This window comes from Vulpes vulpes, chromosome 1 (assembly GCF_048418805.1).
Source record: "Vulpes vulpes isolate BD-2025 chromosome 1, VulVul3, whole genome shotgun sequence".
NCBI classification, from domain to species: Eukaryota; Metazoa; Chordata; class Mammalia; order Carnivora; family Canidae; genus Vulpes; species Vulpes vulpes.
In genome coordinates, this window is record NC_132780.1 from 100902096 (window position 1) to 101046274 (window position 144179).

The 144179-nt window shown below is 34.3% G+C and overlaps 1 non-coding gene across 1 annotated transcript; it reads left to right on the plus strand.

Annotated features, from left to right (window-relative positions):
* The first annotated feature begins 67287 nt into the window (after positions 1-67287).
* Positions 67288-67392, plus strand: LOC112913818 (U6 spliceosomal RNA). The gene has a single exon (XR_003233736.1). It is a non-coding gene; the product is annotated as a U6 spliceosomal RNA (small nuclear RNA).
* The last annotated feature ends 76787 nt before the right edge of the window (positions 67393-144179 follow it).

The window sequence follows — 144179 nt, forward strand, 5'->3', positions numbered from 1 at the left end:
AAATGGTGGGAGCAGAGGAAAGCTTCTGTTTCAAACACCAATGCACATTTATCAGAAGGAAGGGAATACGCATATTCAGGATCACGGAACCATTGTATGGAACGATGGGGGAATGATGTTGAAATAATTGACAGAAACCAGCAATATGAGCCACAAAATTAAGCCCCGATGGAATTAACCTTACAATCCAATCAACAGTTCACTTCCTGAGGGATGGATGAAGAGATATTCTGTACAGTGTCAGGTTAGGCTTGATAGCCCTTTTTTTTAAGATTTTTTTTTTATTTATGCATGAGAGACAGAGTGAGAGAGAGAGAGAGAGAGAGAGGCAGAGGCAGGCTCCATGCAGGGAGCCCGACGTGGGACTCGATCCCAGGACTCCAGGATCACGCCCTGGGCTGCAGGCAGGCGCTAACCTGCTGAGCCACCCAGGGATCCCAGGCTTGATAGCTTTATATAATGTGTTATGTGTAGTGCGCACATATATTTAAGAGAAAATTCCGCAAACAAAATCCGAGATTGTGGTAAAATTTTCTGACAAAAGAAAATTAGTGGATCAGATTGATGTTGTATTGTGAAACAGCATGTCCCAAGAAGCATATAATAGTCATTGATTTTTCCATATGTGACTAATATTATTTTAATATTTATTGACTATTCAAAATGTGTTAGCACCTCTCATAAGAAACATGGTAACAAATAACAATTTTGAAGATCAATTTTGAACATAACTTCAGCAAGAGATGTTGGCTAAATGCCTTAAAGTGACAACTTAATGGTAGAAACAAAATAATGAAAAATGGTATTAATTATGTAATAATTCACGGTTAGGCAGTTATGTAAAAATAAATCGCCAGTCGAGTTTCCTAACTGGAAATACACAACCACATCAGTACTTTATAGATTTTTTACAGAATATTGACAGAAAAAGTGTGATGTGTTCCTTAATATTTTTCATCGATTCACTCATTGCTAGATGCTCGGTAAATTTTTAGATACCATGTTACTAATTTTATTTAAAAATATTTAAAAATATTTAAAAATTATTTATTTATTTATTTAAAAATGTAGAAATAAAAGTATGATGTTTTAGGTAACTGTATTAGTACATAAAATAAAATTTTATGAACAGAGAATTCTCATAGTACCTTCAAAACCAACTATAAACACAACGAAAGCAACAAGTGTAACCACGATTGCATTCCAGATGACCCGTAAATGGACAGCTGGAGGTACATTCAATTAGACATAATCTATCATATAAACTTAATTTGCTCATGAGCTTTATCCTTATGCTAAACGTACCCAGTTTAAGAGCAGCAGGGCAAATCTGTGTATGGAAAACCACTGAACCTACTGAATGAAGCAAAATATCTAAGTGTCTTGGCCTTTATTATCAGTTACCTGCAATTTCTTGGAAAATATGTCATTTGAATGATACGTTTTCTTCCACTGAATTATTTCTTATCCTTTGTTAAGCTCTTTCTTCCAGCCTTCCGCTAAAATCAGAATCATCCTGTTCACGCACACATACTTGCCTTAAGTATGTGAGCAACAGCTGGGTATCCAGTTATTATAGCCCATCTATTCTATTTGGAAAAATGAAAAAAAAAATGAGGCAGATGAAAATTTATGAATTTCCCTCCCTTTTTAATTCCACTGTGCAGAGTTGTGTTGCTTTTACTCATTACAAAGAACTGCGAGTAAACCTGGTTGTTTGCCTTCTTGACTTTAAAAGTGTATTGTCGGGGTGCCTGGGTGGCTCAGGCAGTTGGGTGTTTAACTCTTGATTTCAGCTCCCGTCATGACCCTGGGGTCCCAGGATCAAGTCCCATGTTGGGCTCCACACTCAGTGGAGAGTCTGCTTGAGATTCTCTCCCCCTCCCTCTGCCTCTTCCCCTGCCCATGATCTCTGTCTCTAATATAAAGAAATAAATCTTTAAAAGCATATTGTCAGTATTTCTGCTTCACTGGAGTAGAGTCATAGCTAGCTGACAATCCTCTCCTCTCCATTTTTTAAAATTCCTATGTTGCTGGGATCCCTGGGTGGCTCAATGGTTTAGCGCCTGCCTTCAGCCCAGGGAGTGATCCGGGGATCCCAGGATCGAGTCCCACATCGGGCTCCCTTCATGTAGCCTGCTTCTCCCTCTGCCTCTGTCTCTGCTTCTCTTTGTCTCTGTCTCTCATGAATAAGTAAATAAAATCTTTAAAAAAAAGTTCCTGTGCTGCTGAACTAGCGTTGTTCTGAGTTATGCATATACATTAAATTATTTTGGAATGCATCTTGTCCTGATAACTGTGGCTAATGTATTGGGAAATTGCTCTTACAGTTATATGCCAGTTATTTTTTTTATCATAGCTTAATTAAGACATAACATATGTCTTCCCTCCTTCAGATTTGAATCTACTTTCTTTTCCTTTTTTTTTTTTTGAATCTACTTTCATGTCTCCGTCTCTGCGTGAATTTTTTACTTCTTCCTACTGTTAAAATTCCATAGCCAGATTTTGACAGAGGTGGTTATGACTAAGCATTATGTCAGTTTATAAAGTACCTTTATAAAAATTGTATGATTTGGAAAGCAATTTTTCTCTTCCGACCCAGTATTTCTACATATTTGGGGTATAATTAGATACCTCTCATAACAACTAGGTCCCTACTATCAAGTTAAAGGAGATAACTTTATTCTTCTGGGGTTTTTGTTTGTTTGTTTTGTTTGTTTGTTTTTGTTGTTGTTTTTCTTTAATTTTTGGAGCAGTTTTAGGCCTATAACTAGATTTTTTAAAAATGCAGATATTTCCCAAGTACGCCCTGCTCCCACACGTGCATAGTCTTCCCCATTATCAACATTACTCAACAGAGAGGTACAATTTTTACCAAGGATGAACCCATAGCGACACATCGTGATCCCTCAAAGTCCAAGGTTTGCCTTGTTTTTTCTTAGTGTTGTGCATTCTATGGGTTTGAACAAACATATAATGAGATATATCCATTATTATAATATCATACAGAGTATTTTCACTGACCTAAAAATCATCTGTGCTGTCTCTTCCCCACCAAATCCTTTGCAACCACTGATCCTTGTACTGTCTTCATAGTTTTACCTTTTCCAGAATATCATATAGTTGGAATTATGTAGTATGCACTCTTCTCCTATGGCCTTTTTCTACTTAGTAATATGCAATTAAGCTTCTTTTCATGTCTTTCCATGGCTCAATAGCTCATTTCTTTTTAGCAATGAGTAACATTTTACAGTCTGGGTGTAGTATTTACCCATTCACCTACCGAAGGACATCTCGGTTGCTTCCAAGTTTTGGCCATTCTTAATAAAGCAGCTATAATCAGCCATGTGCAGGTTTTTGTATGGACATAGGTTTTCAACTCCTTTGCATAAATGCCAAGGAGCACAATTACTGGATCACATAGTAAAAGTAGGTTTCACTTTGTAAGAAACTGCCAAACTCTCTTCCAAAGTGGCTCTACCATTTTGCATTCCCACCAGCAAGGTATGATAGTTCCTGTTGCTCTATATCCTCACCAGCATTTGATGTTTTCGGTGTTTTGGATTGGGGCATTTTAAAAGGTGTGCAGTGGTATCTCATTATTTCAATTTGCATTTTTGTGATGACATAAGGTGTGGAGCATCTTCTCATATGTACATTTGCTATCTGTATATCTTCTTTGGCGAGTTATCTGTTAAGGTCTTTGGCCCACTTTTTAATTTAGATATTTATTATCTTTTTTAAAAGCTTTCATTTAAATTCTAGTTAGTTAAATACAGTTTAATATTAATTTCAGGTGTATAATATAGTGATTCAACACTTTCTTACATCACTGGGTGCTCATCACAAGTGCCCTACTTAATCCCCATCATCCATTCAATCCATCCCCCCAACACTTCCACTCTGGTAACCACCAGTTCATTCTCTATAGCCAAGAGTCTGTTTCTTGATTTGCCTCTTTCTTTCTTGGCTATTTGTTGTCTTATCATTGAGTTTTAAGAGTTCTTTGTCTACTTTAGATAATAATCCTTTATCAGATGTATCTTTTGCAAATATTTTCTCAAGCCTATGGCTTGTCCTATCATTTACTTGATATATTTATAAAATATTTGAAAAGATAATCATCAGTGAGGACTATTGGTATTTTTAGAAGTAATTATAATTTATATGAGGAGAAACAGAATTAAACAAAAACTAGTAAAACACGAATGAAATATGTGGGCTAATTCAAACATTAGAAAAGAAAAAGGTCTGTACCAGTACTATAACTAAAATGATATTGTAAGATAAAATATATCCTTCAAATTAATAACCACAACATAAAAGTATAAACTCGGTAGAATTAAACATGCAGAAGCTGAATTGAAAACATATATATATAAATATAAATATATATAAATAAAACTTTATATACATATAAATATTTAAAACATATATTTAATTTTTTAATCTTAACAGAACAATACAAAAAAAGGAACTTGAGTAAATGCATAAATGTAGAGAAATAGTAGGATACTGTTCTGTTTGAAAAAAATTAAGATAATATAAATATGTCAATTCTGAAATCAATTTGTAAATTTAATTTAATACTATTGATTCCCAACTTTTATTATTTACTTTATTTTTAAATTCCTTTTTAAAAATGACTTTAGGGCAGCCCGGGTAGCTCAGCGGTTTAGCGCCGCCTTCACCCCAGGGCGTGATCCTGGAGACCCGGAATCAAGTCCCACGTCGGGCTCCCTGCATGGAGCCTGCTTCTCCCTCTGCCTCTCTCTCTCTCTCTCTCTCTCTCTCTCCTCTGTCTCTCTCTCTTTCTCTCTCGTTGTGTCTCTTATGGGTAAATAAATAAAATCTTTAAAATAAATAAATAAATAAATAAATAGACTTTAGACTCAAAATAAATGGCAAAAATACTAGAGAGTTTGTACTCTTTATCTTCCCCAGTGGTATCATCATAAAAAGACATCACATTATCAAAACCAGGAATTTAACATTTTGAAACTATTAACAAAGCTAGACACCTTATTCAGATTTTACCAGGTTTACTTGTATTCTTTATTCTGTATCATTATATGAAATTTCACGTGTATAGATTTATGCATATTCGTCAGATTACAAAACTGTTTAATAATCACAAATAAACTCCCTTTTGCCCTCCTTTGATAGCCCTATCTGTGGCCAACCTTAAGCTTTGTCAAATACTAACTAATCTGTTCTCTGTAATTTCAAACAGTGAAAAAATTTACAGAACTGAAACAAAGCAACACGGAACTTTCTCAGATTGGTATTTTTGCTCAATATAACGTCTTTGAAATGCACAAAATTATTGCGTGAATGATTATTTTGTTCTTTCTTACTGGTGAATTCAGCTGAGTTCTATTCCATTATATGGATATATAACAATTTATTTACCTGTTGGAGAAAATTTATGTGGAGGTTTTTTGTTTTTTGTTTGGCTAACATACAAATTTTTATTCCTCTAGGATAAACATCCATGAAATTGCTGTAGAGTACATCTTTAACTTTACAAGAAACTGCCAGACTGTCTTCCAGAGTGACTGTACCATTTTACATTCCCATCACCACTGTGGGAAGAATACCAGCATTCGACAACCCCTCTATGCTTACTCGCTCCTCAATACTGTATTTCTGAGATATGTGCATGTGGCTTTATTTCCATGTTTGATGATTCCAAATGCATACCGTAGTATTCCATGGGAGCGTCCACCGTATTTTACTTATCAGCTGTCAAACGATGGTCTCTTAACTCCCTTGGTCTCTTGACTACAAAATTACACACACTCTGTAAAATATGTGAGTGTAAATTCCAATGATATAGGATCTAGTAATGAGATCACAGGATATGTATAACATAGTGAAATTACCTCTTTCTTTGTATTTCTTAAATATAAAGAAATTATATTTCTTTCCAAAATAGTTATTGTATATACTTCACCAGGAATGAGTTCCTATTTTTCATTTCCTAGCCAAAATGTTCATTATCTAATTTTTGCCATGCTAATTCTTATAAATTAACATTCTTTAAAAATTTGAGCATCTCTGATTGCTAGCGGGTTTGAGCACCTCTTCATTATAACTTACTTATACTTCAGATTCCCTCTTTAGTGATTTTTGCATTTTCATATGTTGATATATTTCTCTTGGGATTTATTTTTTGTTTTAAAATATTTCTTGAAATATTTTATTATCCTCTATCTATTTTAGACATTGCAAGTATTTTATCCAGCAGATCACCTCTCTACAATTTCCTTCATTGTAAACAAATTGGTATGTAATCAAATCAATTGTCTTTTCATGCAGTGAAAAAGATGAACATTTTTGATATTAATCAGTATGTTTTTCCACAACTTAACTACAAAGCATTCTTTCTGTCTGCATAATTGGGGCTTATAAAAGGAACATAATTAGTGAAAGGAAATCACTTTGTGAAACTCTAAGCTTTTTTGATACTATAAGCTCTGCCTTTAGAAGGACTAATAAATATTGAACTGTCCATTTAAAATGATTTTGACACTATACTTCATTACACTTCTTTTCCATTCTCAATCATTTTTATAGAGCATGGAAATTGAAATCACATTATCTTACTCTTATTTTCATGTCTGATTTTAAAGTGTGAAATAATGTCCTTAAAACTTTACAGCACATGTCTTATACTGTGAAAAGTTAAATTGATATCAACAGGAAAAATGTCATTTCTTTTCTTTTCGGCAAATAGCCTTGCCCCATAACGATTCTGACCAAGATGACACACTGCATGGTATCCTGTGATACAAAAGCAAAGTTGCCTATAATTTAAAATATAATACAAAAACTTATTCTCTAGAAAATGGAGGGGGGGGGCTTCATAAACACTGGTGATACATAGCTTGGAGAGATAGAAAGGGAAAAAAACAGGTATATGGGTAAATAAGGCAAGACTTTTAGTTTTTGTTTCCATTTTTAAAATATTTGGAAAAAATATTCCCTACAGAGAACATCCCAGAGCTACAGTAAGTTTAAGGCAGGGAAACAAAAGAAGAAACCCAACTACTATATATAGTCTTCAGGATGTTTTTCAACATTCCACGGGAATCACAAATATATCATTCACAAATATTCCTTCGTATATCAGAATGTTCATATTAGTCCTTTTACACCCTATAGTAAAAACAGTTCAAAATAATAAATGCAGGACTCAAAAAAATAAATAAATAAATGCAGGACTCACCTCAATTCCTGACTCTCCTCTGGCATGTTCACAAGGATCATATTTGCCAACTACTCATGAGAAGCATAATGGGAAATGTTACATCAGGGCTTACAGCAACTGGCCTGAATTTCATAATAGCACATCGTACTTATATCTTCTTGTTGGATAATCACTTTATCATTATTGTATGGTCCTTCTTTGTCTTTCATTAACATTCTTTGTTTTAAAGTCCATTTTGTCTGATATAAATATTGCTACCCCAGCTTTTTTTTCTTTTTCCATTGGCATGGAATGTATTTTTCCATTCCATCCCTCTCTCTCTCTCTTTTTTTTAATGTATTTGTTTATTTTAGCTGGGTGATGGGGGAGCAGGAGCATGGGCAAGGGAGGGGCAGAGGGAGAGGGAGGGAGAGAAGCAGGCTCTGTGCTGATCCTGGAGCCTATCATGAGCCAATTTCAGGACCCTAAGATCATGACTTGAGTTCAGATCAAGAGTTGGGCACTTAACTGACTGAGCCACCCAGGTGCCCCTCATTCCATCACTTTCAATCTATATATATATATATTTTTTGAAATCTGAAATGAGTTTCTCGTGAGCAGCTTTAGTGGGTCTTGTTTTTTTTTAATTCATTTGGGCACCCTATGCCTTGTGATCAGAGAACTTACTCTATGACATTTTTGTTTTTAAAGAACAGGGTGTTGCTTTATTTTTATTTTTTAAAGACTTTATTTACTTTATCTTTTTAAAGATTTTATTTATTTATTCATGAGAGACAGAGAGAGGGGCAGAGACACAGGCAGAGGGAGAAACAGGCTCTCTGTGGGGAGACTGATGTGGGACTTGATCTCAGGACTCCGGAAACACACCCTGGGCTGAAGGCAGACACTCAACTGTTGAGCCACCCAGGCGTCCCAACTCTATGACATTTAAAGTACTTATTGATAAGTTCTCACTTGTCATTTTGTTGTTTTCTGGTTGTTTTTGTAGTTCTTCCCTATTCTTCTTCTCTTTCACTCTTCCCTTGTGATTTGATAACTTCCTTTAGTGTTGCCTTATGTTCTCTTTTCTTTATTTTTTGTGTATCTATTACAGGTTTTTGGCTTGTGGTTCCCATGAGGTTCCTGTATAACATCCTATGTATAAAGCCTAAATTCAAAGTTGATAGTGGCCTCAATTCAAAGATATTCTAAAAGCACTACATTTTTACCACCCTCATCTATGTTTTATATATATGATTTAATATTTTACATCTTTTAATTTTGTGTATCTCTTAACCAATATTTGTATATATAATTTTAACACTTTGCCTTTTAGCCTTAATAATAACTTTATAAGTGATTTATCTGCTAACTTAATTGTGTCCATTTCTTTGAGATTGCTCAGTTTGTTGGCATATAATTTTTCATAATATTCTCTTATAATTGTTTGTACTTCTATGGTGTTGGTTGTGATCTCTCCTCTCATTTGTTATTTTACTTATTTCGGTCCTTTCTCTTTTTGTTAAGTCTCGCTAGGGGTTTATCAATTTTATTAAGTCTTTAAAAAAATCAGCTTTTAGTTTCATTAGCCTGTTCTACTGTTTTGTTTGTTTTTTGTTTCTATTCCATTTACTTCTGCTCTAATCTTCATTATTTCCCTCCTTTGACTGGCTTTGCACTTCATTTGCTGTTCCTTTTCTACCTTTTTTAGGTTTAAGGTTAAGTTGTATATTTGAGATTTTTCTTTTGTTTCTTGAAGTTGCTCTGTATTGCTAAATACCTCCTTCTTTATGATGGCTTTTGCTTCATCCCAAAGGGTTTGGACCCTGGTGTTTTCATTTCATTTGCTTCCATGCATTTTTAAAAATTCCTTCTTTAATTTCTTGGTTAACTCATTCATTCTTTGATAAGATGTTCTTTAACTTCCATGTATTTGTGTCTTTCCAAATTTTTTCTTGTGATTGAATTTAAGTTTCATGGTGTTGTGGTTAGAAAATATTCATGGTAGGATCTCAATCCTTTCATACTTTTTTAAAAGACTTATTTATTTATTCATGAGAGACACAGAGAGAGAGAGAGAGAGAGAGAGGGGCAGAGACGCAGGGAGCCCGACGTAGGACTCAATCCTGGGTCTCCAGGATCACGCCCTGGGCTGAAGGCAGCACTAAACCACTGAGCCACCAGGCCTGCCCCAGTACTTGTTGAGGGCTGATTTGTGACCCCGTATGTATCTATTCTGGAGAATGTGCCATGTATACTAGAAAAGAATATGTATTCTGTTGCTTTAGGATGAAATGTGAATTAGGATGAATATATCTTAAGTCCATCTGGTCCAGTGTGTCATTCAAAGCCATTGCTTCCTTAGTAATTTTGCACGTGAAAAATCTTTGTTTTGTTAGTTCCCTGAAATTTTAGAGTTTGTTGTGGTAGCTATCATTAATTACCCTAATTATATGACCATTATAAATATCAATCACTTACTGAGCATTTTTATCATCAACAGTGTCCGTATCAGATTATATCCTTTCAATATCACCATGAAAATTATCCTCTGCATTTGTAATCCTTGAATATTATTACCAATGCGAATTTTACTCTTCATTGGAATAGAGTTCCTCTCAATTGTAACAATATCCAGTATTGATCTCTTTGAGATCTTACATGACATTTTTTATCAAATTTGTGATACTATTTTTGCTTCTATATACCATGTATACCAAGGATATTTCATTAAAATTCACAAAAATATATAAAAGCAATTATGAATTAAGGATAGGAAAATGTCATTAACAAAATCTCTAGCCCCTGGGAGGGCCTGGATAGCTCATTGGGATAGGCATCTGCCTTTGGCCCAGGTTGTGATCTCAGGGTCCTGAGATGGAGACCCACGGTGGGCTCCCTGTTCAGTGAGGAGTCTGCTTTTCTGTCTCTCTCTGCCACTCCACCCTACTTGTGCATTCTCTCTCTGAAAAAAAAAAAAAGTCTTAAAAAAAAAAAAACCAGAAAAACAAAAAACACGAGACCAAAAAACTCTAGCCCCTTGAAAAGCAACATTTGCTCACTATTTCAAGTATTTTTGTTGTTGTTAAATTCTGCTGTAAGGCGAAATAAATCCATTTTGCTCAATAAATAATCATTGACTAGAAACAGTATGTAACTTATTGGTACCCAATGAGTTACCCTGGGTAACAAACAATGTCTGTGATACCATTTCTTTTTTTTTTTCCATTTTTTTCCTTTATTTTCCCCCTGTGATACCATTTCAATACTAACAATATCCACTCTTTAGTTCATGAGACAAACAAGAAAACTACAAATTGATTATATAATGTGATATGCAAACCCATTTCTCAGGACACACAAACTCACACCTCAAGACCCAACTGTGTCTAGTTGGGTAGATAAAATAGACATTAAAATTCAATTTCAATACAAGCTAAAATGTTACACTCTGTGATAGGTGGCAGGGGGAATGGGTTATGAATGATCAAATAAAAACTATGGATAAAAAGTTCTTAGAGAATTTTTGCTTATTTGGGGAAGGACAGATCATCGATTCATTAGCTTAGAGAGGAATATCTGCTTTAAGCTTTGTAATAGGGTCACCTGGGTGGCTCAGCTGGTTAAGCATCTGCCTTCAGCTCAGGTCATGAACCCAGGGCCGTGGGATTGAGCCCCACATTAGGCTCCCTGCTCAGTGGGGAGTCTGCTTCTCCCTCTTTCCACCCCTTGCCTCTGCTTGTGCTCTCTCTCAAGTAAATAAATATCTTTAAAAAAATTAGAAATTTGTAATATAAATATTTATATAACTTTAAATATCTACTACTGATTATTGAAGTAGTGTATCCTTCTAAAACCCTGGAAGATGTAGCAACAGTCACCAGCACAACTAAAAACAGGTACTCTCTGTGTGTTTTCACGAGTTTTGGTGTTAATACTTATTTACAGTAAGAAAGACTCAAAATCAATGGTACTTTCTCTTCAAAGGATTTTATTTCTCTTGTAAATAGAAAAAAATGTAATAAATGAAAAACTCTTTGCCTCCTAGAGTAGTGTGAAAAGCATATGAATAATTCATTATCCCCAACATGTAATTGATTTGAAAACCAAAATAGCACAATTAGATGACTTTAAAAAACTTGATTTTATTAATTAATTGAAATGGGCATTTTTTTCTAAGTAATCTTTTTGTTCTACAATTGCTTCTTTGCTCTGTATAAATATGCATAATATTGAAAACGTAAGATTGATTTACATAATTTTAAATTAAATTATACTAATTGAGCTTTTTCAAATGTAAGTCAAATTTCATTTTAATCTGAAGCTTAAAAAGTAACATTTTCTTGTGATAGCTACAAATAATAAAAAATTGTCACATTTATAAAATAGTACAGTGAATAACCCACTTTTAATAACACATGAAAAATAGTCCAAAAGTTAATTGATTATAGATTAGAAAGTTATAATAAGCAAGGAAATTCCTCTTTTTTTGCCTGTTTCAGTTGAACTATGGAATAATGAAAAATCAAAGGATTTTCAAACTTTTTGATATTAGATATCACAAGCTATTTAATGTACCATCCATTATTTTAAAATGGTGAAAAAATAGAAGGAAATGACAAGATCCATTTTATTATTTTATTTAATAATATTTAGATCTCAGTCATGAAATGTCATAGAAAAATAGTCACACGATCACTAAATTTTCTGAAGAATACTGCAACGTGTATGTCTTAGATTGTTGGTTGCAAAAGTCATGAGGGAGAGAAAAAAGTTGTTTCCTAGTTAAATAATTTTTAAAATAATTTTAAACCAGATGCATATCATAACTCTGAAAGAGATTCCCAAAACATATTAGGTATTAAAGGTAAGGGCAAGACCTGTAGAAAAGTACCTGCTGAGGTATTTTCAAACCTAGCTAATAGAGACAGGAAGGCAGAGAGAGAAAAAAAAAAAAAGAAAAGAAAACTTGCTTTGAGAACTTCCAGTTGTTACAGAGCAGGTTTCAAGTTCTTTCTAAACAATCTTTGGAAAACATAGTGACTTAAAACAAAAAATGTTGTCTAACAGTTCTAGAGTTCTGGAGGTCAGAGGACAAAGTATTCTTACTGGCTGAAATCAAAGTTTTTAAAAGGACTACATTCTCTTTAGGGATTCTAAGGGGAGAAGTGAGTTCCTTGTTTTTCAATCTTCTAGAGGCTGCCTGGATTCATTGGCTTGTGGTTAATTATATGTGCTAATTTGGCTGGGCCACTGTGCCCAGATATTTGATCAAGTCTTATTCTGAATATTCCTGTAACCACTCCAACACTCTCTATGCTAGACCCATGGAACAAACACATTTATATATTAATAGAACCTATTAGAAATGTTGAATTGATAAAGGAGATTGATTTAAAGGCAATCAAATAGATACCATGGCAACTATTATAGCTATTAAAATACTAGATATAAATTAACTGCCTAGTTAAACCAGAACCCCAGATATAAATGACAACTCTCTCTTTAAAATGAGGTATTTATTTTAAAATACATTTTTTGCATCTGATTTAATTTACAGAATTACATCAAATTGGAATGTATAGTCGGTGAACAGCATCCTTCATAGAAATAAAACATATGTTACCAGTAGCAGTTGTATGATGAAGCTTCATTATTCAGCTCAAAAATGTTGAAGCTATAATCATTAAACATATGTCAGAGATACAGAAAGATAGCAGCTCTAGTAAGACAGAATTAAGATGGTAGAGTAGAATATAAAAGATCTTTCAGAGGCTCAAAGAGAACTAGAAATCTAATTATAATCATGTTTTATCATTAGATATTTAGGATTATCTTCATATCATTTAATTAGAACAAATGAGTAATTGCCAGAGTCACTTTACAAAGGACTATTTAAGACAATTTTTTTAATAGGAAAGTTTATGATTTATTCAAATGGAAGCTACTGCTTCTACCCAGAAACTGATTACATGACCAGAAATAACAAAGAATTCACTTTTTGGGACACCTGGGTGGCTAAGTAGTTGAGCGTCTGCCTTTGGCTCAGGGCTTGATCCCCAGGTCCTGGGAGTGAGTCCCGCATCAGGCTCCCTATGGGAAGACTGCCTTTCCCCACTGCTCATGTCTCTGCCTCTGTGTCTCTCATGAATGAGTAAATAAAATCTTAAACAAACAAACAGTGACTTTCCTCTTTGGTTGCTGTTCCAAAGATACAAAAAAACCAAAGGGTCCAGAGGGAAGGTATAGACAACTGTTTGATGAGATTCTTGCATTTCCTCTGACAAAAGTGTGCATCCTTTGGGGTAAAGGATTCAAATCTTGCAGTGCAGAAACTTCAATCATAAAATTTCCTGGTAGGTCATTAGAGGTGATAACAACAGGGGATGCTCTTTTCTCCATGCCTAGCTTCTCAGACTTCTGTATTTTTCCTTGAAGAAACAATACAAAATAAATATTTCTGTTCAATGCATATTATGCATCCTAGATGATGAATGCTATTCTCACATAACATTTCCTTAGGGCTCATGAGGCAAATGTGTCTTCAGGACGCCAGCAGCTTCTGGTTGGTGCAATAGGTAATAGATACTGGATCTTGTGGACATGGTTTCACTCCCACAACATCTTGGATTTAATGTGACCATTGGTCTCATCCTGATATAGGTACCAGCCAGTGCCTTGCTGAAAAGAACAGCAAACTCATATTCAAATACATGTCTCTGCACATGAGAACAAATTTCTGACTCAACCAGTTTGGAAGAGTAATAAATTTGCCACTAAGCATCCAGTAGGTTTCCTGTAGGAATGATGCAATTTGGGGTTTCCTTGTTGGAGTCTATTGCTAGAAGGTTGAATCATCTTTGGCAAGTGTGAGTTCATTCTGTTGGGTCTCTGTCCCTATGACTATGGCCACTTCTAGTGTAACTTTTCACGCCAGCACTGGCCTGGCCATTGACAGAGCTTGGCCAATACTAACTTGCCATGTAATTTTGTTTACTTGAGAATTTTGTGCCTTTTCCATGGTGAAAAATCTCTGGTGTTCAATAACATGACAGAAAGTTCTGCATACTTCATGATTACTTTATTATCTCTATCCACATGCATCCATCTCACAATATTTTCCCTCCCATCTTCCCACCTTTTTTTTTTTTTCCAAGTCCCTGACCAGCTATCCAGGAGATTTGTCTCTATTCTTGAAACTGTTCACATTCTAACCCTGATTTATTGTTTTCCACAAAATTAAAAAGCCAAGTGCACTGCTCAATTTCCTTAGATATTGACTCTCAAGCTCACCCTTGAGAGTGCTATAGCTGCTGTTCATTTTTTTATGTGCACCCATACAATGACTGACCCATCTATAAACTAAGCTCAGGAATTTTTCTCCTTATTCAGGAGGCTGGATGAAATTCTTCTTCAGGAAGGGGTGTGAGTTGACAGAGGATACTGGTATACCCTTGAGAGCCTTCAGAGTTGTGCTATTTTGTAGGTAAAAAAAAGGTGCAACAACTTTATATTTACTTACAAGAAGATATCCCAGCACACTCCTGATCAACTGTATTCTTAAATAGTTTTTAATCAGGTTCTTGGATCTTCACAGGGTTTATGCCCCACACTCTGGAATGTGGATATCTTATCAAATCTTCTAGTGTGTTACTCATATCATGTTCATAAAATTCAATCAAAATAATAACATCAATGTAATAAATCAATGTGATGTTTTGCAGTATGTCCATATCCAGGCCATATCCAGGTGTCCTCTGACTATAATGTGATAGAAAGCAAAAGAATTGATATGACTATAAAACTAAATTAATAAAATATTCTTATCATATAAATGCACACTATTTCTGACCTTTTTTGATTGAAGTAGAAAATATCATATTCACTAAATCAATGGCCAAAAGCTATGCCCCTGGGCTATATTAAATTGATCTAGCAAAAATACTATGTTGACTTCTTGGCTGTTTCTGCAATGGTCTACAGTTATCTAACATAATCTGTTTTCTACAGGAGTTTAATTACTGAATTACATGGGAACACATAGGAGACTGATCACCATCTTTGCATCCTTTAGGTCAATTAAGTGACACTAATATTCCTAGGGTCCTGACATGTGGTCTTATTTCTTACCTACTATCTTAGTGGGAGAAACAATTAGTTTCACAGTTTTTCAGTTTGCTCTTCCTTCTTGATAGTGCCTGTCCTACAGATCAGGAATGTAGAAGTTATGAAAACTACCAATTACATCAATTCTAATAATATATTTGAGGACCAGGAAAATGACTACAGTTGGATTAAGAGACTATGTTAGCTTTACAGAAGATTTAATTTATTATTAGTCTTCTCTGAGCTACAACATGAGAAGATGGTCACATCGACCCTTCATATCTCCGGTATCAGTGACAATCGGGTACTTCTGCCCAAAGTTCTTGAAAATGTTTGGTTATTCTCCATTCCCCAGAGCAGAGTTACCAATATAAAATGCCATAGCATCCTTTGAAGAAGTACTTGATAAATTCATTCCCTTGTAATTACAGAGTCCTGCTTCCTGAAGATGTAGCCACTTCTGCAGTCTATGGATTCCAGGTCTGATCTCATGCTCAGGTCTGAAAACTGGGATGGAGATCATGAATCTTTATTTAAATGATTATTTTGAGGCTTCTGGATATCTGTCCCTGACTTTTTCCTGTGGTACAGCTATTTGCTTATTTACTTGTAGGTTGGAGATGGTTCTACTAACAACGTCCTTAACTCCATGTGAGTCACGTCCTTTTGGCCACTACTTGACACTTGCTAGTTCTTATGATACTACAATCCACTGGCTTGTGACAGTTAAGTGTTGTAATCTGTTCCCTACTATTTAAGGTCTTATAATTCCCATTTCAATCAAACAAACTCTGTAACAACCTCCCTTACTGTCAGCCTTGGCCTTCCAGAAGAAAAAATACCACTGAATTAATTAGAAATACTGTTTCCCCTTTCACCAGCACATTCATTATAAACTTGTTAAACGGTGTGTTTATGGTCTGGTCTTTCCCTTAAAACACAATCTTTTGGTGGGTTTTCCAAAATACATAGGATACTGACATGGCTGAGCCTTATAATCCTTGTATCACTGTTTACCCTGGGATTTCTAGCATCTCAACCTCCCTTAGCATGGAACATTGCTTATTCCATGTTTGAGGTATCCATTCTATTAATAGATGCTGTATCTACTTGATTTGAGGCCAGCGACACCGAAAGACCATGTACCCTTCTCAAGAGCCATCCATTACTTCATAATTTAAGTGTCATTTTAGAAATAAGTAATTATACCAGTAATATACAATTCATATATATATTAATTAACTCTATGAAATATATATATATAAATTCTATGAAAATACATCTTAATTAAGATACATAGAATGCAGGGGTGCCTGGGTGGCTCAATCAGTTAAGTATCCAACTCTTGATCTCAGCACAGGTCTTGATCTCAGAGGTTGTGAGCTCAAGACCTGCATTAGTCTCCACACCCAGTGTGGAGCCTACATAAAATATAAATAAGTAAATAAACATGTGAAAAAATTTAGAATGCATTGCCCACATGTTTGATGAAATGTGTTTATGTTATAAACATGTACATGCTTATATATGTGTGGGTAGATAGAAAATAAAAAATAGAAACCTCTCAAAATATTTGAGTTGATATGAACTTCCATATACTAATTTCTAACAGTAAAATAATATATAAATAAGTCCAGCAGTGGGCACTTAACTTATATTGTTATTTTTCTTTTCTTGAAATAAACTGTCCTATTAAGCAAACAGAGTTGTTCTGTTATAAAAGAAATACTGAATATTTATTTGCCTGTGAAAGTGTGGATCAAGAGAGCAATGAATAGAAACTATTGCTATCCATTTAGTCACCAGCATTTTAAGTCAAACTCCTGTGTGCTAAAATGATGAAGTGTTTGGCACATAAGAAATACATCATATAAATATAGTTTTGATACAAGCTGGAACAGGGATATTATTATGCTGTTGTAAGAAAGATTACTATCCAATAAAACTAGAATGAAATATAAAACTACAAAGCAATTGAATACAAATACATAAGAATATTCTTAGCATACTGTTTAATAGATGATACAGAAAACAAATCTCAATGCTAAAAAGTAAAGCATGATTTGAGGATTTGAGTTACAGAAGCTGGGAAAGTTTCCAAATTCTTAAAAGGAAAAGATTTTTCACTAATAAAAAAAAAAAAAAAACCTTCTGCTTTAATAACTCAGTACCCTATACCTTTATACAAATTTTAATTCAAACTACACATGTGCCTTTTTCTGACTGCTATTGCTACTTAATAAACTGTCAAAATTAGTAGCAGAAAGTAACAGTTTGTTCTCAAAAATTCTGTTGATCAAGTATCTGGACATAATATAGTAGGGATGACTTACCTCTTGCATAATGTTTGGAGCCTCAGATGGGGATACACGATGGTTAAGATTGACTCAAACAGCTGATGATGCCTTAAAGTTTGGAGCTGGGCAGCCCAGGTGGCTCAGTGGTTTGGCGCTGCTCTCGCCCGGGGTGTGATCCTGGAGACCGAGGATCGAGTCCCACGTCGGGCTCCCTGCGTGGAGCCTGCTTCTCTCTCTGCCTGTGTCTCTGCCTCTCTCTTTCTCTCTCTCTCTCTCTCTCTCTCTCTCTCTCTCTCGAATAAATAAATAAAATCTTAAAAAAAAAAAAAGTTAGAGCTGGAAAAACTGAGGATGAGGGCTTCCGTTTCCAAATATGTTTGTTTCTTGCAGACCTACATCTGGGCTGATGAGACTCAGAAAGTAGAATGTGTGGCTTGGCATTTTCAGCATGTTGACAAAGTTCCAGGAAGAAGATTTCTAAGAGAGTGATCACTCTGGAAGAATCAAGGAGAAGATACATGGTCATTTCTGACCTTGCCTTAGATGAAAATCATCACTAGTTCTGCTATGCTCTGTTACCTAAAATATTCACAATCTTGTCCAGATCAAAGGGGAGAGGATATAGATTCCATCTCTCAAGGGATGGATGTCAAAAATTGTTGTGGCATTTTTTAGAACTGCCCCAGGCAGAACTAAAATAATGGGAACTGACTTTTGTGATTTTAAGAATACAGATAAAAGGTAAAATTCATTTATATTAGACTATTCAATATAGTCCAACAGAAATTTAATGATTTCATGACTTCAAATAGTACTTCAAACAGTGCGGCTTTGTTACTCAACTAAAGTCAACTTAAACAGCCTTCAGCATTTTGATATTCAAATTTTCTGTAAGTTCATATCAAATTGTAATGTGAAATTAAAAAACTATTAGAAATTATCAGTAGCAAAGTCTTACGATTCTGTCTATAAAAAGATCATGTTTGCATAATGTTGAAGGTACTTTTTACTTTATAATGTCTAGTTTTAAAAACTCCTACTGATACCAGCAACTCTATATTAAAGATAAAGGCAAATCGAATACTATCAAATACTATCCAGAACCATATGATTAGTTTTGCCAGATATTTGGATTCCATCTTACAAAGGAAGAGGGCAATAAAGGGAACAGTCATGAAGTAGAGCTAAATTCTGTAATTAATGAGTGGTTCACTGTGAGACTGTTCTTTAGACTTGAAAAGATTTCAAAAGTATGAATTAGCAAGTTTCAATTGTCACACACTCTCTCCCCATAAACACCCTCCCACACACTACATAATAGGATAGCAACTCATGAGAAGAATAAAGGATTTTTATAAAACTTTACTTCCTTCTGCATTTCAGAATGATAATGTTTAAAATATTTACTCTCCTATACTTGGCCCACTCAAAAACTTTTCAGAGATGATTTTTACCTATGGCTTATTTTTTTTTTCCCCATTAATCAGCTAAAAAGAACAAAAAGAAGGAAGGGTCCTAAAAGATGCTTTCATCTGTTTCTAAATTTGTAGGAAAAGCAGAATTCCTGTGAAAACATTTTTTTAAATAAAAGTTCCTTAATGAATCTATTAATTATGCAAAGATACATTCAGAACATAATTTGAAAGCAATAGGCTGAGGCAATGAGACAGTAAATGGCTATGAATAATAAAGAAAAATGGTTGTTTATTTGTTGTATGCTTGTCATAATAAACCTCAGAGTTGCATTAAACATCCTCAAATTGATATTGATCCAACACAAAAGGCTTTGAACCATTAACAATTCCAATAGTCTATACATTATTTTTAGCTACAGCCACTTTGTCACGTCCCCCATAGAACCATCATTTCCATTGCCTGGCTGAGTAGAAGTTAGTAAATTGCAGAATTCCTCATTTTGTTTTATCTCGGGTCCTTAACTTGAAAACTGAACCAATTGGGTATTTAATTATAAAAAAAATAAAACTTCTAGTTCTTATAGTTCTGCCAGAGAGTTGATTTAGTTAACAATATAGCCATCTGAGTCCAATTTAATTCTTTGTATTATCTATAGATTAGGGAAAATACATACTTTAAGGCATATGTAATCTGATTTAAATAATATACTAAATATCCACATATATATTGCTTAAAAGCTATCATGTTGATGTCACTGGGGCTCCTGGCTGGCTCAGTTGGTAGAGTATGTGACTCTTGATCTTGGGGTTATGAGTTGGAGACCCATGTTGGGTGTAGAGATTACTTAAAAAAAAAAAAAAGCTGGCTCTTGGAAAGCCACCAAAAATAAAAACCTAGTTACAAATAACAGGAAGCATAGTATATAATTCTAATATTATGTGTTCATATTTTAAAATTAGAAAAAATTAGTATTCACAATCAAACAGCATGATTCAATTATTGTAAACATATTTTTATGAAAAAGAAGGCTCGTTCTAATATTCATTTTTGTTATTATCACAATATTAGAAGTTATTTAGTACCTTTAAAGCTGATATTCATACATGAAATGGTAAAATAATATCAAAAGTGTTTTAAAAGACAACAGTCAACAATTCAAAGGACACAAAGGGATATTAATTTAAAATGTGTTTTTGCTATTAACAGGATATTTAAAACTCAAATTACTCCTTTAAGACTATTTTGGACTCATATGTGGAATTTAAAAAACAAAACAAATAAGCACAGGGGGAAAAAAGAGAAGCAAATCAAGAAACAGACTCTTTAGAGAACAAACTGATGGTTACCAGAGGGGAGGTGGGGTAGATGATGGGTTAAATAGGTGATGGGGATTAAGAAGGGCACTTGTGATGAGCAGTAGATGTTGTATGGAAGCGGTGAATCACTGAATTGTATGCCTGAAACTAATACACTATAATACACTATATGTTAACTTACAGAATTTAAATAAAATCTTGGGGAAAAAAAGAGACAACACAACATATAATAAAAATCAAAAAGGATAAGACAACAGCAAAGCGTTGAAAAAACATGTAAATTAATATTTAGAAAATATCTGAAAATACACACAAGATCAGCTATTGAAGTTACATCATATTTTTAACCTTCATGTTTTCCTCTTCCAAGTGATACATTTTTTCTACTCAATATGATAAGCTACTAAGTGTTCATATTATACTGATATACTTCAAGTAAGCTACTGAATTACTGTGGTATAAACATCACATTTTTATGAATTTGTTTTTATTTCAGAAAATTTTTCATGTGGCCATACTTGAAATTCTTTGTGGTTCTATTGTATTTTATTCAAACTGTTTTTCATGTCTTCCAACAGTTGGAATATAAACGGTGGTTTTGTCATGTTTTTCTTTTTCTTTGTCTATAAATCCAATCTACGTCCATGTGAATAGTGGCCATCCCTTACATGAGGGAGATGGACAGAAGCTTCTGAAAAGTTTCCAGTCTTCATTTCACAGCACTAGAAGGAAATTCCCCAGCTCACTGGATTCCCATCAGCTCTCATCATCTTAGGTGTAGAAGGGACTTGTACTTGAATACTGCTTGGATTCACTTAGTTTGGACCCTCATGCTGTTTCAGCTTCCTCTATCTCTACCCTGACTAGAGCCTGAGGCCTCCTATATCTCACAAATCTCCATATGCTTGGCTATTCACCTCACTAGTGACTCAACACAGGAGATGCAGATGATGGATATAGATGGAACTCAGGAATGGAGAAACCTATAGATGGGTCTCTTTGCCATCCACTACTCCTGTCCACTAACTAGGGATTATTCTTGCTAGATTAATATTAAACATTACTTATCATTTATGCTGATTTTATGGTATGTATATAGAGTTAAATCTATTCTTCACATTTGAAGAGACTATTTATTAAGGAAGTATTTAAAAATTAGAGGTAGTAGAACATGAAGATGAATTTAAAACATGTATTAACCCTAAAAGCCTAAATTCCAGTGGGATAGATATAAACATGAATAATTTTATAAGATGAAGATGCCAATAATGAAACGTTAATGAATTTTTGTAAGAGAGTCAAGAGGCACTATGACAACTTGGGAGACAAGACTAGTTTTCAGGGGAAAGTTGGTCTTCACTCTAGAATCTATGTACAAGGATGAGGAAGGACATGAAGTGTGTGTGGAGCAGGAGTGGGTAGATGAAAGACTTTCATGCCCAGGAAATAGGTGTTCAATAGTATAAAAAGTTAGAAGAAAAATACATGACAAATGTGTATAATAAATAGTTCTATGAAGATGAATTTTAGAATATCTGCAGAGGAACTGAATGCCAGTTGAAAAGATTTTAAATATCTGAAAGTCAAATATGGAAAGGAGTGAGCATTTACTGAATTTCACATATCAAACAGTTCACAAAGTTATTTACATGCACAAACTCAATTTATCTCTCACTCTAGCCAAAGGAGATTGCCAGGATTATTATTCCCATTTTGTTGAAGAATACACGATGTAAAGGATAATTAACTTGGTTGAGGTCAAATTGTTGGTATGAATCCAAGTAATAACAATCCAAGTCTTCCAGGTAATTTTAAGTAGTTAAGTAGGAAAGAAAATAAGTTAATTATGTCCTTCATTTAATAAAGAATATGCGATCGTAATATAATAAAAAAATTGGATCTGTCTTATGGCACCAGGGACTTCCTTGAAGCTATAGGCTAGGTCATTAAACTCACATCAAATGCCTTCAAACTATTATTTTGGAATCCAGTACATAAATCACAAGCATTAAAATTCCCAACAAAATGTACACAATGGTTATTTTTTAATATAGTGCCAGTATTTTTCTGGTAAGCGAAATGGAAATATGTAGGACTATAAAACCCTACTAATTAACTAATTATATCCCTTATTTATGTAGCCCCAAAGTACCTGAATAGTTCAGAGAATTATAGGTATTCTATTTCATAAATTTCTGCTAGAGAGTTTATTCTACGGAAATAATTTCAAATAATAAATACCCCCAGTACTTTAAGTTTTTAGTAACTACCTAATATTACACAATCTGAATAATCCATTTACATCATGCTGATTTATAATAAAAGTCTCTTGAGATAGCGGCATTTATAACTATATAGAAAATAACAATGTGGCGCTTTTGGGGGGATGCTGTGTAATATACTAATTAAAATTTTACTTTAATTGTATCCCAGTGAGATCACTGCATTTTAAGATGAGGAAAAGTCACACCATACCCAAAGATAATTGTAGCCAATTTCTAGATTTTATATCTGTCCTTTAAAACCACTGCAATTTTAGAAGGTATTTCTGAAAAGTGACAGGGAACATATATTCACAGGTTGTCAGATTTTTCTCATTTCTATAGTTTTGAAAAATATAATTTCGAAAATCTGTAGATAGCATTAAACAGCATCTTCATCTAAAACATTTCCTAACGATGGTAATAATGCAGGCAGAAGAATGAAGATTTAAAAAATGATCTTAAGAAGTAATTGGCTAAACTAAAATTACTCCTTGTTTATCAAGACTATGAGCAGTTAGTTTAGTGAGATGGTATTTTATTTGTGAGTGGTATTTATATTATCACATTATTATAGTTTATAAAATTCTAAATATAAAACATTTTGAGTTTTTTTTACTTTTCTTATCATTAGTATTTTATGATTATTATACCATAATAAGTACTTTTATTTCCATTCTGTAGATTATAGAACTAATGAGGGTTTGTATCGCTCAGAATCTTTGTCTTGGTTTCAACCATCTTTGATTTTGTTTTAGCAGCTATTTCTTTGAACATTTTGTAACCTCAAAATTATTTGCTATAAATATTAAATATTTTACATATTTAATATATTACTATGAATATTATCTGGTCTCTTAACATTTATATATTTTCAAATTTACATATTAGTTCTTCATTAGATGTTTAGTTTTCCACTACTATGTAAAAAATGTAAATGGTTTTTCTAAGCTTCCTTGGAACATTCATTTTTGAGAAAGTCACCTTATGATGATTCATCAACATACTGAATTTGAAGAATCTTACTGGTTACTGGAGTTCATTCAAGGAGTGTCTTTTAACCATTTATACTTATTACAGAACAGAATTTATTCTTTCCTCACTGTGATCAAATAATTATGCAGTTGTTAAATTATAGCAAAGTATTACTGTAATATGTATAAATGTGGAGTTTAATATAATGAATGCATCACACAGAAGAAAAGGATGGATGGCTTTATTTACAAAAATATATATAATTAAATTGTGGCTCAGAGGACAGATCTGTATGGTTTCAGTATAAAGAAAAAAAAATGCTATGTGAATTCCTTGGGGGTGAGATGGTTAGTAAGTTAAGAAAAACCAATCATTATGTACACATATATATCATATATGTGTATGTATATATATATGTGTGTATATATATGTACATACACATACATATATGTGTATGTATATGTATATATATCATATATATCATATGATATGTATATTATATATGTGTGTGTGTATATATATATATATATATATATATATATATATATATATATATAAAAGTTTAGACCCACAACAAATCACACTGATTTTAGGTTTCTCTGTAATACAATCTCCTAATCAAAAGCCTTCTGGAGACCAAAAAGAACTATTGTTTAGGATGCATGTTATTTAATAATTACAAGGTTTTAAAGTTTTCAATTACAAATAAATCCATAAGGGCTTTATTTTGTTACTAGGATGGATGATAAATTGTCATAAAATGTAAAATTTTGTATGACTATCTATTGGGGAATGGGTAGTAGTGACTTGCTATAAATCCAAATTGTTTATCACAAGAAGTAAGTTTTGTTTTTTGGGTTTTTTTTTTTTTTTTTTTGCCAATCATAAAACAAAGTTGATTTAGCATTAAATCAGTCAATTCTCTCCCAAACAAACTTTTCATTTGTTCCGGGTGGTATAAACAGTTTATCAAATTAAAATATCTGCCATATATATAAAACAAAATTTCCCCACTATTGAAATAAACGTAATGAAAAGATTTTTGGTTCTTATGCTTCCTGACTAAATTTTTAGATTAAAGAACTGTAGCTACTATAAATAGAGCAAAGTATTAGTAAAGTCTTAGGCAAGTAGGGATCCAGATGCGTGTGACACCCCAAAGTCAATGCAAGTCCCTAAGCACTTTGTTTCCTGACAGCCTCTAATAAAAGAGATTTAATTTATTAGATTTTTTAAAATACCAAAAATATATTTATGATTTACTATATTTTTAAAATAATCATACATTTATATAATGGATCAACAAATTTTAATGATAGCAAGTATTTTATATCACCTCATAGATGAGGTGGCAAATATCCTGAAAATTCATATTTATGCTGCCAGAGCCGTTTTGAAATTTTGTTTCTTTCTATCTATTTATAGCTATGGTGGTAAAGTTCAATTACATCATTTGATAAGTTAAAATTATAAATGCATAAAAAATACTTCATTATATTTAGAAAGTCCATAAACATAAATTTATACCCGAAAACAAGGATTATCTCAGTCTAAGAAAAATACCACTGTATTTTATGCATGCTCTGTCAAATAGAGAACCTATTGACAGAGTTCAAATTGGATGATGTCTATGAAAATCATACATGTGTGCAACATTTATATAGAATTTTCTATTCAGAGTATATTTGTATACCAATTGTTTGAAATCCAAGGAAATGTAGGATGTTCTGAATGTTGAGTGAATTCCAGTATTATATTTTTTCTTTCTTTTTCTTCTTTTCTTTCTTCTTTTCTCTTGGTTTTAAAAGGAGGTGATATTTTACAATTAAAATTATAGAAATATCACCGTACTGTAATTAAACAGTCAGGAATACAATATGTTGATGTGATGCTTTGTTTTGAACATTGGCATTTGTGCAAGAGCATTTTTAAATAGTGAAGAATCCAGTTTTCTTAGAAAACTCTCCAAGAAATTCACAATTAAATACCCATTAGAGGTTGATGGCACTAGCAGTATATTATTTTAATTTCATTTAAAACTAAGGTTTCGGGCAGCCCGGGTGGCTCAGCGGTTTAACGCCACCTTCAGTCCAGGTCCTGATCCTGGAGACCCAGGATCGAGTCCCATGTCGGGCTCCCTATGTGGAGCCTGCTTCTCCCTCTGCCTGTGTCTCTGCCTCTCTCTCTGTGTCTCTCATGAATAAATAAATAAAATCTTTAAGAAAATAATAAAATAAAATAAAATAAATAAAATAAAATAAAATAAAATAAGATAAAATAAAATAAAATAAAACCAAGGTTCTCTTTTGTCCTGTAATGTATGAAATACATTAATAAATCCGATTTTTTGGGTAGCAATTCAAAATGAAAATTTTAAATCAAGAGGTAGAAGAATAAAGGGGTGCAACATGCATTAAAGAAGGCCATAAAAGAAAATTAAAGAACAGAAAAGAAAATTCTGGAACTACAGAAGAGGGGATGTGAAGGACTAGTCTCTCCTTTAGACATTACAGTGCTTTGTAGGAGCAGGAGAACAAGTTACTATCCAAGTGGGATACCAGCAAGATTGTCAATATGTGGAAGTTCCTGGGATTAAAATATTTTAAAAAGGATAAAAAAGAAGTAATTCTATCCTCTCTATGTGCATATGGAATATTTATTTATTCCTGTACTTATAATTTGTGAGGGTTGTATGTGGGTAACAATATTATGACACAAACAGTTCTTGAAACATCATCTCCTGGAACTAATGCATAATAAAGAATCATAGCTCTCATACTATAAAAATAATTATTTCTAGCTAGATTTATTTTCAAAAACAAGCACTTGGAGTGGCAAAATGCCCAGGCTAAAACAGCAATATTATAACTCTGATACTAATTAATACTGTAATACCAAATTAAATAAAGCTAAAATCATTTCTTAGAAAGCAACATTTTATACTCAGAAATCTACTGCAGCTAATATTGCTTTGTAATGAGTTAGAATTTGAAATTAGCCAGAATACTTTTCATAATAAATATTTGCATTCTAATGAAATAGGGCTTGGACCCTAGCTAAACATGGCCATTATTCCTTATATCATTGGGTTATTTGAAGCCAAGATCTTCCACAACACTAATTCTTTATTTTACTCAGCATGGAAGTTAATTTGGATTATGAATATCTTTTCAGTGTATGACGTTATATATTCCATATATTCTTACACCGATATTAATTGAAATATTAGACCTATCACAAGAATCCTTGTTCCTTCCACATATTTACTTATTTCCTCCCATTTAATTTTTAGAAAGCTCATTCTGTCTACACTTTAATAGAGAAATATGTATTGAATTTTAGGTACCCCTCTGATTGGAGTATTTAATCAGTTAAAATGCATTATGCACAAGGAAAGCAAAGTACTGAAAAAATACAATAGGTATCGTATACATTTTTGTTGGTTGATACTACATAAAAAAGAATTTTGAAGATATAAAACCACATTGTCAAATATATTTACTATTAGGTTGGTGTATAAAACATGGCATTTTGGGATTTTTTTTAAGAAAAAAATTTGTGACTTCTTTGCTGAACTTTGGATTGGCTTGCTCAACACTTATTCTAATTTCCTCTTGAAGTGCCCTCTTGAAGTGCCCTCGCATTTAGAAAAAAACTGAAATCTCTATTTCCACAATCCTTTGATGAATTTAGCGTTCCAAATACAATTTAGGCTCAACCAGTCAGAGGTAGTGTGAGACTGGAAATCAAAACCTGGGTAAATATAAAGAGGAACATTCAAACAAGCAGGTCATTTACAAATGTCAGCAAAATACAAATCACCGAATGAACCTGTATGTATGCATCTATGCATCTCTTTATATCCATCTAACATTTATCTATTTGTCTACCTATGCATCTATATCTATCTATTGCTAGTTACTCCATACAAGCAAGTTTTTCAGTAAAACTGGGAGAGAGAATAGATAAAAGTAACAAAAATTAACATACAGTTGAAGGAATTCACATTCAAGCTTATACATACTAGAAGAGGAAATGTTTCACTAAGAATTAAGTATGCAGAAAGCAAAAGAGAAAAAGATGTCTAATAGAAACTTTAATTCATAATCCTATGTTGTAGGTAAATAAAATACAAACAAGTATCACCAATATTTTCAAATTTATCCTTAGCATCTGGAAAGGTACCAATCTGATAGGCTAATTTCTGCCTCCAAACCCAATATATAGGTGAATCATTTGTCAGCGATCATGAGTCCACTAAAAAATGGAATAAATGTTGTCTTCAAAATGCTACTCCCTATCCCTATTATCAGTGCCTCTTCTACAGTCTATTATACTCTTATACCACTTTAATTAAATTTGTAATAAATTTAAAATCTAAAAATTTTAGTAGGATAATCCAGGTTCAAGATCTAATCAGATATGAAGAATATTAATTTATATTACAGAAAATGCCTTTAAGAGGCATAATTTACCTTGTGACATTTTGTGCTGTAGCACAGCATCATCAGGAAGTAATAATTTATCCCCAAATTTATATCCTTTTTAAAAATCTTCTTTAGTGCTGGGTCTCTCAAATACAAATATCACATTGAATTCATGCATTTTTAGGACAAAATTAATGGGATTATCTAGATCCAAATATCATCTGAACATTTTGACATCATTTACCTAAAATATATGGATGGTTACGGTAAGTATATCACTTTCTCTTTTTCTTAAGTTATTTATTTGTTTACTCACGAGAGACACAGAAGGAGGCAGAGGCACATGCAGAGGAAGAAGCAGACTCCTCACAGGGAGCCCGATGTGGGACTTTTTTAAAAATTTTTTTTTATTTATATATGATAGTCACACAGAGAGAGAGAATGAGAGAGACAGAGAGAGGCAGAGACACAGGCAGAGGGAGAAGCAGGCTCCATGCACCGGGAGCCCGACGTGGGATTCGATCTCGGGTCTCCAGGATCGCGCCCTGGGCCAAAGGCAGGCGCTAAACCGCTGCGCCACCCAGGGATCCCCCGATGTGGGACTTGATCCCAGACCAGGATCACACCCTGAGTGGAAGCCAGATGTGCAACTGCTGAGCCACCCAAGAGTCCCAAATATTTCACTTTGAATAACACCTCACACATTGCCCTATGTGATAAATAATCTGCAAGACAATTCTGAGAAATATATATTGTCATTATTTCTATTTACCTCGGATCCTTTCTAATTATTACATGACAAGAATGCCATGGAGGCAGAGATCTGTGTTCTGTATTTATTCTTGAAAGACGTTCAAATTAAAATTTATTAGCAATATGTCAAATCATCTACCCTTATATTAAAAGAAATGAAAGAGAAAGACAACTCAATATCCATTCAGGAAATGTGAGTATCTGACCAACCTCCCATGTTGTTGCAAGAATGAAGGTAGAACTTACCTATTTTTTACAAGATCCCAATCATTTCCTTTGACATCGTTGACTGATCTCCCACAGAATCCCTCTCGCTTTCAGCCTATCTAGTCCCCAGTCCTGCCTGCATCTGAACAAAGTCTAGCAATGCCTAGTCTGACATGGCTGAGAAGACATTTTTCTACTTGGTGTTCTGTATCCTGGCAAATACATATCTGGTTTATACTTTATGTATACTTTATGTATAAAGTATTCATAATTTATGTAAATAGTCTAAAGATGTAGACAAGCAAGGCAAAATACAAGCAAGGCATGGGCTGTGGAATCTACCAGGGGATGAGAATGGGCTTTCTTGAGAGTGACCTGCTTTCTCTGTGCCTTGGAATCCTCATTTGCATAATAGGGTTTATAATAATGTCCACCTGATGGGTTTTGTATTAGAAATATGCTAATGCTTATAACACAATCGGAAACCTCTGGCAAGTAGAAACTTCTCAGTAAAGATGAACTAATGTTGTTTTTCTTGTTGTTATTGCTATACCTCTTCTGCTTGGTGTAAATTAATTTAGATCAAGGAAACCACTACTCCTGAAACAGTCCAGCAGCCTCCTTTTACCAAAAAGATGACTCCCCCTCTTCCCACACCGTGACTATTGTTGGGTAGCTGCAAGCCATCTACTCAATCAGTGATCTCAATGGGGGTAGAAGTAGATCCTCATTTATCTTAGATTGGGCATAGTAAATATTTTTTTTGTCATTTGTCACCAAGCTCTACACTACATCCCCAGAATTTATTTATCATCTAAGTGGAAGTTTGTACCTTTTGACTACTTTTACTCATTTTGCCCACCCCAACCCCTGCCTCTGGCAACCCCAAATCTGTTTTCTGAGTTTGGTATTTTTAATTCCACATATAAGGGAGATCATACAGCATTTGTCTTTCTCTGTCTTTTAAACTCTTAAAAGTTCCTTGAATTAGTGTTGCCAAGGGACACGTTCCTTCCAATTATATATGCCGCTTTTAAAATCACTATTTGTTATGTAAGTACAAAGAAAAGCTAACTCCATATAACCCAGTTGAAACATGTAAATTCATAAAAATGAAATACCACTAAAGGCTCTATTTTGGACCTTCATTTTAGTTAATTCAAAACCTACTATATAATATCAGTAATTTAATAATTCTTTTCTATTATTGAAACACTCATAGCAACATGCTGTGAATGCTATTAATGCTAACGTCCCGAAAAAAAATTTTTTGTATTTTAACTGTTGGAAGAGGAAAATGAGAAAAAAAGAACAGCTTGAGACTCTAAATGGTCATATTTTAAAATTTCCATGTAAACGAAAAAGCTTATTATCCCCTTAAGGCTCAAAAGTCCTGCCTATTAGTTATGGTTCTAAAGTAAATATTCCCTAGTTGAACCTGATTCATCCTATTTGCATTCTCATCCTTACTCATCAGCCAGCCTTTAGAGGCTGCCTCTAGTCTTTCAGACCACCAAGTACTATTTAGTGCACTGAAGCAGTAACTTAATACTATCCTGGTGACCTGTAACAGCTGATGCAGTTTCCAAAGGTAGTTAGCTTCCAAATAGGCAGTATTTTACTGACTATTTAATAAGCACTGCTTCAGTAGACTAGATAATACCTTGATGGCCAAAAAGAGCTAATGCACCTTCCAAAATTTTGGGGGTCGAAGGAAATAGAGCAACGGTATTTTTTTACCAAGGCATAATAGTAGTAAGACGACACACTTCTACTCTGACCACAGCAACAACAATATAACATGCTTTGAAGTACAATTTAAACTCATTTTATGTGAACTAAGAGTATGATAATATCAAAATGCTATCTTAGCTTTAGAAATAAATATATATTTGTTGGCTAATTAAAAATGTAATGAAACCCACATTCTACCTTAAAGATGAAGTATGGAGTTCCACATTTTAATTCCAAGGAATTCATAATTTCTAAATTTTTTTCTGTTTCTCACTTCTGTGTTACCTAATATGTGTTTTTCAGGGTTTTTTTTTTTAAAGGTTTTATTTATTTATTCATGACACACACACACACACACACACACACACACAGAGCAAGAGAGAGAAGCAGGCTCCATGCAGGGAGCCTGATGTGGGACTCGATCCCGGGTCTCCAGGATCACCCCTGGGCCGAAGGCAGGTACTAAACCACTGAGCCACCAGGGCTGCCCTGCTTTTCAGTTTTTCCTAGTAATTTCCTAACAGAAACAAATTTAAAGTAACAACCTTGAGGATCACCTGGGTGGCTCAGTTGGTTAAGCATCTGCCATCCAGGTCAGATCATGATCCCAGGGTCCTGGGATGGAGCCCAGCATCAGGCTCTCTGCTCAGTGGGGAGCCTGCTTCTCCCCCTCCTGGCCCACTCTCTCTGCTTGTGGTCTTGCACACACTCTCTCAAATAGATAAATAAAATATTTCAAAAACAAGAAGTAACAGCCTTAAAAGAGATTTTACTGTTTTAAATACAATTTTATAGATAAATAATTTTTTAATAAACTAACTTTATACTTTCTACAACTCAAATGTACAGCTTGAGGCTAAGCTTTTACAATGCTCAAATTCTTCTGATCTTCCTTGTTTATTCCTGCAAAAAGAGCTCAGATGTGCACAAAACACTACTACTGCCCCAGATCACCCTCCTATACCCAGACCTTCAATTTGTCTGTAAACATCGTCTGAGTTCTCAAGGCCTACTGTTACCAATATATTTAATACTTTTCCATTTTCCACCCTTTAATGTGAGTCTGCTTAGACCGTTCTTTGTCTTTAAGATTTTATTTATTTGTTTGGCAGAGCACAAGCGTGGGATCTGGAGACAGAGAAGCAGGCTCACCGCTGAGCAGAGAGCCTGATATGGGCTCCACCCCAGGACCCTGGGAACATGACCTGAGCCGAAGGTCCCTGCATAGGCCTTTCAATCATATCTATTCAAATTAAATTAAATAATTTAAAAAATGTGTAAGGATTAAATGCATGGGTATAATAGCCCCGGGTCTCAATCTTTGGGGGAATATGTACTTTGCGTGTATGTATGATTATCTCACAAGCTGCTCATAAAGTGCTTCAGGCCCCAAAGCAAGACATTTTGTTAATAGTTATTCTTTCAATATTATCTCCCACAAATTTTTCAGAGGGGTCTTTACTTCTCATCACTAGCTCATTTCTATGGATTAGTATTACCAGTGCTTCAACGACAATGACTAAAATAATGTGCTAGAGAAAGAATCTGAAATACATTTTTTTTTCACCAGTGATTTTATGTTAGAGGTGGACAAAAGGTAGGGAACTTTTTTGGTATTCAGTTAGAAGCTGTAGACTCTCTGCCTGCCAAAATACACACACAGACACACATTTATAAACTCTGAATAATAGACTTGCTCAAGTGATTTGTCAAAGAGAAAACCCAGATATGGATTTTCTAGGGGCTCTCCAACCTCAGTTTAACAAATCTGCTCTTCCCTGGTCACACTCTTCAGTCTAAGAAATTAAACTCATTTGAAAAAAAAGGTTGATGAAATATTTCAAATGCTTCAAAAAGATCAATTTCCACTCTTTAAGTACATTAACAACAGTTTGCAAGTGCATGCCTTGCAGCTTGTAACAATGTTTTGAAGAAAATAGGAATTCAACCAATATTTTCTGAGAGAAAAAAATGATTAAATGAATGAACTATAACATCAAATTTCTTAAAGAATTAAGGAACTACTCTCTTTTATATTTACCGTACTTTTTGTGCATGGTTATATAAAAGCAGATAAATTATAATCTCAAGAAAACCTCCTGGCTTGGGAGAAAGAGTAAGAAGTAACTAATAATTTATATATTTTAAAATAAGTTAGTAAAGCTTGATTCAATTGGCTACCTATTAGTAATAATACTATAAATAAACAGGTTCCTTGGTTACATTTTTTTCCTAAACTATCCATATCAAAGTGTATTGATAGTAGACACAATCTGTGATATTTAAAGTAGCATGAAATAAATGCCGGGTTGTCAGCATTAAAATGGATCTTAATATATATATTTTTAATATTAACATTGTTGATGCCCTTCCAAAATGCTATCGATAATCTTAAACTAAGCCTAAGATTTATATATTATATATATACACAATCAGATAGCCTAAAAAGTCTTGAGAATGAAGGATAGGGTTTCTGTGTGTGTGCATGACAATTCAACTCCACATCTAAAAATGCTGCCTCAAATATGTAGATAGTATATGCTTCAGAACTTATCACTCAAGGGTATTTTTTGTAGTATTAGAAGTTGTAGTATATCTTCTGCATATGAACTTTCAAAATAAATGGCCTGGCTTATCAACCCTAACACAGAAGCTGAACGGTTTCCTGTTATTCACTCAGGTAATGAACCTACACAATAGGTAGTCCTCCCCTGGGTAGAGCTGGGTTTGCATCTCGGCCTTTTACTTCCTTAAATTTTTAAAATACATTATATCAGCTGCCATGCAGCAATACGAGCTTCTAATACATCCATAAATGAAACCTCCAGCTCAGGCTCTCAACGGCAAATAAGCAGCCATAACATTTTGTAAATTCTCCCTCTGAAATCGCAGAGAAGAAACTCAATATACTCACCAATGACCCTTATCGAATAGCAACTTTGTGGAATGCTTTTTGCCTTCATAGTCTCTCTGGAGGTTACTATCTCTAATGGGAAGGCAATGTACCATTGGCTATTATTCTCACCAGCAGCGCAAGATGAAGAGAGATGCAACCATTAATTCTGTGTTCTCATTGCAGAGTATGAGATCCCAGTGACACCATCTTTATTTACTTCCCTTTGAGAATTAATTGTAGTTTTTGGTATTTATTGATGGCAGTGACTTACATCCCTGCTCCTTGACCTCTTATGAATCTTAAGCCATCCACATGAATGATACTTCACTGTATTTTTCTCTCGGAGTTAATCTCACAATATTCTTTTTATATTAATTTCATGAAAAAACAAGACCTTGTCTATTTTTTTGGCCGAAATGACAAGGCAGATTTCATGCTGTTTCTGAAATCGCCATGTCTAGTAAAACAAATAATATTCTGTTAAGACACAGGAAAAGAAGAAGAATTTTACTGAACATGTTTTTTGGTAGTTGCAGATGATAAACATGTTAAGCTTCTTTGGCCTCCCATGAGGCAAATTAATTAATGGGGCATTGCATGCAATTGCAAGGAACAGAGACATCACTACGCTGGACGAAGCACAAGTGGTTTAGTTTTCTTATGTAACAAATCTGAGGTAGGCATGATAGTGGTTTTGATGCTCAAAAATGTCAGCAGGGGATTTTAGAAATCCTTGTAGTCTTTTTTTTTTTTTTTTTTCATAGTGTCAAATTAACTGCTACAGTTCAGGCATCACATCCCATTCTAGACGAGCAGAAAACAAGGATTAAGAGCAAAAGGCCAAGTTGGATTTCTTTTAGGAACTTTTCCTTAATCTCCACACAAAACCCTCTCTTTGTATTTCACTAGATATCTTAATCTGGAATGGATTTGTCACATTTTAACCGAGCACATCACTAGACCACAAAGTGTAGGGTTATTAATAAGGAAGTAAAATAGGATGGATGGTGGATAAGCAACTGCAAGTCTCTTCAAAGGTATTTTTTCTATTGATTAAATTGCAAGATATGAAATTTCAATAAATTTGTTTTTTGACTACCTAAAATAATAAGGATCATAGGTAAAATGTATTAAATATTATCCACATGCAAATAGGTAATGTTCAGGTCATAGAAATCTTCTCATCTACTCCTCATAACAATCCTGGGAATTAGGTGTGTGTTAGATACAGAGCTTAGTATCTCCGATTCACAGTCCTATAAGATAAACTTTGTCTTATTTAACAAAAAAATCTTAAACTACAAACTAAATATTCCTGTGAATTCTATTATTAAAAGTCCCATGCTCTAAGGATAAAAACGTCATCTTATTGTTTTCCTTCTATCTGTGACAATGAATTAAAGACCATGAGCCCAGTCATGCCTTACCTTTGAGCCAATGTTACCCAATATTGTTATTATGGTAGATCTCCAGGATCACCTTTTTGGATGAAAGAATGTTTCTCTATGCTTTGGGTAATAAAGAATTTTTCTCCCTCTCATTCATATTCCTTGGGATGTTTCTAAAATTGTCATGCTGTAATTTCTTTTTACAAAACAAACAAACAAAAAAAACCCTTCCCTCTTGGTACAGACATACATTGTTTATCAGCTACTCAAGTGTGTTTCATTATAATTGAATTGTTTTACACGTTTCTATAATAAATCATTTTCATCTTTTCTATTTAATGTAATATTACTTATGTATTTGTAAGGTATCTCTCAAACACTTATTTAAAAATATGGGGTTTAACTTATAGTAAAATTTGTATACTAAAAATAGACTATTTGAAATATGGAGTCAGAATTAAAAGTTAAATTAAATTAAAACAAACTAAAAACTTCAGTTGATATCACCATGACAAAAACTGAACTAAAATAAAGCAAATGTAATGATTCATCTGGAAGAAGAAAATTTTTTTAAATTCCCTTTAAAGAAATATGAAGGATGTTTATCTTACCTATTTTTGTGATAGAGGCAGAAAAATATTATGGGCCAGTTTTCAACAATACTTTAGTTGGAAATATGGATATAGATTCAAACAAATTGCATTGTTTTCTAAAATGTTCCATATGTCATGAACATGAATTGTGTACCTTTCTTTGAATAGTGCATATTGTGACTGAAGGATGAGACTTAATCGAGATTAAAAACCTCACAAATGAGTTAATATACTAATTCATAATGATAACGTATTTATAATTTTAATCTCTTAAAGTTCAATTACTTTTTACAGAGTCCTTTTTTCAGAACTCATCATGATAAAGTAATGTCAATTAAATTATATATTGATATGGAGGTCACAACTTCTACTACTGTTAATCTTCATTGAAAGAAGAGGACGACTATGTCACAAACTACCCAAAAGGGGTAATTTCCTATATGACGTCATTCTCTTTTTATGATGTCATTCTCTTATGTAGTTATTCCTTTCTAAAGTGATTTAAATCCTAGGGAGAGAAAAGAATAATATACCCTATTATGATGGGGAAGGGGAAATTCTTACCAATTTGAATGTTGGTATTTCATTTATATATAAGCAGGTTGATCTACAAATGTTACAATATCATCAAGCATAATTTTGGCTAAAAAGGATTTGTAGCTAACATATGGATTATTTGTCACTATTCTGTATCTATATTCAAAGTTATGTTTATATGTGCTGTGTTTTCGCAAAATTTATATACTCTTCCTAAAAGAATGGTGTAAGAAAATGATTTATAAGTTGACATATATACACTTCAGGAAAGGTTTTTTTTTTTTCTCAGACAGCGAATATACAGTAAAATAATATATTTTCCAAAGTACTTTGAAAATAAATCATAAGCAGAAAATATCATTAAATAGGAAAAGGTGCATGCCTGTGCATTATGGGAGGCCTATTATCTTTCATTTTAGAAACTTATAAACAGATTTCATATTGTATCAGTACCTAATGAATTATGCAGTTTGAACACTTTGTGACAGGTATTCTTAAAGTTAAATGTCTTATAAAAATTGCCTAAGCTCTCTACTATTATCCTCCATATATGTAGCTTTCTGAGCAATTTTTTTCCTGTTTGTATTTTTTTCAGCGTTATGAGAAATAATTGACATATATCAGTATATAAGTTCAAGGTATACAGCGTGATGGTTCGATTTAAATACATTGCAAAACTATTACCACAATGGGTTCGGCTAACACCCATCTTCTTGTGTAGATATAATAAAAAGTAAAGAAAGAAGAAAAGGATAAGGGAAAAAAATTTTTCTTGTGATGAGAACTCTTAGGATTTACCCTGTTAACAACTTCCCTATATGTCCTCTAACAGTGTCAGCTGCAGTTACATTGGATATTACATCTCTAGTGTTCACTTATAACTGGAAGATTGTACCTTTTGACTGTCTTCCTCCAGTTCCCCTCATCCCGCTTCTGGTAACCACAAGTCTGATCTCTTTTTCTATGCGTTTGATTTTGTTTGTTTGTTTTAAGATTCCACATACAAGTGAAATCATATAGTACTTATATTCCTCTGTCTGACTTTTTTTCACTTAGCATAATGTCTTCAAGGTCCATCCGTGTTGTTACAAATGGTAGAGTTTCTCCGGTGGGTTTATTATTATTATTATTTTTTATCTATATTTTTTTTATGGCTGAATAAGATACCATTGTGTATGATATACAGATCACAACTTCTGTATCTATTCTTTAACGGAAACCCAGGGTGTTTCCATGTCTTGGCTATTATAAATAATGCTATTATGGATACAGGGTGTAGATGTCTTTTCAAGTTAGTGTTTTCATCACCTTTGATAATTCCCAGAAGTGGAATTACTGGATCATATGGTAATTTTATTTTTAATATTTCTCAGGATCCTCCATACTGTTTTCCGTAGTGGCTGTACCACCTTAAAATCCCACCAACAGTGCACAAAGGTTTCCTTTTCTCTACATCCATGCCAGCATTTGTTATCTCCTGTCTTTTTCTTATCACCATTCTAAAAGGAGTGAAGTGATATCTTACTGTGGTTTAAATTTGCATTTCCCTAATGACTAGTGATGTTGAGGATTTTTTTTTTTTAAGATTTTATTTTTTTTATTCATGAGAGACAGACAGAGACAAAGACAGAGACACAGAGCGATAGAGACACAGGCAGAGGGAGAAGCAGGCTCCATGCAGGGAGCCTGACGTGGGACTGGATCCCGAGACTCCAGGATCAGGTCCTGGGCTGAAGGCGGCGCTAAACTGCTGGGCCACCGGGGCTGCCCTTGAGGATCTTTTCATAGGCCTGTTGCTTTCATATATCTTCTTTGAAGAAATGTTCAGATCCGTCGCCCCTTTTGTAATTGGGTTATTTATCATTTTGCTACTGAGTGATATGAGTTCCTTATATATTTTGAAATATATTAACCACATTTAGAAATATGTTTAAAACATTTTCCCATTCCATAGGTTTGCTTTTGCGATTAAGATATTTTTCCCATTCTTTAAGTCTGCCTTTCAATTTGTTAATGGTTTCTTTTGCTATGCAGAACCTTTTTGGTTTGATGTAGTCACACTTGTGTATTTTTTATTTTGTTACTTGTGCTTTAGATGTCATATTTAAAAAAATCATTACCAAAATGCATATCAAGGGCCTTTGTTCTTATGGGTTGTTTGTTTGATTTGTTTGTTTTAGGAGTTTCGTAGTTTTAGGTCTTAAACTTTAATCTTCAACCTATTTTGAGTTAATTTTTGTGAGTGGTGTTAGATATGGATCCAGTTATATTCTTTTACATGTGACTATATAGTCATCCCTATCACCATTTATTGAAGACATTGTCTTTTCTCCATGGAGTATTCTTGGCTCCCTTGTTAAATATTAGCTGAGCATACATCCTCAGGTTTATTTCTAAGCCCTCCATTCATTCCTCTTGTTCTATTGCTTGTTTTAACGACTGTACCATATTATTTTGATGACTGTGGTTTTATTATATAGCTTGAAATCAGGAAGTGTGACACCTCCTTCTTGGTTCTTCTTTCTAGGAATTTCTTTGGTTTTGGGGGTCTTCCCGTATAAATTTTAGATTCCATATAAATTTTAGAAGTGTTTATTCTACTACTGTAAAAAATGCTAATGGAATCTCAACAGAAATTACATCAAAACTATAGATGGCTTTCAAAATATTGACATTTTCACGATATTAATTCTTTCAATCTGTGAACATGGGATACCTTTCTTTTTTTTTTTTAATTTTTATTTATTTATGATAGTCACAGAGAGAGAGAGAGAGGCAGAGACACAGGCGGAGGAAGAAGCAGGCTCCATGCACCGGGAGCCCGATGTGGGATTCGATCCCGGGTCTCCAGGATCGCGCCCTGGGCCAAAGGCAGGCGCCAAACCGCTGCGCCACCCAGGGATCCCATGGGATACCTTTCTATTTATTTGTGGTTTTGGTTTCTCTCAGCAACATCTTATCATCTTCAGTACAGAGATCTTTCACCTCTTTATTTAAGCTCATTTCTAAATATTTATTGTTTTTGAGGCTATTGCAAATAGGATCAAATTCTTTATTTCTTTTTTCAGACATGCCATTGTTAGTGTATGGAAAGTTACTGATTTCTGTGTGTGTTAGTATTAAAATGTGCAATTTTGTGAATCCATTGATTAGATCTAATAATTTTTTGGTTGAGTCTTTGGGATTTTCTACTGATAAAGCCATGTCATATCTAAAAATAGAAACAATTTTACCTCTTCCAACTCTGATAACTTTTTTTTTTGTCTAATTACTCTAGCTAGGACTTCTAGTACTATGTTCTATGTTGAATAGAGTGATGAGAGTGAGCATCCTTGTCTTATCCTGATCTTAGAAAAAAGTTTTCATCCTTTCACCATTGAATGTGATGTGAGCTGTGAGCTTGTCATAGATGACATTTATTATGTTGAGATATGTTCCCTCCGTGGCTAAATTGTTATATTTTATCATGAATGTTGAATTTTGTCAAGTGCTTTTTCTGCATCTTTTTGAGTGATCATATGATTCTCTCATTCTGTTAATGTAATGCATCACATTGATTGATTTTCATATGTTGAACCATCCTCGTATCCCAGCAATAAATCCCTTTTGTTCATGGTGGATTATTTGTTTGAATGTGCTGCCGAGTTTGATTTGCTAGTACTTTACTGAGAATTTTCATATCTCTAACGGGATATTGGACATAGTTTTCATTTCTAGCAGTGTCCTTTTCTGGTTTTGATATCAGAATAATGCTGGCTTTGTAAAACAAGTTTGAAAGTATACTCTTAGATTTTTGGAAGAGTAAAAAAAAAAAAGATTTTTGGAAGAGTTTAAGAAGTTGTTAATTCTTTAAATAATTGGTAAGCCACCTGGTCCTAGACTTTTATTTGTTGGGAGATTTTTGATTATTGATTCAACTCCTTACTAATAATTGGTCTATTCAGATTCTGTATGTCTTCCTGATTTGGCCCTGGTAAGTTATATGTTTCTAAGAATTTTTTCCATTTCTTCCAGGTGGTATAGTTCGTGGGTGTGTACAACTGTTCATAGTAGCCTCCTATGATCCTTTGAATTTCTCTGGTGTCAACTGCAATATCTCCTGTTTTCATTTATAATTTATTTTTTACCTGGTTCCTTTTTCTTTATTCCTTGGTTAGTCAAGCTCAGCATTTGTCAATTTTGCTTATCTTTTTAAAGAACTAACTTTAAGCTTGGTTTATCTTTTCTATTGTTTTTCTGTTCTCTGTTTCATTTATTTCTGTTCTAATTCTTATTATTTCCTTTCTTCTACTAACTTTGGGCTCAGTTTCTTCTTTTTGTTGTTTCTTGAGGCATAGAATTAGGTTGTTTATTTGGGAACCTTTCCTTCTTAATGTAGGTATTTATTGCTATGAAATTCCCTCTTAGAATTGCTTTAGCTGCATCCCATATGTTCTTATTTATATATTGTGTTTCCATTTTCATTTTTATCAAGAAACTTTTTGATTTCCCATTTAATTTCTTCCTTGATCCATTAGTTGTTCAGGAAGGTGTTTCCATGTGTGTTTGAATATTCCTGTTTCCCTCTTGTTAATAATTTCTAATTTCATGTCATTTTGGTCAGAGAAGATATTTAGCACGATTTTAATATTCTTAAATTTACTAATTCACATATGGCCTATCCTAAAATAATGTTCCATGTGACTTGAGAAGATAGTATATTCTGCTATTTGGGGGTAGAATTTTCTGTATATGTCTGTTAGGTTCATTTGGACTATTGTGTTGTTAAAATCCACTGATATATCCTTTATTGAGGGTGAGTATTAATGTCTCCAACTAATTATATCACTGTTTGTTTCTCCTTTCACCTGTTAGTTTTGCTGTATATATTTAGGTGCTCCAATGTTGAGCATATATATATTGACAGTTGTTATTACCCCTTTTATCATTATATAGTGACCATTTTTGTCTATTTTTTAAACCATTTTAGTCTGATATAAATATAACTACCTCAGCTTTTTTATCATTATTATTATCATTTGCTTGAAATGTCTATTTCTATCCCTTCAATCTCATCTATATGTGTCATCAAAGCCAAAGTGAGTCTTTTGTAAGCAGCAGTGTCAGATCTTGCTTTTTTATCCATTTAGCCCTTTTATATCTTTTGAGTAGAAATTTAATCTGTGTATGTTTAAAGTAATTATTAATAAATTTGGACTTACTGTTGATATTTTGTTATTTTTTTCAGTTATTTTATAGAACCATTCATTGCTCCTTGTTTCTTTTCTTTTCTTTTTTTGGTTTCTTATTCTGCTGTGTTTTGATGTCTTTGGGTATAATTAAGCTTTGATTTCTTTTATTGTGTTTTTGTGCAATTGCTATATGATTTTCCCTTGTGCTTATCATAAGACTGCCATAAAATATCTTAAACTCATAATACCCCATTTTAAACTGATAACAACTTGAACAGAATTCATACACTTTACACTTTTACTTCTTCTCCCTCTCATATTTCAGGTTATTGCTATTATAATTTACATGATTTTTATATTGTGTAACTAATAACAGATTATTTTACTAATGGTTATTTTTGGGATTTTTTTTTAACTTTTAAACTACAGTTGTGAGTTATGCACCACTGTTGCCATATTGCAGAGTTTAACTATGACTATATATTTATCATTGCAAGAGAGATTTATGCTACCATTTTGTTTTTTTATGATGTTAATTAATTTCTCATTTCCACTCCATCGACTCCCTTTATCATTTGTTGTAAGTCAAGTCTGGTGGTATTGAACTCCCTCAGCTTTTGTTTGTTTGGGAGACTTTATCTCTCCTTCATTACTAATGGCCTTTTTTTTTTGCTGGATGTAAAAATTCTTATTTGACAGTTATTTTCTTTTAATATTTTGAATATTTCATCCCATACTCTCCTGGCCTGAAAAGCTTCTGTTAAGAAATCTGTCTGTAGTCAGATAAGGGTTCCCTCTATATAACATCTATCTTTTCTTTTGTTATTCTTAAAATGCTTTATCTTTCTTTTGACAATGCAATTATAATGTGTCTCTATAATGTATAGTTCTATTCAGGTTCAATCTATTTAGCGGTCCTTTGGGCTTCATGGATCTGGATATACATTTCTCTCCCCAGGTTTGGGAAGTTTTCAGCCATTATTGTTTTATTTATTTTTTTGCCATTATTATTTAAATATAATAAATTTAAATATATTTTCTATCTCTTTTTCTGTCTCTTCTTCTGGAATTCCCAAAATGCAGATATTGTTTCTTTTTAATGTGTCTCATAATCCCCATAGGTTTTCTTCACTTTTTTTGTCATTCTTTTTCCTCCTTACTCCCTGACTGCATAATTTCCAGTGTTCTATCCTGCAGGTAGCTGATTCTATTCTCTACATAGTTTAGTCTACATTTGAAAGTATTGAACTCTTCAGTTTAGTTATTGTATATTTCAACTCCAGGATTTCTGGTGTTGTTGTTTTTTTTTTTCTAGATTGCTATTTTCTTGTCAAACTTTCATTTTGTTGTCAGTCTGTTTTCTTGTAGAATAATTCCTCAAGGTAATTCTTTGGCAGTTCATAGACCTCCATTTCTTTATGGTCAGGTAATGGAACTTCATAGTTTCCTTTGGTAGAGCAATATTTACCATTTTTTTTTTTGTGATTCTTGATTCCTTACATTGGTATCTTCATATTTGAGTAATGGGGTTCCTCTTCCAGACTTTACAGTTTTGCTTTGTCAGGGATAGCTCTTCAGTTTGGCTTTCCAGGTGTGTCTGCTAGTAACAGCTTTGGGTTGGTGAGGCATGCTACTATGGTCTAATTTGGGGAGAAGGAACTGTTTGCACTCTGAGGACTGGAATGAGGGCTGTGCCCCTGACTGAGAAGAATTGGAGAGGATTGCTTGGTTTCCTACCCAACTGAGGCTATAGGATGGGCTCCACAGTTGCCTGAACTCTCTGGTTGGGTTTACTAAATGTCCAGGACAGGGTACTATACTGAGTAGTACTATTTTGAATTAGATTCTCTCCCCTGATAGGGCAGCAGGCCAGAGACCAGCCCTTGTACAGCTTAATGTTTGGGAAGCTGAATCAGGCCTAAGTGTGGAATGACTTCACAAATCAGGTAACCAGTTTTGGTGTGCAAACAGGGGAAGCCATGGACTATACTTTCTATTTAAGTGCCACTGTACATAAGGCAAATGGGCATGCATCTTCCCATGACCTTAGGTTCCTTGGTCTGATAGGCTAAAGGTTATATTTAGCAATGAGTAGGACCATGAATTAGATTCCCCACTCCTGAAGCAGGATAAGGAACTCTTTTTTTTTTTATATTCTTTTTTTTTTTTTTTATGATAGTCGCACAGAGAGAGAGAGAGAGAGAGAGAGAGAGAGGCAGAGACACAGGCAGAGGGAGAAGCAGGCTCCATGCACCAGGAGCCCGACGTGGGACTCGATCCCGGATCTCCAGGACCGCGCCCTGGGCCAAAGACAGGCGCTAAACCGCTGCGCCACCCAGGGATCCCCAGGATAAGGAGCTATTAAGCTGGTAAAGCATTTTGTTCTCTTAATTCAAGCAACGCACAGCCTAACTTCCCTGGCAGAGCAGGGCCACTGGCTTCACTCTGTAAACTTTCAGCTCTGTCTATGCTTTTCTCAGCTCAAGCTCCCCTGGGCCACAAAGCTTGCAGGTATTTTCACAAGCTCTTCTGGCCAAATGGAGCCTAAAGCCATTCTCCATAGCAGGTCAGGCTGTGTCTCAGTCCCCATGCCTGGGTGGAAGGAAGAGAAACCACTCTAAGCTACTCTCAATTTTGCAAAAAGGCTTTCCAGTTGGGAGTGGCCAGGAGCTACCCTCAGCCTTGGCTATGAATTAATCTTCCTGCCTGTGCATAGCACATGAAGCCGCCATGCCTCATCCTGGTTTTGCTTGGGGGCAATCTGCTCTCCGTGCTTGCATCTCAGCTCAAGTGTCTCTTGACAGTATGGCTTTCAGGTGTTTTCATCAGCCACTCTGATGTACAGCCATTCTCCACTGCAGGTAGAACTGTGACTCAGCACCTTGCGTGGGCACAGGAGAACCAAGATCTAAGCCAGCAAATCTAGTTGTCTGGAGAATCCAAATCAGACTATTTGCACTATGTTGAGTTCCCCTGTCAGAGTGTATCCCAACTTGGTTCTGAAGATGAGCAAAGGTGCTGTTTGGGATAACTACTGGGCATTGCAATTTGGCAATCTGGTGTGCCAAGATCTGTGTGCTAATTGCTACAAACCCCACCCAGTTCTCTGTCATGGTCAGATTTCCAGTGGTTGAACCCTTCAGATTCCTCTGAATTTGCTATGGTAAAAATAAGAATAGGTCCTCCCACAAAACAACCCACAATGTTGGGAGAGGCTGATGGTCCCTTCCTGGACTCTCTTTTCTCACTTGAGGAACTGGAGGCTCAGGGGAGTTGTCAGCATGTGGTGCTGGGCTGGCCTGGGAAAGGGGCAGTGTGGTCAACATACAGCCATTTCTCTTATACTTCTAAAGCAATCTGTCTTGTTTGAGGTGCAGGAGGGTGCGTCAATCTCACCTCATGTTCTAGGATTCTCTCAGTGGTGTCTTGTTCTTGAATACTTGTTAGTTGCTCTTGTGAGGGGTGAATGAAGGGAGGAATGACTATGTCTTCATTTTCATGATGTCACTGTCTGTACTTATTAAGGCAACCCATTGTCAGTTTGTGGATTGAGAAACTAGTATGCAAAGTACTTCAAAGTAGATGACAGTTATTTGTTATATGACCTTTAAAATACATTTATCTTCCATGTATTTTGGATCCTCTGTCAAACACAGATATTGATGTTTTCCCACTTACAGCAAAGCAAAGTTGATTTAACTGCAGAAATTTGTAATATAATAATCCATTTATTAATTCATTTAACAATCTATTAAGCATTAACATTGAACCTTCTAAATGCTAATCAGTATAATATGTGTATATAAAAAATCTGTCCAATGAGTTCAACATCATACACAATCTATTAAACAGCAGAAATTACAAATAAGTAAAAGATCTTCTGAAGACGTAAGACAAAGATCAAATACCTAAATACTTAAACTTTTGCAATTTTTGAAGAAAATTCCCCTCAGTGTTTCATTTAATTAAGTATGTTTATAGTTTTTATATGATTTTTAAAACCTAACTTGTTATCTGGGTTCCAAGGGCACATCAGATTATATACAGGCATTTTCAAGGATCTGGGTATATGGCATCTAACTTTCAAATGCTGTATTTCATCTGGCTGCTGGAATCATAGTGAAAATGCAGAAAATGACAGCTGATATCTTGATAGTGAGTAAAGAGTAAAGATCGAAAAGGAAAATATGCACAAGGTTGAAAAACAGCATTTCTGAGGGCAATTTAACATATCAACAAATGTCACCCCTAAACAAAATCATAGCCCCAAATAGTAAACACATATTTAACCCTGGACTAAAACATGTGAGATACTTAAGAGACCAATTGTGTGGCTACTGATTCAAACTATATTCTATCAATATGCATATAATATTAGTTAATGGAAGCAAAAAGAAATATGCTTTGCTAAGTAAAAATCATATACTTTTGTCTTATATTTTAAATAAATATTTGTTCTAATATTCAATATGTGATTTATGATGCCAAAGTTACTTTTTAACCTGTTTAAAATTTAGGTAACAAAACAAGCCATTCATTTTAACCAGTATTATTATATATTATTTGGTTTTAGACTGAACTCTGACTTCAGATGACTTTGCTAACAATTTTTCTCTATTCAATGGTCAAATCTATACATTAACAGTCATTCTGTTAAAAAAAATCAATAAACATTTTGCCATATGTGAAAAAAAATTTGATATCCCATCTGAATCCATGAAAGTTTGATTAATGTACATTTAGCCATTTATCTAGGGTTTCTATGTGCAAACCTCAGTTATTGGGCACCATAACTCCAATATGTTTACAATGACATTTTAGCATCCCCTTTAAATCTCTGCTCTGGGCATTTGCCTTGCAGGCCAACTCCGTAAGCTACTTCAACATAGGATGATCCATATAAGGCAATGTCTCATGTGGCAAAGTGCGTAAGGTTTACTGTTATATAACTTGGCAAAAGTCCAGGCAGAGACACACTTAGTAACTTTATGATGGACACTGGGGAAAATATAAGTAATTTGCAACCAGAGGACTTTCAATAGCTTAATTTCTTAATTGATAAAATGGAAATAATAGTATCAACTTCAGAGATCATTGTGAGAAATATATCAGATGTGAATGTGAAGTATACCTAAACTCAAAAAAGATTAAACTATGTTCAATATTTTCTATGAATGAATTTGAGTAATCATAATATTTTAATAAGTATCCTAGAATATAACACAGTATTTAAAGATGCTTTTCTATGATTTGGAAAATTTGAATTATCCACAATATTTCTTTGATTATTTTAAAATGTTAAATGAGCAATTACTTTCCTCAGTCCTTGAAAATTTTAGAAATAAAATCTATGCATGCATTAAAAAAATACAGCAATAGAACTAAGATGTTTTAATTCCAATGATGGAATTTTAATATTATATTAAAAAACCACATACTATGGTGAGCTTTGGTGACTGAGGAGGTTTGTGAAAGAAATGGAGAGAGTCAACTTCCAAAATAGAGTCTTATATTTTAGTGTATCAAAAAATCAACAAGGAAGCTTGGCAAGAGTCAGACTTCCTTTGCGTGGGCTTGGGGTTTAGAGCAGAAATCAGAATTTTCTAAGAACACTGGAGATGATTCAGAAGCAAATGAACTTCACACTTTGGGAAACAGCATTCTGAAGATAAGTAAAATTTACCAATAAAAATTAATGGAGACCACATAGGAGGCAGGTATAAAAAATATTAAACATAAAATGTTAAATTAAGGGGAATAAAAGGATTTTAATGGAGGTTTCATAGCTTAGTCTAGATTTGGAGTGTCTAGAATGCCAAGCTAGGAACTTGAACTTAACTATGTAGATTATGGAGAGTTATTATCTTTCAATAAGTAAATGTTTATTCAAGACATACTTAAGATTAATTTGTTAGAACTTCTCTGGTGGGGTACAGAGTAAGACAGATCAGTTAGGAAGCCAGGACAGTAATAAATTAAAGAAAGGATTCCTGGTCTTCTTCATTGGTTTAGGGTAAAGAGAAACAAATATCATTGTGATTGAAGAGGTAACCACAAATGATAAGACTTTTGATATAGAAGACAAAAAATAAACAAATAAAAGAGGTAGACACTCACTTTAAGATTTAGAGTTTACAAAATTGATTATGTTCCTCATCAGAGAATAAAACTGGGTCCATTTTCTATGGGTCTTATGTTTTAGAGATTTTTTTTTGTTGTTTCCAAGTGAAGTAATCTACTAACATAGTAGATGCATTTTTACAGTTTAGAAAGTGATCAGAATTAAAGACAAGTGTTATGAGTAATTTTCACAAAAATAAGAATCAAAACATGAAGATAAAGTGCTGGTTTGAAAGGCATAAGTTGACTTCTGCTTTATCTTTCCTGTTTCCAATTAATCTTAAACTTTCCCTGTGAAAAGTAGTGTATCTGTAAGAAAAAGAAAGAGAGAAGAGGAAGAGAAAATAAATCTTTACCTTTCTCCACCCAGTTTGCAGCACTATGAACCCAAAGAATTTTGTCTCTATACCAACAGAACTACTTTGAAGTCTACAGGCAGCCATGTACAACCCTGGACTATACTAGTCCCCCTGGACTATACTAACCCCGAATTTATCTAGTCCCGTATGTCATATACATCTGCTGTTGATGAATGTCCAGCTTCCACTGACCCGACTTCTGAAACTAGCACCCTATTTGCTGTGGAAAACCACCCCTCCTTGAATTTTAGTCCATGAGAACTTAGTTCACTTGATACCTCTGTTCAAGGTGGGCACACACAACCCAGGCCAAACCAATCAATGCTATTTATTTTATTTTATTTTATTTTATTTTATTTTATTTTATTTTATTTTATTTTATTTTATGATAGGCACACAGTGAGAGAGAGAGAGAGAGAGAGAGAGAGGCAGAGACACAGGCAGAGGGAGAAGCAGGCTCCATGCACCGGGAGCCCGACGTGGGACTCGATCCCGGGTCTCCAGGATCGCGCCCTGGGCCAAAGGCAGGCGTTAAACCGCTGCGCCACCCAGGGATCCCCAATGCTATTTATTTTTGAGTCACAATGACCAATTCACAAAAATATATATAGCTCAAGCTGGGCTAAAATAACTGTATTAGTTTCCTGTAACTGTTCTAACAAACTATCACAAACTTAATGGCTTTAAGTAAGAGAAATTGGTTCTTTCACAATTCTAGAGGCCAGAAGTGCAAAATCAACTGAAATCAAGGTTTCTGCTCCCCCTCAAGACTCTAGGAGAGAATCCACTGCATGCATCTCCCATCTTCTAGTGGCCATAAGTGGTCTGTGGCTTGTCGCTGCTGTCTCTCTCCAGTCTCTGCCTCCATTGTCTCCCTGCCTCCTTTTCTGTTTTCTATTTCCCCTCTGCCTTCCTCGTAGAAGGATAGTTATGATTGCATTCAGAACACACCAGATAATGCAGGATAATCTCCATGTCTCAAAATTCTTAATCATATTATATAAATTAGCATTCACACATTCTAAGGGATTAAAATGTGCATATCTTGAGGGACGTCATTATTTAGACTACCATAGTGACCACTTCTCACAATTTTATTTTAAAATGTTTGGATAGTTGGGTCATCACTTTTCTGTATGTGCTTGGAATTATTGGAAGATAAAGTAAAACCTGTACTGTTTAATATATCCAATTTGGCACTGCTAGAAGGGAGTCTGAGAGGGAATACAATTCATCCGTTACATGAAAGAAAGCAGGGAATAAGCCTGAGACCTGCTAATATTATCTTAGTACCTATGCCCAGCCATGTCTGAATTAAACTCTACCCTCTGGACTTTTCAGGATGCAATTCCTTAATATCTTGTATTGTCACTGCTACTGTTGCTGTTGTAGAAGCCAGTTTCAATTGGTACTTAACTATAAATGTCTCACTTCTCCTTCCCAGTTTCCAAATAAATGTTCCCAAGTATTATTTTCTGAGGATTAATACATTTAACCTATGTTTAATGTAATACAGAAAGAACATTCTCTCTCCATATGCTTCCAAAACATATGCAATTGAAAAGGCTGCCTTTTCTCCCCCATTTCTCTCTCTTTGGTAGTGTACTGACATAATTATAAATAACCAAAGATGGCTTAATGTATTTTTATTGTCTGCTAACTCCTAAGCTCAGAAACAAAATAAACATACCAATATTTGTTTTGTACTAAATGTGGAATGTGTAAACCAGTTCCAGACAATGCAGGCTGCTTAGCTTAGTGGCTGGGTCATGCTGTCAGGAAAGAAACAATCATGTTTCTTCCTTCTACTTTTATACACATGGCCTTACTGTTTAATTTTTGAGATTTTTGAAAAATCTCTATATGACTACGGTGATTGATAAGTTGTTATAGCTGAGTCTTTTGGTGCTTGTGGTGGCCAGAATAATGGCTCCCAAAGATATTCATGCCCTAGTCTCCAGAACCTGTGAATATGTTACCTTAAATGACGAAAGAGACTTTGCAGAAGTTTTGCATGAAGTTTTCTGAGGTGGATAATTATTTTGTATTATCCATGTAGATCCAATATAATCACAAAGATCCTCATAAAAAGAAGAGAGAAGAATAGAGTTCAGAGAAAGATTGGAGTACGCTACTCTTTTGACTATGAATTCCACACCAACAGAGCTACTTTGAAGCCCAAAGGCATATAAGCATGGAAGCCATAGGCCCATGAAAATATAGGAAATGGCCAAAAGCCAAGAAATACAGGCAGCTTCCAGAAGCTGGAAAAGGCAAGGAAACAGATTCTTCTTATAGTCTCCAGAAAGAATGCAATAATGCCAACACCTTGACTTAACTCTGAATCCCATTTGAACTTGTGACAGATAAGATTTGGATTTCTGATCTGTAAGAATTCTAAGATAATAAATGTAAGACACTGAATTTTCACAAATTTGATACAGTACCAAAAGAAATTTGATATAGTACCATGCCCCAAATCACCGTGTAGTTTGGGGTTCCCACACCTTTTTTGATTCTGGTGTAGGTACCGAGATTGATGTCTCATATGTGCAAACTTTCTGAATGATACCCTTAGATGATTGAAGCTGCCTAGCCCTGCTGCCCTGGGGCAGCACCCTACTACACTGGTAGCACAACTCCATCGGCAATAACTGACTCGGACAGATGTAGAAAAGGCCCACTGCCCTGCCTCAGGTGTGACAAACTCAGCAGCACAAATTACGTTACAGAGTCCCCCATGAGATCAGCTAGACTTTATCTGAAGACACTCTCACAGAGCTCCTTCACCTTCCCTATCTTGCTTCTCTAACTCTTTTACCTATTCTCTTGAGAAGATATTCTTAAAAAATCATAATATCCAATTACCCATTCCAAACTCTGGTTCTGGAGAACCACCTAAAACACACACAAATTATTTTTTTCTTAAATAAATGAATGTCTTTTCATGGATATTGTTTTCTTTATTCTTACAGCACCCAGGAGGTAGGTAAGATAAGACATTATGCTTTCAACATTTTGACTAAATTCTAATAAGGCTAGATAAATCTGATAAATTATTTTCATTTCTAATTAAGAAAGTCTTTAGCAAATTATAAATGATTTGTATATTTATCTATATAGTTTGATCAATTACTGGTTAGAATACCTACATACTACACATTATATACCATTCAAATGTGGAAACTATCAACGTTAAGAAAATTCATGGATCAAATTTTCAAACCCACCTAATGACTATGATAGTGTGTATTTTTCTTTAATAGTGTGATTCTTTCTAAAACCACTTAGTGAATCTGTTTATTTTTTACTGGCACCAAAATCGTTTTATAGAAGACAAAATTAACTTACACAGCCAGATTTTATATTTGAACCAGTCATCTTAGCAATAATGGAAAAGCACAAGTTACGGTTTTCAAAGCCCAATGAACTCACTTCCAAAAATTACATGGTCCGCATCTCTAAAAAATTACTGAAAGTATATACAATACTTTCATACGTGTTAATTAACATTTACAGAAAGGGAAATAATATTCTATTGAAAAAAATTTATTCAATAGAAAAATATTTTAAAAGTATAAAAATTAAAGAGTATTAGAAGAATATTCTCAATTTTTCTTTGTAATGTTTTTTTAAATAATAAATTTATTTTTTATTGGTGTTCAATTTGCCAACATACAGAATAACACCCAGTGCTAATCCTGTCAAGTGCCCCCCTCAGTGCCCGTCACCCATTCACCCCCACCGCCCGCCCTCCTCCCTTTCCACCTCCCCTAGTTGTTTCCCAGAGTTAGGAGTCTTTATGTTCTGTCTCCCTTTCTGATATTTCCCACACATTTCTTCTCCCTTCCCTTATATTCCCTTTCACTATTATTTATATTCCCCAATGAATGAGACCATATAATGTTTGTCCTCCGATTGACTTACTTCACTCAGCATAATACCCTCCAGGTCCATCCACGTTGAAGCAAATGGTGGGTATTTGTCTTTTCTAATGGCTGAGGAATATTCCATTGTATACATAGACCACAGCTTCTCTATCCATCATCTTTCGATGGACACCGAGGCTCCTCCCACTGTGTGGCTATTGTGGACATTGCTGCTAGAAACATCGGGGTGCAGGTGTTCCGGCGTTTCACTGCATCTGTATCTTTGGGGTAAATCCCCAGCAGTGCAATTGCTGGGTTGTAGGGCAGGTCTATTTGTAATGTTGTCTGAAAAAATAACGCCCATTTTGCCACCTTGTAGCGGCAGGCAAAAGGAGTAGTAGAGTGTACTTAACTACCAGATCACCTACACAAATAATTTTGTGATAGTACTAGATGAAAACCAAGTTCAGTATTGAATTCAATTAGAAAACATTAAATATAAAATGAAATAGTTCACATTTCAAATATCTTGCATTGGCAAATAAAGCAGAGCTGATCACTTTTATAATATTTTATAATTCTGGATTACCTATCTTACTACATCTAAATTCTAAGGTATTTTTTAAAAAGATGTATTTATTTATTTGAGAGAGAGAGAGCAAGCACTTGGGGGAGGGGTAGAAGGACACAATCTTAAGCAGATTCCCTGTAAAACAGGGATCCTGATGCAGGGCTTGATCCCAGGACCCATGAGATCATGACTTATACCAAATCATGAGTTGGATGCTTAGCCAACTGAACTTAGCCCAAGCACCCCTCAATTCTAATGTATTAAGCAAAATGTTTTCCACTGAAATTGTGAACTGTTTGTCAAAATAAAATAAACCAGAATGAGGAGAGATATTTTTGCATTTTGTCATGGAGAAGAAACTTTTAGAGCTTGCATATAATTGTAAAAGGAATAGTAACATAGATAATGTATTCAGAAACAAGATAGTGAGTGGAATAAAAAAAGAGGAAAGGTTTCAGTAGCTCAGAAATTAAAAACCCAACAAAATAATGTGACTATATTAAGTTACTTTTCTTTTAAACTCCCATCAAATTAGAATAAATGGAATTAGGGAAATTATGTAGAAATTAAGCAAATTCAGTCAGGTTATTTATATTTATAAATGCAAGCAATAGAAAATGCTGATAGTTCAGTTTTGGGGTTTTGTTTTCATTCTTTCTCCTTTTTTTGTCTTCTTTTTGTTTCTGCCTGAAATTTTCCTGTTTCCATGTTTTGGTATCCCAAAGGAAAAAAAAATAAGTGTCTCAAAGATAAAACACTTTCAAGATTGCATATCATCTTTCATGAAAAAAAATTTCCATTAAAAACAACACTTTATTTAAAAATATGGCAAATTTAATGCGCAGAAATGTTAAAATTCCTTGACCAACAAGTTCACTTGAAAGGACACTGCATGACAAATACTGAACTGATAAAATATGCTAACAACACTGAAAATAACCAACTTGATATATCCTATCTATATAATATAAATGTTAATTAGAAAACAGAGGCATACTAGTATAGTAAGATCTTTACAATAAAATTATGGCCTGTCTCTCAAGTAATAGTTTTTAATAATGACTTCCTTGTTTTTCACTATTTTTGCATGTACTTAAATACTTTTTTACTTTTTATTTAATTATTTATCTTTTTTTCTGGTGACTCAATTATGCTGGCAGTTTTCTTTTGTATTCTTAAAGCAGACAATTTATTTGCTTATAGATGGGAGTAACTATCTGAATATAATGTTAGGAAGCTGCCTTAGTGTTTTCCTACTTAATGTCTGTCCTAGGAAGTATTTTACTAAAGTGTTTCTTAAGAATAACTGTTATGTATGTTCTCTCTTTTCATACTACCTAATTGCTACTTACATTAAAAGACCTTTTATTGTAATTTCCTATGACAAATAACAAAGTTAGTCTTTGGACATTATGTGTTTTGTTTTGTTTTGTTTTGTTTTGTTTTGTTTTGTTTTGTTTTTAACCAGAATATGACCAATACCCATTGTACCAATACCTAATACCCATTCAATGTCCCCTAACTGGTGTTCAGCAGTTCTAGAGATTTTCAATAGAAACTATTCTGTGGAAAATGATGAACTTAATGGTAGGATAATGCATACCCTTAAAAACAATCTAGTGTGGTTATCTGTGGAGAGTAGAAGACAATATTAAAATGAACATTCACCAGATCTACATTGGCTTCTTGAAAGTCAGTTTTAAATATAAAGACATTGGGAAATTTCCAATATTGTGTATACAACTTTTGAAAAAAGAAATGAAAAAAAGACCTTGCAATGCTGATCATCACCTAGGTTACTTAATTACATTTTAAAAGATCCTTGATGAATACGGATCCAAAAATTCTCAATAAACTACTAGCAAATCAAATCCAATGAGACATTAAAAGGATCATTCACAATCAAGTGGGATTTATTCCTAGGCTGCAAGGGTGGTTCAATATTCACAAATAAATCAACATGACACATTACATTAACAAAGAAAAGGCTAAGAACCATATGATCTTCTCAACAGATGCAGAAAAAGCATTTGACAAAGTACATTCATTCATGATAAAAGTCCTCAACAAAATAGGTATAAAAGGGAACATACCTCAACATAATAAAGACCATAGATGAAGAACCCACAGCTAATAACATCCTCAATGGGAAAATAATTGAGAGCTTTTCCTTACACTTTGGAACAATACAGAGATATCCATTCTCACCACTGTTATTTAAAAAGTATTAAAGTGCTACCCACAGCAAACAGACAACACAAAGAAAAAAAAAGGCATCCAAGTCCACAAGGAAAAATTTTCAATATTTGCAGATGACATAATACTCTATATAGAAAACCCAGAAGACTCTGCCAAAAAACTTCTAGAGTGATACACAAATTCAGTAAAGTTGCAGGATACAAAATCAATGTACAGAAATCTGTTGCATTTCTATACACCAATAGTGAAGCAGCAGAAAGAGAAATCAAGGTATTAATCACATTTATAGTTACACACACACACAGACACACACACACACACACACACACAAGACATAAGATGCCAAGGAATAAACTTAACCAAAGAAACCTAAACAAGGAAATAGAAAAACATTCCATGTTCATGGATTAGAAGAATAAATATTGTTAAAATGTCTATACAACCCAAAGTAATCTACACATTTAATGCAATTTCTATCAAAATACCACCAGTGTTTTTCACAGAGCTAGAACAAACAATCTTAAAATTTGTATGGAACCACAGAAAACCCAAATAATCAAAGTAAATCTTGATAAAGAAAAGAGAAGGTGGAGGCATCACAATTCCAGACTTCAAGCTACATTACAAAGCTGTACAATCAAGATAGTATGGTATTGGCACAAAAACACATACATAGATCAATGGAACAGAATAGAGAACCCAGAAAGGAACCCACGACTCTATGGTCAATTGATCTTTGACAAAGCAGGAAAGAATATCCAATGGAAAAAAGACGGTCTCTTTAACAAATAATGTTGGAAAAGCTAGGCATTAACATGCAAAATAATGAAACTGGACCACTTTCTTACACCATACACCAAAATAAATTAAAATTAGTTAGATGAAAGATTTTTTTTTAAAAAAAGATTTTATTTGGGATGCCTGGGTGACTCAATAATTGGGTGTCTGCCTTTGGCACAGGGCGTAATCTTGGATCTGATATCCAGTCCCACATCAGGCTCCCTTTGAAGAGCCTGCTTCTCCCTCTGCCTCTGAGAGATACACAGAGAGAGATAGAGACAAAAGCAGAGGGAGAAGTAGGCTTCTTGTAGGGAGCCCAATGAGGGAATCAATTCCAGGACCCCAGATCACACCAACGCGAAAGGCAGATGCTCAACTGCTGAGCTGTCTGGGGGTCCCACAGATGAAAGACCTTAATGGGAGACAGAAAATCATTAAAAACTTAGAGAACACAAGCAGTAACCTCTTTGACCTCAGCCATAGCAACTTCTTACTAGATATTCTCCTGAATCAAGGGAAACAAAAGCAAAAATAAACTATTGGTACTTCAAAATAAAAGGCTTCTGGATAGTGAGGGCACAATCAACAAAACAAAAGAGGCAACCTATGGAATGGGAGATATTTGCAAACGACATATCCAATAAGGGGTTGGTATCCAAAATCTACAAAGAATTTATAAAACTCAGCATCCAATAAACAAATAATTCAGTTTAAAAATGGGCAGAAGACATGAATAGACTTTTCTCTAAAGAAGACATCCAGAAGATCAACAGACAAATGAAAAGATACTCAACATCAATCATTATCAGGGAAATGCAAATCAAAACCTCAGTGAGATGTCACCTCACACAGTTCAGAATGGCTAAAATCAACAACATAGGAAACAACAGGTGTTGGTGAGGATGTGGAGAAAGGGGAGCCCTCTTACTCTGTTGGTGGGGATGTAAACTGGTGCAACCACTCTGGAAAGCAGTGTGGAGGTTCCTCAAAAGGTTAAAAATAGAGCTACCCTACAACCCAGCAATTGCACTACTAGATATTTACCCAAAGGATGTAAAAATACTAATTTGAAGGGATATATGCACCCTGATGTTTATAGCAGCACAATCAATAATAGCCAAATTATGGAAAGAGCCCAAATGTCCACTGATTGATGAATGGATAAAAAATAAAAAAGAAGTGATACACACACACTGACATGTGTGCACGATGAAATACTACTCAGCCATCAAAAAGAATGAAATCTTGCCATTGCCATTTGCAATGATGTGGATGTAACTTATGCTAAGCAAAATAGGTCAGTCAGAGAAAGACAAATACCATATGTTTTCACCCAAATGTGAAATTTAAGAAACAAAACAAATAAACTTGGAGGGGCAAAAGAAGAAAAACTATAAAACAGACTCTTAACCATAGAGAACAAATCAGAGGGGAGGTAGGCCAGGAGATGGGTTAAACAGGTGATGAGGATTAAGGGGGGGCATCTATTGTGATGAGCACCAGCTGTTATATGGGAGTGATGAATCACTAAATTCTATACCCAAAACAAATAATACACTGTATGTTCACTAACTTTAAATAAAAACCAGTAATGAAAAAGAACAAGTAAAAAATAAATGCATCAAAAAGTTATTTTACTCATCATAACTCTTTTTGAGAATATGCCATGTTCTAAGCATTGTTTTAAATACTGAGGTAATAACAGCCATAGTAGAAACTGTAATCTTTTTCCCTAATGTAGTGTCCATTTAAATGAGGAAATTGAAAATAAATAAGGGAACGAAGTCAAGTTCGTAGTATACTAGCCAATGACAATTGCTAATAAGACAAAATACACCATGTGAGGATGATATGGAATGGAGGCAGGGTGGTAGGAAGACCTTCAGGACAAGTGACTTCTGAGTAAAGAGAATACACATGAAGGTGACCTGGCGATGCTCTGAGATCCTTTCTGAGACTAGTAGGTGCAAGTATTTGAGGCAGAAGCCTCACTGGCATGTCTGGGAACTACAGGAAATCCACAGCGCCTGGAGCAGGGTTAGTGCAAGGAACAGAATGGCAGCATGGTCAGAGATGGAATGGGAAGCAGGCCATGCAGGCCCAGGTGAAGAGTTTGTGCTTTTACCATGAGTGATTTGGGAAACTATGGAAATGTTGTGAACATACTATGTTCTATACTATAGGTATTCAGTTTTAGCAGACTGTTCTGGTTGTTGTATAGATAAAACACAAAAGAATGGAGATACCCTACTGTAGTTTCTTTTTTTTTTTTCATTTTTTAAAAAGATTTTATTTATTCATGAGAGATCAAGACAGAGAGGCAGAGACACAGGCAGAGGGAGAAGCAGGCTCCATGCTGGGAGCCTGATGCAGGACTCAATCCCAGGACCCCAGGGTCACGCCCTAAGCCAAAGGCAGATACTAAACCACTGAGCCACCCAGGTGTCCCCTCAATGTTTTTTCTATTTCAATGAGGAAATACAATAAAAAAGAGAACTAAAGTGTATATTGTATTAATTTCAGTCACATTGTTTCATATTTCAAAGAAATTTCTAATCAATTTTGGGAGTTTCTTTTATCATATCCTCAAACTCAGAGATTCTTTTTTTTTTTTTTTTTTTTTTTTTTTGAGAGAGAGAATTGCGAGTTGGGGGGGAGTAGGGGTGGAAGGAGAGGGAGAAGGAAAATCTTAAGCAGGCTCCACAGCGAGCATAGAACCCAACACTCAATTTCATGACCTGAGTGGAAACCAAGAATCAGATGCTTAATGGACTGTACCACCCAGGCACCCCCATCTTGCACATGTGAAGTTTGAAATGCCTATAATATACTTACATGGAAATTTAGGGAGCTGGATGCATGAGTCTACAATTTAGGAGAAAGAGTTTGCTGAAGGCAAGATTAGAAGTCATCAGCACTCAAATAGTACCTAGAAATTATTTTAACTTATCTGTGTTACTTTAAAAAATGGGCATATTAGCTTTATCATTTACTTAAATGTATTTGTTATTAAAGAGAAAGTATGATAAATAATATAAAGCACATGCATCTGACACCTAGAACCATCCTTTAAATTCCATTATACTTGCTTCAGTTTACTTTTAATAAAATTAATAAAGTAGAATTTCCTTTGGTCCCATTCCAAATGTTATGCCTGTTTCTACTCCCACAACTTTATTCCCTCCAATAGACTATTTTAATTCGATCAAATGTTTATTCCCTGTCTAGCTCCATTGTTTACAATGACTACCTCTGAAACCACTTTATTTTGAGAATTTCTAAATATATTTTATACACTGATAATCCCTCACCAGTTTCATTTTTTTTGTACGTAGAGAATCTAGATTTATTTATTTATTCTATTCACACATTTTTATTAGTGTTGTCTCAAGAGAGATAAGAAATAAACACGTTTTAACTATACTGTTTTAATTTTTTTAAAGATTTTATTTATTCATTCATGAGAGACACAGAGAAAGACAGGGGCAGAGACACAGGTAGAGGGAGAAGCAGGCTCTATGCAGGGTGCCTGACATGGGACTCCATCCTGGGACTCCAGGATCAGGCCCTGAGCTGAAGGCAGATGCTCAACTGCTGAGCCACCCAGGCATCCCTAACTATACTGTTTTAAATGTATCATTTCTTAAACCTATTTTCCATTTGTCCAGTCAATGTTCTGTCCAGATCACAATGAAGAAAGACTATCTAGAGTATGTGGCCTCTGTAACCCTGGGAGTTTATAAACTAATGGAGAAGAAATAGATAAGCCAAAAGTGAAATAGGCATTGCAGAGGGAACTGATACCTTTCATTCTGACTTAATATTTAAGTCTTTCATTCCTATCTTACATTATAGAGAAACTATGCAGCACAGTTATCTCTGATTCTAGAAATACTGCTGATTTCTCCTGATTTCTATAGGGAGAACCAGCTTTCCTCTCCTCTGAATATCTGCCTGAAACTATTTACATTTCAAAAGATTCCATACTGCCCCATCAGCTATTTCTCAGTTGTTTCCATCTTCCAAAATTGTGTTGATATTTCTTGTCTCTTTGGGTTTCTGTGTTTATTCCCTTTCTTTCAATTTGGGGTTTAGAGGATTTGAGGGTGGTATGGAAATAAAGATAAGTTTAACTGAAAGTCTATATTTTTTAACAAAAGGAAAATCCAGTACCGATATCTGTTGGGTATAATCAGATGGGCAAATTTTGACCTTCCTGATATTCCTCTATTTGAGCTTTTTTTCACTTCTCTTCTGAACTAACAACATTTAGGAAGAAGTTTGGATTCAATTAAAAATATAAATTATGTTTATAATATACTTGACCTATTTCTTCAAGCCTGGAAAACTTGAAAATTTTTTTATTTTTATAGACAAAAAACACATAGAGCGTAGTTTGTGTGTGTGTGTATGACATGTATATATGTGTATGACATATGCTTAGTTTGATTCCTTAGTTAACATTACATAGTATAATAGTATTACCTCGTAAAATCACTAAAGTATTACTTTAGTTATAAAATGGTAATCATTACTTAGTATAATATCTGTATATTAGCATTTTTACATATGTTTCCTCAACCAAGTTATTAGTTTCAGAAAATAGCACCAGTTTGACATTGTACAACATTTCTTAAAATAACTACAACGGCAAGCATAATTGTTAACAGGTTACATTAACATGAAGAGACATAACAGAAAATAGTATCTAACAATGCCCTGGCTGTGTAGATTTTAGGAGTGTTCATAATTCCTTAATGATATCTATTTTTAGAAGTTGCTCTTCTCAATTGCAATCATTTTTGTATCCGTTCATTTTCTGGCTGAGGTAGAAGTCTTCAGATGTTTTTTGTTGTTGTTTGTTTGTTTCAGATTTATTCATTTATTAGAGAGAGAAAGAGAGAGCAGAGGCAGAAAGAGAATCCTGATGCAAACTGCCCACTGATCAAGGAGCCTGATGTGGGTCTTGATCCCGGAACCCTGACAAGACCTGAGCTGAAATCAAGAGTCGGCTGCTCAACCAACTGAGCCACCCAGGTTCTCCTTCAAGGGTTGTTCTTACTTTCTTTTTTAGGTCACAGAATCAGCTTTTCATGGAAAACACGTCCTTGCTCCTACATTGGTAACCACATGCTCATGCTTTGAACTACTATGCTCTCCCCTCCAAGAGCCCAGTGTCTATTCAGTAGTCTGTTTTGTCAGCTCCTGATTATAGTTCACTTTTTAAAATGAGGAAAAGGTAAGTTATTTCAATTCTTATTCTTGTTATAGCAATTTAGATTTAATTTTCTTCTACAGCTTTACTTGCTCATAAAAAAGATATTATATTTTTACACTGATCCCTTATTTTTACCCAGAAATATTCCTCACTCACTTTTTTCTCATCTTCTGACTGCTGACACTCGAACTCCTATTTTGATTATTCTTGAAGTAATCAAAGTTTTCCTAACATAAACAATTAGAACCTTATACAAAACATTTTGAAAATATTTAAATATTCAAAATACAGGGGCACCTGGGTGGCCTTTGCCTTTGGCTGGTGTCATGATCCTGGAGTCTCAGGATCTAGTCCTACATCAGGCTCCCTGCGGAGAGAGCCTGCTTCTCCCTCTGCTGTGTTTCTGGCTCTCTGTGTCTCTCATGAATAAACAAAGAAAATCTTAAAAAATAAATATTCAAAATGCATTATACTGATTAGAATTATATAGACACTCTTTTTAAAATGTCTTAATGATTTTGAAGATATTTAATAAAAATAATAAATTCCCCACCCTAATAAGAAGATACAGTAAGAGGACTTTTAAAAAAAAAAAAACTCAATGACTTAATGAATGGCAAATGTTCTTACTTTGGAGAGGGCAAAAATGCCTATCATTCATTCACCACTCAAGATCTAACTTTTCTTCTTCTTCTTTTTTAAAGATTTTATTTATTTATTTATGATAGAGAGACAGAGAGAGGCAGAGACAGGAGGAGGGAGAAGCAGGCTCCATGCAGGGAGCCTGACGTGGGGCTCGATCCTGGGACTCCACGACCGCACCCTGGGTGAAAGCCACCGCTGAGCCACCCAGGGATCCCCCAAGATCTAACTTTTCTTAATGATATTCCTACAATTTCCTCAAGTCATGCAACAAGTACTTATGCTCTTGAAATACACCATATTTATTCTAGATCATAGAGTATAGCAGTAAATAAACAAATATGTTTGCTTTCATGAGGCTCTTATTCTGGTGTCAAATAATATTAATTCAGTATTTTAATTTGAAACACTATAAGTAGCAGATTTTGTTATCATTTGTTTGGTTATGTCAAATATTTTGTCTGTAGCTATAAATACCAAGATAGCATTCAGTAGTAATTTGTTAAACTTAAAAGACTGAAAATTTAACAGAGTATATTAAATTTAGATTTCACATTTAGAAAATGTGAAATAAGTAAATTAATTATAAAAAAGACTTTATTGATCACCTAACAAAAAGGAAAGCTTTGCTGCTATTTCATTGCTAAAGATGTTTTTGAGGGACCTCTGGGTGGCTCAGAGGTTTAGCCCCTGCCTTCAGCCCAGGGCGTGATCCTGGAGTCCCCGGATTGAGTCCCACGTCAGGCTCCCTGCGTGAAGCCTGCTTCTCGCTCTGCCTGTGTCTCTGCCTCTTTCTCTCTTTGTGTGTCTCATGAATGAATAAATAAAATCTTTAAAAAATAAAAATAATAAAAAATAAAGGTGTTTTTGACACAGTAAAATTGAAGAAAAAGTCTTTCATCATGAGAAGCTTATCATTGATTTCCTTTGTCAGCCTTTTCAAATGCAGGTTTTTCCCAAACCTCCATAAAGCAATAATTGATATCAAAGGGATTCCTTTTCATGCCAAAAGTCAGCTATCAAACATATGGCTTTGCCATGTAAATATGTAATTAACTCTTTTTCTCCTAAAGCATCATGGAAACACATAGCAGTACTTACTATATATTTTCAAGCATTTATAAATTCTAGAACATTTTAAGGAAATGCAGCAACTGACAAATTATGCATCTCTTTTTAGTAGGTCTTTTCAAATTTCAGTTATTTGGATTATGAAGAAAACACTTCATTGTAAGAGCTTCCAATGTACTCAAGTGGAAATATATTGTAATGAAAAAGATAAGTCCATATGCTATGAATTGGCAACAGCTGTTCTACTCTCATCCTATGGGATGAGAGAGGAACAGAAACTGGAACACCTTGATGAATTTTAAGATGCTAAGAAATAGGATACTGGCATGATAATTCTACAAGTATCGAATTCTTTGTGGCAATATCATTAAACCTAATGACAGAATGATAAGATACTACATCCACACGTTACACTTATCTGAAAATTGAAAAATGTCAATCAGTCTAATAGTGTGTATGTGTATATACTGAGGCAGTTTCAATATCTTTGAGTTATTTCGCTGAATTAGCCAGGTGTCCCAAAACATTATAGATACAATCCTAGCAAGGGCATACGTATAAAACTCAACATCAGCCAATAAAAAACTTTCCTAAAAGCTAAAATAGACTTAGTCAGGGTCTTTATCATGTAATGTAATAGCCAAAATTGTACACCTAATGAAACAAGGTGCTTCAAGAAGTACAGAAAATTACATATTATGCTTTTTATATGAAGTAGTTTTGTGCTTAGTCCCAAAACAATTTGCATCTGCCTAACAGTACCTATGAAGTTTTGGTGGTTAAGGGCACAGGATTTCAAGCAGATGCCAAGAAAAATTCAAATTTTACCATCAACTGGTTGTGTAACTTTGTACAAGTAATTTAAACATTCTATGCCAAAGTCTAGTGTCAACCGTAGATATGATAGGAGATTTGTCATGCTAAGTGCCATTAACCTTACCTGGTACATTATGAATACTCAAATATATTCGTGTAATCTTCCAGTTGTAAGGGACATAGATTTAGTAAAAATTAAAAAGATGATATCTTAGGTATATTTTATGAAAGCAGATTATAAAAGCCTTCAGTTGTAGATTTTGGAGTTTTAGTAAGACAACTAGTAATCACAGTATTTTTGGTTAGGCAAATGTTATAATTTGACTTGATGTTAGGGAAGAAAATTCAACAAATTTATAAGAAAACTTTGGATTAAATTATAGTTAAAATATAATTATAACTAGACATCTGGAATTTGGTTGCTTGATATCAAATTAATTTAAGCCAATGGCAGTGAGGACTTGCTTTTAGAAGAAAACAGATGAACTGGAAAGGTAGGTCAGAGGTTTGTTATGCACCAGGATGAAAAGGATTTGAAGACTATTCAAATATAAGGTTTACCTTAAGATTTAGTAATTAGAAAAACAACAGTGCATTAACAGAGTCAGCAACTGGAAATAAAATTAAAACATTTTTTCATATGAAGAATTTAAAATTTTTCCAAATATGAATATGATTAACGTTATAGCAAAAAAGCACAATGCCAATTTCTTTTTATTATTTAGTGCTATATCAACCCTAGCATTTTTAGGTGTATCACTTAAATTTTTTTGTTATAGCTGGATCTCCCCTAATTCTCTCAGCCATCATTATAACCAAGAAAATGTCATTTTAATTGCTGTTTTGTCACTACAAGTGATCTTGTAAACATAAAGTTTACAAGTTTACAAGTTTACAATAAACATATAGTACCATAATGTTTATTGATCTAAATTTCCAATAAAGTTCATTTATTATGAAGAAAGACATTATTTATGTATCATGGTATTTATATACATAAACAATTTTATTAATTCTCTCTTTGAGGGCATCCAGGTAGAGCTAGAGATGAGATAAAAATATGTTTAACTTTTAGATTTATAAATAACTCCACAATATCCTCTCTACTCATTCTAGTTATGAAATAGTTGAACTGGGTATGAATAAGTTAACAAATGATTTTATTTTGTTATTTAACTTAATTTTTTTGAACAAGTTATTTTAGAAAAAAATTTCAAACTATAATGTCCAGGAAACTTGAACTTACAGACATTCTTTTAAGAAGATATATTGAAGATAGGCAGACAAAAAAGAAAGAACAATTTGGACAGTAGAAATGTGTATATTTTTTAAAAATGAGTATTTCTACCACTGTAGAACTATTACATAACAATATTGCTGCAATAGAGTATTTGGGGAGGAAAATACTGAGACATAAAATCAAAAAGTGCTCTGAGTTAAGAACCATGAATGATACTATACCTATCAATCCTGTCCATCATTGTTGCTATTCATAGGGGAGTATCCCAAGGATTAGTCTAATTTGTCATGGTCTGCATTCAGTGTAACTCTTCATGCACCCATATAACACAATGTATCCAAAAACCCTCAGCTTGTTTTAGGAGAATTTATAGTAAACCAGGATTCTGAACCAATTGGTATTTGAAAAATAATGAGTTGGTGGAATAAAGTGCTGGCAAAACTCAGAAACAGGTCATCCTTTGAGTTCTTTCTATTCATCTCCTTTGTTCTTCTCAAGTTGATATCCTTGACCTTATCATCCTTCTCCCAATATTTCTAGTGGCCATTTTGGTTTCTCTTTCCCATTTTTCCAAACAATATCTTATTTTAATTCCCATAAGTAGAAAATGATCCCACTATGAAGTCCACTATTTTGGTGATAAAATGGATAGGTTCTTCCTATTTATTTTCTTTATTTTCTTGAAAAATATCCCTCAGTATAAAAGTGACAAAGAATAAGAAAAGGGATATATACATAGAACTATCCAATGAAGATAGCAAGTATGATAAAAAAGATTAGACTTTACCCTCTAGGGAAGGAATGACTCTTGGTTCTAGATTGTATAATGTCCCTATTCCTAAATGATGTCCTGAAAAATCCTAAGAACCAGTATATATTATCTTCCATGTAAAAAAAAAAAAAAAAAAAAGACTTCACAAATGGATGTGATTAGGTTAAGGATATTGAGATAGTATAATTATCTAAGATTATTGGTGTAGGCCCAACATGATCACAAGGGTCATTATAAGAGGAGATAGGAAGGTCATAACTAGAGAAAAATTGCTATGACAACAGAAGCAGAGAGAGGTTTAGAAGATGCTACTCTAGTTCCTTTGAAGATAAAGGATGGAACCACAACCCAAAGAACACAGGCAGTCCGTAGAAGCTAGAAAAGGCAATGGAACATATTCTTCTTTAGTGGCTAAGGAAGAAATTCAATCCTGAAGACTATTTTAGACTTCTGGCCTCCAGAATTATAAGAGAACTGGTAAGGGAAAACAGTGAGAACATTCATTTATGCATGTCATGTCATATTAGGATAAAAAAGAATAGTCAATACTGTGTTGGGTAATGATAAAATACTGAAGTTACAGAGGCACATAGGTGGTTCCTCCATTGAGTGTGGGACCCTTGGTTTTGGCTCAGCTCATGATTTCTGGGTAATGAGATCCTGCTCAGTGCTGAGCTCCTGGCTCTGTGCATAGTGGGGAGCCTGCTTAAGATTCTCTCTCTCCTTCTCCTTCTGCCCCCCAATAAATAAATAAATAAATAAATAAATAAATAAATAAATCTTTAATAAGTATTGAAAAAAATTGAAGATGGTGTTTGAGTCTTAAGAATATTCACCAAAGATTTCTCTGTATTTTGCAAGTCATCTTGTGCTCTTCATAAATGCCAAAGCCAATGATCCTCTCCTTCTACTTGGCTTCTGATGGAACAAAATAGTCATAAAAAATTATAAGAGGGCAAGATAAATATTTACTGTATACACATCTAGTCCATGGAGGTATACGAGAAAATATCTAGAATGAAGGAGAAAAGACACCAAAAATAGTACTGAAAATTTCTATTGAATTATTATCCAAATTTAGAGTAAGATTTCAGAATAATTTTGATTGAATACCAATTTCTTATATCCAGGCTTATCCTCACCATAAAAAGTTATCAATGATTTTAAAAAAACGCTATCAATATAAGATTTGTTTTAAAATATTAAAAAAGAATTTAGAGGAATTATAGCAAGTTTTATTTTTTCCATCTTATCTCCTTCCTCACTTCCCTTCTCAAATAATGGCCTCTAGTGTTTTCACGACATTTCCTTTTTGGCCCATGAAAAATATCATATCAAAGTTACCACAGAGAAGAAATAAATCAATCAGGTCTTTAGATAAATTTTGGAAACATACTGGGATAACCAGGTTTTTAAAAGCAGAGTTTTTATGGGTGCATTAATTCACTGTTCCCTAGTCTGAGCTTTTAAGTATCAAGATTTAATGAACAAAAGGAGCTGGATAAAAAGTCTACCTACAATCCCAATTAACTCAGGAAAATATGGTAAGAGAACAAGACTACAGTTGCCCAGGGAAATTACTCTTTCAGGGATAGGACTTGGGGAGCCAGAAACAAAGCAGCAGAGATGTCTATAGATAGACTAGATTTATGGAACTGGACTTCACAAGACAGTTTATATACGGACAGGAGAGGTATTGGACAAGACATTAGGCTGAAAGGAAGGGTTAGCTTCCCAACACAGGGGAAAGATATTTAAATATATTTAAAGATATATAAAGATATATTTAAAGCTAAGGTCTCAGCTTCAGAACCATGCCCCCATCCTGAGGCCTTTGTTCACCACTAGATACTGGGCATGCCTGTTTTTGAGGCACCCAAGCAGCCACCTCCTGGCCCAAATGAAAAGCCAAATTGAGTGCCTGTATTTTGGAATATTTAAACTATTTTAAATCATTGCATTTGTGCATAACAATATGTGATACAATGAAACTCAAATTCACTTATTCAAAAAAAAAAAAAACCAGCTTAGATTCACCCACTCCTAAGTGGGCTATAAAAATAATTTGTTTTAATATTAGCAAATTTATCACAACTTTTTTTCTTTTTAATGAAAGCTATCTTTTATTTCTTCAACAAAGCCCTCTAACAGTGACATTCTCAGCTTTTAAGACCCATATTTTCTGCAAGGATGAAAACCACAGCCCTCAACATTGCCTAACTCACTTGATCAAGGAATTGCATCTATAGACCAAAGTTTGGTGCTCATCCCTTTAAGTGCTGATCCGTGTATTGGTCTCTGTTGCATTTTAAATGCCACCTCATGAAGAACAATGGTTGACAATAGAAATTACCCAGTGGTATGCTCACTTGGCAGCACACACACTAAAACTGTAATGATACAGAGAAGATTAGCATGGCCCCTCACAAGGATGACACTCAAACTTGTGAAGCATTCCATCTTTTAAAAGAAAGGAAAGAAAGAAGAAAGAAGAGAGAAAGAAAGAAAAAAAGAAGAAAGAAGAAAGAAAGAAAGAAAGAAAGAGAGGGAGGAAGAAAGAAGAAAGAAAGAGAAAGAAAGAAAGAAAGAAAGAAAGAAAGAAAGAAAGAAAGAAAGAGAAAAGAAAGAAAGAAAGAAAGAAAGAAAGAAAGAAAGAAAGAAGAAAGAAAGAAAAAGAAAGAAAGAAAGAAAGAAAGAAAGAAAGAAAGAAAGAAAGAAAGAAAGAAAGAAATTACCTAATGGATGGTGTGGAGTAAAGCTCACACTGCATATCTACACACTGCCTTTTATGAATCCTGCCCTTCTCTCTACCACACATGTGACTGCAACTTTATATATAAAGAAAATATAGTGTGACCAAGTAGTTTATACAAAGTATGCAAAAATCAAGTAAGTCAATGCACCGAGTTATTAATTTAGAGCCTCAAAAGACATCTTGACTCAACTAAGCCCAGGTCACTGTCTTTAAATGACACAACAGACCATTGAATTTAGTCCAAGTCTCTTACAAACACGTACAGCCACCACGCTTTCATATCTATGCCAGTACTTTTACACATGGAGAAATTAAACTCTCTACAATCAGTGTTGGAGTTATTTTAGATATATGCAGCCAAAATTAAAACTAACTAATATGGGTAGAGGCAATATTATTTTCCATTTAACCTCTCTACCACATAATTTAAAAAATAATTTTATTTATATTAATTCATAAGGTCATAAAGTACACATAAATATACATAAAAATAATAAGTATTTTTACAAAAGAAATTATTGCAAATCAGTGGCTAAGTATCAATATCCTGATGGAAAAAATATATGAATAGGTTTTTTTGAAACAAAGAAATCACATGTATATGGGAGTATACCAAGATCATTTTAATATACTAGTATCTAAACCAATATACAATGATATAGGTTAGTTATATTTCAAGAAAATGAAAGAGAAAAAAATAGATTAAATTTTTTTTAATTAATTGAGGTAGTATATACAGTGTTTTGGAAATGATCGGCCATCACTAATGATTGGAATGTGATCAGTATAGTATTTTGCAAGGAGACTCTGGTACTATATATTGAAATCATTCAAATATGGATAATATTTGAACCAGCAATTCAAGTTCCATAATTTATGTTTTATATTCTATTTTCATAATTGTAGATTTTTTTCTTTTTGGCATTCTCCAAAAAGGTTCTCCAGCTGTGTATTGTACAACTATAACTCAAAGGCCCAATTTTCCTTTGTCCATAATCCAATAATTTATCAAAATACTTCTCTTTTGGATGAATTCAGGTACTCTTCCATTATGAATGATAATACTTTTCTTCATCACTCTATCAAATATACTTTGTGTTGTTTCATGTCCTTGTTCAGATGTGTAGAGATTCCTTATCACATACTAAAGAAATACAACCTCTTTACCTTTCCTGTCATCTTCGCTGTTCATTATAGTAAGCCTTTCCAATCAAACATGTATCAGAATTGGAAGACTCAAGTTAAGTAGAAGTTACAAAGACAATGAAATTCAAGTAGTAAGCAAATTTTCTCTTAAGACTCCCCTCAACTCTATCCCTCTGCCATATTTGGGAAATAGTCATATAAATAATTCTTTGATAGAGAAAAGGCTAAGGTAAGTTGGTTGTATGTACCATACTTCCACTGGAAGCCAATCCATCACACAGTAAGTACTTCAGCTGGGATGTAACCACAGAACCGGAAAAGCATAAGCCCTGGCTTTACTGTAGGCTGAATCCCAGTTTTCCTCCTTGACACAATGATTTATGCATCACTGTTCTTTAGGGTCTCTCAATATTGAAGTTAAATATTCATAGTATCTTTGTGTGCCCTGTATTAGTAAACTTTATTTAAAACCAATAAGCACACTGTATTGATAAAAATGGCATTAATAAAAGTGTACTAATATCTTAGTTTATTTCTTCCATAAACTTGAAACATAAGAAACTAATAAAATAGAAAGAAATAAGAAGAAAACCAAGTTTCTGTATATTAGAGATGTTAAATACTATCTGTTTTACAATAATAAAATGACCAAAAGTGTTTCTTCACATAAAAATCGGTAGACTTATTGTTTAATAACATTGTATAAGGAGACTACACTTAGTTAAATGCATAAATATTTTCATTCATTTTGAAAACATATGGAATATATGCCTTCAATTTAGGGTCTCTCAAATTAAAGACAGGAAAGCAGTTGCAGAATATCATTGCATCGTTTATATTGCCTTATTTGCTAATGGATCAATCTTGAGAGTGTTTCCTTTTTTAAAAACCACCAGTGAAAATATACCGTTTTTTTTTCCAAGATGGAAAAATTTCTTGGTATTTTATTTATACTCACCACGTTCTTTAATAAAACTGAAAGTAGCCAACGTCTATGCAAATGATAATAAATAAAAGCACCATATGTTTTAACTATGACAGAATAACAAATTGGGCTTTGATATTGCTACTATATTTGCTACCTAAAAAAGTAACATATTACTATGTTAAAGGTATACAGCCTCACCTCGTCCACCTTAGGCTTTCTCAAAAGCTGTAGATACAGATCTGTCACTCTTCTTGACACAGCACTGACATCAGGCCTATCCCACAGAATGATGAAAACCTAATGCAATAAGAATTTCTAATCTCCCTGCAATCACATATTCTTTCCTTGAAGCTCTGCCAGGAAGTGTTTCCTCTGAGAACAATGTTCAAACTTTTCATTACAGAACTCAAAACCACTTAAACTCATAGAATTTTAGATGCTCATATTTGCATTAAACTTGAAAGATTGGAGTAGAATTCATGTGGGGAGCCTCTGAATCTTACTAAGAAATTATAAACTTTTTTTTCTGTCTTGAAAATTAAATGCTGCATGGATGGAGATCATTGGTTTAGTATCAAGTTTGATTTAGCTTTCCCATTTCTTTTGGGATGCTGTGCTTTTGTGGGATGTCATGAATACCTGAGTAAAAAGCAAGAATACAGACAGGAAAACTTCCTTAGGACTCATTGTCGATAGGGAAAAAATGTGCCTGAATGTGTGTGTGTGTGTGTGTGTGCATGCGTGCTCATGTGAGTCTGTTGTGTCTATACTTGTCATTCTGTAGAAATTGATTTGCCCACTATATTATTAGGTGATAACATAAGATTTGTTGTCTTCTTTGAGATCACTTGAGTGCAATCAGGGACAATGTTGAACTCTTCTTTAAAAACTCTTTAAAACCAACTGAACTAAACTTATGTTTAACATGTTTCTGCCTTCCTTGAGATCCTAATGGAAAGTGACTTTTAGAAAGGTACCATAAGAAAAAAAGAGCGTCTTTTTGTATAAACCCAACAATTGCAAATGAAAAACTAAGAATTATCTCCATTCCTCAAGGAATCACTCAGTTTTTACCTTATGTTCCAGAGCAAGATTTTAGATCAAAGGTCATCACAATTTTTCTGTAAAAGGCTAATTAAATAATATTTTTACACTTTGTTGGTTCAGAGGTCTCCATCCCATCTACCCAACTGTGCATGAAAGCAGGATGGTTATATATAACTTTATTTACAAAATAGGGGGTGAGCTATAGTTAGACTGTGGGCTCTAGATTGTCAATCCTTGTCTTAAATCATGAATATATGCAATAATGGCAAAATTTAAGGTGAGAAATCTAAATATTTTCCACTAAAATTAAAATTGCATGTATAATAAATCTGTTCTTATTGAAGATAGTGTAAATTCACATCGAAGCCTGTTATCTGAAAAATTACTCATTAATATTTTTGATATTCATTGGAAATCACTATTTATAACAATGTTTTCTTTCATTTTTTAGAAAAGAAAAAAGAGCAGAACAACACAGATGGAGCTACAGTTTATTATGCTAAGTGAAAGAAGTCAGAGAAAGACAAATATATGATTTCACTCATATGTGGAATTTAAGGGAAAAAAACAAATGAACATAGGGGAAAGAAAATGAGGGGGAGAGAGAGGCAAACCTTAAAATAAACACAACTTTAGAGAACAAATTGAGGGTTTCTGGAGAGGCAGTGGGCAGGGGAATGGGCTAAATGGAAGATGGGTGTTAAGGAGGGCACTTGTGATGAGCACCAGGTGTCAGTAGGTAAATGATGAATCACTAAATTCTAGTCCTGAAATTAATATTACACTATATGTTAACTAACTAGAATTTAAATAAAAACTTGAAAAAGTAAATAAAGAAAGAATGATTACTTTTATTAGTTGCTTTGTTCTGCATTGAGGATCAAACAAGGAAAATTTATCTCTCAAGACCTTGTATTCTCAATTCAATCTGAACTAGAAACTGTGAAAATAGAAATGTACATGAAACAGAATAAAAACAGAAAATGTAGGAATTAAATTTATCTGTGGAGGGCAGAAATGCTTACAAAACTAGTTACATCTATAGTGGGATTGTCCATTCTCTTCCTATCACACAGCAATTCAGAGGCACAATAATAATCATGCTTTTTGGATTAATGGAATAAATAAATAAATTCTGGTGCAAGGAAACTACAGAGCAAACATATTTGTTTCGGTATGCCAAATAAGATTGTTGCGGGTATAATTTAATTCAATAGTGGGCCAATGAAGAATAATGGCCTATGAAAAATATCCAGATAGTACAAATTAATAGAAGTTAATGCCTTATTGTATGTATATGCTGCAATGGTGAAGGAGAGTACTTTGCAAAGAGAATTGGAGGACTCTAACCGGGGTGACTAAATGAACAAGCTTAATATAAACTTAGATTTTAACTTAAGAAGGAGGGGCTACAAGTAGTTGATAATTTAGAACATCATACAGCTGAGGTTCTTATAGGTATTTATGGAAAGGCCACTGGGTCATTATAATTAAGTGTTTGGGAAAGATAAGGAGCCTTTTAAATACCAGTGATGCATCCCTAATCACATACTCCAGAAATTATCTCATTAAACAAGTGAACTGGATCATAAATGTATTATGTCCATATTAAAATCACAGTCTTTGAAAGACTTATATGAACATTTAGATGGATAGTACTTCACCATTCTACCAATTATATATTATTATTTAATTTGAATGAATATTTTTGCAGTTAACTTATTCATGAATATTCTGAGATGTATACTTCCTCAAAATTGATTCAATTATAAGAGTCATATAAAATGGAAAACGGTTTTATGGTTTTTCACAACATCATCTACCCCAAGGTCAACTTTTTCATCATTTATAATGATTATTTCAGGGATTCAGTTAAGTAACTGCTTGGATACATGCATGAAAGGAGAATAACTTTTAAATATTTCAGGCCTTTGAAGGTATCTATCTGTCCAATACTTATGAATAAATGGAATAGTCTCTTAGTAAAACAAGTATATAATTCGACATCCTTGACTTTCAAAAAGCAACATTATTTATTTTTCTACAACCTGTTACTCAGAAAATATAAACATCACTTCAGTGAGCAACACTGAATATCTTTGTCTTTGATAACTTCTGGTAACATCAAGTATGATTTATCTGCCATGGACCTATTCTGGATACTTCAGAAGATAGAAAAAAATTGTAATGGTAATTCAACAATTATTTCTCCAATAGTGTTCAACTGTGTAATTAAATTAATCTATATCATCAGAATGCTGCATAATTATGTTATTTCACCATTTCACCTTCTCCATCCTTGCTTGACATTCTAATCTACCCCTGCACTGGTTTATTCATAATAAAAATTGCAAATATTTATTCAAAATTAATGATGTGCCAGATGTTTGGCTCAAACTTTGCATTAATTAACTCATGACTCTCCAAAATGGGTTGTTTCATCTCTAGAGGTACGGAAAGATTTCTAAAGAAAGTGAGTCTTGCATAATTTTAAAGGATTCAACTCTAGGTACACAACCTTCAATATGATAGTCTCTAAAATTGTTATTTCTTTAAGCATCTATGCTCATTCTCCTATTTTCTTTGCTCTTTCACAATGGATTTTTCCCATATTATGAGAAGAAAAGCAGAACTTTCCACTGAGCATTAATCCTACAAAATCCCAAACAGAATATTTCAAAAAACTTGTGTTTATATTTAGAAATGGAATATGAAGAGCAAACTATTGTTTAAATAATTTCCTAAATAGGATAATGTGCACTTATTGCTTTTAAAATATTTTGCGAAAAAAAAAAAGAAAAAATAAAATATTTTGCAGAGGGACCTAAAAAATTGTCAGCTATTATTAAAATTAATAATTGAGCACTAAAAAGAGCATTTCTCCCACAATGCACAAACAAATTTAGATACTCCACAAAATCATGACATTTCCTTAACTCATTAGAGACTTAAAGTCTTAAGAAGAAATCTTTCCAGAAATTGACATAAAGGCATATTCTGTGACAGAGAGGTGGGATGCAAGCATCACTCATCCGGGGCAAAGCATTGGAGAAAGAGATGCCAGGCACCAAAAAAATCTGATAAGAATAGGAACACCTGGGTGGCTCAGTGGTTGAGCGTCTGCCTTCTGCTTAGGATATGATCCTGGGGTCCTGGGATGGAGTCCCACATTGGGCTCCCTGTGAGGAGCCTGCTTCTCCCTCAGCCTGTGTCTGTGCCTCTTTGTCTGTATCTCTGATGAATAAATAAATAAATAAATAAATAAATAAATACATACATACATACATACATACATAATCTTTTTAAAAAGCTGATAAGAATACTGCATTTAAAATTGTTAATAAATTGCTAAAGGTTGAACACAGGCTAGCATGAGAGATTAGAAATCCTGGAGGCATAGACAAAAAGGAAATTCACACACCTCTTCTCACAAACATCACCATTTACAAGAAACATGGGTAGAGAAATCTTCCCTCTTGGTGCAGACCTGAGAGACAAGAGCATCAGCCAATTGGGGGGGGGGAAGACCAAGCTCGACCCCATTTCCTTCACTCACATCTTCCCTATAGAGCCTTAAAGCACAAGGCAGCAAACTCTATCACCCTGACAACAGTGTAGAAAGATCTATTTGACTGGCAAAAAGAAGAATAACATAAAACACTTCTCCTTGGAAAGAGGCAGGAAACCCTCTTTGGACCAGATAATTAGAGATATTCAACCATTCTATAGGTGCAGGGGAAATTAAAGCTCCTTTGCCAAGACTCCGAGATATGGGCTGTGAATACAATTTAGGCTGAATGAAACAGATAATACTCTGTTCCTCTCACATTACTCCAAATTGCCTAGCAAGCACCAGAAAACATGCAATAGCAGTCTACCACTAGCAGCAAGACAAGAGAAAGCAGAGAGGATCTTTATAAAGAGTCAGCTCATAAAGCCTAAAGCAAAATTCTCAAGCAATGAGCCCCTAACCAACACACAGAGTAAAGCTAGAGGATTTGAATCTGGTGGTATACTGAGGAAAATTACAGAAACAACCAAATTCATACCCAGAAAATCTCACTTGTGGTATTCTCCATCTAAAGTGTCACTAATGGAGGGCACCTGGGTAGCTCAGTCAACTAAACATCCAACCTGGTTTCAGCTCAGGTCGTGGTCTCAGGATTGTGGGATCCAGCCCCACGAGGGACTTTGTGCTCATTGTGGAGTCTGCTTGAGAGTCTTCCCTCTCTCTCCGCCTTTGTTCCCCCCTCATGCTCTCTGTCTCTTTCTCTCTCTCTCTCAAATAAATAAAATCTTTAAGAGGTAAATAAATAGATGATAGATAATAGATAGATAGATAGATAGATGATAGATAAATAGATAAAGTTATCCTTAATGACTGAGTCTAGATACCTGGGACATTAATGATCCAATACAAGGAATTGGAATTGAGAAAAATTATGTGTGTCTTAAAGGACAATGGATCAAATCTAATAGCTTGGCTATATGCTTTAACCAGTACATAAGTGATTATAGCCAGCTAGTAAATTCAAGCAAAAAGTGACTAAGGAAAAATTATATTGGATTAGAAACCTTATGCAGAAAGAAATTTATAATTTCTTAAACCATTTTTAAAGAAAATAAGTAACAAAGAATGCAGGTCAAAGCATAATAATCTATGATATTGTCCCAAGGAACTTGGATGGAAGTGGTTTCCTGTTAAAGATCATCTGCTTTCAAGGGATCGGAGTAAGAACTTCTGCTTTGGTTCTAGAAGTAGGACAAATCAACAGTACTCTGAGTATTATTTATGCCTCTTTAACTGAGAGAGATGAATCCAAGAACAAATTCCTTTAGGTATCATTGCCCTATTGTTATCAACATATGACAGTCTTTCCACTAGGATGTGAAAACATTCATTCTCTGTTTCTTCCAAAAGACCAGATTGGGTTTTAGGTCATTCACAATTGCTTATGAGAAGACTGAAGAAAGATTTACTGGTATATATTGACAAGAAGTCAAGGTGTATTGAGTGACTCCTCACAATATTTCTTTATGTCTGCTCGTTATAGAGTGGAGTATAGATTCAGAAGTGATATTCCTTAGATGCACTGGCCAGTCTGTCACTAACTCACAGGGGAAAGGTTTAAGAACCAGAGAAGGTCATTAAATCACTGACAATAACATATTAAACTATATCTTAACAATAGAAATTGAATATTTAAAACCTCCCATATATTAAAAAATATATATTTCTAAATAACTCATTGAATAGAAATAGAATATTTCTATATTTCCTTCTATTCTATTTCCTTCAATAGAAATAGAATATTTAAAACCTCCCATATATTAAAAAATATATATTTCTAAATAACTCATTGATAAAAAAGTAAATAGAAAAGAGTATTATATTTGAATTACACAAAAGTACAAGTGCAGTGTATTAGAATTTGTGGTATGAAGTTAAATGACAGCAACAAATGCTTACTTAGAAGAGAGGCCTCATATTAACTACCTAAACTTTTTTAAAATCTAGAAGGAAATGGGAGCAAATTAACCCTAAAACAAGGAGAGGGGGGAAATATTAAAGAACAGTCTATTAATGAAATTGAAAACAAACAAAAAAAAAAACAATGAAACCAAAAACAGATTCTTTGAAAAAAATTACCAAAAATGTTTTAAAGATTTTATTTATTCATGAGAGAAACACACAGAGAGAGGGGCAGAGACACAGGCAGAGGGAGAAGCAGGCTCCATGCAGGGAGCCTGATGCGGGACTCAATCCCAGGACTCCAGGATCACGCCCTGGGCCAAAGGCAGGCACTAAACTGCTGAGCCACCTAGGGATCCCCCCAAAAATCACCAAAATTGATAAAACTTTCATCATAGTGACTAGGAAAACTTCCATCATAGTGACTAAGAATTCTACATACTATATTACAAATATTAGGAAGAGGAGAAATCACATTATACTTTACCAATATTAAAAGGATAATAAGGAAATATTGTAAATTTATGTCCATAAATTTGAATATTTAGATGACATGGTATAATTATTGAAAGATCCAAGCTAGTAATCATCATTCAAGAACAGTAATAATCTGAATAATTTATACTAATTAAATATATTGTATGCATAGTTAAAAATGCTCAAGCTAAGAAAATTTCCGGAATTTCTGTTAAATTTTACCAAATTTTTTTATTTATTGTCTTTCTCTAACTAGCCTATTTAACTTAGCATTGTATCTTCCAGGTCCATCCATGTTGTTGTAAATGGCAAGATTTCTTTTTTTTATGGCTGAGTAGTATTCCATTACCATCTCTTCCTTTATCCTTTCATCAGTTGATGGATACTGGGCTGTTTCCACAATTTGGTGATTATAGATAATGCTACTATAAACATTGGGATGCGTTGTATCCTTTTGAATTAGCATTTTTATATTTGGGGGGTAACTATCCAGTAGTGCCATTGCTGGATTGTGAGGCAATTCTATTTTTAACTTTTTGAGGATTTTACATACTGTTTTCCAGAGTGGCTGTCCAGGTTTGCATTCCCACCAACAGTGCAAGAGGGTTCGCCTTTCTCCACATCTACACCAATACCTGTTCTTTTCTGTGTTGATTTTAGTCATTCTGACAGGTGTGAGGTGATATTTCTTTGTAGTTTTGTGATGATGAGAGATGTTGAGCATCTTTTCACATGTCTGTTGGTCATCTGTATGTTTTCTTTGGAGAAATGTCTATTTATGTCTTCTGCCCTTTTAACTGAATTTTACCAAAGGCTTAAAGAAAAAACAATACTAATTCTATACAAAATTTTCCAGAAAACAGAAGAGGTAAAACTCTTTTTCAAATTATTTCAGCAGACTACCATTTGCTTAATTCAAAACTCAAAGACCTAGTGAAGGAAAAAAATTACAGACTAATGTCCCTGATGAAAACACATACACAATTCTTCACTATAATACAATATATAAAACATAAAATCGAGCAATATGTAAAAGTACAATAAAAGTACAATATAATTTTATTTTATCCCAGGAATGTGAACAGACAAAAATGAAAACCCATATCTTAATAGATACAGCAAAGTTCTCAAACAAAACTCAGCATTTATGCATGGCAAACAGTCTAAGCAAACGAGGCATTGAAGAAAACATCCTCAATATGATAAACAGCATCAAAAACAACACACACATTCTACAGTGAATGTCACAACTAAAGGTGAAAAATGAATTGATTTTTCCCGAAGCTTAGAAAGAAATGAGGATATCTACTCTTCAAACTCATACTGGAGGTCCTAGCCTGTGCAATGCAGCAAGAAACATAAATACAAAGAGTATATACTTGAAAGAAAAAATAAACCAAAATCCTCTATTCACAGGTAACATGTCTATGTAGAAAATACCACAAAATCTACAAAAAAGTTATTTTAACTAATAAATAAATTTAATAATGTCACAGAATTCATGGTCATTATGCCAAAATCAATTTTTAAATATTAATTGAAAATTAAAAATTTTAATGTATCATTTTCCATAATACAAAAAAATATTAAATAGTTATAAGCCTATTAAGATATGTACAAAGACCTGTATGCTGGAAAGTACAAAACACTGATAAAAAAATCTAGAGACCACACTAAATGGAGATATGTACTATGTTCATAGAGTGAAAGTCTCCACATTGTAATGATGAAAATTTCACCAATCTGAAATATAGATAAATACAATGCCAATAAAAAAGTAGGCTGAATTTATTTTTATAGAAATTAATAATTCCTTCTAAAGGAACTACAATAGGCAAAATATATTGAAAAAAAATTATAGGTCTTAAACTACATTATTTCAAGACATAATGGAGACCTATAGTAGACAGTTTGTATTGGCAAAAGGATAGACATATAGATCAATAAAACAGAATAAAGAGCATAGAAATAAATCCATACATATGGTCAACTGATTTCCAACAATTTTGCCAAACTCTGTCAAGGATGTAGAGTAACTAAAACTCTCATACATGCAAATTGGAATGCAGAATAATACAGACACTTTGAAAACAATTTAAATGTTAATTAAAGGTTAAACATCCATTTAACATATGACCTAACAATTCCTCTTCTAAATATTAATCAAGTGAAATGAAACTTCATGAACACAAAAAAACCTGTATGACAATGTTTATAGCAGATTTACTAATAATTGCTAAAAACTACAAACATATTGAATACCTTTCAACTTGTTAATGGATAGACCATTAAGGTACATTCATAAAATATGATCACTCAATAACAGAAGCAGCAAACTACTGATACATGCAACATAACTGAATCTCAAATATATTGTGTGAAATGATGAAGTCAGAAAAAATGGTTGCGTATGGTATGATCCATTTACATGACATTTAGGAAAAGGCAAAACTTTACATAAAGAAACAGATCAGTTATTGTCAGAGGCTGTGATTAGAACCTTTTACCTGCCAAACTGCAAAAGGAAATTTGTGGGAGTGAAGGATAAAGTTATTCTATGTCTTGTGGTGGTTACATGATAGCACATGTTTTTCAATACTCACAGAATTATAGACTAAAACCAGTGAAATGTTACAATCTGTAAATTATACTTCAACTCAAAATATAAAAAAATAATATTCATTGATAAACTAATATGTGAGTTTGGAAAAAGTCATGGAAGAAATTCAGAGAATTATGTGATGTTGCTAGAAAGAAATCCCTTTCATTTCTATCAACTTGTTTATTTGAATGTTTCTTGGTGCTTACACTCTAAAATAAAATATGGCAAACAGAATTTTACCTAAGTCTATCTCCTAGAATTAAGTGATAATTAGTTATGACTGCATGAACTAATTGTGAAGCACAAATCTTATTATATCTATTCACTAATACATGTACTTCCAAATAAAGTTTATTCACATGTAATGGTTATCAAAAAAAGCAATGTTAACAATGTGAATTAATAAGTTAACATCAATGATACAAAAGAAATTATTTTGTATTTAAGTTTGCTTTAAATATAAGCTTATGGTTAATTAATATATGATTATTAACATAGCAATATTTAAATAATATGCAATATTATATATTGATATATGCAATATATACAATAAAATATGGAAGATATAAAACTATTGATATTATGGATCACCATATGATATTCTTTTCAAATTTATAATATATCAATACATATATAAGTATATATAAATACATATTTATATAATATATACAATACATACATTAATATATGAATATTAACATTGTTACTATATCATTAGAAAGGTATGCTATCATGATAAATGAGAGTATTAATCATAAAATATGACTTTAAGATAAACTTTTATTGAAACAGGGGAATGCAATAACAAGTTCAATTTTCCCTAATTTTGAAGTTAAAGCAAAAAAAAAAATTAAAACAAAAGCAGAGGACTAGAGAATTGATTAATTTGATCATTATTAGTTAGTAGTAGGCAATGCCAGGACTACTCTAGATCTATGTGATGCTAACATTCATATTCTCATGTTCTTCTTTGTTTTTTTTTTTAATTTTTATTTATTTATGATAGTCACAGAGAGATAGAGAGAGGCAGAGACACAGGCAGAGGGAGAAGCAGGCTCCATGCACCGGGAGCCCGACGTGGGATTCGATCCCGGGTCTCCAGGATCGCACCCTGAGCCAAAGGCAGGCGCCAAACCGCTGCGCCACCCAGGGATCCCTCTTCTTTGATATACTGTTAAAGTTTTCACAAAGAATCTATACAAAAAAAAATACATAAATGTAGGTACTTTTGGCTCTTGTTGCTAAAAATGTTCTTAACAATTATATACTTTGGAATATCTTCCAATGCATCTTATATAAAAAGTCCTCCACTGCTAATTCTTTCCAGAGTTTACCTGAAAAAAAATACCTGTCTTAATCAAGGTGTTGCCTCTACTTGGCTTCTTTTTCTTCTTTTCTTTTCTTTCTTTCTTTTTTTTTTTCGTTTTTTCTCTTTTGGCATACAATTGAGGTTATGTAACGTTTCATTTTCATTTTTGCCTTTTCTTCTAGAAGTTTGACATAAAACATAAAGATAAGTTGTTAACTGCTTCAGCTTAAGTTGTAGATATTCCTCCCCGTATAGATACTTAATACAAGCATCTATGTCGTTTTGTGTTTGAAAGATCTGTAAGAAACATACAGTGTTTTATTTGATAGATTTTATTTAATTATTACAATAATCTATAGAGGAAGTATTTTTTATACTTTAAATCGCAAGTAATCTCAAAACTATTTTTCAATGTTCTTTTTTATAAAATGACCGTTTAACTTATCCATATTGCTACGTCAATTTTATGAGGAAGTTTGATGATAGACTACTTCAAATTAGTTTGGAGGTGGAAAAAATAGAAAAAAAAGAAAGAGAAAAGAAGGAAGGAAGGAAGGAAGGAAGGAAGGAAGGAAGGAAGGAAGGAAGAAGGGACCTTGTGACCTTTAAGCTACAAATGAAATTTGAAGTCTTAAAAGTGGGTAGAAGGAAAGACAATACTTTGTTTTCGACATTATTTTGTTTTGTTGTAAATATGATGTGTGGATCATAATATGTCATTACAACAGGCTGAAATGAAATCTGTTGGTTTATGTCAAATTTGACTTTCAAAAATAGACCACTTGCTGAATGTTGGAAGTTGATAGGAAACAAATGTGGAAAGGTCTCTCTAAATGTCAAAATTATTCTTTTCAAACTAAAATTAGATTAATTTAATTCATTAATAAACTGATGGCATTTTGCATGCAACAATTTGCGTATGATATCAAAGTCTCCAGTGTGCAAAGAAGTAGAAATATAATTTTCTGTCTTTTTAAAAAAGTAAATCACTAGTATTACATATTAATTGCCTCTTCTTTTATTGATTGCCTCTTAAATACCTACTTGAATAATAAAGACATCTCAAAGATAATATTTTATTAAAGCTACATATCCCTAAACATAAACTTTGACAGAAAAAAAACTCATTAGTAAATGCATAATAATGTTTAAGGGAACTTTAGATTTCTTGTATTGATTCCATTTTTGAAGAGATTCTAGAATTACCATTTTTTCATACATTCAAAAGCATTCTAAATTAATTTTATTTTATTTCCCAACTGCTTTTTAAAAGCATGTGAAGCAAAAGCTGTGAGCATTAGTTAAATGCATCATGGCTTGTTTTATCATTTGGACACTTTTACCAAAAATTATATATCACAGGTACCTTAATTGGAAAGTGGAAAAATTTTGACATAAGCATTCAACAAAACATCCCTTGGGATTTTACATAGTTTTACTATTTAAATTCATTTTTATAAAATATAATTGATATTTTAGACATTTTTGCCTACTGAATGTATTATTTATAGGAGAAATATATTATCCCAATATGACTTAGAGGTTTTAGGAAGAAACAATTTTGTCTCCATTAATCAATATAAAACTTTAAAATTTCAAAAGAAATATCTCAAAAAGAAAAGTTTTTATAAAATGTAGCTAGTTTCCAGGATAAAATAACAACAGAATCAGGAGGTAAGAAAATGACTTAAAGGTCATCCAGAACATCTCAAAGGAGCTAATGACTTTATTGGCATTTTTCCCTCAAGTGAAATCAATCTCTAATTGATCCACACATTTGTGTGTACTTGATACAAAATAATCATTCCTATTTTTATTTTATAAATGTCAATCTTGCCTTTATGCTTCTAAACATTCCCAAAAAACTATATGAAATCAACTATACATTTTAGACCATAACTTTCATTAATTTCTTATTTCAAATACCTATATTTACAGCAAATACTTATCATATTCTATGATCATGAATTTTCTTACAGATAGTTGTAGTTGAATTTAGCTTATTATTTTTCTATATATGCAACCTAAATGCCTATCAAAGGCCACCTCCACTTACTGTATCTGGAAAGAGAGGAGGTTGCAAATGGTGCCATTTACTAGATGAGTGTTTTCCAAACTTTCCATCCTTTTCTACAAGGGGTCATTGGTGCTTATATGTTCATTATGGCATAGACAAATGGAATCTAAGTTTATTAGGCTTAACATCACTGTTTACACAAATGCCCCCTGAGGTTAGAGAAGAAAAAGCTTAGAACACGCTACACCTCCTTTTAGGATTACCTTTCTTACTTCCAGAAGCATATAAACTTATTCTGTTGTTCAGCCTTGTAACACTCAGTTCAAAGGAGAAAAAAGTGAATATTATGTGTAAAATGTAAGGGGTCTTTGAGAAAAAAAAAAGTGAGATGTCTACCCCATCCTCATAATAAGAGGTAAAAACACTCAAAGAGTAAAATCCTGGAAGAGCTGCTGTATTGGGTCACTCTGTGGATTCTAACCTTATCTTCTGGCCCTTGAGTCTGCACACCTATCTGTAGAAGCATGTTTTTCTTTGACCCCAGTGTGACTTTCACTACCTGTGAGACTTAGTCCTGATCTTAAATCCACCACCTGGAAAGATAGAAAGTAATTATTCCTAAAAGAATTGATCCAAAGATTCCAGAGAAAGAAAAAAAAAAAGTTTGTGGTCTTCGGAACCGAGATCTCTAAAACCTGCTGGATGGTGAGGAGGAATGGAGAAGAATTTGGCATTGTGTGTTTTACAGAAGAGTTACAATTGGCCCAAGGTCTAAAGTGGGTAAACAATAAAGAAAATTACAAGATTTATCTCCTTTGAGGTCTTTTTACCAGGCTGATTTGCAGCTACATTTCCTTGTTCTTTGATTATCCAGCAGGGTTAATTTTAAACACACACACACACACACACACACACACACACACACACACACACTTGTGCAGATACTTCCAGATACCTCAGAAATATTGCAATTTATACCATATTGAAGATAATAATTTTTTATAAATAGATTATAGCTGGCAATGCTCACAACAGAGGTAATATTTAACATTGTTATGTATAGCAATTAGATATTACAAACTAGTTTTAGAAATCTTCCAACAATTATCTAAAAATGTAGCATTTCTCCCAACTCATTCAAATCTAGTTTCATAAAATACAGTCTTATCAAAAATACAGCCATCTGGAGGTGACTGGGTGGCTCAGTCGGTTAAACATCTCTCTTTGGCTCAGGTCATGATCCCAGGGTCCTGTGATGGAGCCCCGCATTGGGCTCCTTACTCGTTAGGGAGTCTGCTTCTCCCTCTCTCTCTGCCCCTCTCCTCCTCTCATATTCTCTCTCTTACTTGCTCTCTCTCTCTAGTAAAGAAATAAAATCTTACAAAAATACAGCTATCTGTTTAATGTTAAGGATTATAGGTTGATTTTTAAATACCAATTTCCAAGAGAAATATTAGCTAATTATGGTAACTAAATATTAGGTCAATTTTTTCTTAATTTGTTTGATAGATTGTTACATCGTTTACCAAGAGAATGTTGATTCTTACACAATGATTAAGGATACAAGCTTTATAATGAGATAGTATAGATTTACGTCCTTTTTCTCCCACTTACTATTCTGGTTCAGAGCTTCCATGAGACAGTGGGTGAGAGGGTAGGGGAAGACTTATATTGCTGCTGGAAATACATGGATGACTAGATAAACTAATATTCTATTTTTGTAGTTTATCAGTGAGGATCTGATCACAGAAATAGAATCATGAGTAATGATATAAAAGAGGATTGACTGTGGAGATTTGGCCTTATAATATGTAGCCTTATAAATCTTTACACAGATTACAGTCATTTCTTCTTCATCAGGTTCTGGGTCTGAGGTCAGGTGAGCAAATGGCTATGAAAGAAAGATGAATGTGAAGTGGGAAAGAGCAAGGACAAATGGAACCTGCAAGGAAGAGCTGGAACTCATGGCCTCCAGCCTCTATCCTCATGTTGCAGGTGCCCTGCAAAAGAAGCTTGCACCACAGAGATAAGTGCCTGTACAAGGATCCATTTTCCAAAAGAAAATCATGGAAGAGATCCAGCTTCTCCTTAGAAGCTGAGAGCCTGGAAACTGCTGCCCCAGATTTGTATACCCCGGCCTAGGACTCATAAAAGCTAAAGGAATAAATCCAGTGGGAACTGGAGGAGCTATAAGGTGAATTGTTGCCCCATGACAACCGTGTGAGCTAGCAGATCAGTGACAGGGCAGTGCGTATGAACGATGACAGCACACACTATCTTGCGCCGACTTTCCAAGCATAAGAATATGGTGTATAAATAATGCACAAAATGCCTTCTGTGTCCCATACAACCCTGGAACTACACAGCAAAGGTCATCACTGGAAAATGCAGTTCTAGTTCAACTAGGTGACACATTTTAAACCCATCACAGCCTAAAATATTTCACTACGCCATCTACATACTCAATGTTTAAAACATACTTCCAAATAAAGACAACAATGAAATCACACTTCCAGATAACATCAATACAGCTATCTGATGCAAAACAAAAGCAAGGTAACTCTCCTCCCAAAAGAACATTCAAAAATTTTTATACATCTTCAGTGATGTTTATTAATTTAGCCTCTGTAGAGGTTGCTATGCAGTCAGTGCTATAACTGAGATTTAAAAGGTCATTTCATGGCTGATCCTAGGGCTGGTCAGAAAAAAATACAAGATGGGCTTGGAGCATCTTGTAGTATAAGAAAGAAAGAAAATGAAAATAAAATAAGAAAAGAAAAAAAGAGAAAAGATAATAAGAAAAGAAAGAAAATAAAATACGAAAGGATGAAGTCATATCAAAAAGACCCAGGTGCTAACAAGAAAGAGCTCCCATAAATGAAAACTGTAGTGTGGTTTTATGATCTATAAGATAAGTGTACATGAGTTCATACTGTTATAAATAAATGAATAAATGAAGAGAAGAGAGAATTCTTCTGTTTAGAATAATATATGTAGATACTCTATCCTCTGGATGGTAAATCTTATCTCCCAGAACTTTAGGGGAGGTCAGCTATAGGGTAGGAATATAGGAAAGGAAAAACAGTAACTTTAGAGTAGAGAAATCTATCAAACATTATCTTAACCAAATGATCAAAGTTAACATCATATGTTCCTGATATAAGAACCGAGGTATTCCATTTCTGTATCGATCATTACCAAAACCCATAACCCCATTCTAACCATGACAAGAACATCAGACAAGCCCAAACTGAGAGGGCTTCTACAAGATAAATGATCAGTCAAGGAAATGACTTTCCTTTGAGTGGCAAGGAAAACTGAGAAACTCACACAAGAGATTAAGGAGACATGACAACTAATTGCAATGTAGTAACCTGTGTTGGATACTGGGGGCCGGGGGGTTGGGGGGAAGAAAAGGACATTAATGGAAAAACTGATGAAACCCAAATAAAGTCTGGAGTTAGTTCATTGTAAATGTACCAATATTGATTTAGTTTTGACGAGTGCACCATAGTAATGTGACACGATAACATTAACTGAGTGTTACAGTAACTGAAATTAGGCGAAGGATACACAAGAACTCTCTATATTATCTTTACACCTTTACAGTAAATTTAAAATGTACCAATAAAAATCTTATTAAAAAAGTAGCCATCCCCTGATTCTATTAGGCTAGCTAATTCACAGTGATAAAAAAAAAAAACCATGATAAAACCAGTATAACCCATAAGAATACCGTGATTGTGCGTGACACATCCTAGAGGTCCACAGGCTGTGGTTTTGGGCAGAAGCACGGAGTGTAAAGAAGGCAAAGCCATATTATATAAGGGTTTATTCCATGAGGTTGAAAGTGTTCATAGGTAACTAGTCCCCCTCAGTTTATACCAGAATGATGCCATATTGGGAAGTCACTGTTGGTCTCTCCAGTTGACAGGCTGGACAATCAGCAGTGATTCTAAGCAGAAGACAAAACTGAATGACTCCAAGTTCATGCTACGAAACTCATGTGCATACTTGATCCCTGTTGCCAGGACAACTTTATTCTTAAATGTATTAAGAGGAGACATTCCTGGCTGGGGAGAAAAGCTTCCTAATACCTACAGAATGGGTTACCCTATACTCTTGATTATTAAGATCTTTGTCTACTGAAATTTGTCTTTGATAAATACTAATATAAGATGCAAAACTTAGCATACACTGTCCCCTTTTGAGGAATTCTCTCTACATGCCTACTTCCCCCATTTTCTAATTATGCTCTTTCCACATAAGTGACCATTCAGCCAGACCACTAGCCATTGTGTACGGCACAGGGTAAAGCTACTCCTCTATCTCATCGCCTTGTGGGAAATAAACAACACTTTGTAGCACTTGTTGTTCTACACACTGAGAGGATTTTGCCTCACCAGAGCCACTTAAGTGTGGTGTGTAGTGCTTTAGCTGTATGCTTTCATATATTATCAATAAATCGGAACCATTATTCTCCATGACTCTATTTAGGCAGTTGATAGGGAATAAGCGATGTAGCAAGAATGAGAACCATTTGCTTCTGGGCAACATACTCAGGTATCTTGTACCTCCAACTCTTGTTTGAAATAAAACTCAGGGGCACCTGTGTAGCTCAGCACTTGAGCATCTGCCTTCGGCTCAGGTCGTGATCCCAGGTCTGGGGATTAAGTTCCACGTGGGGCTCCTTGTGAGGAGCCTGCTTCTCCCTCTGCCTGTGTCTCTGCCTCTCTCTCTCTCTCCTCTCTGTGTTTCTCATGAATAAATAAATAAAATATTTTTTAAAAAAAGAAAATATTTGATAACTGTGTAGGATTGTATTTTTAAATTTTTTTTTAATTTTTATTTATTTATGATAGTAACAGAGAGAGAGAGAGAGAGGCAGAGACATAAGCAGAGGGAGAAGCAGGCTCCATGCACCGGGAGCCTGATGTGGGATTCGATCCCGCGTCTCCAGGATCGCGCCCTGGGCCAAAGGCAAGCGCCAAACCACTGCGCCACCCAGGGATCCCGGATTGTATTTTTAAACAATGTATAAAATGCAAATTTTTTTAAGATTTATTTGAGAAAGAGAGAGAGAGCATGAGCATGTGTATGTGAGCAGGGGAGGGACAGAGGGCAAGACAGAGAATCTCAAGCAGCTGCACTCCAGGCTCAGCATGGAGCCCATCATGGGGCTTGGCCTCAGGACTCTTAAGATGACAACCTGAGCCAAAAACAAGAGTCAGACACTTAACCAGCTGAGCCACACAGATGCCCCAAAATGCAAATGTTTAAGGAAAAGATTAGTAGATATGATTTCATGAACTTAAAACACCTGTTCTTCCAACCAATACTGAAATGAAACCAAAAGACACCAAATAACAGAATATAGAGGTGCCTTGCTGACCAGTCACAAAAGCATGAGATCTTGATCTCAGGGCTGTGAATTCAAGCCCCACATTGGGCGTGGAACCTACTTAAAAATAATAAAATATGTTAAAAAAGAAAAAAGAAAGAAAAAATGACAATATATTCACCATGCATAAATCCCAATCCAAGACATATAATATTTGAATTGATATTATTTATTGAGCTGAGTTTTGATTATACAGATATTCATTATGTTATTATTGCATATTATGAACATTTCATAAATATACTTAATACATTAAAGCATTATATTGGCTCTTAATTCATCACAGTGTTTTCATTCCAATTTTTCCAAATATTTTATCATAAATAGTAATAGATTATATCAAGATCATTTTTGGCATCTATTAATAGAGTCATTAGATTTTCTAATTGACTTAAAGATGTGAAACCTTTATCAATATATAGTCTAATTTTATACCTGTTTGAACTCCTGAAGTGTTTTATTTATAGTACGAAATTATTTTTTTATTTTACTTTTTAAAAGATTTTATCATTTTATTATTTTATTTTTATTTATTCATGAGAGACAGAGAGAGAGAGACAGAGAGAGAGCAAAGAAAAGCAGGCCCCATGCAGGGAGCCCGATGTGGGACTCGATCCCGGGTCTCCAGGATCAGGCCCTGGGCTGAAGGCAGCACTAAACCACTGAGACACCCTGGGCTGCTCATGAAATTATTTTTTAATGCACTATTGACTACAGTTTTTTTTATTATGGTTAGAGTTTTTATTATAATAAGCAGTATCGAACTAAATTTTTTCTACATCTGCTGTTTTCTAAGAGAAATCTTATGTTTATAAAATATATTCAGGAGTTTTCTTTGTTTTTATGTAACTTGAAAAATAATATAGCATGAAATATCTAAAAACCCTGAAATCTAAAATAATATACTATTATTCTTTAATTATTTCTTTCTCCTTTTTAAATTCAATTTGGAAATAAATCTCTTCTTCTCAAGGCATCCATTTCATCCTGTACAATTTATGAGCAGTATGTATGACCAAGTTTGCAAACTTTTTATGACACTTGAACTAGGATATACCCTTTATTTTATGTTAATAAATTCAATAAATATTACTTCAGCTATATAATAATAACAATCAAGATTTCTATATACAAAGGTATTTGCTGACTTTAATCTATAAAAGATTAATGTCATATTAAAATTTCCAACAATTCCCTTGGTTTCTACTTGGTTTTGATAGATGGTGCCTAAAGAAAATAAATAATATTTACATAATTGACCTTTTTCTCAAAATAAATTGACCATCTATTTCTGTTTAATGATTATTGCCCTGTATTCTAGTATCACTATAACAATATTTCTTTATGTTTGTGCACTTGCCTTATAAATCTCTATTCATATCATCATATTTGACCTTTCTTTTTATGATTTGTTCTCTTGTAAAGTGCACATAGATAAATTTTTAAATTCAAGCTGACAGTCATTGATTTAAGGGTTATCAATAGGGTTATTCATTCTATTAATTAAATATATTCTCACGTTTAATATTCAGCCATATTGGTCTGTACACTCTGTTTTATTATCTTTGTTCTATGCTTGATATTAGTAAGAAATAGCTTGGGAGTAGAATAGAAAACCAGAATAAACTTACAATTACATGGCCAATTAATCTTCAACAAAGCAGGAAAGAATATTCAATGGGGGAAAAAACAGCTTCTTCGACAAATAGTATTGGGAAATTGGTCAGCTACATGCAAAATAATAAAGCTGGACAACTTATACCATATTCAAAATAAACTCAAAATAGATTAAAGACCTAAATGTGAGACCTGAAACCCTGAAAGTCCTAGAAGAGAGCACAGGAGGTAATGTCTCTGACATCGGCTGTAACAACATTTTTCTAGATATGTCTCCTGAGGCAAGGGAAATAAAAGCAAAAATACACTATTGGGACTACTTCAAAATATAAGGCTTCTGCACAGTGAAGGAAATAAAAACACTAAAAGACAATCTAATGAATGGAAAAAGATATTCACAAATGATATGTCTGATAAAGGGTTAGTACTCAAAATATATAAAGAACTTATACAAATCAACACCCAAAAAATAAATAGTCCAGTTAAAAATGGGCAAAAGATGGGAACAGACATTTCTCCAAAGAAGACATAAGATGTCCACATGAAAAGATGCTCAACATCACTTATCAGGGAAATGTAAATCAAAACTACTGTGAGATATCACCTCACACCTGTCAGAATGGCTACAACCAACAACAGGAAATAAGAGGTGTTGCAATTATATGAAGAAAAGGAAACCTCTTACACTATTGATGGAAATGCAAACTGGTACAGGGCCTGTGGAAAAAGCTATGGAGGTTCCCCAAAACATTAGAAATAGAACTACCCTAAAATCCAGTAAAGTCACTACTAGATATTTAACTCCAAGATATAAAAACACTAATTCGAAAGGACATATGCACCCCTATGTTCATAGCAGTATGGTTTACAATTGCCAAATCATGGAAGCAGTCTAAGTGTCCATCAACTAATGAAAGGATAAAGACGATGTGATACACACACACACACACACACACACACACACTGAAATATTATTCAGAATACAAAGGAATGGAATCTCACCATTTTCAAGGACCTGGAATGGGCCTAGAGTATAATATTAACTAAAATAAGTCAGTCAGTCAGAGAAAGACAATTTCCATATGATTTCACTCATATGTGGAATTTAAGAAACAAAGTGAATAAGCAAAGAAAAAGAGAGAGAGGGAGGTAAAGCAAGAAACAGACTTAACTATAGAGAACAAGTTGACGTTCACCAGAAGGGAAGTGGGTGGAGGGATGGATTAAATAAGTGATGGGGATTAAGGAAGGAACTTACTGTGATCAGCACCATGTGATATGTGGAATTGCTGAATCACTAGATGGTACACCTGAAACTAATATAACACTGTACATTTCTACTGGAATTGAAATTAAAAAAAAAAAAAGAAAAAAGAAATGATTTGATCTCATGTACTGACTCCAGGCACTTGCTTGTGCTTTCATGGAATGCATGTTGAGAAGGATTCTAAAGCAATGAATGGGTGAAAACTTCAGTTAACACAGCAGGTGAGCAATGCAAACTATCTTACTTGCTGTCTAAGTGTAGAAAAATCTAAAATGGGTGATGGAGAAGCAAGAGTAAAAATATTAGTTAAGGCCACAGGACCAGTGGAAGCTTCTGGGACATGTGGTAGCTTGGTTTGATTATCTTCTTTATTTTTAAAGACTTTATTTATTTGTTTGAGAGAAAGAGGAAGAAGGAGCATAAGCAGGGAGAGAAGGAGAGGGAGAAGCAGGCTCCCCACTGAGCAGGGAGCCAGATGTGGAGCTCCATCCCAGGACCCTGGGATCATGACTGGAGCCAAAGGCAGATCAAATATTTAACTGACCAAGCCATCTAGGTGCCCCTGGTTATCTTAATATCAATATCTTAAAATATTTTACCAGAATTACAACATGTCAGTTTTTTAAGAATCTGAATTGCATCCTGATATTTGAGGATAAAATGATGGCAGCATGTACTCACAGAAGATTTGGGTATAATTAGAAGGTGCTATGAGATTTGAATAGTGGAAGGGTAGTCTATGCACCTATCAACACTTGGTCAGCTCTACTTTCACATTGGTCTTGGCCAATTAGTGTGTTTCTTGGCTAAGAATTAATTCGCCAGTTGAAATCCCTGTCGCCCTTTCACTGGCTCTACATTTCACTCCATTGCCTCTTATACTGTTTCCATGGCAAGAGTCAGGTTTCTTTCTTTCTTTCTTTTTTTTTTTTTTTTTTAAGAGTCAGGTTTCAATACAACTGTCACTACCATAAATAATCAAGTTGGAAGTCACAGAAACTCCAGCACCAAGGTCTGACAACCCCAACTCACAGATACTGGATTTTTTTTTTTATAGATGTGCTGAATAACATAATTGTAAAGCAGGGGATTTCTGCCTGCTAAGAGGGCCCAGATAACATGAGTTAGATATGGGGACGTTAAAGTGCCCCAAGGTAGACGTTTAACACTGAGGGGCAGGAGATAAAAAGGAGCAGGAAGATTATTTGCTCTTTCTTCCAGCCCACATGGATTGTTCCGAGGTCTCATCAAGGACGGCAAAGGTTACCAAGAAAACAATTTTCATATGTGTCTGGGATGAACTTAATAATGCAATATACTGTATTTTCTCTCCTTCCTAGTTTATAATACTTCCTTTTTTCAACCACTGGTTTGGAACCAAGAAAGATGAAGCATGTAAGCTTTGCCTGAAGTCAGGATTTAGGGAATCTATGTGAAGACAGTTGAGTATTTGCTCAAAAAAATGACACTTTGGCTAGCTATTTATTGACTTACTTAATTTATTTTAGTTTCTGAGGTTTTAGCGATTCATCAGTTGCATACAATAGCCAGTGCTCATTACTTCAAGTGCCTTCCTTAATGCCCATCACACATTTACCTCAGGCCCCCTCCAGTAACTCTCAATTTGTTTCCTATAGTTAAGAATCTCTTATGGTTTGCCTCCCTTTCTATTTACATCTTATTTTTAGATATTTATTTTTATTTATTTAATTAATGTATTTAAGCTTTTATTTATTTATTTGAGAGAAGAGAAAGCATGCACATGAGCGGGGGGTGGGGCAAAGGGAGAGGGGCAAGCAGACTCTCTGCTAAGCAGGGAGCCTGATATGGGGCTGGACCCCAGGACCCTGAGACACTAACCTGAGCTGAAGGCAGACACTTCACCAACTGAGCCACCTGGGTACCTGGGTGATACTTTTAAATTCAATTATTCTTATCTCAAATTTTGAAAGATACCTCTTTTTATTCCTGATGCACTTCAATTGCATTTTGCTTGTCTTATTTCATTATACCTCACTTTTAAAATACATTTCCTAGTTTTGCTTAAAGGATCTACCCTATCATCAGTGAGTATCGCCACTATTGGATTTACTCTCTTATTTCTAAGTTTCTTGGTATCTTATTCTGAAATTAAGATACTATATCATTATTTCTTATGCTAAGAATTGCAGAAAGTTAGCTATTCAGCCTGAATTTTATTCCTTTATATAAACTATATTTGCTTTAAAAAATTTCAATTTGTTGGGTTCATTATACTGTATATTGTCTTAATTACAGAAGATATAAAAAACCTCAAATACTCTGTGCATCATGTGGATATATGAATATTGTGAATCTAATCTAAAGGCTTGTATAAAACTGAATATTAAACAACTTAGAATTTTAATTTTAAAATCTATATTTTGTTCAAAGCTACTTGGTCACAACATAATTTAGTAATTAAGATTCTGCAGTGAAGCTCTCTGCATTTGTATTACTCTTCTGCCACTGACTAATTATATATTAATTTTCTTAGTATTTATTATAATACTTAATGTATCTGAAACACTTACAATATTGCCTGGAAACATACAAAATGTTCACTAATTTTTATTGATCTTTTACTGTTATGTCAAGCTTGAATTTCTGGGAAATTATTCGTGGGGTGCAGAGGGAAAGGGAGAGGGAGAGAAAGAATCCCAAGCAGGCTCCACGCCCAGCATGGAGTCCAACTTGGGGCTTGATCTCACAACCCAGACTTGACCTGTGCTGAAATCAAGAGTCAGACGCAAAATAAAAAAAAAAAAGTCAGATGCATAGTTAATTGAGCCACCAGGCTCCCCTGTGGAAAATTTTTTGTTTTAATTCCCAGAGGTGTAAGTTTTATTTAACAGTGCACTCCAGCGCAGAGGTTGTTTCCTAGAGTTTGAGGGACAAGAGAATCAAATCTACTCAATCATGGTGCAGTATCAGTTTGTTTGGTTTGTTAATATTTTTTAGACTCTTATGCCAATAATCATAAGGATTATTGATCTGTAACTTTGTCCTTGTAACGGTTTTTCACACTTTCCTATTAAGGTTACGCTATTTTTCTAATTGAGCAGGGAAATATTTCCTCCTTTTCTACTTGCAGAAAAAAAAATAAGAGATTAATGTCATTTCTTACTTGGATGTTTGATGGAATTGATCGGAGGTCTAGAGCATTCTTTTTAGAAAGCCTTTTGGTAATAAATTGAATGTATTCAACAGATACAGATGTATTCATGTTTTATGTTTTACATAACTTCTTGTAAAGTATATTTTTAACAAAATTAAACATATTTGTATAAGTTGTCAATTCTTGACGACATGAGGTTGTTCATTATCATTTCAATGAACATAAAATCTTTGCTGACAGTCACTTTATTTATTGACTTGGGTTTTCTGTGAGGTAAATAGTCAATTTTGTTAATATTTTCCAAGAATCAGTTTTAAGTCTATTGATTTATTTAGTCTTTTATCTATCACATTAATTTCTGTTCTTTTCTTCATTATTTTCTTCCTTCTACTTGTTCTTTAAGTTTTCTCTCTTGTATCATAAAGTTTTAGGTAACTGATTTTAGAACATTTCTTACTATAATATAAGCACTAAAAACTATAGCTTTTCCTCCACACCCTGTGTTAGCTGCATCCTAATAAATTTTCAGACAATTGCATTTTCATACCAGCTTCTTTTTAAATGGTTGCACAATGAAATTATTATATACATAACTTTGTACTTTATGAGAAACATTACCTCTGCCTCCCTTTCTGCCTTAAAGGAAACTTTATTTTTCCCTGTTGCCCTCTCCTGCTCCATTTGGATTCTACTCCCTGCAATGATTCCATAATGCAGAGTTTTGTCTTGGCACAGCATTGAGTTGTGTTTAGAGTGTTTACAGAGTACAACTGCTCCTATACTCTAATCCCTGCATTACTCATGAAATTAATCTGGAATAACTCTCTGGTTTTCATCGTCCTTTCAAATTCCCCCAACACACTTCCCAGTAATTAGACATTTCAGCAGAAGCCATATTTAGTGCCTTGTGCTTCTTCCCATAGTTACTGACACAACCTAGGTCTTGTAGTTGCCAGTTGTTTATCCCCACTCACTGGTATTTACGGGTCTGCAGCGCTATATTCTCCACCAAGTTTTGCTCCAGATATTGTCTAAGGCTCTTAGTTTTACTATCCTAGCAGCTTTGTTTTTATTGGAGAATTTAGAAAGAGAAAATGAAGCAATACGGATGACCATGTCATCCCCATCTTCCCCAAACCCTCTCTTCTTGTAACTCTTTTTTAAAAATATTGTATTTATTTATTTGAGAAAGAGAGGAGGGAGTACACAGATGGAGAGGAAGAGGAAGAAACAGACTCCCCATTGAGCATGCTGGGCTTGATTCTGGGACCCTGAGATCATGATCTGTGCCAAAGGTAGACGCTTAACCAACTGACCTACCCAGGTGCCACATAACTCTTTTGTTTTTAAATTTTTCTTTATTTATCTGAGAAAGAAAATGAGAGAGTGCAAGAGGGGGGAGAGGCAGAGGGAGAGGGAGAGGGAGAGGGAGAAGCAGACTCCCTGGTGAGCAGGAAGCCCAAGCGAGTCTCCATCTGGGGCTTGATCCTGGGACCCTGAGATCATGACACGAACCAAAGGCAGACACTTATCCAACTGTACCACCCAAGTGCCCTTTCCTTAAATCTTTTCATTCCATTTTTATATAACTTACATTTATGAATCTATGAATTATTTTATAAATTCTCTTATAATCCACAACTATTAAAATGGATATAGATTTCAATACACATAAGGCAAAAAATTATAATCATTCCAAAAAGTAGTCATCTGGAAACAGATTAATTTCTAATCTTCCCTAAGGATATGAAGTACATATTTAATTTTTTTTATTTATGATAGTCAGAGAGAGAGAGAGAGAGAGAGAGAGAGAGAGAAGAGGCAGAGGGAGAAGCAGGCTCCATGCACCAGGAGCCCAACGTGGGATTCGATCCCGGGTCTCCAGGATCGCGCCCTGGGCCAAAGGCAGACACTAAACCGCTGTGCCACCCAGGGATCCCTGAAGTACATATTTAATAAGCTTGCTGCATTTCAGCATCTTTTGAAAGTAAAACCTAGATGTCAGATGTGTAAGATGTGTACAGTGATAGCTTTTTTTATACAAGTAACTTGACGAGGTTTTTCAGGGAATTTTCTAGGTAAACCATAGCACTGATTTGGTAACAAATATATAGCATAGAATAATTTCTGAAACTAACACCTACTCATTTCAATGCAGCAGAAAATCAGTTGGTCAGTGATGATGCAAAATAAATATACTGTGAAAACAAAATGGTTTCTCTGTATTGGGTCTTAACTGCCTTTAGGGTTTTACATGTTTTGCTAAATTGAAATTTCATACAGTAAGAATAACTCCTGATTGCTCTGTAGCTTCCTAATCCCATGTTTTTCTGATAACATCCTTTCTGGAATAGGAAAAAAAATGAAAAGTTAATTGCCTAAACTCTAAAAAATGCTTTTCTTTGAACTCAATGAAGCACAAAGATAAATAGTGTATTACTAAGGGGAATTTAGCTCTATTTACTACTGCTTGTAGTGTGAAATTGGCTGTTTGTGATCTCTAAAGACTTGCTTTCTTTTCAAAACATTGTACGCTAGCTCTGACTATAGAGAAATAAAGATGAAAATGTAAAAAGAATTTATATTAAGGGACATTCTTTTAGTTAAACAGTTTTTAAATGGTTCTGTTTTAGTTTTTTTGGTGTTGTGAATTTTATAAAAATCTTAATCGATGGCTTCTCAAATAATGATACACTCTAGTATATTTCACCATATCTTTTCTTTTTTGCCATTCTTTAACTTATTATCCTCTGCTTATTTTATTTAGTAATTGTTTATTGTGTTACATTATTTTGTTTTGTCTATGTGGATTTTGAAAAATTTTAACTATATTAAAATTTTTAATATATAAAATGTTTAAAATCAGTACCTCTAGCCTCTAAACAGCTCTAGACACAGTTTAGAATATAAAGTATATATATATTTTTAAAATTTTTATTTATTTATGATAGAGAGAGAGAGAGAGAGAGGCAGAGACACAGGCAGAGGGAGAAGCAGGCTCCATGCACTGGGAGCCCGACGTGGGATTCGATCCCGGGTCTCCAAGATCGCGCCCTGGGCCAAAGGCAGGCGCCAAACCGCTGCGCCACCCAGGGATCCCTAAAGTATATTTTCATACAATTTTGTCATTGATAAAAACACAAAATGAATTTACAAATAATATAAAAAACTTACACAGCTGTTTTGAAGTATTTGTTTTACTATAAGACAAGAATGATCCTAGAGTACTTATTTACTTTTTCTGTGAAATCTACGTTGGTGGTGATATATATTAAATATATATTTATTTATTTATTTATATATAAAACTAACCATGGAGATAAGAAATCAGTAGATTACATCTTTTTAACCATCTGTACAAGATTAAATGCTATTCCCACTAGCTTATGTTACACTATTGTGTCATTATTCTTAATTTCTTGAAGAAAAGAATTTGCCACACTTCTTTGCTGTCTGTTGTTTATTAGGAAAACACTTAAATGTATAAAAAAGTTAAAGGACTGATAAAAAGGTCAACCAATATTTTATATATATATGGATATGTATATATATATAGATATACATATATATATAACATGTACAATACATATACATATATTGATTATCAGGTTTATATTTGTCTACAGATAGGTTGACTCATTTGAAAGTAAATTTCGGAGCTCAGGTATATATAAAATGAGTTGGCTTCTGCTCATGGTTGAATAACTGACATCTGCTATAAGCAAGACTTTATGTTGGGAATAATGCAATAAAACTACTAAAAATCAGGGCAAGTTTAATTTTGCATATTAAATTGATAATTAAATATGAATATATAATTCATATTTTAATACTACCTTCACAGGTATAACATATTCCAAAAAAATAGCTCCTATTTATTACTTTTAATCCCTAAGACATTATTTTTATGCCTAATCATCTCTTCCTTAACTATCTAAATCCTAATATTTGATTTAAAAACTCTATAATTCAGGGACACCTGAGTGTCTCAGTGGTTGAGCATCTGCCTTCGGCTCAGGGAGTGATCCTGGAGTCCTGGGATCGAGTCCCACATCGGGTTCCCTGCAGGGAGCCTGCTTCTCCCTCCACCTGTGTCTCTGCCTCTCTCTGTGTGTCTCATCTCTCATGAAAAAATAGGTAAAATCCTTAAAAAAAAAAAAACCTTCTATGATTCACCCATAGAACTCTGTTTCTTCTGTCTCCTATGTCATATATACTTGCTAAAATGTATCTATTTCAAATATTAAAAAAGTATATTGAACAGCTTTTTTGTTTCATAAATTATTATCTGCTTTATGATGACAGTAAATTTATCAAAATCAACCTAGAAATAGTGGGAAAAATGCATAATCATATATATTTGTAGGTATTGAAATGGGACAAGCATGGTTCATCTATCTATATGTCATTGAGTACATTTCCAACTGCAAGAATTCATTATACTGGCATTCAAAAAGAGCCATTCAAATGTCAACTTCTCTTAAACTCAGAAGCTGAGTAGCTCCTGAGAGATTTGACAGAAGTGGGTAAAAAGGAAAAACAAAATCAAAGAGATACACACAAAAAGTCACAGTCAGGCAACCTATAAATATTATTGGGGAAAAAAAATCTAGGTCACTGGAAAAAGTATCTTTTCTTTAGGACACTGAGTCGTATTTCTATATCCCAGTAGTTATAACAAATACCGATAACAAGGAATACGTGCATTACCCAAAGAGTACATTAATTTTCACAAATAGATTTGGACTACAATGCTAAATAAACTTGAAGATGTGAATTACAGAAAATCAACTTAAGTTTCCAACCTTGAATAAAATTGTCAAACCAAATAAAAATCTAAAATCACAACTATAAAAAAAGAAAACAAAAGTAATTAATAGAATCAAGTGTACTTTTGCTTATTATACTATGTTAGAGAAAAACATTTATTTAAAAATAAACAGATGTGAAGGCAGAAACTCACAAACCTAGTGGGAAAAGGAACACTTAAGTTTTAGTCATTACTTTTCTAGTAATTTATTCGTAGGCATGTTTTATTTTTAACACGGTAGTTTTCATGTTTCACAGTAGTTTCAATAAAAAATGGTGACTTTTTATTCTTTTTTACTGGGAATTTGAAACACTGAGCTTAAATCTTCTTCCACTGAATAACAAAGCTGATTAACCAATAATTTCAATAATAAATGTAAACATGGAAACTCTTTTGATAGAATTCAGATGTGTGGGAAGAATTTCAATGTGGTAATGAGTGGCACGTTTTGTTTTTTTTTCAAACAAAATGGGATTCTAAGGCCTGCACCAAAAAAATGGAGATAGGAGGCTATTGGATTTGAAGAAAGATACAGATGCCACCAGTGCAGAGAAAGAATGACTGAAAAACAGAATGGAAAGTAGTGTCAAAAGTCAAAAAGGGAACCATATGTGATGTAATAGAAAAAATAACTTTGAAACATTTAAGTGTTTCATTTTGCAAACATCTCTGTATTCTCTGTTGTTTCTACTGAGAATCACAGACATGCACGGTCCTAAGAGGTTCGTCCATCTATCAAGTGTGTGTGTCTCCTTTCTGCAACATCACTGCTTTATATTTGAAAACCTTTGGTGATACCAACCTGTGTCTCCTCCACCCTTCCCATTAGGGTGGAAAACAACTGTCTTCACAGACTGTCAAAAATTGGTTAATTTCTGCGTAAAAAATTCAAAACAAGCAGAAAGATAGTGCCATTATGGGGAGAAATCTGGACCTTCGAGGAGACAGGTGTTTAAAATAAGTGGGAAATATCAGAAAGGGAGACAGAACATGAGAGACTCCTAACTCTGGGAAACGAACTAGGGGTGGTGGAAGGGGAGGTGGGCTGGGGGTGGGGGTGACTGGGTGACGGGCCCTGAGGTGGGCACTTGATGCGATGAGCCCTGGGTGTTATTCTATATGTTGGCAAATTGAACGCCAATAAAAAATAAATTTATAAAAAAAATAATAAAAAAATAAAATAACACATACAAACGCTTTTGCGTCCCTCTGTATTCAGGTGTGCCTGTTTTCTACCCCTGCTGTAACTCACTGCATTAGGGTTCTCCAGAAAAAGAGAACCAACAAAATGTGTATATATGTACACACGGAGAGAAAACGAGGGGTTTCAAGTGGTTCATGCAATTGCAATGGCAGGCAAGCCTAGAACGTGCAGGGCAGCCCATGGGGCTGGAGACCAAGAAAGAGTCAAGGCAGCATTTCAAGAAGGAAGTCCATTGGCCAATAAAATTCCTTTTTTCAAGAAGAGGTCAGCTTTTGTTCTATTAAAATCTCCAACTATTTGGATGAGGTCTACAAACATTATGGGTAGTATCTGCTTTACTCAAAGTCCACAGATTTAAATGTTAATCTCATCCAAAATACGCCTTATAAAAACATCCAGAAAAATATTTGATCAAATATCTGGGAAACGTGCCCCAGCCAAACTGCCGTAAAATTAACCATCACACTCCTCCTATTCTACTTCTTATCTTTCAGAATCATAGTTATATGCATAGGGGAGTTTGATCTATTATCTCGTGAATTTGAGATATAATTGATAATTGCTATTTTAAGATAATATAATATTTTTTTCCCAATGGCTCAAACCCTCAAAGCATGTAATAGTGGAAAACTAAAAGTGGTGCCCTAATATCTGCAGTCCTATTTACTCAACAGAAAGCACATGATGATAACCCTACCATCTTGTTGTTCTTTCGGTCATTCTTTGACTTACATTTGTATGATTTCCTTCACATAATTAAACTGAGGAGATAAAGCCATGTATCTCATACTTTTTACAGAATTAGATATTCATTTAGTCTTTTCTATACCCTAATATTCTTTTTCAAATTTTTCATTTTTTCCTCTTAAACTCTCTTGTGCTAGCTTCCATTAAAACACAACATATTCATTTTCCTTCTTTCCTGGTTAATTCTCAATATTATGTGCTCGTCCTGTCTTCTCTAATTTCCAAAGATTGAAGCATCTCAGAATTTAATCATGAGCTTCCTCTTCTTACTCATGACTTCCTTCATAAGGAATGTTTTTTATTGCCATCATTTAAAATTCCATTTATAGAGTAATTCTAACATTAATAGAGTCAGAATTGCCTTTGCTTCTGTGCTCCATACCCACAAAAACAACAGCATACTTGATGTCAGCACTTGGCTATCTCATGAATACCTTAAACTTAAGGTGTCCAATATTAAAAATGCTTCTTGGGGCACCTGGGTGGCTCAGTCTTTTGGACTTCCAACTCTTGGTTTGGGCTTGGGTCATGATCTCATGGGTTGTGGGAAGGATGGAGCCCAGCACCAGACTCCATCCTCTGTAGGTAATCTGCTTGAAGATTCTCTTTCTGAGCCTCTCCCTCCACTCAGGCATGTGTGCTCTCTCTAAAATAAATAAGTAAATCTTAAAAAAATCTTCTCTGGTCTCCCAAACCTCAAATAGCTGCTTCATTTATTGTCCAGTGAAACATTCTTGACACCTTTTCTCCTTCATCACCCCCCCCCCCAGGTTCAAACCAGCACCAACTGTCTCTGAGCTTCTAAGTCAGTTTATAGATCATTAATAATAAATTACCACAGATTTAAAGGCTTAAACAAATTTATTCTGTTACAGTTCTGGAGATTAGAAATCTAAATGAAGGCTCTGGAGGCCAGAAGTCCAAAATTAAGGTGTTGGCAAGGCTGTGCTCCCTCTGAACACTTCATAGAATTTGTTTCCTTGCCTTTTCCAGCTTCTAGAGGCTGCCTGCATTCCTTGGGGGGTGGCCCCTTCTGTATCTTCAAAGCTAGCAGTGCAACATCTCAAATGTCTCTCATCTCTGCTTTCATCATCACATCTTCTCTGACTCTGCCTCTCTTGCCTCCTTTCCTTATAAAAACCCTTATAAATTAATCTGATAATTGACTGAGCCACCCAGATTATTCTATATAATTTCCCACCAAGATCCTAACTCAGTCATGTCTACAAAATTTCTCTTACTATATAAACGACCATATTAACAAGTGCCAGAAAATAGGATGCAGACATCTGATGTAGAGGCAGTACGCAGTCCACCACAGCATCTTCCAAATTATTTCTCTTATCTCTCCTCTTCACTCCTTCTTACTTATATTTTCCAAGTCCAGGATACTATCACCTCTTCCTGGAATGACACCGGTTTCTGGTTACCATTATTCACTTTTCTAGCATATTTCCCACTTAGTGACCACAACTCGTCTCATTAAAGAAAAAATATGATCATATTACCCTGCCTAAAACATTTTAACAGCCTGCCATTGCATTTAGGTAAAATTCTGTATCTTCAATGTGGGTTTGCATAATCTGCCTTTTTCATGAAATCCCATTCTTCATCTAATGCTCCTGCTCCCTTAATCACTACACAACAGCTACCTGCCTCTCCATTAGCCAAACTCACTATACATCTCTGCAAATGCTTTCACTCTGTAATATTTTCCTTTGAGTCCTTACACTGTAATATGGTAGTTCAAGATCTATATTATAAAAACATAACATAAAATTACAAGGTCTATATTATTTAGGAGATTTATACATATAACTTAAACTGTATAGTGCTTTTAAAACACCTCGGAATGTTTTTAGTGCTTATTCTTTAAGTTCATTTCAATGCAGATGTAAATCTTCTATAGCAGTACTTGGTCTTCTATCTTAACAGATGAGCGGTTCATCTGCATTTATTTTCAGATTCATTCTCCATTCCTCACTTTCTGTACTGTATGGTGCTAGAAAATAACTCCTCTGATTTCCTTACAAACTACTTTCCATCTTTATTCAGCCAATCACATGTTCTGGTGGATGCATTAGAGGACAAAAGAAAGGAGAGGCTAGGGTGTTCTTGTTTTGTTTTGTTTTTTAAGATTTTACTTATTATTTATTCATGATAGACACACAGAGAGAGAGAGAGAGAGAGAGAGAGAGAGAGGCAGAGACACAGGCAGAGGGAGAAGCAGGCTCCATTCTGGGAGACCTCGGGGCCCTGGGCCAAAGGCAGGCGCCAAACTGCTGAGCCACCCAGGGATCCCCAGGCTAGGGTGTTCTTATGCATTACGCTGGGTAGCACATTTGGCAGAGACTCTTCTCCATGGTTCTAGTTTCTATATTTAGCACCTCTGGTTTGGTACATTTCTGCCAAGTAGGTTTCCAACTTCAGTTGTGTGGCACCAGATCCCGATTTCTGTTAATGTTACACACATCCCTTGTCTCTAACCATAGGGATAGAGATAGCTTCACTATTGATTGCGTAAGTTAGGGTTCTCTAGAGAAACAAAACGAATAGGATGCATACATGTATAGATTATATATATATATATTATATATTATATATATTATTATATATATTATATATATTATATATATAGCACATGCATACATATGTATGTGATGTGTATACATGAGAATATAAATTTAAATATATGAATACATCTCATAGAGGCTGACAAATCCCAAGATCTTCAGGTTGAGCGGGCAAGCTAGAGATCCACCAGAACCAATAGAGTAGTTCCAGTCAGAGTCTGAGGCCTGGAGCCATGAAACTCAGGAAAAGCTAGTGTTTTAGTTCAAAGGCAGAAAAAAATTAATGTTTTATTCAAAGGCTATCAGGCAGGAGGAATTCTCTTTTACACAGGGGCGGGGGGGGGGACAGTCTTTCTGCTCTGTCCAGGCCTTTAACTGATTGGGTGAGGTTCACCAATTTAGGCAGGGTAATCTGCTTTATTATCTACAATTTAAAGTTAATCTCATCCAAAAACACCATCACAGAAACACCCATTATAATGTTTGACCAAATTATTTCTCTGGCGCTCTGTGGCTCAGTCATGTTGACATATAAAATTAACCATCACATTGATATTATTTTCTGGTTTCCTCATCTTAACCTCTGTATTTTCAGGTCTACTTTCATATGGGAAAAAAATGATTACTTGATTTAATTCTTCATTTTTATACATAGAGTACTTTCAATTTCCTGAATAAATCTTGACTGATATAACAGGTTCCCCTTTTAAATGAAAGAGAACCTTTATAACAGGTTTCCCCTTCCTTATGTTCTAATTACCTGCAACATCTATATTTACTGTAACTTATTCACCTTTTTGAAAATGATCTATAATTTGTAAATAAATGTATAAAAATTATTTATTCCTCATCCCAATTATTTTCTTTGGTAAATCAAGGTATTCATTGCCCTTTCCCTCAATGTCCCTTGTTTCTAGAGGAGCTCTTTGTGTATTTCAGGGTAGGACTTAAGAAAACTTTTTTTTTAAATTTTTTTAAAGATTGTATTTATTTATTCATGGGAGACACAAGAGAGAGAGGCAGAGACACAGGCAGAGGGAGAAGCAGGCCCCATGCAGGGAGGCCGATGTGGGACTCGATCTTGGGTCTCCAGGATCACACCCTGGGCTGAAGGCAGGCGCTAAACCGCTGAGCCACCCAGTCTGCCCCAAGAAAACTTTTTAAATAGTTTCTCCCCTTTCTTCAAAAACAGTCTATTCCACTCCCCATAAGTAGTCTTATTGAGATAGTTGTCTTTATAAATTAATGAGTGAATGCTAAGAAAATTAGCATACATTTTTTAAATAAACTTCTAAGTTCCTACACCATAAAGACTTGTAAAACCTTAAGTTTTATTCTATGATATTATTGCTTTATTTAAAGAAATATTTATAAATAAAATTGAAACATGGTAGAACTAGCATACCTAAATGACTGGTTTTGAAATAATTCAGATATAGTTAAATAGAAAAATGCACTTTATCAAAAGAAATTTACAAACAACAAATTACTGCTATATATTAAATACATGTAGAATATGAGTTAGTAAATACAATGAAGAAATGTGATAAAGTTGGGGTTGGCTAGAAAGCTTCTAATTGTCCATGGTCAAAACCTTAGCTTTACTATGAATTTAACTTGTATCAGGAAGAGGTCACTCATGCTTTAATTTCAAAAAAGTAATTTTGCATATAAAACTGTCTGAATAGCATGGGGTCCAGAAAGAAGATTTAACTAGATGTTATCAATATACAACAAATATCCAGAATCCTTCTTACAATTATTAGAGGGCCCACCTGGAACACTGCTAGTAAGCCTCCTTGTAAATAAGATTCTATAGTAAATCTGGTGATTCATAATCATCATATAAAATAAACTCATTTTGAATTGCAATATCATCTAAGCTTAATGTTTTTCAGGTTAAATTGTTCATTAGAATTATTTAAATACAAATGGGCAGGAAAATAGTTGTAGTTCTTTAAATACCTCTCCTTATATAAAAGGCTGAAACACTCCTCAAATATGAAAGTCTTGTGATAGAAATCCAGAGTTAAATCTAAAACCAAGTCTATTAATATTTAAACAGAAATAATTTGCCCCTTGTTCAATTATAAGATTATTGAAAAAAATTTAATATTTTAAGTAATTTAGATCATTTAAAGATGACCTGTAAATTTTTTATAAAATATTTTATGAGATACTAACATGATTGGAACATCTATTTTTCTGACAATTGAATGAAATTATCTGATATTAATAAATCTGATTGCTAATTAAATATATTAATATTAATCAGATTTTTAAATTTCTTGACTAATGAGAAGTTTTTAATTAACGTTTTACTTTCTTACTGATTCGAGCACAATTTTTTCCAAGCACATCCCCTGAGGATTATTTGAATACCTGCCTTCATAGTTACCTTTCTAGATTCATGTTAATCTTCCTAAAATCAAGTCTTAGCAGCAAGCATCCATTAGTCCACAATTCCCATACACTAAGTACTAACTTTCAGTGATTTCTACCATGGGGAATAATTCTTCTCATTCTATATGCCCTCTTTTCTCCTCAACTCTTGCTCATCCTTTATCTCTTTACCCAATTCAGAATAAGGAGTCTTTGTGAGACCTATGATAACCATGCTTCTCTCCATTCTTTTTCTTTCCTGCAGAGTACCTGACACCTGCTGGCTACACCATGTTCAATTTTATATCTTTACCTAGTTATGGTTGCAATAAAATATGAAAATTAGTAAAAGAGGGTCTCCTTGTACTGTCCTGAAGAAATTTGCATATAGAAGATGAGAGAATAACCACATATATGAAGCAAAATGAAAACTTCAAAATAATAGAAAAGTGGTTGACAGTGTGTACCCTGTGTGCCCTAAAGAAGTTAAAAAATGTTCAAAGAACAAGACAGTTATTTTCTTCTACCTCTAAAAGAAAATCAAGATCCAAATTGACCAATGAAGGAGTTCAGTTATAAATAAGGAAGAAACTGTGTGTGTACGTTAGTAGGAGAGAGATATGCATTCAAATACACACAGTTAAAAGGTAAGTGGCAACCAGTTACAGGCCCAAATACCCTGCTCCAAGCACCCAAATAGCTAAGTGGCATCTAAGTAAGCATTTTTAGTTTTTCATCTCTAAACATTATTATCTAGCAATTCACTTCCTATAAAATATCACTACCATGAGCAAGCTTTGATTGGGCTACTGAAAGCCAGTTAAAAGATTCACTATTAATATATAGTGTCAATTTTCCTCTCAAATATGTTTTTAAAAATAGAGATAATTTGGGGTTTGATGATGACTTTTTAGAACAATCAATGACAGAAACAGATTAGACTTTTTTAAAATTAAAAATTCTATTCTATGAAGGTGTTGTCAAGTGAATGAGAAGATAAGCCACAGATCAGGAGAAAACATTTGCACAAGACATATTTGATCATAGACTATTATTCAACATATAAAGAGAGCTATGAAAAATCAACAATAAGAAAATAAAAATCATAATTTAAAAAGTGGGCAAAAGATCTGAACTGACACCTGACCAAAGAAGATATACAGATGTTAAATAAGCATATGAAAAGAGTCTCAGCATCATATGTCATTAGGGAATGGCAAATTAAAACACTGAGATACTACTACACATCTATGAGAATGGCCAAAAGCTGAAACATTCACAATACCATGTACTCACAAGGATATCAAGCAAAAGGAACTTACCATTGCTGGTGGGAATGCAAACAATACATCCACTTTATTTTTTTTTTTAATTTTTAATACATCCACTTTAAAAGAGAGTTTGGTAGTTTCTTACCAAATGAAACATATTTTTTCTGTATGATCCAGTAATAATGCTCCTTGGTATTTATTCAAGTGAGTTGAAAACTTAGTTCACACAAAAACCTACACACAGATGTTTAGAGTAGTTTTATTCATAATTGCCAAAACTTGAAAGCAACCAAGTAGCTGAATGAAAGCAACCAGTATCTGAATGGATAAATAAACTGTGATACACCCAGACAATGAAATATTACTCAGTGCTGAAAAAAATGAGCTACCAATCCGTGAAAAGACATGGCAGAAACTTAAATTCATTTCACTAACTGAAAAAAGTCAATTTGAAAATGCTACATACTTTATGATTATATATTTATATAGCTTTTTGTAAAAAGGCAAAACTGTGGAGACCATTAAAAAAATTAGTAGTTTCCAAAGATTTAGATTTAAGATCTAAAGTAGTAGATCCAAAGATTAAGGGCAATGAAAATACTCTCTGGGATACTATATAAGTGAATACATGTCATTTGTCAGAACTCATAGAATAGACAACACAAATGAACTCAATGTAAACTACAGACTGGGACGACCATGAAGAGTCACTCTAGGTTCATCATTTGTAACAAATGTACCACTTTAGTGTGAGATATTAATAGTGGGGGAGGCTCTCAATGTTGGGGTCAAGAGGAATGTGGCAACTCTACTTTTCATTTGATTTGGCTGTGAACCTAAAAACTCTTCTAAAAATAAAGTCTATCTCAAAAAATTAGATCCAAACTATGTGAGTTACTATCTCCACATACTGATCTCTCCAATGTGATTTTTCTTAAAATATATGGATAAGAAAGTCATCATCACTAAGGTATTCAATATATGATTTCTGCTTAACCAAATGGTAACTGATATGTGTGAATAAAATGTAAATGCATTTAAAAAATAGAGAAAGGGAGGAAAAACCATCAAACTGGCTCTTAACTATACAGAATGAACTGAAGGGTGATGGAGGAGAGGTAAGCAAGAGAAATGAACTAAATAAATGGGTGATAGGGATTAAGGAGGGCACTTGTGATGAGCACCAGATGTTATGTAAATGATGAATCATTATATTCTACTCCTGAAACTAATATTACACTATATGTTGACTAAGTGGAATTTAAATAAAAACTTGAAACTAAAAAAAAGAAAATTAAATTATTTTCTAGGTAAAAAATGTTCCAAATAGCTAGTCACTATGAAATAAAATAAACTAATAATATCCATGAGTCACACTTGTTAAATTTGATAAAGATAAATACGGAATCAATTTGTTATTGTTTGTGTTTCATGGACTGATGGCAGAATGTTTTTTTATTAAGATATTTATTTCTAGTTTGTGTTTGGATTTGGTCTATTTTCATAATTTTCCCTTGGAATTACCTTCATATTTTCCCTTGATTAACATTTTGTTATCCATATACTTCTAATAGTATATATATATATCTTACTGTTACTGATCCATTTTGTCAATAAAAAGTAATACATGTTTTGTCTTGCTTTCCATGAGTGCTTATTACCATTTCTTTCTATCTCATCACTTCCATTGTTTTGTTTTTTCCTTTACAATCTGACATAGTATACTCAGTTGTTCTGCAAAACATTCCTTCCCTCCTCCTCTGTTTCTTTCTTTCTGTCCCCTACTGCAGAGGCTCAAGTACTTCTGTGCCATCTGTCCAAACAAGAAAATTATAAGTCACTGTATTTAGAGGACTCCAGTGTAATGGATGAGTCCCTATCCAATCATGTTATTTAGTTCAATTCATTAACAAGCCTGTGCACTCTACTAGAACTTCTGATTAACTTCTTATGGGAACATAAATAAAAGTGGACAAGGTTTCAGCTTCCTGAGGAGTATCTCTTATATAAAAGAAAGAGAATAAAACCAATAAGTAGAAGCAATGGAATTCTAAGTAAACAGGTTTAATTTAAAAAGGAAAATAAAATTATAAGTAAATATATAAATAATATTATTCTATTGACAAGATGATATGCTGATCATCTATACAACATATACATCAGTGACATTCTAATAAAGCATCAAAGAGAATAAAAAAGAATTAGAAATTAAGGACAGGGCAGCAAAAGTGAAAAATTAACAGAATGAGGGCTTCCATTTCCAAGAAGGAGCTGATACATCTTTATCTTTTCTTATTCTACCCTCTAAATACAAATAAAAAGCCTGGATATTATCTAAGAAATCATTGACAGGTGGACAAAAGATGGCAAGGCACCTTATGCCCCCCAAACCAATATGGTGGTGACTTTCCTGGGTTTTCTTTTTGCCACCTATACTCCATATTTGATACTGAAGAAAGTGGAAATACAGGATAGGGAATAAACTAAAAAAAAATTGTAAAATCACCAACAAAACCCAAAGGATCTGGGAAGGGGCAGCACAGTATATTTTAAGAATAATTTTTAAAAATAACAGTTCTAAAAAAAAAAAAAAAAAAAGAATAACAGTTCTAGCTAGCTACTTACCACAGGAGGAAAACTTAGGTCTGCGTTCACAGACATACCAGCAAAGACAAAGGAGGTAGCCTATACTTCCACACTTACCAGTCTGTAAAAAGGAGCCCCAATCCACCCACTACCAGGAGTGGAGTCAGTAAAAGCAGAGTGGAGACCTGGGATGGGCATCCCCAGTGGGCTCTAACAAGATCCTGAGGCACCAGTAGAGAGTAGATCACTCCCCACGACTGGTAGTAAGATAGGTGCTTCCCTCGCCCTCTGGGGTCATGTCAGAGGGGCCTAAAGAATGTCTCCTCACCATCATCCAGCAGTAAGCACACCAGTTCTCCCCCTGACCCCTACCTGTGGTGTCAGTGGAGGTCCTGTGGAGAGCTACAATGAGGCGCTGCTCACCTTCCCAGCCAGGGAACTGCCAGAGGAGGCCTGCTGGTAACCCAGAACTCTTACCCCACTGAGCAATAATAAGGACCCGCCCCCAAGGTATTAATAGAGGCCAAGTGGGTAAAAAAGGCTTCTTCTACCACTCGGCAGTAATAAGGTAGTGGCCCCAGCAAAGAGCTGACAGAGAGACCAACTAAAACATAAAGTTTAAATAAAAAAGTCTTATAACACAACACCCAAATGTCCAGACTTCAATTAAAAATTATTTATCAGACCAAGAACCAGAAAGATCTCAAACTATATTTATTTTTTCAAACTATATTTAAAAAGAAAAAAAACAATTATATATGAACACTACGATGACAATAAGACTAGAATTATCTGACAAAGATTTTAAAGCAGCTATCATAAAAATGCTTCAGTGAGCATTTATGAGCATGCTGGAAACAAATTTAAAAAAACAGTCTCAGCAAGGGAATATAATATATAAAGAATAACAGAATTAAAATAAAATAACGGAAAACAAACTAAATCTTAAAAATCTCAGAAGATGCGTTCAACAGCAGACTGAAGAAAACATTATTTATTCTGTTGGAATAACTGTAATTTGGAAAATATAGCAGAGGATAATCAATTGGATGATTATCCAATCTGAACAATAGAGATAAAAATGGAGGGGAAAAATGAATACAGACACAGGTATCTGTGAAACCATAACAAAAGATATAAGATTTGTGTCACTGAAATTCCAGAAGAAGAGTGATAAGAAGACAGGGCTGGTAAAGTCATGAATAAATCGAAGCTGAAAAATTCCTAAATTTGGCAAGAAATGAAACTCTACAGATTTAAGAAGTGAGCAGACCCCAAACAGGATAAATCCAAAGAAATCCATCATAATCCAAAACAAACCATAGTCAAACTACCAAAAACTAAAATAAAAACTAAAAAAAAAAAAAAAAAAAAAAAGTGGAAATGATACCTTATCTATAGAGAGTAACATTTTTTTTTTTAATTTTTATTTATTTATGATAGTCACACACAGAGAGAGAGGCAGAGACACAGGCAGAGGGAGAAGCAGGCTCCATGCACCGGGAGCCTGACGTGGGATTCGATCCCGAGTCTCCAGGATCGCGCCCTGGGCCAAAGGCAGGCGCCAAACCGCTGCACCACCCAGGGATCCCGAGGAGTAGCATTTCAAATAATAACAGATTCGTCCTTGGAACCATGGAGAAAGTATTAGTCGGAGACAGAGAAGTAAGTGACAGAACATCTTTTGAGTGCTGAAAGGGAAAAACTAATAGATATTTTAGAAAGAAAGAACAGAAACAAGGGAGAAGTTAGTTATTTGAATAAATAATTGAGATGTTGACAATACAGAAGGAAATATATGAAATTTTAAAAAGCCTTGAGTGGCTGTGACAGTAATATAAAATCATCAACATTAGGCATAACAGGGTGAAATGTAGAACAAAGGAATAAAGAGGAAATCTAAATCTTTCCATGAAAATAAGTTTCATATGTCAGTGATCAGATATCAGAAGGGCATGTAATTTTCAACACTTTTTTTCAGCATCTGTGACTAAAACAAGTAGCTGGATTCATTAAATGTTTAAAAATAAACAGACAAAAAAGTGCAATCACATAAGAATAATAAGCTCACTCAGAAATTAGTCTTCTTAAAAATATAATTCTTAAAGATTAATAACCTAAGTATTACATGGTGTAAATACTTCATAGTTTATTTTTAAATATAGAAATTAGTACTGCAAATAAGCCATGAGTTATCTTCCACTTTGTAGACAATTAGGTGTTTTACTTGTCAGAATTAAGGTAAATTTGAATATTAAAAAGGCAATAGGTAGGGTGAAAAATTACTATGACATTTACCCTTGGCAAACAAAGTAAAGAATTTAATGCTGTTAAAGTAAGGTGGAGGATCAATTGTTATACAGCTATTAGAAAAATAAAAAATCTATCAGTTGGAATAAATGTCATGTTCTAAAAAAAACAGAAAGCATACAATGGGTGAACTTAGTATATTTTGACTTTGTAATTAGTCTTGGGAGCCAAAATGAATGGATTACCCTGAAGAAGCCCAAACAAATGTTTGATCTTAGAGGGACTAAACATGGGTTGATAATTAACAGAGCATATCAAGGCCAAAAGACATAGAACAGAGGTACAAGTGTAAATGGCACAGCAATACATTAACATTTTCTTATTTTATATTTATTGTTGCAATGATAATATTATTGGCTACAGTTCATTTATTTTGCAGGAAACATGTACTCATTCAATGAGGGAATAGCACTGAACATAACTTTATTTAGCATCATTAAATGATATAACAAATGAATAGAGAATGTTCTTACTACTATACTATCCATCTATTCTTTTTGCTGATTTTCCATCCCCGTGTTACTCTAAACAAGACATACATGTATACATACACACATCTACAGATGAACTTATTGAATGATGCAACTGAATTGTTGGGAAACTATTTGCAAATTCTATATTTAATAAAGGGCTAATATCCAAAATACATAAAGAGCTCACACAACTCAGTCAAAAAAGAAACAGTCTGATTTAAAAGTGAGCAGAATACCTGAATAGGCATTTCCCCAAAAAAGACATATTAAAGGCCAAAGGCACATGAAAAAATGTGCATCATCACTAATCATCAGAGAAATATAAATCAAAACCACCTCACACCTGTTAGAATGGCTATTACCAAAATTAGAAGAAATGAGTGTTGGTGAGGACGTAAAAAAAAAAAAAAATCCATCAGGTCCAGTGTATCACTTAAACCTTGGGTTTCTTTGGTGATGTTTGCTTAGAACTGGACCAAATGGATTTCATATATATATATATATATATATATATATATATATATATATATATATACTTACACACAGAGAGAGAACTTTCCATCCGAACATAACTGAATACACATTCTTCTCAAGTGTACATGGAACTTTCTCCAGAATAGACCACATACTGGGTCACAAATCGGGTCTCAACTGATACCAAAAGATTGTAATTGTCCCCTGAATACTTTCAGACCACAATGCTTTGAAATTAGAACTCAATCACAAGGAGAAATTTGGGGATCGCTGGGTGGCTCAGCAGTTTGGTGCCTGCCTTTGGCCCAGGGCATGATCCTGGGGTCCTGGGATAGAGTCTCACGTCAGGCTCCCTGCATGGAGCCTGCTTCTCCCTCTGCCTGTGTCTCTGTCTCTCTCTCTCTCTCAATCTCTCTCTCTCTCTCTCTCTCATGAATGAATAAATAAATAAAATCTTAAAAAAAAACACAAGAAGAAATTTTGAAGAAACTCAAACACATGGAAGTTAAAGAGCATCCTACTAAAAGATGAATGGGTCAACCAGGGAATTAGAGAAAAATTAAAAAGATTCCTGGAAACTAATGAAAATGAAGATATAACATTCAAAATCTTTGCAATATAGCAAAAGCGGTCTGAAGAAGGATATACATCACAATACAAGCATCCCTCAAAAAATTGGAAAAACTCAAATACACAAGCTAACCTCACACCTAAAGAAATAGAAGAACAGCAAGTAAAACCTACACCAAACAGAAGAAGAGAGATAATAAAGATTCGAGAACTCAATGAAATAGAGACCAGAACTGTGGAACAAATCAACAAAACAAGGAGTTGGTTCTTTAAAAGAATTAATAAGACAGGTAAAACATTAGCCAGTCTTATTAAAAATAGAAAAGACTCTAATTAATAAAATCATGAATGAAAGAGGAGAGATAACAACCAATGCCAAGGAAATACAAACAATTTTAAAAACATATTGTGAGCAACTATATGCCAACAAATTAGGCAATCTGGAAAAAATGGATGCAATTTTGGAAACCCACAAATTACCAAAACTGGAACAGGAAGAAATAGAAAACCTGAACAGGCCAATAACCAGCAAGGAAACTGAAGCAGTCATCAAAAACTTCCCAAGACACAAAAAAAAGTCCAGGGCCAGATGGCGTCCCAGGGGAATTCTATCAAATGTTTAAAGAAATAATACCTATTCTACTAAAGCTGGTCTGAAGGATAGAAAGGGATGGAATACTTCCAAACTTGTTTTATGAGGCCAGAATCACCTTGATTCCAAAGACCCCATGAAAATGGAGAATTATAGACCAATATCCCTGATGAACACAGATACAAAAATTCTCAACAAGATACTAGCCAATAGGATCCAACAGTACATTAAGAAGATTATTCACTATGACCAAGTGGGATTTTTCTCCGGAATTCAAGGGTGGTTCAACACTCATAAAACAACCAACATGATAGATCATATCAACAAGAGAAAACACAACAACCATATGATCCTCTCAATAGATGCAGAGAAAGCATCTGACAAAATACAGCATCCATTCCTGATCAAAACTCTTCAGAGTGTAGGGATAGAGGGAACATTCCTTAGCATCTTAAAGCCATCTATGAAAAGCCCACAGCAAATATTCTTAATGGGGAAACACTGGGAGCCTTTCCCCTAAGAATAGGAACATGACGGGGATGTCCACTCTCACCACTGCTATTCAATACAGTGTTAAAAGTCTCAGCCTCAGCATTCAGGCAGCAAAAGAAACAAAAGGCATTCAAATTGGCAAAGAAGTTAAACTCTCCCTCTTTGCAGATGACATGATACTGTACATAGAACACACAAAAGACTCCACCCCAAGATTGCTAGAACTCATACAGCAATTTTTGGCCTTTTTTCTTTTTTTTCTTTTTTTTTTTTTAAGAAGAAAGCAAAGAGGTTGACTCGGGTGATGCGGGGGGGCTTGCTAGAAGCTTCCATTTTTTAAAAATTTTCCCCCCAAAAAAACCCCCTGAAAACAAATTTAAAAATCCCAGTAACGGTAAAACCCCAAACAAAACAAACAACAAAAAAGTGTCATGTACATAAAAGGTCCTTTTGGAAATGGCAAGGGGTGGGAGTTTTCTGGTCATGGACTTGAAATATATTTTTATTTTGAGTTTTGTCCTTCATGTTTTATGGAATAAAAAGTCTGGCCTTTTTATTGCATGAAACCAAAATTGGGACGGGTTGGGGGGCTGGAGGAGGGGGTTGGGGCTGAAGGGGAGCAGGAGATGCCCCTCCCCCAGCTCCAGGAAATGACACCTCACTTCTTCTTGCATAATTTCTGGCATCTTCCTGCCTGCAATGCTGGCTCTCTCAGCTTTTGGCAGAATACAAAATCAATGCCCAGAAATCAGTGGCATTTCTTTTTTTTTTTTAATTTTTATTTATTTATGATAGTCACACTCAGAGAGAGAGATAGAGGCAGAGACATAGGCAGAGGGAGAAGCAGGCTCCATGCACCGGGAGCCCGACGTGGGATTCGATCCCGGGTCTCCAGGATCGCGCCCTGGGCCAAAGGCAGGTGCTAAACCGCTGCGCCACCCAGGGATCCCCTCAGTGGCATTTCTATACACTAACAATGAGACTGAAGAAAGAGAAATTAAGGAGTCAATCCCATTTACAGTTGCACCCAAAAGCATAAGATACCTAGGAATAAACCTAACCAAAGAGGGAAAGGACTTATACCCCCAAACACTGCAGAACACTTCTGAAAGAAATTGAGGAAGACACAAAGAGATGGAAAAATATTCCATGCTCATGGATTGGAAGAATTAATACTGTGAAAATGTCAATGCTACCCAGGGCCATTTACTTGTTCAGTGCAATCTCTATCAAAACACCATGGACTTTCTTCAGAGAGTTGGAACAAATAAGATTTGTGTGGAATCAGAAAAGACCCTGAATAGCCAGGGGAATACTGAAAAAGAAAACCAGAGCCGGGGGCATCCCAATGCCAGATTTCAAGTTGTAATACAAAGCTGTGACCATCAAGACAGTGTAGAACTGGCACAAAAACAGACACATAGATCAATGGAACAGAATAGAGAACCCAGAAATGGACCCTCAACTCTAAGGTCAACTAATATTCAACAAAGCAGAAAAGACTTCCCACTGGAAAAAAGACAGGCTCTTCAATAAATTGTGCTGGGAAAATTGGACAGCCACGTGCAGAAGAATGAAACTAAACCACTCTCTAACACCAGACACAAAGATAACTCAAGATGGATGAAAGATCTAAATGTGAGACAAGAATCCATCAAAATCCTAGAGGAGAACACAGGCAACACCCTGTTTGAACTTGGCCACAGCAACTTCTTGCAAGACACATCTATGAAGGCAAGAGAAACAAAAGCAAAAATAAATTATTGGGACTTATCAAGATAAAAAGCTTCTGCACAGCAAAGGAAACAGTCAACAAAACTAAAAGACAGCCTACAGAAAAGATATTTGCAAACGACATATCAGATAAAGGGCTAGTATCCAAGATCTATAAAGAACTTATTAAACTCATCACCTAAGAAACAAACACTCCAATCATGAAATGGGCAAAAGACATGAACAGACATTTCTCCACAGAAGACATACACACGGCCAACAAGCACATGAGAAAATGCTCCACATCACTGGCCATCAGGGAAATACAAATCAAAACCACAATGAGATCCCACCTGACAGCAGTTAGAATGGTGAAAATTAACAAGACAGGAAAGAACAAATGTTGGAGAGGATTGGAGAAAGGGGAACCCCCTTGCACTGTTGGTAGGAACACAAACTGGTGCAGCCACTCTGGAAAACTATGTGGAGGTTCCTCAAAGAGTTAAAAATAGATCTGTCCTACAACCCAGCAATTGCACTGCTGGGGATTTACCTCAAAGATACTGATGCAGTGAAAGACCGAGACACCTGCACCCCGATGTTTCTAGCAGCAATGTCTACAATAGCCAAACTGTGGAAGGAGCCTCGGTGTCCATCGAAAGATGAATGGATAAAGAAGATGTGGTCTATGTATACAATGGAATATTCCTCAGCCATTAGAAAGGAAAAATACCCACCATTTGCTTAGACATGGATGGAACTGGAGGGTATTATGCTGAGTGAAATAAGTCAATCAGAGGTCAATCATCATATGGTTTTACTCATACAGAATATAAGAAATAATGAAAGGGACTATAAGGGAAAGGAGGGGAACTGCGTGTGAAAAATTAGGGAGGGAGACAAACCATGAGAGACTCCTAACTCTGGGAAATGAACAAAGGGTAGTGGAAGGGGAGGTGGGCAAGTGGATGGGGCGACTGGGTGACCCTGGGTGGGCACTTGAAGCAATGAGCACTGAGTGTTATACTATGTTGGCAAATTGAACTTCAATAAAATATTTTTTTTCTAACAATTTTACTTCTGGGTATTATCCCAAGACAATGAAAATGCTAATTTGGAAAGATATATGCACCCCACATTCACTGCAGCACTATTTACAGGAGCCAAGATGTGGATAAACAACTCAAGTGTCCATCAGTGGATAATTGATAAAGTGTGTGTATATCTATATAAGAATGGTCTCTCCTATATGTCGAATTTAAAAAATACCAAGCTCATAGATATGTAGACACAGATTGATGATTGTCAGAAGTGGAGGGGGCGTTGAGAGGAGGAAGAAAGTAAGTGAAAGGGGTAAAAAAAAAGATCTTGCATGTCTTTAGCAAAAGAAAGAAGAAAGAAAGAAGGAAAAGAAAAAGAAAGAAAAAGAAAGAAAGAAAGAAAGAAAGAAAGAAAGAAAGAAAGAAAGAAAAGACGACGACGAAGAAGAAGAAGAAGAAGAAGAAGAAGAAGAAGAAGAGAAGAAGAAGAAAGGAAGAAAGGAAGGAAGGAAGGAAGGAAGGAAGGAAGGAAGGAAGGAAGGAAAAAAAGAAACCTAGATAGCATTTATTCCTCTACTTTAAACATATTTAACTAACTGATCCTTGAGTTGTGAAAAAGTTATCTATTGATTTGTAAAATGATTTTAATAGCTATATTTTCAAATAAAACACAAGGGCAACAATCACTCTTCACATTTCACCCATTTTTATTAATAAAAAAGAATACTTGATGGTGCTTTAAGCACAGACATAAATGTACACAGACATACACATAGCAATGGATCAATTTACTGAGCGGTGCAATTGCCATGATATATTCCTCCTCCAACCTCTTTTTTTTCAGTAGAGCAAAACATACCAAAAGAAACCTGTAATTAACACTTAAAAAATAAATAGTGGGGTATCCTCAAAGTGGAGTGTCCTGCAAATACAGATTCTGGTTATAAAAGGAAAAAAAGGGAGTAGTAACACATTTTCTGTGCCAATGCTGCAATAGTCAACGAGATATAGCACAGTGCTTTTTTGTTTCAAAAACAAAATTTTTTTTTAATGTCTTTTTTCCATGTCATGGTCGATGGAATTGGCTTGCATAGCTCAAAGCAGCAGGAATTCAAGTTTGAAACCATACAGTGCACAGCCTAGGAATCAATCTTTGCCTGGGCAAGAGGATATGAGGATTCCCACAAAGGAATTCACCTTAACGAAAAAGTATGTAGAATCTCGCAAATTTGGTTCATAGTCATTATGCCAAATTTGAAAAGAAGGGTAATTCAAATAGTAGGAATTATTTATTGTCTCCAAGTCTGTCCCTTAGTAATTTCTCACAGGCTCATATTTCAGTCACAACATAAGAATTCTATATAAATGGAAATAAAAGGAGAAGGAAAACAAAGATTTGGCACCCTGGGTGTTGATGCATTAGCCCTATATACTCACTACCTGTAAAGGGCATCTAAACACAGACATTAGCACCCTCAACATCACCCGGGCCCTGCTGATCGCTACCTGAAGTGGGTATTCATGGCACTGCTGCCATCATTAACATCAACCTTAGCAGCACGAAGGAATGACTCGGCCTCTATGGCCTCACACAGAAGACCTAAAAATACCAACATATAGGTATTTCCACATTTCAAAGCTTGTGTTACACCGTTTCACTTTTATGCAAGACTACATTAGTACCTGTTTGCACGAACTGAGAGAAATCTGGAGAGGATTTTCAATTTTACAAAAAAGAATGAAAGCAAAAATAGCATTTCGTGTTTGTTTTGCCACAAGCCCTTACAGAGGCAGCTCGCACCCAAGCAGCAAGAGTGGCCCTGCCAGGCTCCTTCCCCAGAACTACACACTCGGCATCTCAACATTTAGCTTCCATAGATTTCTGGTTTTTGTTTTTGTTTTGCTTTGCTTTTTGCTTCCATAGCTTTCAACTGTGTCTGTGGAGTATCTGTGTTTTATCTTGACTTATTTTGTGCATCTGTTAGCAAGGTGTGTCCTAAGCTATCAAGAAAGCCTAAGAGAGGTTATTTTGGGGATTTGGTAACACTGAAAATGTTTTTCCATATAAATTAATGGTAATTGCTTCTTCACTTGATGCTATTTTGGCTTATGAAAGTTTTCATAGGAACATTTTCCTTTCCGATAGCAGGGGAAATCTGTAATATGGAAGATAAGAAAACTAGAAAGAAAATATGGAAGATAAGAAAATTTCACCTGTGAAGCACAGGTGAGTTAGAGCTACAAGTTTCTAGGAATAATTTGTAATATTATCTCCTAAAGGAGAGAATAGTAGTGAAAAGTTTGAGAAGCCTGGACCCCACCATCATGATTTACTACTCTCTACAATGAAAAGATATTGTCAGGATTTGTTACCTGGTTCATTAAATAGGAGCAATGATTAACAACTATACTTGGAAAAAAATTTTTTCATGATTTCTTGAGCAGTCAGCAAAAAAGTAGGACTATGCTACCCAAAATGTACTCAAACATCACTAAAGAGCTACAATACAGAGAAATTGCACATGGTCAAGATAACTAACGTGGAGCCTTAGCTCAAACAAAAGTAAATCTAAATGGCTCTATCATAACAATATTGTTACCCAGAAAAAAAAGGGCATTCTTTTCTCTTTATTTTTTATTTTATTTTATTTTGTTTTATTTTTTTGGTGGGGGGGTGGGGTGTCAACAAATTGTAAGACCAGCCAAGTGTTGAATTCTAAGGATATAATCACAAAATGAAACCATTAGTAACAAAACATATACAGATATATTTTCAATAATGTTCTCATGGGGTAAGGAATTTCAAATCTGTGCACAGATATGAAATGTTTCACTGGTTTTCAAAACTCTTGATTTATAATTATCAACTCTGTTCTGTTAACACAAGAAATGAACATAGGTTATAACTGTGACCTTTTAAAAATACAACTGGCTTCCACCCTACTTATCCCCAACTTATATATACAACAGCCTACTTTTTGCTAAATACTCCCATCCTTGCCAGTGTGGACTTAGCAATCATAGATATTTTCATAAGCATCTTTCTAAAGGACTAATGCTGGACTGATAAAGACAAGAAAATATCGAACTGCACATATTCATACCATTTTGACTTAAATTATTAGTCATACCTTATAAGTTTCACCATTTCGAAGGCCTCTGCTGTTCACATTGTTATTTGTGTTATTCTTATTTTCCTTATTTTATGTTGATAAAAATAACAAAATAAGATAATATTAAAGCATTTATCCATCCATCTTTCATTCAAAATAGATTCATAGAGTTTTGAAGTTAAAGGAAGCAGAAGTGTTCTTTATTCATGTGCTTATATAAAATATATGTTGAAAACATAGTATTAGTTTTAGTGGCTTAAATATTCCCTTTGAAAAGAGAAAAATAGCAAACATATCTGGATACATTTTTATAGATTATGGACTATTTCATGTATAAAGCATTGATCTTACTCATATCTATTTGCATGGAAAGATGAGAAATTTTGCTCTTTCATCTACAAAATCAAATGCAGTAAAATCACAAGGAAACTTGTGAAATGTTGGCAAAACTTGATCATTTTAGATAAATTAGATAAAAATTTTCTGAACAAATTTCATCAGAAATTTGACTACATAAATAAATAATAATAAAAAAATAGATAATTAAAAAAAAAAAAAGAAATTTGAACTATATTTTGGTGGTTTGTTTTTTAAATCTCTGACAGATAACCACTTTCTACTCATAATCATAATGTGCCCAATCTTTTAAATGCCAGACTCAGTTTCAATGAACCACATCAAAATAAAATGGCATTAGTTGAATTCTGACCCTAAGGAAATGCCCTTAAAATGTGATTTTAGGAGCTTCCCCTCATTAGTTTAATGAATGCTACTGCACTTAGTCTCAGTTGACTCTTTTCATAAATAACTCTTGCCCAGATAACTCCTTTCTTGAACCACCCTTCAATAATTTTAGGCAGTTAGTGGTTTTAACTCCTATTTTTGTCACTGATGATTAGTACATACCGCTGAGCTTAGCCAATTAAGCAATGATATGTTTTCATGAATCACTAATTTCAATCATAGCATATGCTAAAGGAAAACCTTATTTTTATATACTTCATTAGACCACAAAGCTATCAGTTTTAATATTTAAGTTTTGGGATTTTCCCATATATTATAAAAAATGGCTCTTGGTATGTTTGCTTTTTTATATCTTACAGAAGTATAGACAAAGCAATTTCAAAAGATTAATAAAAAATTCCATTCTCTCCTACTTCAATGTGTCAATAACTCTTATAAAAATATACTGTGCCCCCTAAAATATACTTCATTTTTATCATGCCTAAATTCAATATACAACACATTGTGTTGGAAAATGTCAAAATTTTCACACAATGAAAATATCATTAAAAAAAAATCTAAAGGCCCTTGGAATGAAGGTTTAAACAAATGGCCTTTTGAAAGCAATGACCACATTTTATTTGTTATTACTAATTTACTCAATAAGATTAGAACCAATATTTTATGCACCTTTAGCTTATGGAAACTGAGTGTATGAGAAAAAAGAATATAGATTGGCAGAGGATTGGAGGTGACATGTAAGAAAGAAATAAAGAACATCAAGTTGAAACATCATGAGACAAACAGCATTTGGATATTGAGGGAAAATTTTTAAAAAGCCTTTAGGTAGAGACTGGTAAGCAAGGCATAAGACGGTAGATATTGAACAGGTAGGCCACTTGAATCTCACCCATCATCATAAGTAGCTTAGTTTTTCTTCTATTTCTTTTGTTTTGTTTTGTTTTTTGTTTGTTGTTGTTATTTAAAGATTTTATTTATTTTAGAGGTAAAGAGTATGACAGGGTGGGGGAAGCAGAGGAAGAGGGACAAGCAAGGCTCAGTCCCATAACCCTGAATCATGATCTAAGTCAAAATCAAGAGTTGGATGCCCAACCCACTGAGCCACAAGTGCCCCTAGGTTTTTCTTTTAATTCAATGAAAATCCATTGAACAGGTTAGTGATATACATCAATTTACATTCTACAAATATTTTAGGAGATATTTAAATGTAATTATTTCCCTGTGATTCAAAATATTTTATTTTAGACACAGCTATTCTGGGGATGGCCCATAGGATTCAGGAGAAATGTTAACATGGCTTGGATGAATTAGAAGGCTGCAAAAATGGCAAGCATAGAAATAGCGAAACAGGGCAGCCCGGGTGGCTCAGCGGTTTAGCGCCGCCTTCAGCCCAGGGCGTGATCCTAGAGAGCTAGGATCGAGTCCCACGTCGGGTTCTCTGCATGGAGCCTGCTTCTCCCTCTGCCCGTGGCTCTGCCTCTCTCTGTCTCTCATGAATAAATAAATAAAATCTTTAAAAAAAAAAAGAAAGAAAGAAAGAAATAGCGAAACAAAACAAAACCTGAAAGGCTACTACAGTGTATCAGAGATGAGATCATGATAAATGATACTTTGGCCTATGATGGTGGAACCAGAAATGAATATAAATGGGTAGATTTAAAAAATATTTTAAAGTAAGGCCAAAGGATTTGCTAGTAGGTTGAATTTGGAAATTAGGAAAAAAAAACTCAAGTATGACACATAGACTTTTATTGTGAGCAATTGTGTGGTGACACTTATAAGACATTCTTCCCATACATTTCATACAAAAAAGTTCAACTTGACATTTCTTTAAATAAAAATGGAACAGAGAAGATAAGTTTTGGGGAACAAATGAGATAATTTATTTTATTTTTCTGTATTCTAAAATGATCAGAATTAGAACAACATGATTTGATATAATACTCAGATTCAGTTTATTCTGATGGACAAATCATATCTGGATTAGCACAGTTGGGTTAGCTAGAAAACAATTAAATGTATCTATATACAACTAATGTAAATATGTCAAGCTTTCTCAGTCACACATTCAATTACTTTATATTGGGCATCCAGCAATCATGTGATCCTTTCCATTAATTACCAAATTTGTATTGCCCTAAGAAATTTGCAATTACCTTTAGGTTATAATTTTTCTCATGTTTCCAAATAGGGAGAAATCACAGGTGTCAAGAGGTATTTAATTTTAAGTGAGGAATCACGAGGGAGAAATGAGAGCTGCTAGTTGGAAAAAGAATAGAAATTAATTATAAAGTTAAATGTTAATGCATTTAAGTGGCGGAGACACAGAGGAAAGTCAGAGATGAGGAAGGAAATGCAAGATTTTTAGAGAGCATGGGGATGGGCAGTTAGCAGCAGTCAGGTTCCACACACAAGAAGATGTAGACTATAATGATGATGTGCCAAAATGACAGGTGTGACAGGCACACATCAGTAATGGAGATATTTACAGAGGTGTATTACAGCTGTAGGCAAAATTTTGAAATAGGCCAAGTTAGTTTTCAGTGCCCTCTCACCTCCCTTCCAGCATCCCTGGATCCAACTTGAAGCACTCAATGCCCTCAGCCTGACCTCTTGCTATATATGCTGCTCCAATGTCCATGCAAGTCAGCAATTTTTGGTCAACACTCCATAACTGATGCAGTAAATTTACCTAGCTTCTGTTACATCCATTCAGGTCCTGACCGTTCCATGACCAAGTAATTTAGGAATGTATACCCATTGCTGTTAATGGCTGGATGTGTTAGCAATCTAAATGACTTATTTCTATCTGGCCTCACATATCCAGAGACAAAATAACTGGTCTTAAAGAACGATGATTAGAGCAGGATATGAGAGCAGAGTATCAATCTAGCATGTGAGATTATCTGTAACAGGTTGGCTTTTTGAAAATGTAGAAATTACATCAGCTAGATGTTTGCTGTGTACATAACAGTAACCAATAAAATAACATCATATCCCATTGTGTGCCTGTCCACTTACAAACAATTTGTGGAAAAAGTATAATTTGTAAGTTCTATTTTTTCAATAGTCTATCAGTGGTAAAATGAATTAATGAAAAACATAACAAGAGAAAGAATTAGTAGAAATTGTCCTAAAGAAATAATCAGAGTACATTCAGAACTTTTAAGAAAAGCTTCATTTGTACTAATCCAAGTGTATCATTTTAGTAAAAATCATATTTTACACTGAAACTACTTATTTAACAACATGTATTTACCAAGCAAGCATATAATTCCAAGTTCATTTTCTCCGAACCAGCACTGAGACACATGCACATAATTGAATAAATAAAATAAAATTGTATGTCGATGCTTTACAGCATAACACATTATGTTATGCTATGAAATACTGTAAATACTATTACTGTGCAAATCAAAATATAATTATCACACCTTTAAAATGCATTGTATATGGATTTCAATATAGTATTAAAGAAAATAGACATTATTACATAAGTAAATAAAATTTTCATTAACTATAGCAAAATAGAATACATTAAATATTTGATGAACTATAATGATGAAGTCAACATAACCATTATATAAATTAGCCTTGTATTTATCAATAAAATTCTTACTTTTAAATCCTAATAATTTAGTTTTGAAATGGAATTGCCCAATTAGTTTGCATTCTTTATTATTTCACTGGTTTTATAAAATCTAAAGCTATAGTACATATTGAGTGCCACTATTTTGGAAATTGTTTCTTACAAAATTTAACTTATCATTCAGATAAGCATTTACATAAGTCTCAGTGATTTATTCATAATAAATGGAAAAGGTGGGGGGGGGGCAGAAAGCAAGAGCTTATGTAGTGGTACAAAGTGTGTGATATAATTTGGAAAGGAGGTAACACACTCCTTAAAGGAGTATATAGTCCAGACCAGGATAATTGCAAGCAGAGTGTTAATGTGCCACCTACTTTCTTCTCGGTTATAGTAAAATGCAAGAGAATGAGTTTAAAAAGAAAAAAAGAAGTAGTGCTGAACATAAGGGAACAACGATCTCTGGGTTTGAAAACTCCCAGGTCCACCAGGTGGCAAAACATGTTAAATTAAGCAATTTCATCTGAGCAGAACCAAATCAAAGGCATATTCAGGAAAAAAAAAAACAGTTGTATTAATTTCCTATTTCTGCTGTAACAAATTACCACAAACATAGAGCTTTTAAACAATACAAATTTATTGTTTCACATTTTGGAGATCAGAAGTCCAAAATGGGTCTCACAGGACTGAAATAATGGTGTTACTAAAACTGCATTTCTTCTGGAGGCTTTAGTAGAGAATCTGTTCCTTGCTTTTTTTCTTTTTCCTTTTTTTTCAGCATCGAGAGCTGTCCACAGTTCCTGCTCATGGCCCCTTTCTGAGGGTTATGTTCTCACATCCCCTTTTCTGAATCTGACTCTTCTGGATACTTTATAAAGACCCTTATAATTACCTTGGTCCCATCTAGATAATCCAGGATAATCTCCTATCTCAAAATGATTCTCTTGACCACATCTGCAAAGTCCCTTTTGCCATGTTAAGTGACATATTCACAGGTTTCGGGGAATGAGACAAGGATATTTTTGCAAGTTATTATTCTGTTGTCTACTAATAAACAGTTTAATAATAAAACCAAGGATCTTACTGTTAAATTCTTCATTAGAATCGCAGGCATACCTAGGGCAATGCCTCAGAAAACTGAAATGTCAATTAATGGTTTCTAAGAATGCAAGGCAGTATTGCTCAGCAGCCTAACCAGAAGCACGTGTAGAGAAGTACTGATCTCAAAGTGATTTGCCGGTGACTCTGTGTGTGTGTGTGTGTGTGTGTGTGTGTGAATTTGAATTTAATCCAATATACATTATAGAAGACCCAAAAGACTTTTAAGAGAATTATATCATACTGCCAGCTAAAACTGAAAAAGACAATGACAGAACCAGTTGAATAAAGCCCTACCAACAATGCAGAAGGGCTTCCTTTTCTCCCTATCCTCACCAACACTTGATACATTTTGTTTTCTTGAGGACAGCTGTTCTAACATGCATGAGGTGATATTTCACCATGGTTTTGATTTGCATCCCCCTGGTGATTAGTGAGGTTGAACATCTTTTCATGTACCTGTTAGCCATTTGGGTGTCCTCTTAGGAAAAATGTCTGTTCAGTTCCTTTGCCCATTTTTTAAATTCAATTGTTTGGTTTTGTTGTTGTTATTGAGTTGTATTAGATCCTAATATATTTTGGACAATAACCTCTTATCCAATATATGGTTTGTAAATATTTTCTTCCATTCTGTAGCTTGTTTTTTCATTTTGTTCTTTTTTTTCTTTCCTATGTAAAAGTTTTTAGTTTCACATAGCCCCTCATTTGTTGTTTTGCTTTTGTTGCTTTTTTTTGGGGGGGGGGTATCGTATCAAAAAACTCATTGTCAAAACCAATATCAAGGAGGTTCTTCCCTATATTTTCTTCTAGGTTTTTAAAAAATATTTATTTATTATTTGAGAGAGAGAGAGCATGAGCAGGAGGAGCAGAAGGAGAAGGAGAGATTCTCAAGCAGACTCTGTGCTGAGGGTGGAGCCCAACATGGGTCTCAATCTCACAACCTTGAGAACATGACCTGCGTTGAAACCAAGAGTTGGACGCTTAACTGATTGTGTCACCCAGGTTCCCCTTTCTTCTAGTTTTATAAATAGTATGGAGCTTCCTCAAAAAATTAAAAATAAAACTATCACATGATCCAGCAATACCACTTCTGGGTATCTATCCAATGGAAATAAAAATTGGATATTGAAACGATATCCTCACTGCCATATATTTGCAGTATCATTTACAATAGTCAAGATATGGAAACAATCTGTGTGTGTCAAGGGATGAATGGATACAGAAGAAGTGAAGTAAACACACATGCACACAATGGAATGTTATTCAGCTATGAAAAAGAAGGAAATCTTGACGTGGATAACAGCATGTATGGACCTTGAGGGCATTATGCAATGAGCTAGAAGTGTCAGCTATTGCGGAGGTGGTAGTCATACTGTAATATATAAATGTACCAAATCAACATGTTGTACACCTGAAACTTACATATATAAGTTATATAAGATATATGTTAGTTGTATCTCAATTTTATAAAAGAAAAAAGCCTATTAGAAGCCAAAAATTCTATAGGTAGTTAGCAAGGTGAAGAAAGCCCATTGGCAGGAAACATGGGCCGTATTTCATGAGAAAGGAGAAATTACTCAGAGGACAGTTCCTCGAGCCACAGTATGTCATTCTCGAACTTTTAAGCCCTACTCTACAAACTGGTTATGTGTGTCATTCTGGATTTCAGAAAGGAATAGATAAGTGTGTTTCCCATTTTTCCCCCTTTTTAATAAGAAGGTCCATGGCAGTAATTTTTTGCCTACTCCAGTATTGTATGTTGAGTTTATGGGGCACAAGTTGGAATAAAGCAAATAACTTGTGTCCTAAGGTCACAGTCCTCAAATCAAGAGGACTTATACTCTAGTGACCATACCTGAGATGTCTCATCCATACCTAAGCCTGATTTCAAAAACAAGATCCTGTCTTTGTGCTGCTGATGATAACAGATGTATTTGGGGAGTCTTTGGACAAAACAGATGGATTTTGTCTTTGGGGTGGACACAAACAGGCATGTATCATTGGGAGGCCAAAAGATGACTGAACTTACCATTCTCCAATAAGTCTCACCTCCTCGTATTTACATGCTTGGGGAGTTCCTTCCCTCATTGAACAAGACTGATTTGTGGACTAATTAGGTATTGTGGACATGATGCTATGTGACTTCTGAACATAGGTCAAAAAATATGTTAAAACTTCTGCCTTTCTTTCTTGAATCACTCACTCTGGGAGACTATACCATAAGGACATGAAGCAGTCCTGCACAGAGGCCCATTTGTAGAGGAACCAGGACCTCTCACCCACAGCCAACACCAACTTGCTAACCAAATACATGAGTAAACTTTGTAGTGGATTTCCCAGTCCCAGATCAACCCTTGAGAAGAAGACTGCAGCCCTGGTTAATGTCATTGAGCAACAGACCAACCCAATTGAATAGTGGTTCAGACAAGATGCTTCAGACTTGCAAATACTCTGAGGGATAATAAATGTTTACCATTTTCTTAAGTCACTGTTTTTAGGGTAATGATATATGCAGCTTTGTCTCAAGATCAAAAAGTGTAATTTTATTTTCCATTATGGTTTTTGCCAGTCTTTGTACACACACATAAGTAAGCAATTTCATTCTATTTCTCCCATAAGAGAGATATAACTCATACCAGAAAACTATTTTATATGGCATAATAATTTTCTCTGACTTTAGCAGTCCTACCACAAAAAGCTCCTTATTTCATACATGTAAGGACATGTTTCATGTCCTTGCTTTATACAAAGCTTCAGTTTCAGAAAACATTTGTTTTTGATGTATATTCAATTTCAGTTTTATTTTATCCAAATAAAATGTATAATTCTACTAACCACATCTTGCAAAGCGAGAATCAATGAATTTCTATAGTATGTACCTCTAGCCAAGGGATAACTAGCTTCCACTAACTCTCTAGTTAAATATAAACAGATTCATCAAGTATCCATCAGAGAAAAATAGAAAGAAGGCCACTCAACTGCACACAGGAGTATATTTCTTGAAAAGGGAGAAATTACTCAGAGGCCAGGCACAGACCTATGGTGTATCATTTCCAGATTTTGAGCCTTAATCAACAAACTGGCATTTTCAAAATGCTGCCTTCAGAGAAGATTTCTCATCTTATCCTGTTTATTGTCGCAGTATGTCTGAAATGAACTGTACTCTCCCACTTAAGAAACCTGAGCTTCTCATATTTTTTTTCAACAGTTGATAGATGCTTCACTGATGATACTAGTAAGAAAACTGTAACTGATTATTTTCAATTTTATCCATTTAGTATGTCTAGGAGAAGTTGAGGCAATAGAAGAGTTGGTGGAATAATCTAGGATTCATGAGATTTCACTGCACATCAAATTTCAGAAACCATCATATTATTTGCTTCAAGATATAACATTTTAAAAAATTTATAACATGCTTATATTATTTGCTTTGTAGGCAAATGCCAGAAATTAGAATGAGTACAGTAAATTTCAATTTGTGAAAACAGGATTTTAAAAGTGCTGGTTGAATTTATATGAAAGTGAATTTTTATTGTCTGCACATTGCACAAATGTCTATATAATATGCTAATTAAAGGGGGTTTCAAGGCAACAAACTATGAAGACTATCAATTTTCCTTTTTAAAGGCTCGATTATCTCATATAAAATATGAAGAAAAGGTAGAATTTTCTCCTGTAGTTACTATGAAAATAAAAGAGTTCAATGTTTTTAACCCAATGTTAAATCATTTTAAATAAGAGAAAGAGTTATTTGGTTCCACCGAAGCCTCACATCCATTAGTAAGTATTTCACAGTCCAAAGTTTTGCCCTAAATCTTTTAGACACTTACTTTTCTCACAAACTAAGAATATTTCTGTTCCTTAGGGATGTACTTGCTTTTTAAAAAATATTCTGGATTGACATATAAATCATATGCCAAATTATCCATATTCAAGAACTACAAAGTTAAAACTTCAAAGGAAATCTGGACACAAGTTTTCCTGCTAGAAAATTTTCTTTGTGGGTATCTCACAGGGCCAGTCAATCTGCAAACAAAAATTTATTTGGAGAGAACAAAATCTGGATAAATGGAGATAGTAGAATAATCTGAAATTTTAATATCATCAGGTCTAAAAATTCTAAGGCATCTATCTGGAAAATCAGAATGTATTTGCCACAGCAAGCAAAAATGTCAAGTTCTTGGGTGTAGACACAGTATGTTTGACACACATTTTATATTGACAAATTGAATCTTTTCTATGATTATTGTGTAGGAAATTGAGATCATTCTATGTACTCAATGTTCTGAAATCAGAATTATTGGGTAACAAATAATTATTAACTTAAATTTTTAAAAATCTCTAAATACTGATCAACATTTTCTTGACATTTAGTCTTTCAGAGATCAAATCTGAATATAATCTGAAATGTTTTTTTCTGTTTTGTAAGTAACCTGGTTAACCTGGTAGCTTTTGCACAGTTGTATGTCGGTAATTTTTTTCCTTTAGCGTTGTAACTCAAAATATAGCCGTGATTCTCTTTTCATTAATTGTGTCTAGACTCAGTAAGCACTTTAGGGACAGCTACCAAAGTAATTTATCAAATCAGGAAGTTGTTTTTCTTCTGTTATATTTGATTAGTTTTCTCCTTTATGCTACTCAACTCATAATAGACGTTTATGCCTTTTTTCTTTAACCCCGAGGCCAGACATTTCATTCTTAGAAAGTTTGTGTTATTGGTCTTACACTTCATTTTCTAGGGGAGCATCTCAAAATGTCCTGTGAATCACTGTTGCGATTTTTCTCAGTGTTCTTTCCGCCCTCCTAAGTGAATGGATCATAATCTTGCTATTATACTTTCAATTACATTTTAATTTCTCTACTTGCATTGGAATGCTTAAATCTCAATAGGATGTTCTAAATCTTTGGCCTCCTCTCATTCTTCTAGATGCTACTTTATGACTTCTCACTTTAGTTTTCATAGTGGTGTTATTTCCGTACACCTTTTTAAGAATATAAATCTAGTATCTCTAATTATTTCTCTTTCATTTGATTTTCAGCAGCTTTTCCTACAAGTCTATGATACTTTTATTTTTCAAGATATATTCTACATTTTGGATTTTTTAGTATTTTTCTGCTTATCTTTGATAAAATATAGGGCCAAACAGACCCAATGTTTGCCAAGGAAAAAAAATGGGTCTATTCTTCTGCTATTGCCACTATTCATCTGGTGCTTATAGCATCCCGCTCTCCAATCTACAGCCTGAGATGAATGAATACATCTCTTAACATAAAGCCTGACATCTTTAGTACCTTTATTCAGGACAAATCTCCTGGACTGGGGTGCTATTACTTCGCTAAAGCCTGCCTTTTAGATATTTTAATTTGAAAATATATTGCCCTTTGGCTCCTTTGGATTTTGTTTTTGGTTATAAATCTTATGTGGTGGAGCTGTAACTCCCAGAAGAAAGCCATGGCCTGCAGTACCTACTCAACATTCTGATAGGTTGAATATAAGTGAGGAAGTCTCAGGAAGTTTTTGGAAAGGTATAAACTGATAAGTATGAAAGTGTACTTTATTTCTAGTTGCTCAGGTTTTATAGTAGGTAAAATAAGGCATCTTTAAGCCAGCAAGCAACAATCTGCTGGGAAGGTTTGAGGCTTTGTAGCTACTTCCAGGCAAACCATGCTTACCTGATAGAATAACTTCTATGAGCCACTATTATGTTTCTTGATATGTCTCTACTTGTTTTTACCCAGTCAAAATTCTCAGATTTTAGAAATAGGTTAGTCATAGTCTTAGTTTTCACTGATTTAATTGCATCATTTTCAGTTGTGTTATTTTTCCTGACAAAGATATTTTACTGGGATATTAAGAGAGAACACACACTAAGAACTCATAAAAATATTTTGTGATCCACTGAGTAAGCTTCATTTCCTGAATATTTCCCTAACACTAGGATTCTTATGGCATTTGCCTAAGCCATTTTCTTTGTTTTATACTAGCTGACAAAATTTCATTAATATTAGCTTTCCAAAAAATAGGCAGCACCAATATTTCTAAATAGTTCATTTAGTAAATAACTTTCAAAGTGGAATCAAAAGTTGAAAGATGTAAACAAAGTTTATACCAGAGATATCTTTTTAGAGAAAATGCATCAGTCATGAGCCAATTACCAAGCTTTTTAAAAGCCAGACTTAAAATTGAAGTGCTCATAAAAAAATCAATTCATTGGAAATGACAACTATAATATTCTGCAATACTCCTGATCAGCTTCTATTCAATATTTTTAAATATTTTTATATATCATGGCTATTCATTCACGCACTTTAAATAAGACAGCAATGAATTTAACTGACTGTTTTGCTAACTGATATATTCCCACTAAACTAGAAATGTGCTCAGTAGATATTTAGTAAAAGAATAATTCTACAGACCACATAACAAACACATTCTCAGTAGGTCAGTGCTAGACAAAAATGATTTGCTGGCTGAGAGATGACCTTAAGTTTCTTTGGAGAGACCTAAAGTGAAAACTATTTTCATAATAATACTAACGCATTATTTGCCTTTTTTTCATTACGCTAACAATTACATTGATGGTCCAAAAGCAATGCTGGGTGAAATTTCTGACAATGACATCAAAATATACTCATAGTCACTGTAATCTTCAGGGCCATCCACTTATAGGAAAATAAAATGCCAGTTGTGCTTTTGAAATGTTTGATGAAAAAAAGGTTGTGTTGTTAATTTTATTGTTTAGTATACACCTTTTTTTTTTTAAGATTTTATTTATTTATTTGACAGAGAGACAGAGTACAAGCATGGAGGAGGGGCAAATAGAAAGATAGGAGACTCCTCGGTGAGGAGAGACTCAATGTGGGCTTGATTCCAGGACCCTCGGATCATGGTCTGAGCCAAAGTCAGATTCTTAACCAACTGAGCCACCCAGGCACTCCTAGTACACATCTTTTTAAATATCTTACATGATAACATGGGAAAAATACATAAAATACATTTTTTTCTTTGTAACATCATTGTTCATGAAATGAGTGGGAAACAAATTGATTATTCAGATTTGGTATTATGGAAGATCGTTAATTAAAATATAGCAATAATATCAATGTGTCATCATTAATGAAGATAAAATATAGGACAATATTCAAATACAAAAAAAATAATATGACATATGCTAAAGATAAAATTTCATGTAAATCATATTATTTTATTTTTTAAAGATTTATTTATTTTAGAGGAGAGAGAGTGCATGCGAGTAGGGGGAGGGGCAGAGGGAAAGAGTCTTCAAGCAGACTCCCTACTGAGCACGGAGCTAACCTCTCAACCCATGAGATCAGATATTTAAATCATTTTAAATATCTGACTAACCACATAAAAGAAGGTTCTTTGTAATTTTTTTTTAATTTGGAAACAAGTTAAGATCTACAGTAGGAGATTGCTTATCAAAATTATGGAATATTAGGACTATTAAAATATATACAGTCCTACAAAATGAAAATGTAGTTATATGCTTCTTGATAGAGAGTGTTTACTTATTTAGTAAATATTTAGTAATAAATGTAGATTATAGAACAGAGTGTGTTATGATGCCTGTAGTCTGATATCAACACAAAATCATGGGAAAAATATCTGAAAGAATTTATAAAAAATAATAGCAGTGCTTACCTTGTGTGGTTGGATTTAGGGTGATGAGGGGTTTTATTGCTCTTATCTGTATTCCTTGATTTTTTTTTAAGATTTTATTTATTAATTCATGAGAGACACAGAGAGAAAGAGAGGCAGAGAAACAGGCAGAGGGAGAAGTAGGTCCCTTGCTAGAAGCGTGATGTGGGACTTGATCCCAGGTCTCCAGGATTACACCCCTGGCCAAAGGCCCCACTAAACCGCTGAGCTACCCAGGCAGATTTACTTTAATATAATGAATGACTTAGTCTTAGTTAATAACTATGTAGAGTGAACAGAAGAGTACATATTCAAAGAATTTCAGTGTCTTGTCTCTTCAAACTTGTGAATCCTAGCCAGTTGAGAAGAGGATGTGGTAGCAAAAAAATGAAGGTTTTTTTTGGTAGACCTTGATGTACTCCCTGAAAACCTTAATTGGACTCTGCTTCTTTGGGCTTCACTTTAATCACATGATTAGCTAATGTTTTAATTGGCAAAAACAATTTTCCTTCATTTCCTAGGAGAGTAGTCATCAAATATATTAATGAATGGAAGAATGGCACACATAAAGACAGATCAGCTAATCAACCAGTAGGAGCTTTCTTAATGCTTATTAGGTGTTCATTATTTTGCCACGAAAACATTGTTTTTCTGAAATCCGAGAGGAGCCATGCCCTAAGGTTGCTGAAAATTATTTGTGTTGCTAAGTGTTTCACAGAATACAATATGAAAAGATGTCAAACAGTTCCTTTATCCTGATGAAAACTCTGTTTTAAAGGCAATGAGACCTGCAATGATTATTTTCCTTAAGTTGTACATTGGCATTCATTATATAATTTCTAATAATTGCTAAAATAATATCTGTGACTTTAGGTATTTCTAAGGAAAATGCATTATCCCATAGAAGAACCATGTTGTTTATGGGGCGTTTATTCAGGTCTCCTGACCTGAATTATTATTTATTGTCTCCTCCTTAGATGAGTCTAGCTATGTTCTGGAAAGAGAAATAAGGCAGTGATTATACTCCTCAAACCAAATAATGAGAAATACATTCGGACTATGGGCAGCACGACGGAAATTGAGGTGGCCTTATCACTGTATTTATGGCCAACCATCCAACTGCAACACAATTTTCCAAATTGTTCCAAAATATTATGGATATTTTTTTCAAATGGGGCTGGAATCATTATATTAAAGCAATGTAAGTGGGAAGAAGGGATGCCCTAAAAGCTCTCCCTTGTCCTTTTTGCCCTAAAAACCACAGAGTTAGTATGGAGTGGTTAAAATTATAATATCTGCTTTTGCCTTCAACATAGAAACTGTGTACCTGTGACTGTGATCTAGTTTGTGCAATTAAGAGCTGGCTTGGGTCAGAAAGGTTAAAACACAAATATGGTTTTTGCAGCAAGTAGTACTTTCCTAGCAAGAAGCATGGAAAAGGCTGAATGACAAATAAAATGTTCAGCAATTATGTGAACTATAACCCTTCTCAGTCAGAAACTACAATGACAAGCTTTAATATCCCGAGGGCTTGTCTCGCTTAAAAGAAAGGTAGTGAGCAGACATATCAAAATTAGAGTTCAGTTAATTAGATGACCATCATTTGTCTAATTAGGGAGCATATCTCAAGAGCAATGGACATAGAAATGGGAATAGGAGAAAGGTGATTTTTCCTACTTACAGGCAAATTTATCATTTGAGAAAAATACATACTCAAGAAAAAACAAACTATAAAGTTTGCAATGTGAATTCAAAAACAATGGTTAAGAAATTAAGAGTGCTTTTAAATAGCAATGATGACCACTGGAATATTTTCAACTAGGAAGGAATACATAGTACAAGTAGACAGGATACAGAACAAGAAGATTTAAAAAAAAAATATTTCCAGTACCTGCCCTACGACCCAGCAATTGCACTGTTGGGGATTTACCCCAAAGATTCAGATGCAATGAAACGTCGGGACACCTGCACCCCGATGTTTCTATCAGCAATGGCCACAATAGCCAAACTGTGGAAGGAGCCTCGGTGTCCATCGAAAGATGAATGGATAAAGAAGATGTGGTTTATGTATACAATGGAATATTACTCAGCGATTAGAAACGACAAATACCCACCATTTGCTTCAACGTGGATGGAACTGGAGGGTATTATGCTGAGTGAAATAAGTCAATCGGAGAAGGACAAGCAGTGTATGTTCTCATTCATTTGGGGAATATAAATAATAGTGAAAGGGAATATAAAGGAAGGGAGAAGAAATGTTGGGAAATATCAGGAAGGGAGACAGAACATAAAGACTCCTAACTCGGGGAAACGAACTAGGGGTGGTGGAAGGGGGGAGGAGGGCGGGTGTTGGAGGGGAATGGGTGACGGGCACTGAGGTGGACACTTGACGGGATGAGCACTGGGTGTTTTTCTGTATGTTGGTAAATTGAACACCAATAAAAATTAATTAAAAAAAAATATATGTCAATGAAAAAAAAAATATTTCCTAATATACTGAAGTCATGACAGGCTGCATAATGTAGCAAAAAGTACAAAATCTGAGAGTCAAGAAACCAGTATGCCAATATTCTAGGCTATGCCGCTAACTCATTTTGAAAGTTTTGGGAATGCCTGAGTGGCTCAGTGGTTGATCCCCTGCCTTTGGAGTAGGGCATGATCCCGAATTCCTGGATTCGAGTCCCACATCGGGCTCCTTGCATGGAACCTGCTTCTCCCTCTGCCTGTGTCCCTGCCTCTCTCTATGTCTCTCATCAATAAATATATACAAATGTTTAAAAAAAGAAAATTTAGCACAGGATTTCTTTTTGAGTCTCAAAATTTCCTCTACTACAGTATTAGACAGTAGGAGTAGATAACTTCATAGCTTCTGAAATTATTTTTATTTTATGGATGGATGCCTATGTTTGTCACTAAAATAAGATTATTTTTCTCTGATCTTATTAAGATCACTTCTGAATTTTTTAGATAAGAAATCTTTAAAAGTTAATTATAATCTACAACTCAATATTTGATTTAATATAATATGATCTTTAAAGTTTATAGCATACAAATACAGTAGAGGAGATAATGAAGAATCAAGACAGCCCTAAAAACAAGTGCATTTTTTCACAAGGCCACCATAATGTTCCTTATACTTTTAAATTCAGTTTCGATCCTCCTTCTTAACAATACTGATGGAAACATACATATTTTGTTTAAACTTTTAATAAATACAAAAATGGAAGAGTAAGACTAAAAAATAGTCACAAACTACATTTACTTGTACATCACATCCCTACATGTCATATGAAAGAATAATTGGACAATTGTATTAGGAGATAAAAAGCTAAATAATGGCTTCTAAATTTCACAGTTTATTAAAAACCTTTAAAAGAGCTAGGAGAGAATGCAAATTCTCAAGTTATTATGAATATATAACATTGAATTAATATGACAGTCTACCATAATTTTTTTCCTTTTTAAAAAATATTTATTTACTTACTTGAAAGAGAAAACACATGGTGGGGAGGAACAGAGGAAGAGGGAGAGAGAAACTAAAGCAAACTCTGTGCTGAGCTTAGAGCACCACGCTGAGCTCGATCTCACCACCCATGAGATCATGACCTGAGCCAAAAATCACAAGTCAGATGTTTAACTATCTGAAACACCCAGACACCCAAATGCTAATATTTTTCTAAAGAAAGTTTATTTATCATATGCTTTATCATAAAATATAAAAATTACCATAAGTGTAAAGATTATAGTAAATTCCAACAAGTACACTTATACTTAAAGCTAAATTAATCAATTCAAAATAAGATTCTTGAAATATTTCCATTGTTAATAGAAGAACCTTAATTTCTATGTATCAGATTTAAAAAATAGAGGCAGAAGATAATTTGTTACACTCAAGAGATACCCTCATGTCACATTTGAGGCAGTTTCACATCATTAAGAGTTCAGCCTTGGGGCACCTGGTGAGTCAGTCAGGTAAGCCACTGACTCTTTGTTTCAGTTCAGGTCATGATCTCAGTCTCAGAAGACCAAGCCCCACGTTGGGCTAAATGGTCAGTGGAGAGTGTGCATGAGAGTCTTATCTCCCTCCCCTTCTGCTCCTCCTCTCCCCACTCATCTGTCTCAAAAAAAAAAAAAGTACTTAAATCTTTAAAAAAAATTTTTTTTAAAGTTCAGTCTTTGTAGTCATATTGCTGGCTTAAATCTTAGCTCTAATATTTACTATTATGTGACCTCAGATTAATTATATAACCTCTCTGCCTTGGTTTCCTCAAGATGATAGTAATATCTTATAGTTATATGATTATTATTCTGTAACAACCATGAACTGGGTGGCTTAGAACAATAGAAATGTGTTGTCTAATAGTTCTGGAGGCTAGAAGTCCAAAATTAAGGTGTCAGCAGGGCCATGTTCCCTCTGGAGGCACCAAAGAAGGATCTGGTCCAGGGCTTTCTATTAGTTTCTTGTAGTTCCTTGACTCTGGCAGCAAAACTGAAACCTGCACATGCTGTTCTCCTTGTGTACATGTATGTCTCCTCACATGGTGCTTTTTATGAGGACACCAGTTGTCATCAGAGTAAGGGCCTATCCTGCTCCAGGATGACCTCCTCTAAACCTGACTAATTACACTGCAACAACCGATTTCCAAATAAGGTTACATTCCAAGGTAATGAGGGTTAAAACTTCAAGCCATGAGTTTATGAGAGGGTCACAAGTCAACCCACAACAAACTTAGGGAGATGTAGCAATCATAAAATGGTAATGTATAAATATCTATACAGTTATATAGGGGAACATTGGCAAGTGGAAAGCACCCAGCTGAAAATGAGCAAGCCTCTACTTCTCATAGAGAACCAGAAATAATTATGGTATCTAAGCAATGAAACATTAAGAGACAAGCATCTGTTTCTCTTAATCTCCGTGAAAATCATCCTAATCTGCAGTTCTTACCTATAGTACACTCTTGCTATTTCCCTACTTTTATCTACACAGAATAGATAAGCAAATGAGAGCAATTTTTAAAAAATTTAAGCCAAATCACGACTATTCCACTACTTAAACTCATACAATGGTTCTTGACACACTAAAAAAATAAGCAGGTTTCCCACCATGTTGTACAGGCCCCTCGTGAATGGTCCTCACATCACCCACTGTTTCTCAGATTTTTGCTAAAAGCATACTAACTTCATCTCTATGACTCAAAAATGTTCTTGTTAACTCAAGGACTTCTCAGCTGCAACTTCACTTGCATATTTTAATTTCAGTCTTTGCATAGCTGACTTTTCAACTCTCAGATTTCAGTTCAAATGTCCAATCTAATCAGCATTGTTCCTAGAGTCGTAGAATTAGCAATAGGTAACATTTTTGACTGCTTATTATTACTCTAGTAGCTCTGTATGCTCTATTTTAATTGAATCTCAGTACAACACTATAGGTTACATTCTCTAATTGCTGCCACTTTACTGATGATGAAGCTGAGGCTTCATTAGTTTTATTAACTTAACCAAGTTCTAGGTAGCCCCTGTACTCAAACTCATATTTTCTGAAGCAAAGCTTGTGTTGTATTAATGACTTTTGGATACTAACTCTTAGTTATAAAAAGAAAGTTAATTAGGTATTTTCTCACTGATTAAGGTGCCAGAGATTCTGAAAGACTGGTACAGAATTTGCAAATCATAGAAGTTTAGGGCCTTTTAATTGTAGGAGTAGACAATTTTATATACTTCAGTAATTTTAAAGGTATTTTATTTAAAAGAATGCAATAACATCCATAATTATAACCTTGAGCAACAAGAAAAAGTTTTCACTAATATATTCTCTACGTAAAGGCATAAAATAGTAGAATCAATTTTCAAAAAATGCCTATGTTAAAATAAATGCTAAGTTTGGTGCTTAAAAGAAAATGATATCAGATAACTTTATAGTTACTCCATTCCCTGATCTTAAAAAAAAGGAGTGAATAAAGTGTTTGCCAGTTGACAATCAAACTCACTTCCTTAAATGTGTTTTCTTCTAAAATCATTCACATGACATAGCTCACACAATAGCATCTTGTGAGCAAAACAAATCCTAGTAAGAGGAAATCCAAATCCAGATTCAACATTTGCAATGGAAAGTAATGCAAGTTTTTTTTTAAAGGCATAATAATGTAATTAACATTTGACTCTATTTAATGTTTCTAGAAGAATACACATTGAGATAACAATTTGTCCTGCAATATATAGTAAAGATAGATACCTAATTATGGTTAATACAGAAGTAAAATTTTAGAGTACTAATTAACACAACTGTGTAGGAAACATAATGAAAGACATATTCTTTACTAATTAGGAATGAACTTATTGTAAGATTTTACTTTCCTAACATAACCTACTTAAGTTCCAAGAGTCAGAATTCATCCCACAGCATGCAATTTTAAATACATTAAAGATCCTTAAAATTTGTAACCAGAACATATTGTTAAAACTGGTTAAACTTCTGTAAACCCAGTTCCCCAATTTCATAGGAATCTAAGGTAAATGAGGAAAGGTGCATTTGCATTTGTTTTCCTTCTAATAAAATTATATTATTTAAATTTTTTTCAGAACTTACCCTCTTATCCTTGACAGTACAGATTATTAAAACACATTTTATTTTGCTATATTTGTAAAGTAACATCAAAGTATGGCTCTTTCTAAGGAACATAATCATTAGAAGGGATGTTTGGTCCTATTGAAATTTCGTGGTAACTTTCCTACTAGCTATAATCATAGCTTTGGTTTTTAGAGATATGTATTTCTTTCACTGTTGTTATTGGCAGTTCTTGGAAAAGCTACAAAGCTCATTAACTTACCGAATAGGTGCTGAGGGTGTGAAGACAGATCTACACTAGTTCACATTACTATTGTTATTGGCACAGCGGAAATAGTAATATCCCGAGTTTTTAACTGAAGTAATAAGCTTTTGCAGATATATTTATGACTAGAGATTCCATTGCCAATTTTGTTTTCTCTTGGTCCTTCTCAGCAAGGACCCTATTATAATAGGGTAGCAGTGACCTTTATTTAGATTAAAGTCTTCAGGGAGTTGAAGCTTGCAACAATTTTACAATCTTTTAAAATGGGAAATCTTCTTTTTATTGAAAAGCCCCATGGGCAAATCATGGAAAACAAATGCAATTCTGAAAACTCTTTCATTGATGGGATTTTAATGACAATGTTTGATGTCTATTTGAAGGGACTTAATCAGCATATCTATTCAGTTTGTGAAAGTCAGAGGGGAAGAGCAAAATCAGAGACACCACCACAGCAGATAGTCCAGCTTTCAGTTCCAGAGAGGGTCATAAGGGACCAAAAAGAATGAGACTGTGAAAATAGCAATGTCAAAATGGAAAATAAAGTAATTCCTAAGTGGACAAGGAGTGGGTTATAAAATAAACTGAATTCTGAGACATCCAGATATCTATTTCCTCCACAATCTCTTCACCAGTGCTAGCATCCTTATAAAAATTGGTACAGAAGACCCTGGTTAACTGTCATGCCCACACTTTGCAATACGAAATTTATCCACTCTATATTTCCTTCTTGGTCAGGACTAGGGAAGTACACCTGAACACAACTAAGCACGGCATCAAAGTCTTTACAGATCAATGACATAAGGAGTATTTTCTGAATTGGATGTTGCCAGTTAGAAAAAAAGAAATATCCATCTCCTGTAGAATTGTCTAAACTGAAACTTTTTCATGAAATAACCATGGATTAATCAAATTTAAACATCTCAGATAAGTAGCAGCATACTCTTATATCTCATAGATGCTTCACTCATTATTCAGAACTAGAGTGTGGCTTGCTTCATCATGGTTGAAATTTAAGCAAGAAAATTTAGCCTCATGATTATATTTAGAAAAATATTTATGTTCTTTAATTAAAATGTATCAGTTTCTCTCCTAACATAGTAATTGATGGCAAGATGAGCTCAATTAGAATACAGTGGTTGTCAGAAGAGTAATTTATTATGGATAATCCACAGTGTGGATATTATAGTGTCAGAAGCAAGTTTTATTAAATATTGTTGAGTAATGTTGTCTACTGTAGGCAAAAGATCCACTTCAGTGAGTGGAAAATCATTCATAGTCTTCTGTCAATGTCTTTGTTATCAATGTTTAGATTAGAAAAAAAGCAAAAGTCTAGCTTGTTGTCAAGAGGCAGTTTTATTTTCTGAGGCAAAATCACTTAACCTCTTTAAACTCAAACATCCTTATAAAATGCAAGGGTTGTCTAGTTGAACTCTACAGCTGTCCCGGTTACCAAGGACGCAGAAATAAATAGATCAGATTTTGCCCTTATGCTTTTCACTGACGGGGATGACAGAGATGTAGACATTTGCAATCTACTGTGCACTCTAAGCTAAAAGTATAAGAACAGAGATGTGAGAGCAAAGAGGTGTAATGATGCCGAGTGTGTGACCCAAGTGCTTCCCAATAAAAAAGGACTGGTGATAGTTTTGCCACTAATGACAAATTTGATTGCAAACTGGCTGCACATTTCAAAATTTATTCAATGAAAATTTGAAGTAGCTCTTTTTGGCAGAAGTCATCTCAAATATACACACTAATATTCTAGATATGACTGTTAAGCTGTATCTTTACAGGCATATTATGTATGTGATAGTATTACCTGTTAAAGGGTTGGTTAGTCCTATCTTAGTAAGTGGGAGTGAAACCATTGTACAGCTTGTTCTTAAAATGATTTTATTATTGTGGTTGAAAAACATGGCTTTTGTCAAATATTTGTTTCCAAAATACAGAAAATGTGTTTATACTTTCCAATTAAAAGAATACCAAAAAAGAATGACAATTGAGTCAGTTCTTAAATAGTGGGCATGATTTGAACTTGTAGAAATGTGATCCAAAAGGAAATTGTGAGGTACAGCTAGCAACAGCGTCGGTGAATATAGAAAAGCGTTGATTTTACACTGGGCCGGTGGCTGTCAATGAATTATATAAGTGAATCTTTGAAACCCAGACACACTGCCTCCACAGAAATAATTTAATAAATTATTATTAAACCAGAAGTTATATTGTAGCTGTAACTTGAAATTATACCCTAAAACACAAGTACACAAACACACCAAATACTGTAATTCAAGGTCTCATTAACTCAAAAGCTTCTAATAAAAGTCTTAAGTATTTTCTCCCCAGAATCACCTGCTCCAAAAGCAAGTTTAAATGTAAATAAGTAACACTGGGGTAGGTTTAAGTCTGTTATAGTGAAGTTGGTAGAACTGTAAACGTTGGATAGTACTACCATTAGCAGCATGGACTTAAAAATAACTTTAATTTTTACCTGTTTGGAAATACTGCTAGACCATCATTACAACTATTATATTGGTGGTCTGATATATAATCTAAGAGGCATCTACTTGTTTTCTAGATGAAAAAATTGTGAATTGGACCTGAAGAACCAAGACTCCTCATCAGAATTGCATTCTCAAGACCAAGAAGGCAAGCATTCTGATTCCAATTAATATCTTTTCATCCTCATTTAGTGCCTACCTTCGACATAATCTCTGACAAAAGGATGAAAAGATTTTAATGAGGAAAATCCCTGTAGGATTTAACCTTGTGAAATAGGGCTACCTGCTTTCCCCTATTCAAATCGAGCATGCACTGCTGTGCACCTCTGTGCAAATGGATGATATATATTTGGCAAAAGAAGTCACGTAAGACCGTAAAAATCTAAACTCAGGCCTAAAGACAGGAAGTTTACTGCAGTTGGTAGGGAGAGGTAAAACATCAGAAAAGACAGGTGTTTTAGAAAACAGTCTCCAAAGCAGCAGTCAAGCCAGCATATGATAACCTCCCTGCTGAAGGCCATAAAAGTCAAGAAAGCACCCCCTAGGCCCAACCAAGGCAGGGGGACCTGCCAAAAACTGCAGAAGGGTACAGCTGACAAGTGTGTTTGGTGCTCTGAGCAGATTTACTCAGCTGAAGTTAGAAAATAAAAATAGGGAATAGAAAAGAAGAGAATGGTTGTGTGTGCACGCCACAATTTTAGGGACTAAACACTTTTTGGTACACATATCAGTGAGTGATTAATCTTAGTTGGAGACCTGAAGTAAATAATTCATATAAAAACATAGTAATTCAAAATTAGGAAAATTAAAAAGTGAGTCAGGACAAAGAAATGACTCTTCACTTTAAACCTCTACTTTAAAAAAAAAAATAAAAATAAAAATAAATAAATAAATAAATAAATAAATAAATAAATAAACCTCTACTTTAGGCTAGGCACTCTTATAATTTGTCTATGTATACATGTGTTTATTACACATGTGTGGCTGTGAGTGTGCACATACATACACATAAATACAGATATAATAGGCTACTGACGAGTACAATATATGCATGGCATATACGGCATGTGTGTACGTACATACACACACAGATGTGTGTGGGGTTTTTTAATTTTATTTATTCATGAGAGACACAGAGAGAGGTAGAGACACAGGCAGAGGGAGAAGCAGGTTCTCCACAGGGAGCCTGATGTGGGACTCGATCCCAGGACCCCAGGACCACACCCTGAGCCGAAGACAAGATGCCCCACCACTGAGCCACCCAGGCACCCCCACAGATGTGTTTATACTCACAGTAGCCATGCTGTCT